We start from the raw sequence: 144,179 nt of genomic DNA on the forward strand, positions 1-144,179 counted from the left end.
GTGGAAGGACTTGTCAAGAATAACTTGGTTCACATGCCATCCCTATTGGAAATACAAAATGACAACAGCTGGTGACATAAGACCCCAGACGCTGACAGTGTGATTCATTCCTTTTTTTTTTTTAAGCTTTCTTTGCGTCAGGGCCAGTAACGGACAGCTGGTATATTTACATACTGTTGTCTTGTCTGCTTTTGTTCAAAATACAGAGACAAATAAACATCCCAATTATTGGAACTGATTTTAAACACAGAACATTGGTTTCTCTGCCCCTTATGACAGGAAACTGAACGAGATAATTACACCAGATCTGGTAAAAGGAAATAGACTCTTTATTTTTTTTGTTTTGTTTTGTTTTCTCGGATGTCGTCGTCGTTGTACTGAATTTTTTCCGTCTTTGATTTAAATGAAAATATAACCCCTAAGTATGTTTATTTAATTGCCTGTTTGAAATTATCTACTGCCACCGTGTTTCCTGCTACCGTGCCTCTTTGCTGTACCAATCGCAGCCTTTAAATGTGTAAAAATATTAAGGGCTTTTGGGAAAGAAAAGTGAAACTTTAGCATGGTGGTTTTAGAGTCATTTCCTGAGCAAATGGTTCATATGTTGATGAGGGTTACTCACCAAACACTGAATTGTGAACAAATTGAAAAACAAACTGCACGCTGTCATTTTTTGCAAATCAACTGATTAAGCTTAAGTTTTACAATTATTATTATTATTATTATTTTTATTCTCTACAATTTGAGTTTTAGTGAATAATCTTGCAAGCAGCGAGTTTTGTCATGTTAGCAACCAACCTGCTATTATTTGATATTTTAGCCCGAATGTTAATGCCAACACAAGTGACAGGTTAGTGAGTACGCCCTAAAATTTAACGCTGGGCTATTGACTAAAAAGCGATAATTAAAGTGAAAGCAAATTGCTTTTTCAAATTTAAAGGTAGCAGAATCCGAAGCACAGCTGACTTACAGAATTTTTCTAGTTTGGCTATTTTGACTATAATTTTTAAGTTCATTTTAGTAAAATACTCTGTAAATATATTCCTATGTGTTGCCAGGACTCTATTATCTACAAGCCGGCCTACCACGTGATTATTTACCAAAGTCTGAAATGTTGGGAAGTGAATTTAAAATTTTAGGTCAAAATATATATTTGTCACCTTTTTTCAATTCAGCTCTTTCAATCTAGAATATCATTAAAAAGTCACATTTCATCCCCAACAATTCCAATTCACTGGTGAATAACCCTGGGGTTTTTATAAAACCACTTCCCTCTAAAGCACAGTCCCATATATTGGCCCCTACTTGTCAGTCCAACTATCTGTTACATGGAGGAAGATGGATTCACCTATACTTGTGGAGATGGATTATTTCGAAAAAATTTAAGAGCCTGGACAATGGCTATACCCGTTGTCACGTGATTTTGGCAAATGGCACAATTTTGTTAAGGATTTAGGATTAAGGGCTGGTCATTATCAGCCCATCCAGGCATGCTATATTTGCATAACCCCTCATTATGCATGCATAGCAGTGGGGGGACAGGAGGGGCTGGTATTTGACTCACCAGTGGTTTATCTGAGGTCATTGGGATTCCCCTTTCCATTTCTGGATCTATTTTTTCTCTACGCCACATGGAGCACTGTGAGATTAAAGAGTGTCTGGGGGTTTGTTTTGTCTTCCGGGAGACATGGTGGAGTGGAATCATTAACCCCAAATACAGACCAATATTATTGAAGACAAGAAGAATTATAAAGTACAAATCCACCTTCTGTCCAGAATTATCAAAATAATACTTTGTAAAGGTTAGGATCTGTAGGTGCCAAATTCATGGGTACCCCCATCCTAAAATAATCCAGTTGTCTAAAACATGTCTAAAAGTTAATTTTTCACTCCTGACCTCTGCCCCCCAAAAATAAATAAATAAATTCAAATACTATATGTCAAATGTAAAAGTATATCGCAAAATATCTAAAAAGGAAAAAAAAAAATCTGTAGTCTAGGCATTCCTTGTAGAGATGTGTCTATAGACTGCATAGGGAAAGGTCCGATCCCTGTTAACGTGAGTGCAGTCAGTATACGGTGAATTCTACTCCTCAGGAGCCAATTCTAAGCAGTATAAAGAGTTCCAGGGATTTAATGCAAACATAAGCGTCTGTTTTATTAGCTAAGCAGACACAATCGTGACAAAATGTAAAAAAGTTTAAGCCCTTATCCTTAGAAAATAGAAGAAGATACGGACTTTAACATTGATGTGGGCTATATATATTGTAATGTGATATTGTATATGTATTACATGTAATAAATGGGAAAATAAATACATTTAGCATGTGTTCTGTTACATATAGGATATGATGCAGTGCTTATGGAATTATTTTATTAACCCTTCCTCTCTCCTATCACCTGACATTAGCATTCAGCTTATTATCAACAGAGTGTTTTGTTGTATCAGCTAAGAAGGACTAGAGGTTAAGTAACATAGCAGTAATTCTGGTGAAAGTCTTATTAGAACAAAGAATGGAATCAGGATTTGACAGGGTACAATCTATATTGAGGGAGAGCTCTTTCTCCCTCCAGTGGTGACTTCCAATATTACAATCTATGGTCCCCACATCTTACTGCCAATACCCAGGTTGAGTGACCTCTAGGAAATCATATAATTTCACACACTGTGGAGGTTATTGCCTACAGATATAGTAAAACAGCTAATCAGTCACACAGTCACTACAGGCATTGAGCTATGAGCCAATCACATCATACCTCTTGGCAGAGATTAAAACATTCTGAGCATCACATTTCACTATACCAACTTCATTAATAAACCACAATATTTAATAAATAAATAAATACATACAATACCTTTGCTTAAATGTATTTTTTTTTTATTAGTCAATGGATTTCTCCAGGGAGAGTTATGTCTCCCTCTTGTGGCAATGTCTAATATTCCAGCGCTAATTGGGTTTAAAATTGTAAAAACAAAACAAATATTTGGCTTCATTCTGCTCACGATAGTGCAAAGTTCCAAAGGCTTGCAGGCAGCTGAGTCCAATCATTTTAGGTTATTCTCTGTGGTCGCTCTGCATATTGTTGTACACACAACATTCTCTTTTCACACAGTCTCATTTCTCTAGTGACAATCAATATTGTAATGTTTCCAGATATCCACGGTTTTGTATTGGGCAGTAAAAGGCATGTTTAACATGTGGAAGACACCCATTTTATCCACTAGTAAACCAGACAAGTCAGGCATTGGATTGTAAGAATCCATTTTTTGGCACAGCTATGATGTTGTCTGACTACACACAAGCCCCTTGTTTCATTACAAATGTGCTGCGAGTTTGTATTAACTCAAGTAGCTCTTAAAGTTTACCATTGTTAAACACAAATAAACACATATGTTACATGCTTGCCAAACTGAGGAGAGAGACTTGGGGACCCAGGGGAAAATTGAGTCATTTGGCTAATAGAATGGCTAGCTAAGCCCTTATTGTGTACACGAGCCTATCACTAGGCTGGTGAGATAGCTCAGTGGGCTAATGTGTCTTCAGTAGAATCTGTTCAACCGTTGGGTTGTAAATCCCAGCAGCGTTGACTCAGCCCTTCATCCTTCTGATGAAATGAGTACCATTCAATTGGTTAATAGTAACAACCCCTGGATGTTGGGCTAAGGTAACATCCCCAGGATGTTCTTGAAAACCAGAGTAATCTGAATGTACCTTTCCTGGTTATATACTTTGTTATTATTAATATCAAATATTAATGAAAATGAATGGCTTAATGAATAAACCTCATCTGTTATAACATTCCACTTCCCCCGCAGTTTTTAAAGTCAGGGGAGGTCTGCAAATACTTATATCTGGGTCCAAGTTGACAAAATTGGGGACTAATAGAAAAATGGGCCAAAGATCTAAACATGGGGCAATTACCATGGAGGCTAAATTAAACAATGTTTCAATTTCTCTTATTTATTTACATTGTTTGCCCTGGCTATGCCTTGTCTGAACATGATTAGAGTGTCATTTGAAAAATCTTTATTATAAATTTAAAATAAATCAGAGCATCTTGTGAAATAAAAAGTTAAAGCAAGTTATAGGTAATTTTTAAAATGAAAGTTGCAGAAGTAATGACTGTCTACATACTATTTATTAACAAGGTTTTATGCTGACATGTCCCCACATGTTGCCCATGGTCTTGCCATATTGCTATGGGTCTGCTCTTCCAAGTGCACACTATTCTTGTCCCAGTTCTCTTAAGTTATTTATATATATTTATATGTCATTGTAGTTGATAGGGTAACCCTAGGTCGGAGCTCTGGTGTAAATAGAGATACATGTTTCATCAACACCAGTTGTGATAGGATAAAAAGCAATTCCATTGGTTGGAAATAGTCCAAAGACTAGAGAATTAATTTTGTCCAATCGTCTTCCTAGCATTGAAACAAACTAGCGTGGTGTTTCCAGTCTAAAAGAGCTGTGGCGCCCTATATACCCAACTGCACCCTCCAAGCTAAAGGCTGGTTTAAAGGTTGGGGATACTACACTGAACAAAATTATAAACGCAACACTTTTGTTTTTGCCCCCATTTTTCATGAGCTGAACTCAAAGATCTAAGACTTTTTCTATGTGCACAAAAGGCCTATTTCTCTCAATTATTGTACACAAATCTGTCTAAATTTGTGTTAGTGAGCACTTCTCCTTTGCCGTCAACCTCACAGGTGTGGCATATCAAGATGCTGATTAGATAGCCTTAGGCTGGCCACAATAAAAGGCCACTCTAAAATGTGCAGTTTTATCACACAGCACAATGCCACAGATGTCGCAAGTTTTGAGGGAGCGTGCAATTGGCATGCTGACTACAGGAATGTCCACCAGAGCTGTTGCCCATGAATTGAATGTTCATTTCTCTACCATAAGCCATCTCCAAAAGAGTTTCAGAGAATTTGGCACTACATCCAACCAGCCTCACAACTGCAGACCACGTGTAACCACACCAGCCCAGGACCTCCACATCCAGCATCTTCACCTCCAAGATCGTCTGAGAGCAGCCATCCGGACAGCTGCTGCAACAATCGGTTTGCATAACCAAGAATTTCTGCACAAACTGTCAGAAACCGTCTCAGGGAAGCTCATCTGCATGCTTGTTGTCCTCATCAGGGTCTCGACCTGCCTGCAATTCGTCGTCGAACATATTTACAACATATTTATATAGTACAATCCAACTAATTGTATCCAACTACCTCGAGTATTGTGTCCTGGCACCAATTGTACCCATCATACACACAAATCAAGTGCCCATACTTCCAAGTTCAAGTACCAAAGGGATGTCTAGCGCCCATTCAATATGTGTTCCTAATTACAAATAAACACTACCCACTCTTACTCTCTTACACATACAGGAGCATGAGAGATTTTGAGGGGTACCTATAAACCAGAAATGCAGTTTTAAGGAAACAAAAATAGGCAGCCATTCAAATATAAATACATCCTCAAGTGGGTCTAAAAAAAAATAAAACCAACCACAAAAACAAATTCCAGCAACTTCATGTCATACTAAGTGTTTAATTCAGAGTAAACATAGCTCCACTACCTTATATCAGAAGACCCAATACGATTGGCTAGTCTGCTCCAGCCGATTACATTGAAATAAAAGGAGCAAAATGATTGGCCTAAACATCGCAGATTTACTCTGTCAGCGTTGATGAAAGGACAGCCATCGTCAGAAACAAGATTATATAACCCGAGCTTTGCTGTGTGAACTGGTTGCAGTAGGTGACTCTACTATTGACTTGCTTTAAGTGAACTGCGGACCTGGATGAAATAGTTTTTTTACATTAACAGTTATTTCACATAGTGACTCGCCAGTTGGTTGCAAAGATGGCGCAAGTCAATGTTTGAAGGACATACTGCATTATTTTTTAATCTATTTGGTGGCAGAGAAGAAGAGAGTCTGCTTTGTTCTTTGTTTCAGAGAAAAACGTGTTCGCAGATTGTCAAGCATCAATGAAGCTGTATTCTTGTAGACGGTATCTGTCTCCTGCACATGTGCCAGTCAAACACTGTGTCCCATTCACATCTAATTAATTGAATAAACTGAAGGAACAATATCGAGTGCTCTTCAGAGTTCCACAATGCAACATGTATGGCCAGTTTCTAAGATACCAGCGTCGTTAAAGGCCCAAAGTTGACAATAGAAAAATAACACTGACACGTTAGAGGGATGGGTTCTGAAACGGGGCTAGACAAATATCGCAGACTAGTTAAAAGGGATGGAATCTGAAACAGGGCTATGGTTCCGTTGTCATGGGAACTACCTGTGCCTCTTAGAAGGTAGACGAAATTCTGATGAAGAATGCCCGTGTCATGTACCAGACACTTGTGTGCTCCATAACTCATTTATCTGACATGTCAATGTGTAATAATGCATGTTGGAAATGTTTTCAAAAAGAGACATTGACGTGCACCATCTGTTCATTCAGATTGCAGGGATTATTTCAAAGAGGGACAAGCCGATGTATAATAAAAGTAATGATATCCTCATTACTGGATTTGATTGGCAGGTAATTAGCTCTTTTTTAATGAAACACCGGTTATCTAAATTCCAAACTAATGGATTTTTAAAATTGAGCATTTTGTGTACATTTAAAGGGGTAGTTATTTTTTTGCCTGTGTGGTTAAGACCGACAAATTGCAAGGTTTGATAGTGGTACTGCTAGAACACTTACAGTGTGGTGTCTTCTGATTTCAAAGGAAGACAAGGCCAGTGGGCGCAGAAACGTGTACTCAATGCATTGCGAGTGATATCTGAGGTCAACTATGAGTCCAGAGAGGTTGTGTTATATATGATCACCATACAGACACTTATCAGATCTCCAGTTGGGTCTCACAAAAACATTTTTATGTTTTCTCCTGAAAAAAAAGTTCATGAGAACTGTAGTCAACTACAGTTCGGCAGAATATGTTGTAACTATAGTACAATGATCCTCACTTACCGCTCGGGTTCTGTTCTTACGACTCGGTCGTGATATGAATTGGTCGGTAAGTGAGGATGCCCTAAAGAGCATACACTAGAGAGCAAGTTCTGATTTTTTTTTTTAAAAACAAATTTAAATATTCTCTAAATTGTGGTGGTGATTACTCAACATTATTAGTACAATGGACTGCAAATATCACACATGGCAGCGACCCTGTAATGAAGTGGATGTTGTGGGTGAAGACATTTATAATATTATAGATTATGGTAATTTCTTAATGGTTATCAGCATACTTACTCTGATTAATTTAATATTTCCCATAGCACCAGTTTCACAGAGCACCCTGTAGTGGAATCATCTCTATGTAACAAATATTGAAGTTTTTAAATTTCTAAAAATAATGATTAGTACATTGCATCTCCCTGGCTGATCATATCCTTTTATGGTTCCGGTTACTCAACAAGGCATTTCATCACGGTTTACTGTTTTATGGCGTTGACCTTTAACATGTTTTTCATGTTTAACATGTATTCGTACCCTAACCCTTGCTCATTACCTGGCTACTTACAGGGACAATCCAGAAGCCTAAATTACTTTATCTTGCTGAAGTGCTTTATGTGTGAAGGATGCTTTCTTTTTTTTTTCTTTTACAGAAGTGTAGATTTCAATAGAAATTGACACTTTTATAAACTATCCTTGTTACACCCAATCAGATAATAAATTCTTGGTTTGATAAGCTGTGTGGAGGTAAACGCAATAGCTATCAATTGCTCAGAGCACATGACTTGCAAAGACTTCTCATAGAGCTCCATTGGGAAGTCTGTGATTGGACAAACACAGAAAGTATGGGCGGGCTTGGAAGGGGCGTGCTTGCAAAGGCTGCAGAGAAGAAATTTGCATATTTTGCAAGCTATTTTTTATATATACCCCAATGAAACAATGCATAATTAAATGCATGCATGCTTTTATTTAGGATATATCTGCTAAACGTTTTTTTTATTTTTTTTATTTAGGCAGTGGATTGCCCCTTTTAAAATTCCATCATCCTGAACTCTGCTAGTTTACAGAATATGGTGAGTATACAGAATTTGCATAATTTACTGACTACAATTATCTGCTTTTGATCACCTGCTTTTATTCCTTCTTCAAAAGTTCTTAATGGAACTCTCTAAGCACCATAACCACTACAGCTTTTTTCAGTGAATTACCCTTACTAGGTTTAAAAGCCAGCTGTATCCATCACCCATCTGCATGCCAATCTAACTCAATTATTCCTTAGGAAGTATGCTCAGCATGCAGCAGTGAGAATCAATATAATATAGTTAGTATGATAAAAAAAAGTTATAGCATAGGTATAAGGCTATAAAAAGCATACATTTTTTTTTTTCGTGAGCTAGAAGAAAGGAGAGACCAGCTCATGTTTTGTTACAGTTTTAACTTTGCAGCTTGGTAGTGATGATGAAAAAAAATAAACTTGATATAAAAAAAATCAAAAATATAATTTAGGACAGAAAAACTGTAATTCTAATTATTTTTTTCTAATTTTACACAAAATGGTCTTCTAATTTTCTCGATTCCAGCGAAAATACAAAGGCTTGAAAATCTTTCAGTCTAAGACGACTTCACTGAAAAAAAAAATCACAGTATTATAAAAATGACATTGTGCTACTGTTCAGACACACACACACACACACACACTTATTTATTATATACGGCCTGAGAAAATATGAAAATTGTGGAAAACTTGTTCTCCTGTTCTCCAATTAAAACTACTAGAGACCGTTGTAGAGGTATTTACTAGACTGAGGATTGTTGGGAAATCCAAGTGAATTCAAAGTAAATTTAAAAATGCAGATCAAAATAGCTGAATGGAAGCATTGTTGAAGAGAGAGGAGAGGAGGGGACATCCAGGCTTCGACATGCTGACGACGGACATATTTTATGCACAGGAGTAAACAAGTGAATATACAGTAGTAAAATGCGTGTGGTAGCCAAGAAATAGCTACAGACCACCAAGTGGGAACCCCTTATACCACTTATACAGAAATATTAGAAATACATACAATTGGTGGAACACACGTCTGATGATTCTAGGAAATAGAACAGAATGGCATAGTATAATACTGTTTAGTAGAGATATATATGAAAAAAAATAGAGCAATATTACTCACAAGCCCAGAGCCAAATCAGCATATGGCTCTCATGGGAAGCGTGATGGGACGCTTAATAGGATGTCCCCATCCTTCTTCTTGTTGTTCCTTAAGGAACAACAAGAAGAAGGATGGGGACATCCTATTAAGCGTCCCATCACGCTTCCCATGAGAGCCATATGCTGATTTGGCTCTGGGCTTGTGAGTAATATTGCTCTATTTTTTTCATATTTTATGCACAGAATTGACATCTGGCAGTCCAGAATAGAGTTCTGGGCCCCGAATGTCACGTGTGCCGGGCACACAAATGCCTATATCTCAGTATGTGCAGGGTTTCAAGGACATACTGACTCCTACCATCATGACCACTTCTAAAAGTAGAAGTGGTTATGGTGGTTGGAATAACCTTTGAAAGAGTGACAAATAGTAAGCAGTGAACCCTAAAACTAAACCATGGAGACCCAGAATCTCCTGGGAAGAATAGATAATCAGAAGGATGGAAACCAACGTGGGAAGTCATCAGGTAGTAGGCACTTACCAAAATAGTAGTCAGCTCTGTAGCCGGGTTTGTTGAACCAACTATCGGTGTGGAACTGGAGCAGAAGAACATTTCCTGTGGACAGGATGGGCGGGATGTGATTGTCCCAGCACAATCTGCCCAGTTCTGGAGAGCTGGGTCTGCTTCCATCATTAATAATTAGATAATCATAAAGACAAGAGGTGGAAAACTCCAGATCTATGGTGGTAAAGTTCAGTACAATCTGAAGAAGACACAAGATTAATCAGTGATATATCATCAGCCGTGTGGAGAACACAACTCTGTTATTCCTACATTGACACAGTCACAGATATTACCATATATTACAGCTTGACAAAAAAAATATTTTTTCATGATAGTTTCCTAACTCTTTAAGGGAATTGCTTATTTTAAGCCAAAATAGATTAGTCGGCAAAATATCTGAGTTGTAGACATTTTGCAATTTGGCTATTGCAGTCTACTGTTTGCAATTACCTTGTCAATTCTCTATAATTCTTGGTTTTGCTTAGTGACAGATAAGGAATGCACAAATAAAATATGTTGTTTTAATGTATTGTAAAATCCACTAAAATCCACTTTATCCTTACCTACCCCCAGATAGGCCAATTGGTAACACTAGTCCTACATCAATAACTGATATTCACAAAACATTCATTTTTGCAGCAATAAGTCCCTTTGTATTACTGATCATTGTGAAATTAAATCACATTACATGTATCATTGTGGCCCCTTTGAGATCTATAATAGGGTTATTTACTATAATAGGATTATTTATTGAATACATAGTTAATTTCGAATTTTATGTCAAAATAGCTGAGATGGAAACATTCTCAAAGTCAGCTATGTGTCCACCTTGGGTATTCTGGCCTTACATTTTAAATTCACTTTGAATTCTCCGTTCAATGAATAACCCTTTACATTTCTTCTTACAGTCTTCTCACCTGATAGCCTACAGGAGCCCATATGGTGGAAATGCAATCTGCTTGGTTGGGGTACAGATTGGGGTAATCAGGAGATGTGATGGTACCTTCATCTTCCGTGTATGTTCCACCACAGGACACTGCAGAATTTAGCGTTGTTTGAAAATAAACAGATAGAGTTTAATAAGTCATTTATTGATTTGATTTTATTTTTCCTTATTTTGTTTATCATTATCTTAAAACATAAAAACCTATATCCTGGGTGATTTCATAAATATTACCACATTCTCTTTTAGATATTTGTACTGTGACCTAAATTTGATTGATTTTATTCCTGTTAAAAAACAGATTCTAAATAAATTGAAAAGTGTTGGTTGCAGGCAAGGCGAGTGTTCGAAAAGCAATGTATAGACCAAGTTGAATGTTCTCTGTATCATGGTCAATGTCATCGATATGAGATATAGGGGAGTATGGAGAAATATAGAAAAGTAAGAGGTGTGGTACAGGGAGAAGGATAGGAATATGGGGGTGTATGGGGAATATAGAGTGAAGTAAGAGGTAGGGTACATTTGCTCAAGGTAAATATTGCCAGGATTGCCAGATCAACCATGTTTTCCTGGACAAAGAAACCCTTAGTATTTCCATATTGTTTATAGAATTCATATGCTGAAAGAGATAAATCATTTAACTAATCAGGAACGTATCGCCATAATCTTGGGCATCACTTTTAATTTATTGCCCATTGTTTTGTAGACAAGAAAACATGGTGGATCTAGCAACCCAGTGTGTACCAAGATTTTTTATGTTTTATTTTACATTCATATAAGCAGCTTTGTATTTAGTGCGAGGCTGAAAGGCATTTGCCTTGGGTGGCACTTTCAGGGGGGGGGGCGGCAAAAAAAGCCTCCCCCAAAAGCCCTGGCAGATGCCTGGCCAGCCTCCTGTACTGGGGGTTGATATAGGAGGCAGGCTGCGAGGGAGCGCTGTCCCCTGACCTCTCCCTGAACAGCTTCCTTGCGCGCCCCACAGTGATGCCGGAATATGACATCACCCCGGCTCCTGCATCACTGAGAGGCGCACGAGGGAGCTGAGCAGAAGGATCAGAGCTCCCTCGCTGCCCGCCTCCACTGTGCACCTGCCAGCCAATCTGCAGCCAGCCCCACTGGGTGCATTGAAAAAAATAAAAAAAATTGTTAGTGTTTGATAATGAGTGTGTGTGTGTGTCTGTTAGTGAGAATATATGTGTGCCTGTTAGAGAGAGTGTGTGTCTGTTAGTGAGAGTGTGTGTCTGTCAGTGAGAGTGTATGTGTGTTTGTCAATGAGTGAGTGTGTATGTGTGTCTGTCACTGAGTGTATATGTGTTTGTCAGTGAGAGTGTATATGTGTTTGTCAGTAAGTGTGTATGTGTGTCTGTCAGTGTGTGTGTGTCTGTCACTTAGAGTCTGTCAGTGTGTGTATGTGTGTGTCAGTATGTGTATGCGTGTGTCAGTGTGTATATGCATATCTGTCACTGAGAATGTGTTTCTGTCAGTGTTTGTGTATGTCTGTCAGTGTGTGTGTGTGTGTATGTGTGTGTGTATGTCTGTCAATATGTGTGTGTTTTTCAGCTAGTGTGTGTCTGACACTGAATATGTATGTGTGTATCTGTCAGTGAGTATATGATTGTTTGACACTGAGTGAGTGTGCATCCATCAGTGAGTGTGCGTGAGTGTGTATGTGTATCTGTCAGTAAGTTAGTGTGTATGTGTGTGTGTCTGTCTGTCAGTGAGTGTATGTGTGTCTGTTGGTGAATGTGAGTGTGTGTGTAACTGTGAATGAGTGAGTGTTTATGTCTGTGTATGTTTCAGTGAAAGTGTGTGTTGTTTAAACAGTCAATGACGTGTGTTTGTCTGAGGGCGTGTGTCTGTCAGGCAAAGAGCATGTTGGTTTTAAGCAAATTTAGAATGGAGGAGGGTGTACCTGAGTTTTGTCATGCCTAGGGCAGCAAAAAAACAGAATACACCACTGCATATAACACAAAAATGTATTGATCACTCAATCATGAAGAATATTAATTTAACTTTAGCAAACTAAAACCGATGATAAATTAGGCTTAAATGATTGAAGAATGAAAAACATAGGGTAGGCTCCTAACCTCCTGATTGGAGGTTAGGAAGGCAAATATGTCCTATGTTAAGTTGTTCTGGGGTGGACTTGGCAGAGTTTAATTATATTCAGCAGAGAGATGGTCATTTAGCAAGTATAAATTAAGAACCTGAGCTGTAGGAAGCCTTAAAGCCAGCTGCTGTGACAGGTTCTTCATGGACAAACTCCACCAGCATGGCATTGGTGGAAGAAACCAGCAGAGGGATCTCTTGGTTGCCACAAGCCTTGTCCAAGAGCACAGGAAAATCCTTTGTACTACCATCATATACTGTGATGTAATAAGTGGAGCATCCAGCAGAGAGTGCCACATCAAATGTGTCAAAATCCAAGAGAACCTGCGGGTGGAAAAGAACTTTTAGGTTTATATACATTTTTTAATATAGTTAGTAACAATAATTGCAGCCTTGGATGTGGTTATACGGGACAATGCACAACCAAGCTATATAATAACTTTTATCCTGGTCAACTTATTTTAATATCAAACTTTCATTTAGCCTGAAAACTTCAACCTGACACCTTGGTTTGGGGTCCGTAAGAATAAGATACTTTTTAACTAAACCAGGATTACATGACTAGTTCATTGATAAATCCCAATGTACAGCTCTAAGGAATGTGATGGCGCTATAATAATAAAAATAATAAATAAAATGAAAAGCAATCAATAAATGGAGCCATAAAATAAGCACACAAGAGGATTCAGAATACATAAATATAACTATATATATAACCCCTCACCTATAGCAAGGTGAATGGTTAGAGTTAGGACCCACCTAGGGGGGTCTGCCTTGACGTTGGCAGGTGGGCTCATCCTCTCATGGCCATTGGAGGTAACTAAAAAACCTCCATTTGTTTAAAAATACATAGGGATTATGGAGAGAGCGCATGTAACTTGTTTTTCTTTGGTTTTTACTATATATTGGGGCTGATGTGTACTGTAGTCATTGCAGCCGCCCAGTGATGGGAGTGAGCGCAGGACTTATCTTTCTGCATTTGTATATATATAACTATTGACTTTCACGCAGACCTTTAAGCCCAAATTGTTCAAGTTAGAGAAGGTCGGGGGAATTTTTGGCTCCTACCAATGTTAGCCCCCTCCTCCCCCGCCCCCCACCCTCCTCTTTTGTGTTTAACACATCGACTGAAAATCATACTTTTCTGTCAATTAACCTTAACTTCTGAAATATTAATTCAGTAATTGAGTGAGCGTGCCAGACGTACTACAAGAGGAATATCTGTGCTACCTAGTACTGGATATATTTTTCTCTAAAAGTTTATAGTTATAGTTGCTGCAATAAACTTCCCCACTAGAGGGGGCTGGTATAGCCTTTTTACATTCATTTTCTTCTATTCCTCTATCTGTTACTAGTTCTCAAAAGTCATAATTGCTGGACTATGTCTAGCCCTACTGGAGACATGTAGATCTTCAAGATTTATTTTCTCTTCTTCTTTTCTTTTTTCCAAAAATGCTCCGTTCCAATTCCACGTCCTACAGAGCTATTCGTCAAATTTGTGTAATGTTTGAAATCACCTTTTTGTCCACTCTTATAAGCCAAACACAGCTGGTTGCTTCTGAATATGCAGACAAGTAATTTTCAGAGTCTAGAGACCCACTGTACCCTGATAACAGGAAACCGCAATGTTCTGAAAAGGGAAGCAATATCGTAAGTCAAGAGGGGGTCAGTGAACCAGTGATGTAATATAGTGCTCAGTGCGTAATAATACTGATCAGTGTGTTTTGTGCCTCCCATGCTTTGCACGTATGTAGTATGCATAAATGTCAATTTTCATATAGAATCTAGCAACAAGTATTCCGATTTTTTTTTTTTAAATGTGTGTTGTGTCCAAGCACTAAAAGTTGTACAACGGAGAAAAAAATAAATTAAAATGAGTGAGATTTACAACTAAATGAGAAAAGAATGTTAAAAAAAAAAAAAAAAAACACCAAAATTAATTTAAATAGGAAAAACATTTGCATGGAGGAATTTGAGCAATGGTTTTGCTGATGATATTATTAGGATAAAAACTATTTAACCCTGCCTGGGTCTAGCCGCAGATTAAGCGCATGCAGTTGGGCACTTACGGCAATTGTACAACTTGTTGATCCTTGAAACATCAAGTGGGCTAAGTCCATATCTTTGCCCAGTTTCTACACTTGGGTCAGGTTTGGGAATAAGGGTTGCCTGTCCGGATGTGTTAGTATATGCATACCTGAAACATAAAGACTAGTTAAATTAGTGATATGTCAGTGATATTGTTCAATCGTTCATTGCAAATGAATTTCACACATCCACAGACCGTGGTTTATGGTAATAGTTACTGATGGCAAGAAAGTAAACACTAGGTAGTAAACTATGTTTCTGGAAGAGCATGTCTGGCTCACCCCTGTCTTGAAGAAAGGACATTTTACCTACAGCAGAAGAAGTAAAATATACACTACACACACTGCCCCACAAACACTGCCCCCATACACACACTACACACACTGTCCCACAAACACTGCCCCCATACACACACTACACACACTGTCCCACAAACACTGCCCCCATACACACACTACACACACTGTCCCACAAACACTGCCCCCATACACACACTACACACACTGCCCCACAAACACTGCCCCCCATACACACAGTGCCCCACAAACACTGCCCCCATAAGAGGGGGGTCAATAGGATTTCCTTATTGCAAAGCATTTAAACAATGCTTTCCTATGGGGATTCCGGTGACGCTGGAAGTCCTTATGCATAGCGTGAGGACTTCCAGCATCAGTTAGGTGACCAAAAGTCACCTAACGACCTGGAAGTCACTCTTGTGGTTGTCTGATAGAAAGTCACTAAAGGTGGAGTTAACCCGTAAAGCTTATTATTGCAGTTGATAAAAATCTGCAATAATTAGCTTTGCAAGGTTAAGGGACCCGGGACACAGCACCCAGACAACTTCAATGAGCTGAGGTGGTCTGGGTGCTTACAGTGTCCCTTTAAGGTGAACAAGTGCGTAAAATAAAATAAAGAAATAAAATATTGACAAGGTCTAATAATGTATATATTAAGTAGCAGAGTTGCTGTTTCTTTTGGCATGTATAGGTTTTCCCAATAAAGTGTTCAAAGTGTACCTCTCATGTATCCATGGTACTTATTTAGCTCTAGAATGTTTGCTTTACTTACTATACTCCGATAGCTATAAGAAAGCAATAAAACTCTGAAAACCACTTACTTTCCATAATGCATTACTGAAGAGTAATCGTAGGGTAGACCCATGTTGTCTGTTTCCATTTTCTCAAAGTTGACCCTGTCTTCTGCATTTCAAAAAATATATACGTTTTTACTTATAGCACAAAGAAAGAAAAATAAATATACACACACATTCTTTTTTTACAGATATCAGATCTGCCACAGTATTTAGCTGATCGCTTGTTTCAGGCTGATTAGATTTTGAGTTTCTGTAGTGTTTCATACCATCGTTTATGTACTCCCATTTGACATCAATGTAGTCATCTCTGTCACTGCGACTTTGTTCGTGGTAAAATCCCAAGGCGTGTTGAACTTCATGCTGAATGACACCTCTTGCCATACATCCAGACTTCATCACCGATAGAAATTGAGCTCCACCAACCTTACCGATGGAAGACCAACACCTGAAACAGAGATCAACATGTGAGCATGGATTTCTAAAAAAAATTCTGCTGTATAAGAAGAAAGGTTATATTTAAAAGTTTACTGTAATATTTCATGGTTTGGGTCCGAAAGACAGAATATGCTTACTTAACATTTTTGGCCTTTGGGGTAAAAATCGTAACATTTGATACATTTATTATGGATTTACATATAACTTAGAGAACTCTCTTAGATTTTAACTACTGGTGGATATATGTTGCTATATTTAGACATTTTCATCTATTTCCCAGTTGATGAAGGAACAATAGAATAGAGTCAGTCCACTCCTAAAAGTCCAGAAATTAGTCATCATTACAGTGTAGCTCACCCGTTTCCAGAGCCTATTTCTAGATAGTCTTCTTCTGTTGAGCGTTCTACTAGGTGGACACAGGTCAATGTGGAAAAGTCCAGAAGCACGTGGTGGATAAATCTCTGCTCATCATCACCTGAGTTTGGAGAGTAAAAAACAATGATCACAATGGGTTAAAATACAATCACATACCTAGCTGCTAAGTAGGGTCCAACACAATGTTATTGCAGAAGTGTAGTCAACCTTTGTTTTAACAGGATACTCCCAGAATGCATTTTCAATATCTAAGAATAGCTAGCTAATACTCTAGAAAGATAGTCCATAATCATAGACCTTTGTCTTCTAATTTTTAAATAAACAATGGAATAGAGAATTATTTTCTTTCATAAATTATTTGATGGCACGTGGGTATCTTCCTTTACTGTTTATGTTTTTTTTAACTAATTATTTCCATGGATTTCATTAAAAAAAGTAAGATTTATGGAAATTTCTAATTTGGAGATTTGATTTATGAATAGGAGAGTTACCCTACTAACCTATATCTAGCCACTCTGCAAAAAGTGCAGTTTGTTTCTAAAAAAAAAAAACAAAAAAAAAAAAAACATGTATTTGATAGTCCAGGATGAGGTTCAATCCTCCCAGTGTCCTTGGCAAACCTTGAAAAGTAACCGATGACAGATTGCAAGCTCCTTGGATAGTATTTGGGATCTAAAACAAAATGCAAGCTCTTTTATTTCAGGACTGATCTATACCTTTTAATTCGTGTTGGTCTATATTAGAGCCACAGTGGTGCCTTGAATACCATTGAGTCCTTGGCACCAGCTTTCCATTTGGCCTTTGGAATTGTCGACCATGGATGGAAGGATGGGTGGATGAATGGGTGGATAAATGGAGCAAAGGATGGATGGAAAGATGGGTGGATGGAATGAAAGATGAGTGGATGGATGGGTGGATAATGTATGGATGGGTGGATGATGGATGGATGAGTGGATGGTTGTGTGGATGGATTGATGGATTGTGGATAGGTCAATGGATGTATGGATACGTAAATGGATAGATGAGTGGATGGATGGGTGGGTGGATATGTGGATACATGGATGGATGGGTGGATGAAAGGGTGTGTGGAAGAATGGGTGGACACATGGATAGGTGGATGGGTGGGAGTGTGGACGGATGGATGGATGAATGGGTGGGTGTGTGGATGGCTGGGTTGATGGAAGGATTGATGAATGGGTTGAGTGAAGAGTAGATGGATGCATGGATGGCTGGGTGGATACATCGATGGGTGCATGGGTTGATGTGTAGATGGATGAATGGAATGTACTGCTAGGGGTTTAATTAAAAAAATGCTAAGAAGTATTCTTTTTGGGATCCAATATCCCAGAAAATGCCAGTAAGAATAATTGAGTTGATTATTATAAGGTTTAATGTGTCTACAGTGGTTTGGAATACATTTTAAGACAAAAAAATGTGTCCTTTGTGTTGTGCAGGTAATTAAAAAGTTCATGTTTTACTGTGAGTGAGTACAGCTTTCAAAATGAAGGAAATGGGAAAAGTAGGCTATATTTTTCCTTGGCAAACCTTGAAAAGTAACCGATGACAGATTGCAAGCTCCTTGGATAGTATTTGGGATCTAAAACAAAATGCAAGCTCTTTTATTTCAGGACTGATCTATACCTTTTAATTCGTGTTGGTCTATATTAGAGCCACAGTGGTGCCTTGAATACCATTGAGTCCTTGGCACCAGCTTTCCATTTGGCCTTTGGAATTGTCGACCATGGATGGAAGGATGGGTGGATGAATGGAGGGAAGGATGGATGGAAAGATGGGTGGATGGAATGAAAGATGAGTGGATGGATGGGTGGATAATGTATGGATGGGTGGATGATGGATGGATGAGTGGATGGTTGTGTGGATGGATTGATGGATTGTGAATAGGTCAATGGATGTATGGATACATAAATGGATAGATGAGTGGATGGATGGGTGGGTGGATATGTGGATACATGGATGGATGGGTGGATGAAAGGATGTGTGGATGAATGGGTGGACACATGGATAGGTGGATGGATGATGGATGGTTGTGTGGATGGATTGATGGATTGTGGATAGATCAATAGATGTATGGATACATAAATGGATAGATGAGTGGATGGATGGGTGGGTGGATATGTGGATACATGGATGGATGGGTGGATGAAAGGGTGTGTGGAAGAATGGGTAAACACATGGATAGGTGGATGGGTGGGAGTGTGGATGGATGGATGGATGAATGGGTGGGTGTGTGGATGGCTGGGTCGATGGAAGGATGAATGGAATGTAGTGCTAGGGGTTTAATTAAAAAAAAATGCTAAGAAGTATTCTTTTTGGGACCCAATATCCCAGAAAATGCCAGTAAGAATAATTGAGTTAATTATTATAAGGTTTAACGTGTCTACAGTGGTTTGGAATACATTTTAAGACAAAAAATGTGTCCTTTGTGTTGTGCAGGTAATTAAAAAGTTCATGTTTTACTGTGAGTGAGTACAGCTTTCAAAATGAAGGAAAATGGGAAAAGTAGGCTATATTTTTCTAATGTATCTATTTAGAATTAAAATTAGCAGTTCATTGTTAATTCTATGCATTTCTTGGCTTAGTGAAAAAACTCTAAAATGAATTCACAAACCTCGTATGTTTGTCACTGGGTCTTATTTGCTAAAATGTGCTCTACAGTGAGCATTTAAATTGCAAAATTTTGGTAAAAAATAGTCGAATTGGAAATATTCTTGAACTTGACTATTTTTCCAGTTTTCTGAGTTTTTTTCAAAGTATTTTCTAACCATGGTAAATTCTCTACAATTGCAAGCATGGCGAATAGCACCCAAAATAATGATTTTGTGCCCCAATAATTAGAGAAAAGCACAGAGAAATAAATAGAAAGTCCATAGAATTTTGAGACAGATATCAATTTTGGCAACACTCTATATATAGAAGCCAGTGTTTTGTGTTTGTAGTTATTTATAAAGCACGTTCTTATCTAATGCTAACAGTTTGGCTGCTCCAATGTTAGTTTGGCCTTCATGGACCTGATTAGGGACACCTGCTGCAAACTCCACACTCACTGTAATCAGTAGACAAGCTGTAAGGGACTTTAACTGTTCCATCTGCAGATTTTGTCCACAGGCAGTCAACACACTTCGAGGCACTATAACCGTTATTTAAGTTCATGACTATGTCTCCATGGTAAAGAGTCATTGTGCTACCTACCGAGAGAGAAAGAGAGTTTAGGCAGATATAATACCTTCACAAGTCTTCTAAGATTTGAAGTCCCGTGCAGAATGATCAATTATAGGTAACTACTGGCCACATTACATATATTTGGATGAACACATTTTCAACATTCCATCTTGAATTAATGAACATTCTTCTGAAAAGACTTACATTGAGAAACTCAACAGTCGACCATTATACATGTATATGTATCCACCTATTGACCTAATTATTTCCATCTGCGATAGAGTTCCATTTAAGTCAGCCAAAAGAATGACATCATTTTTTTTGCCAAATATGTTTTAGGAATAGGGCCAACATATGTGTGTTTTCTTACATTCCCAGTGAGCTGTATTAAGATTCCTATGGGATGGGTGAGTTCTCAGAACCAACTCTATACAAATCGTAACAACACCGGTTAGCAAAAAATCAAAATGGCTGACCAGATCCAGAGTATTGAAAACCTTAACATTTACAAGACAGCTACATGGAACTGGTTCACAGGAGGAACAACAGACTAACGAGATTTGTACTGAACAGAGCTTACTCATTACATTCTCAGAGCGATCACGCATCCCATATACTGTATTTGGGGATGTTCTCATTACAAAGGTCCTTCAAGTTATCAAAGAAAACAGCATTACCTTTGTTGATTTTTAGGATTTGGGAGAAAACATCATCTGTGATCTCTTCTCCCTCATAGCCAGTGTCGAGCGATAGGGTTGAGTGACCTGAAAGATATACAGAGCTATTAAGAGTAAGACACACAACCTCTGTCACTGCGAAGTGTGAGACATTATAACCTTTAATAAATATCCAAAGGTACAAACGCAGTTTCTCACTGGGAGAAAGTAAGAGAGACATACATTCTCCTAGATTTCAGAACAGACTCTAATGGGGATCTTTATAAAAATATTTCTGTGAGAGAGCTGGTATAATTCTAATGCATTTATTATAGTTTCGCTTACGTATGAAATAATTCTCTGCAGACATAAGCAGCGGTGTGCACCAAAATGATCTAACTGTTTTGCAGAATTTGGTTGCGGACAATGTATATAAATATGTAAGAATAGTGCAATACTTTTGCCATTTAGTGCCACTTAGTGCCATTTTATATGTCTCTATATTATAAAACAATTTTACAGAGTCTTGCATACTAAAATGAGGATAAGTTGCTTAACTGATCAACATACAGATTTATAGAAACAATACTAACTTTGGAGTTTATACCCAACACACAGAATGAAAATTCCTTTAGAAAAATAGAGACGGATAAAAATGTCCCTAAACCGGTCCTTAGAATAGCCGGACAGGTAGAATAAAGACAAGGAGAAAGGAATGACAGAACAAGCTAAGGTCAAGGGACGCCAGAAAATCACAAATACGAGCGGCAGAGCCGAGTAAAGGGAACCAGAAAAACAGAATAATCAAGAGAAAGCCAGGTCAATGCCAAAATACAATAAACAGACAGAGGAATGCGCTATTGGGACAACAGAAACTCTAGGAACCACAACAGGGCACTGTGCCTTGGGTGAACTGTGATTTTTTTTTTATGTTTGGGGTGTGGTTAGCATAAGCATGCCCCCAAAACGTGAGAGTACACTGAGCTCTGGTTCTTAGAGCTCTATTGACATCATGACACTGGCTCACGTGTACCGCGTCATAAAAAGGGGCGGGCACACAGGGGCGAGCGTCCAGGAGGCTGATGAAAGCGGCAGTCCGCTTGGTCAGACCCTGGATACCTATTAACTGTTCAAGTTCTGGTGAAACAGTCTTGATATGGGATTCCTGATTGTTAATCCTTATATCACTTATGCTTTGAACCCTCTTGTTACCAAATTCTCATCTCCAGGTGTTGGAAGGTATGGCCTAGTTTGGGAGAAGGCTAATCACCTTGAAGCTATGTTATGCTATAGGAACACGTGACTACACATTGCCAATAAAAATACCTATTTATCAACAATGAACATATACAGTATTGGATGTCCTTTGATACTTTGAGGGTACTTTTTACTTGCAGTCAATAACTTTCAAATGATGCACCTGTATCCACTCAGGGGATCATGGGATGTAGAGTTCATTTGCATAAAATGGCACAGTCCATCTCTTGATTTATGTAGGAAGGTCCTGTGAATCTATCACCTCATGTAAAACTGCAATAGGGATTTGTGAGATGTGTAAACATATTTCTTAACAATTTCCTAATAGTTTATTTTTCACAGCTGTTGAATTTTTTTTTTAAATTTTTGAATCATAGATACACTGTAACACTATTTAAACATATATCTGTACACATCAACACCCACTCACCATTTCCAGGGGCTCTCTTTACCAGCTGTAAATACAAGAGGGCACAGATGTTAGAAATTCTGAGAAGCCGAGGAAATCAAACACTAAATCCAAATAAATGACTAATGCAACCCAAATATAATGAATAGACGGTAATGATGTTGACATGTAGATTGTTGGAAATGATGTTGACATGTACATTTTAATGTGCAGATTATCAGCATATACAGATATATAAAAATGTCACCAATAGATGCAGGGCATGTGTAAGGCAATCAGAACAGATAGAGAGACACCTTATTATTACTATTATTATTATTATTATTATTGCCATTTATATAGCGCCAACAGATTCCGTTGCGCTTTACAATATTATGAGAGGGAGGATTTAATTATAAATAGGACAATTACAAGAAAACTTACAGGAACGATAGGTTGAAGAGGACCCTGCTCAAACGACCTTACAGTCTATAGGAGGTGGGGTATAAACCACAATAGGACAGGAAATAGCAATCATATAAGGTGGGAGTGAAGCAGGGCTGGAGGAGAGAGTAAAACGCTGCCCTTTAGGAGAGAGCAAGAGACAGGTATGTGAGGTAGAGGTTAGTCTGGGAGGCCATAACCTTTCTTAAAGAGATGGGTTTTAAGGCACTTCTTAAACGATTGAAAACTAGGGGAGAGTCTGATGGTGGTAGGCAGGCTATTCCATAGGAAGAGAGCTGCCCGCGAGAAGTCCTGCAAGCGTGAGTTGGCCTTAATCATAGGCACAGGGAAAACGTTCAAAAGGCGAAGTATTTTTTTCATACAAATTTGTTACAAACACTAAATACATGTGTGCACAGTACTGCCTCACTAAATCCCATCAAATTGCCGTCTGAAATTATTTCAAGCAGGAAGTATACATTTGTAACTGTACAATGCCGCCATGTTTGGCGTGTTACTTTAAGGCACTCTGGTAGGTATAGATATCGATATATAGTACTGTATTGGCAAAATTACCAGCAAATATATTGATAAAAAAGTTGTATCTACGTGCAGGTTGTGTCTGCCTCTTTCAAACTATTTCTGACAGCCACCATCATTGCATCGTGTCTTTTGCTGAGAAACGTAAACTTATAAAATAACTTTTTAAGTTTGCATATGCATATTTTTTTAAAAACATGAAATACTCAGTTAGGGTAGATTAAAATGAGTGCTTTTTTATGTATTCTCTGTCACACAAGAACGTGTTAATTTTCTTATTAAAAATGTGAATACATGAACCATGAGATGTTAAGTTAGTTGCATCTTTATGTATTAAATCAGGGATGATGGACAACTGAAAAGGGAATGTTAATTTAAAACATATTAAGACAAAAAAAAAATGTGTTAAATATTTTCCAACTTTTTCCATTGCAGCGATTTTGGCCAAACGTTTCACTTTCTTTGTCAGTTCTCCAGAGTTCCCAATTTGGTGAATAAACATTGTGTATTATTTATTTGAAATATGAGTTAACCATCCATGAATGCCTCTTTTCTAGATTTTAAATGAATTCATTGATGCCTTCTTGTATATAAAGATTTTAAACAAAGGAAAAAAGACTATTTTTAAGAATTTGATTTTTTTTAAGGGTAAGCAACATCTTATCTGTTAGTCTTAATTTTAATCTATCTTTTTATCTTAAGCCACTGGCAATTTACCATCTAGTCTGCAGTGACACCGAATACAGATTGAGGGCAGGATATTGTTTGAGTGGTAGATAAGAGGTAATTTAAATTTCGTATCCCAAGTTAGACTTGTTTCATCTCATACACACCCAAACAGCTTGTAATTAGACGTTTGTTTTTTTTCTCCCTTTGGCAAATTTGCTGTTTCCTTTAAAAGATTTAAATGCAAGATTATTCAGTATAAGATTATCCACTATAGTGAGAAAGGTGGAGAACAGGAAATCTTTTAGGTCAAAACAGACAGAAATCGGAGGTAATTTCACTCCTACCCAGTTTTATATAGTTTTCATGATCTATTGTGGCTCAGTATTTCCAATTCTCCGTTGTTTAGAGAATAGACCTCAAAGGATTAAATCTTAATAAAGTAACATTAAAGTGCATTTCTTATCTTACAGCCAATACTGAGGACAGCAGAGGTACAATGACGAGAAAATGAAATATTATGTAACTAAAATCAGTGTAAAAATTCTAAAAATTCAAATGGAGATATTTTTACCATTACACTTAGCACTGCAATGGCGCTAGGTAGTTTTAAACACTAGAATGTTACAGGGTCAGATCTATGCCAAAAAGAGGCATTGATATTACTTGTCCCTTGTGCCAGGTATGACAATGAGTCATTATTAATAAAGTATTTGGAAGGCCTGATATGATGACCAGTGTTAATTAGTCTTCCGACTTCACCTTATTAATGTATGCTCCTGGATGAGCTTGCTTAATCCTTTCACTAACCCCTCAAGACCCTCCAGCTATGCAAGGACTACATTTTCCAGAATCCCTTGCCAACCTGTGTTGTCCCATAACAACTGGTCATGAAGACTGGACTCCCCCCTTGCCATGTGCTACAAAGTAGCAGACCCAGACCCATTATACAGCACATAAGTAAAGATATAGTTAGGGCTGACAATGGGCTCTCAGTGTGAAATCCAAAAATATGTTCACAATTGTCAGGTACAGAGAGAATGGAGGAACCCATTGTTGTGACTAAAGTCTTTCACTTACCGGGATCAGCTCAGTGGCTCCAATAAGACAGAACCACAAGAGGTACACTGGGTGCATTGTTGTAGCAATTTGACAGAATTTTCCAGTTGGACATCTCATGATAAATGATCAAGAACTTAGCAGAGGCTGATATTTTTATAGCAGTAATGAGAAAGGTTATATGCAGCCAGATCCAATGTGCCCGGGAGAGGTGACCTTGTTGATAAGGACACTGGGCTTAATTCCTAATGTGCAGATCATTTCTGCAGATATTCAAGTCAACTATTTTTATTTGAGAGACCTTGGGATACTTAAAGCCAGTTACATTTGGTTCTTAGTCACTGACAGATATCAACATTCCAATTATTTATAATGCAATGTCCAATTTCATGCTGGGAAATTAGAAACCACCACTACTTTTGAAGGGCGGTAATGTACAGGTAGCGTGTTTAATCCAATATGTTACCTGAAAATTATGTCAAACCTCGATGTACAAGTATATAACAGAGGTATCTACTTCTCCTCCTTCAATACAATGTGTGCCTGTATCTGCCAGAACTGAACTGGAGTGTGATATTAATTGTAAAATGTAAAAAAAAAAAAAAAAAAATGAAGAAAAAAGGTTAAGGCAAATTCTAGGTGGTTTTCAATGTTTTTTTTCAATTAAGTAATTTTTTCCAGAGGAGTGAAATTCCCATTTAACCCCTTTAGGACCAAACTTCTGGAATAAAAGGGAATCAAGACATGTCACACATGTCATGTATCCTTAAGGGGTTAAAGGCACACTATAGTGTTAGGAATACAAAACTGTATTCTTAACAGTATAGTGTCTCTCCACCTCCCTTTAACCCCTTAAGGACCAAACTTCTGGAATAAAAGGGAATCATGACATGTCACACATGTCATGTGTCCTTAAGGGGTTAAACACTTCCTGATTCCAGCACCAAAGTTCCTCAGCACTGGTTCTATCTCTGCCGGCTCCAACGCCAGTGTCGAGGGGGAACCTAGTGTGCATGCAAAGCGAGCATCACCGGTGCACTAGTCCTTTCCCCATAGGGAAGCGTTGATTCATTTTTTTTTCCTATGAGTAGTTTAAGACACTGGATGTCCTCTTACAAAGATACAAATTGTGAGGACTTGCAGCGTCGTCTCATGGAGTTAAACTCTGTGAAACTCCAGGAAGCGACTCTAGTGACTGTCTGGTGGACAGCTAGTAGAGGCAGTCTTAGTACTGCAATGTAAACATTGTTATTTCTCTGAAACTGCAATGGTTTGTATTGCAGGGTTAAAGGAACAGGGACACTGCACCCAGACCACCTCAATGACATGAAGCGGTCTGGGTGCCTATAGTGTTCCTTTAACCCCTTAAGGACCAAACTTCAGGAATAAAAGGGAATCATGACATGTCACACATGTCACGTGTCCTTAAGGGGTTAAGCTGCAGAGTCTAAGTTGTCAATTAAAAAAAAAAAAAACAGCATCATTGCTGCAGCTAAAACCTTTAGCATTTAGCTCCTCATTGACCTTCTGTTTCCTTCTCTTGGTAGAAAGTTGTAGAAATACCCGTGTACTGTCAAACACAGCAGTGATAGAAGTGCTTGCAATGACTGCAGCTGCTTCTGACTCTATCGAGCAATCCTCATTACATAGTTACAAAGTTACATAGTTACATAGCTGAAAAGAGACTTGCGCCCATCAAGTTCAGCCTTCTTCACATATGCTTTTGCTGTTGATCCAAAAGAAGGCAAAAACCCAGTCTGAAGCGTTTCCAATTTTGCAACAAACTAGGAAAAAAATCCTTCTTGACCCCAAAATAGCAGTCAGATGTCTCCTTGGATCAAGCAGCTATTATCCCACTAATTAGAAATTATATCCCTGTATGTTATGTTTTTGCAAGTATTTATCCAATTGCAGTTTAAACATCTGTATAGACTCTGACAAAACCACCTCTTTAGGCAAAGAATTCCATATCGTTATTGCTCTTACTGTAAAAAAAACCTTTTCTTTGCCTTAGATGAAATCTCCTTTCTTCCATCCTAAATGTGTGACCTCGTGTCCTTATGTATAGCCCTGTTTATGAATTAATGTTTTGTACTGGCCCCGAATATATTTGTGTAATATTATCATATCCCCTCTCAGGCGCCGTTTTTCCAAACTAAAGAGATTTAAATTTTTTAACCTTTCTTCATAACTAAAATGCTCCATTCCTTTTATCAATTTTGTAGCTCGTCTCTGCACTTTTTCTAGTGCCATGATATCCTTCTTTAGAACAGGTGCCCAAAATTGCACAGCATATTCAAGGTGTGGTCTTACCAGCGATTTATAAAGAGGCAAAATTATATTTTCATCTCGAGAATTTATGCCCCTATTTATACATTGGCTTGAAAGTATTGCAATGCACTATAAATGTGCGACATAGTGACAGCATGCATGTAAAGTCACAGGGTTCTTTGGCAAAAATAAATGATTTCCTAATGTTTCACTAGGGGGTTTATTCGTGGATCCTAATACTTTGACTTAACCAAGCATTTATTTTTCATAGCCACATCTAGTGTCATGAAGCAATGATTCCCAAACCTTTTCTACTGCTTCTAACCTCACACAGCCTTATAAGCAAACTGAAATGCCTTAACTACTGCGACCGTAAGAGGCCACTCAGACTAATCGCAGTTTAGTGAATAAACCTAATGAATATTTTACCTGCTTCAGAAAAACTCAGTTGCAATTTTTTGTTATATACCTGCAACATATTCCACAGCACTGTACAATAAGTAAACAAGACAAACAATTTATTCTAACAAGATGTTTTATAAATACGGGAACAGGAGATGAAGAGGGCCCTGCCCAAATTAGTTTACGATGTCATAAAATCCATGTAAACTTGTCTACTGTAAAATAATAGACTAGTAGATTCCTTGAAGCACTATTGCCAGCCTAATGTTGTAAAATATACGTACTAATGAATTAGTTCCAGGGAGGGATCTTTAGGTCTCTCCCAGTCAGCAAGTCATATATAGTGACCAGCAATGCTGGGTAACATCACATAGCATCACAACTAGACGCAGAGACATCTGGACAAGGAACCAAGGACCCAACCACTCATTGACGGAACCCCAAAATGGCACACTGGCCAATCTTAATCTTGCTTTTCTCTACCTTTCTGTTTATCCAGGCGAAACCGTTAGAGGTGAATACACACTAGTCGTATTTTAATTTTTTTTAACCATGTTTAGGAATTGTTATTCTGTTATATTTTAAAGGATTTATTTCCTCAATTATAAGTTAACAACTGAGTTTGACATGTAGGCTAAGTTAACTATTTGGGTGTAATGTTTGCTATTTGGCTATATTTCAGTCAATTCACCACAACCCAGGCCAGGGTTTAGTCACTGAAGGTTAACTGCAGTGGATTGAAAGGTTTTCCAGATCATATTTTCCAACTTTGGAATATTTAGCCTAAATCTGGTAAATAACCCAAATTCACTGTTTATTGAGTATGATATCTGGGATTTATTCACTAAATAAACAGTGAATTGTGGTGGATAGCAATCAGAATTGTACATTTTAGACCAGAAATGGCCCCAATATAGCTGTTTGTACAGAAAATGTGTGTTTTATTCTACCACAATTCAATCCTTAGTGAATATACCCCAAACCCTCAGTATGTTTATATGTGAACTAATATGTGTTCAGAAATAATTTAGCTGTCTCCATAGTTAATGGGAGAATCAGAGATTGACAGGGCTCAGCAAATTTGGGTTAAATATAAGTGTCATTATGGAGTTCCGGCTTATTAATGACTATATTTATCATGTATCCGAAAATTCCACGTTACTTTAGAACAGTTACAAATAAGTAGTCATAGAGTGAAATAACACATTAAATATAATCTATTTATAAATACATAGTGTTACAATAGGGATTATGGTGCTAGTCATAGGAGCTCACAGTCTAGTTTGACGTTGAGGCACCTCTTGCTACCTGAAAATTGTTATTTATCTCTTGGAGCTTACTCAATAGATCCATTTACTATTTCGATTACAAAATACACCAGAAATGTATAGCTATGGGAAATAAAATAACTTTATCTTGCGTTTAACTTTGCAAATATGTTTGTGTTTCAGAAAACACTTGACTTGCAAAAACAAGGTAAGATAATAAAACCTATTTTTATTTAGACTTATCAAAGAAACATGATCTGCAAAGATAATGGCATATTTGTAGCAAATTAATACCAATGATTTTTTTTTTTTAATATAACATTTATTGAGCAGAGATAAGCACAATAGCAGAAACCAACGAAGGCTAAGCAAAAAATTGCATTTTTAATTTTTGCAATAATTATTTTATCTTTATATGCTGTGTTACATGGCGTTGTGCAGTCTGTTACTTCAATGAAAATACTCTTTAACCCCGTAAGGACACATGACATGTGTGGCACGTCATGATTCCCTTTTATTCCAGAAATTTGGTCCTTAAGGGGTTAAGTGGAGTGTATTAACCTCCTGCAATAGGAAACAATGGTAAACATTACAATAAAGTATATTTCGGATCAAAACATAGTTTTCTTGTTTGCACTAGGAAAGGATCAGGGATAAACACATTCACTGGTTGTGCTAAAAGCTCTGACTTTTTTTTCTCCTGGGATAAGTATGCCAAAGATGTTCTGTGATATTACCAGTAGAATACTTGATGTTGCACAGATTTACTAAGGTGTTAGTTAGGAATTCCACGCGAATTTCCAAATTTAGGCTACATGACCTAAAATCGAAATAATTCTCGGTTTTGAGTTTGGCTTTTTTGGAGTAAAATTTGAATACATTTGAAAATAACGTTGAAATATAAAAAATTCCCATTTAAGGGGACAACTATGTAAATATTTCTAAATCGGCACTGTAAACCTATATTTTGCTATTTTTTTTTGCAATTCACTTGAAATTTATATTGAAAAGATGACAAAAAGATGTTTCTAAAAATGTGTTGCAATTCTTATGATCTTTCGATATTATACAGCTAGATTAACAGTGTTTTAACAGTATTCACCCCAGTCTTATAAATTCTCCATTTCTTTATTTCTCCCAGGGTTATTTACACAACTTAATATTTTTCAAAAACGGATTCGAAATGGCAAGACTTTGGGGAAAATAGCCAAACTACAGCTTTTTTTTGTCATTAAAGGGACACTCTAGGCACCCAGACCACTTCTGCCCATTGGAGTGGCCTGGGTGCCAACTCCCACTACCATTAACCCTGCAAGTGTAATCATTGCAGTTTTTATAAACTGCAATATTTACCGTGCAGGGTTAACTCCTCCTCTAGTGGCTGTCTACTAGACAGCCACTAGAGGACACTTCCGTGTTCATAGAACACGAAAAGTGTTTTAAAACGATGCTGGATGTCCTCACGCTATGTGAGGACCTCCAGCGTCGCCGAAATCCCCATAGGAAAGCATTGAAAGCATTATTTAATGCTTTCCTATGGGGAGGTCTAATGCGCGTGCGCAGCCATTGCGCATTAGGTTTCCCCTGCCGACGGCCGCACAAGCACAGTAGGTCTCCCCCGCCGGCTAACGTCGGCGGAGGAGGAGCGTAGGCAGAGCCTGATCCAGCACCGAGGGACATTGGCGCTGGACTCCGGTAAGTCACTGAAGGGGTTTTAACCCCTTCAGCAACTTGGGATGGGGGGTGGGAGGGAGAGGGGCACTAGAGGGTCCTGCAGTACCAGGAAAACGAATATGTTTTCCTGGCACTGGAGAGACCCTTTAAGTATGTGTATGGGGGTGTCCAAAAACAAATCTGTAATGAGTGAGACTTTACCGAGGTATCACATTTCCCCAATGATTTTATTTGATATTCCAAAGCTGGAACAAGTAACGCTTGAGGCTGCCCAATCGGCATGGCCTTAATTGTCATGATTTATAATGTATTTATTTATAACAATGATATACCTAGAAGGTAATTGTTTTTTTTTTCTATCAATTACACTGTAACAGACACAGAAAGGTTTGAGAGAGAGGACGTCTTTAGCACCATCGAGAAGGCAAATAAAGGTAATTGTAGCAATTGTTTGAGGGATATGTGTTTCCTACAAGTCTATTAATTCTTCAAGAGATAGAAACTATAGTGAGTTCAGTGGCTCCCCCCCCCCCCCCGCACACTTACTCTGCGCAGGCCGGGGCCGCAACACATGGCGGCGGGCACCTGATCGCAGGGGTTGCAGGGCTGCGACCGCGGTATGTACACCAGTGTATGCAGATGCACACACACTTAAAGGATCACTACAGACACCCAGATCACATCAGCTCAATGAAGTGGTCTGGGTGTCAGGTCCCTCTAGTTTTAACCCTGCAGCTGAAAGCATAGCAGTTTCAGAGAAACTGCTATGTTTCACTGAGGGTTAATCCAGCCTCTAGTGGTTGTCTCACTGACAGCTGCTAGAGGAGCTTCCGAGATTCTAAGACACCGAACGTCCATAGGAAAGCATTGAGTAATGCTTTCCTATGGGCGGTTTGAATGCGCGCACGGCTCTTGCCGTGCATGCGCATTCGGAGCTGAGCGGTGGAGGGATCCCCAGCGCCAAGGGAGTCCGGCGCTGGAGAAAGGTAAGTGCTGAAGACACACACACACTCTCACGAACAGATGCATACACACTAGCTAACAGACACACACATTTACTGACAGAGACACACTCAGCGACAGACATACATACACACTCACTTACAAAACATACACTCTCACTGACAAACACACACTCACTAACAGACATCAAACAGACTCACTAACACAAACACACTCAGTAACAGACACACACAGTAACACACTCACTGACACTCACTAGCAGACACACACTCAACAGACACACTCACTGACACTCACACTAACAAACACACTAACACTCACAGTAACACTAGCACACACAGTAACACACACACACTAACACTCACAGTAACATTAACACTAACACACACACTAACATTCACAGTAACACTAACACACACAATAACACACTAACACTCACAGTAACACTAACACACACAGTAACACTGTTATGGTACTTTTTAGCAGTAAACCAAAATGTTTAAATGTCTATCTGTTCCTGTCCAAATCAATAAAATTAAATTGCGTATATACGCTGAAGTAATTAAGTCTGACACACAAGGTTCAGGTTAAAATAACTTCGAGAAAATTTATTGGCAAGTGATTAAAAAGCGGACGCGCAGGCCCTTTTAAGAGACATTTTACGTCATCATTGATTATTAGAATATCAGCAAATAAACATCATTAATTGGATTAATTGTTAAGTGTCGGGATTAGTGTCCACCTATCAATATTATTAATTGGCTCAAAAACTAAGTGGTTAGTCCCGTGTCCACCCACCAAGAGGTGGGATTGTTCTGGACACGGGTGGGGACAAGGGGGTCTTGAGCGTCATTTTACACGGTCGGTGATCTCAGGCCTCGTGGCCAGGTGCAAGGTCTCTTATGAATAGAACATTTCATTACTACTGTGTTCTCATGGCCTTCAAATTATACTATGTTGCAAGTTTAAGGAAAAGTCAGCAATTCCTGTGTTAATCATGTCTTTATAGAAAATACAGTCTTTGTCTATTGTATTAGATGTGCTGGGAAATTCTGTCATGTAAGGTAGTTTTAAAATAAACAAGTTAGGTTATGAGGACAAAATGGAGGATTGAAGAAGTCAGGTTAGGAGGACAAAATGGAGGATTGTCACAGTATAAAGTTAAAATGGAGTTAGTACAATAATTCAATACAAGTACAATAAGGATTTTTTTAATAATCCCACATCAGTCCCCCCTATGAAATGTTAGATTCTAAGAGATAAGAACTTTATTAAGTTAGTACCAGGAAGACGTGTTAACCCAAAGGCACAGAAACCCTGTGGTCGCTAGCTAGGTGTTAATGCAAAGTGCAAGACTGTCCCTAGATCTGATCCTGATAGGCTGACTCATCCGTCAGTATGGCTCTCGAACACTTCACACCCATGGGTGTCCCATGGCGGCTAACCCACCACTTCTCCACACGGGGCCTTTACCATTCACTGACAGATGCTGTCCCTAAGCTAGTCCCTTCCTAGAATTCCTGCACTTAATCAACAAAAGGGATTGTTTGTAGCGGCAGACAGGGTGAGTTGATGTCTTGGAAATCTTGGTCATCAACTTCGAGATGGGTGAAAGTGGGTGCCGCTTGGTCAACAGTCTTCATGAGGGATTTTCTCAGACATGGGAGGATACAACAAAAGAGAAGAGCAAAGATAAAAAGAAAAATTAGTATAGCCATACCAATATGCATTAAAGCCTTTTGCCATCCTGTCATCCAACCAAACCATCTTTTCCAGGGATCTTTTATCCCAGAATTCCTTTTTAACTCTTCAGACAGGTCATTCAATTTCTCTATTGCTAATGTAACTTTACCATTAGGGCCTGTGTTTTCTGGGATATAGGTACAACATGTCATGGTGTCGGGCAAAATTTTACAAACCCCTCCTTTTTCGGCTAAGATCATATCTAGGGCCATTCTATTCTGAAAAGCCATTTGGGATGTGGCCTGCAACTGTTCGGCCAATCCCTGGAGGGCGTCTCTGGTATAATTAACAAACCGCTGTTGATTATAATAAATGTAATTTATCCAATTTAAATTCTTGTTTGTGGTAACTATGGCAAAAAGTGATTCAAATCCTGCAGCAACTTCATCTCTTGCTTTAAACTCATTGGGCACCCCCCTAGGCACTCCAATGGCATCAATATACACATGAGGATCAAAACTTCCTTTCACTGGGGCGTCACGCTTAACCTTAGTGTGCCTGGACTCATGGGTGACGAGGTGTGTGTCAGAGATGATATGTATAGGCATAATGGCTTTAGCCAAAGTACACTCCCCCCACCACTCCTTGTCCATTCTGGATCTTAGCTGTAAATCCCCACACAACCAGTAGATATCCCCTAATGACCTGGTGTGAAACTGCAACAAGTTCATAGAGACACTTCTGTAGGTAGCACAATACCCCTTAGAGAAGTTACCCAAGAATTTACCAATTCCATCATAATTAGCATAACAAGTGTAATTACCTTTATACACGGTAATTCCATCTGGGGGTTTAACATCCTTGGTTAGGAGAGGATACTCCTTTGTCCATGCAATACATATGGACCTGTTAAAATCATAGTGATAGGCAAAAAGGCTTAAAACACATTCCTCTACATCTACTGGCAGGATTAGAGGTACAGTACCCAGGTGAGGCCGGGCACCGCCACACACATAGCATGCAGTCTTATTATGCTTATTAGCATTATATTTCATCCATTCTAACCATAAATTTACATCATTAAAACCTGTTTCAGCGGCCATGGTATCTTCAAAGGTGGGGTTAGCAATGGCCATCATGTCTTGAAAGGTCTGGATATGAGGTTTTAATGGGTTAGGGACCATATGGGTGGCCCCTTGCCACTCAGAAGAGTTGCACATATCTTTTAAGAAGAAATGCCCTAATTTACGGTAGGAACCCTTTTTCCAATACATTCCCATCACATACTGGTCTGCATCCGTTGGGCTTGGATGCTCAATGTTAAGGATTAATTTCATTGGTGTACCCCCCCCAGGCTTTCTCAAAGTCATTCTCTGGAGAAGGGATCTACCTTGATCATCTACTTTAGATAAGGCACTTTTTGGTTTGTAACCCCAGGCAGGCCCGGCATTCCATCCCGCCGCCCCCCAATGGTTACAATTGTGCCCCCATTGCTTGTCAACTACACAAACATATGGATCTTTTGAATGAGGGATATCTCTGTAGATACTCTGGATTTGTGATGTGGGGAACGGGCATTCTACAATATCACAATAGTCAAAGGTGTAAGTAGCCCCATGGGTGCATGATGAATTGTACCAGAAGGTATACCCACTAATATCTTTGGTGATGGCTACTTGTTGGGCCTTTATGAGGCTAATTAAGGAGAAGGTGTACCAGAGGTACATGCTTGTGCGGTATCTGCTTCCTCGGGGGCTGGAGATTTCTTGCAGTGGGAAGCGTGGATCCAATTTGGCCTACCGGCCAGTTTGACGGAGGTTGCGGTAATCAGGAGAACTTGGAATGGACCGTCAAATCTTGGTTCCAGGGTATTTTTCCGCACAAACTTCTTGACCAGAACCCAATCTCCGGGAAGCAGGTTATGGGTACCTGTATCCAATTCGGGATCTGGAATTGAAGAGAAAACTTGGGCATGTATTTTGTTCAAGGCACTTGCAAGTTCAGTTACATAATCTACTAAAACATCTGATTGGAGCTGTAACTGCTGCGGATAATAACAACCTAGTCTGGGTGCTGTCCCAAATAGAATCTCATATGGGGACAGTGAATGCTTCCCTCTAGGTGTGTGCCTAACACTAAATAAAGCTATTGGCAGGCTTTCTGGCCAGGGCATTTTCGTTTCTTGTGACATTTTTAACATTCTGGCTTTTAGAGTGCCATTCATGCGCTCTACTTTACCACTACTTTGTGGGTGGTAAGGGGTGTGGAAGGCTAGGGTCCCCCCTAGAGCAGTCCAAATTTCTTTAGTCACTGTTGCTGTAAAGGCTGGGCCTTGATCACTTTCAATGACTTCTGGTAGTCCGAACCTACATACTATCTCTGTAAGTAGGCGTCTTGCGGTTGTTTTTGCAGTGATATTGGCCACTGGGTAGGTCTCTGGCCATCCTGAGAACATGTCCACTATGACTAGTGCATATTCATGGGGCCCACTCTTGGGCATTTGGATGTGGTCAATTTGAATTCGCTGGAAGGGGTACATGGGCTTTGCCAGGTGTTTTGCAGGCACCTTGACTGGTCTTCCTGGATTGCATTTTGCACAAATGACACAGGCCTTACAGAAGCTGCTGATCAATGTTGTGATTCCGGGTGCTTCATAATACTTCTGTATGAGGGCGGCCATCAATTCCTTTGACAGGTGTGCAGGCCCATGTGCCCATTGGACAACTGCTGGATATAAATTTTTTGGAAGACAAAATTTGAAGTTGTTGTAATATACTCCGTCCTTTTGGACAGCTCCTTTCTTTTTCCATTTCTGGATTTCTTCAGGATTGACTGCAGCTTGCTGTTCTCGCAAAATTCGCAAATCAGTAGGAAGAGTTTGCAGAGCAAAAATAGGGACTTCTTCTTCTTCTTGTCCGGACACTTCTTCATCCACTTCCTGCAGATCCCTGGCTGCTAGCTTAGCAGCCTGATCAGCCAAATGGTTGCCCTTTGCTTCATCTGTATCCAATTTCCCATGGGCCTTTACCTTCAAAACGGCCACTTCTTTAGGGAGTAGGAGGGCATCCATTAGCTCCTTGATTGCAGTACTATGCTTGACTGGTGTACCGGCGGTGGTAAGAAATCCTCTTGTCTTCCAAATTAGGCCGAAGTCATGTGCCACGCCCAGAGCATATCTTGAATCTGTATAGATGTTGGCACGTTTTCCTTCGGAAATTTTGCATGCTGAAGTCAGAGCCTGTAATTCAGCTTCTTGCGCAGACATTGCTGGCGGTAAGGATGATGATTTGATAACTTCATCTGTTGTGGTTACGGCATATCCTGTATGATATCTTCCTTCTTCATCAGCATATCTTGAGCCGTCCACAAACAGGGTAAAATCTGGATCTAGTAATGGATTCTCATGCACAGTTGGTAGGTGCACTGTCTCCATTTTCATCTGTTCAAAACAGTCATGAGGTGTTTCGGGGTCATAATCATTCACTATGACCAGATCTTGAAATTCTTTTTCTAGGAAGTGGCGTGGCCATGCTTCCAGAAGGTCAGTTGTTGGGTATTTGACAATACCATTTTCCTGTAGCTGTTCTTCATCCATGGTGGCCCATAACTTTGCCATGGGCCCAAGATCATTCCACGACCTTGTCTTCAATTTGGTAACAGGAATATGTGGGATAGCAGTATCCCAATGGCGGTAGAGGTAGTTAAGTTGTTGAGGTAGTTGGACCAAGACCATGCTATTGCCTTCAGAGTCACAATAGAAATCTTGAGCAGTGAGCTTCACATCAGTCCAGTGGTAAAGCTCATCTTCATAGCAAGGTTCGGGAGTAATGTTTGGTTTGTACCACATGGTACAGAAGGCGTAATCTGGGCCTTCACAGAGAGGCTTCTCATCTTCATAAAATGTCAAATGTGGATGCATGACTTTCTTGATACATCCACAAAGCAGGTAAATGTAGGTTTCATCTGTGATAAATCCATAATAGATACCCCCCTCAGGGAGTGGAAGAAGAGTGGATGGGTTAAGAACTTGACATCTTTGGATGGAAATGTTGTCAGGTAGAAGAAGATGGCACTGGAGGCGTAGGTGTCTGGCTGGAGACACGTGCTTGAGCTGGACTTGGTTGATGATGGCAGAAATGTCATGGGGGGCCAAAACAACCAGAGGGTGGCCAAGGACCAGGTCTGAGGTTCTTTCTATGAGCTCTCTTGCAGCAAAAACAGCCCTGAGACAGGAAGGAGTCCCTCTGGCCACAATGTCCAGTTGACATGAGAAATATCCAATAGGCCTCTGGCGGCCTCTTAAGTCATTAGTTTGGGTGAGAACTCCTGTTGCGTGGCCTTGTCTTTCAGAGACAAATAATTTGAAAGGTTTGGAGTAGTCAGGTAGGCCCAAGGCAGGAGCAGAAGCAATGGCACGTTTGAGAGCATTGAAATTGTCCAGAGCTTCATTAGTCAAACAGAAAGGGTCAGACTTAAGTGCGTCATAGAGAGGTTGCATGAGCAGGGAGGCTTCTGGGATCCATGCTCTGCAGTAGGAAATGAGGCCTAGGAAGGCATGGAGAGATTTTGAAGTCCTTGGAGTTGGAATATCCAGTACAGCTCTTACCCGGTCCCGTGTAAGATGTCTGGTACCTTGCGATAGGCAATGTCCAAGGAAAATTACTGAGGGTTGGCAGAACTGTAGCTTGATGAGCGAAGCTTTGCATCCTTGTTCTGCCAAATAACAAAGAAGACTAATTGAGCACCTTTCAGTAGTGGGTATGTCATCTCCACAGAGCAGCAAATCATCCACATACTGGAGCAGAACAACTTCTGGGTGCTCAGCTTGCCATGGGTCAAGGATGGTGGCCATGGCCTTTGCAAACTGACTTGGTGAATTTTGTGCCCCTTGGGGCATGACAGTCCAGGTATACTGTTGCATCTCATGGGTGAAAGCAAACAGGTATTGGCAGGATGGGTCCAGTGGGACACTGAAAAAGGCATTTGCTAGGTCAATGACTGTGAAAAATTTTGCAGATGGTGGGACTCCAGAGAGCAGAGTATGGGGATTTGGTACAAGAGGGGTGTCCAGGACGGTAGCTTCATTGACAGCACGGAGATCCTGAACCATCCTGTACTTCTCTGGCTCACCTTTTGGAGTTTTCTTTTTCACAGGGAATAATGGGGTGTTGCATTCAGATTTACATTTCACCAGGGCACCCTTCTCCAAGAGTGCCTTGATGTGGATAGAAATGGCAGCAGCCTGTGCTGGTTTTAATGGATATTGTGGTTTTCTTGGTAACTTAGCTCCTGGAATAAGCTTTACCACCACAGGGGGAACATTTAGGTGACCTATGTCCTCTGGGCCTGAGGACCATAACTTGGCGGGCACCTGTGTTTTCAATACCTCTGGGAAATTGGACCTTAATTCTGCTGCTTTCTCACGGGGCTTTTCTAAATGCAGCATTAGAGGCAAGGAGCACAAGGCTGAGGTGTCTGATTCAGATAGAGGTGTGGACATTTCTACCTGCCCATCCGGGGTGAAGGTGATGGATGCTTGCAGGCGTGAGAGAACATCAGCACCTAACAGGTTAATTGGGCATGTGGAAGATACCACAAAACGAGCAAGCAGGCTAGAGCCAACTCGTAGTGGAGTTGTTAAAGGGCTATGTCTTGGCTGGCCATCCACTCCAACACAAGAGACATCAATATTTGACAGGAAGGATGGGTCTGGCAGGTCTTGTTCTCGCAGAACACTACGGGCTGCACCTGTGTCAACTAGAAATGTGGTAGGGTGGCCTTCAATGGGCAAAGTCACTGTGGCAAGTGGCCCCCCCTTATCCCCTGTAGACACTGCCATTACAGGGGTTACAGACACAGGCTTGCCAATTTCCTAATCATCGGGTTCCTCAATTATCGGAACCTCTTTCTCGGCCTTGGGGGCCGGGGCAGGCCTGGATGGCTTTCTTGGCTCTCTCTTGGGTTCTGGGCAATCACTTTTAAAATGCCCCTTAGCCTTACAATTAAAGCAATGGCCATCCTCCGGTCGGACGCCCTTGGGAACAGGGGTAGAGCGGGAGACCATGAGAGGAGCTGAAGTGGGTCTTCTTGGGGTCTGAGCAGATTCTAACCCTCTGGCAACTAAGAGCAGGGTATCCAGAGGAACAACCTTATATTCTGGGCGGGCAGCAATAATTCCCTTGCGTATAGAGTCTTTAACACCTTGGACAAACGCACCAGACAGCATTTGTGAATGAATCTTGTCAGTAAGATCAAACCCCAAATCTGTAAACATTTGATACAGTCTTGCATGAAACCTTTCCACTGATTCTCCTTTATCTTGAATAACATCAGTAAGGCCAGCAGCCTGATCTGCAAGTTTGTCCTTAGCCCATTCTCTTAATTGGGTGCAAAAAGTTACTCCAGAGGGGTAATCAACGTCACTGCTGAGCAGATCTGTACTGAGGTGTCGGGCCATGCTTGGCCAATATGCATCCCCTGCTTTAATAGCACAAATGCTCAGTAGATCACGCCATGCGGCGGAATAAGTCTTTTGAATTTGAACTATCCCTCGGTAGAAGGGCATAGGCTGCTTTTCTGGGTCAGGGAGTGATTTCATTAGAGCACTAGCTTGAGTGGGGTTGAAAGCAACATATTTAGGAGGGGCCCGTTCTCCCCGACCCTTGTGGCCAAAGGGGTCATCGATAGAACGATGAGCTGAGGCTCCCGCAGCAACCTCCGATGAGACATGGGACACCCTGTCCTCCTCTTCGTCATCGAATTCTATGATATTGGCTCTCTTACGCGGTGCAGGGCCCGCGTGAGGTGAAAGGATCGGGGGTTGGGAATGAGCCCCAGATGCAGGGGTGGCTAGCGAGTCATAACCTGGGGACAGGTAGTCACCGGGGATTACCGGCATCAGGGCTGAACTGGGGGCCGCCATATTGGAGGCGGGGAAAGGAGTTGCATTAGGATTAAGGGAAGAAGTGGCGGCCATGTTTGATATGGGCACTTCCGGGGCAGACTGAGCCGGACTGGGCATGACCGGAACCTGGGGAGTGGCTTGGGGAAAGGGAGGGTAACCGGGGTAGGGCAGGGCCATGGGATATGGGAAGGGGTAGGGCCAGGCAGGGGAGGGCAGAAGAGTAGGGTGGGTAGGTACATTTAAGGAGGTAGGATATTGGACTGGGGCGGAGCTGGTTATGGGAGGAGACAGGACGGGATTGGTTGGGATGGGTGCAGAAGGAGGAGTCGGAGCAAGGGAGGGAGGGGTAGTTAGTTGGGCGGATGCTGACGGGAGGGGATTAGTCATGGAGAGGGATTGCAGGGAGGAAATGGCAGATGAGATGTTAGGATTAGGCATGGAAGGGAGCGTGGGGATGGATGAGGATGATGGGACTGTTAGAGAAGGGGAAGGGGTAAAGAAAGATCCGTCAGAATTCAGGACCGGGCAGACAGGGGAGGTGATGGGATGGGATTCGGGAGGATTGGGAGTGGGGAAGATAGTCAGCTGGCTATCACCTATTGCTGACTGAACCTTGGGGATAGACATCCCCTGGGCGCCATTTTGGGGCGCCGGCTGAGGGTAAACCCCAGCAACACAATTCTTATGATACACAAACAATTTCACACCTTTGTGATTTATCTCTTCCTCAACCCAACCTTCTAACTGAATAGCCTTCGCTACTCTGTACCATGCTTCAGCAGTCTTTAATAAACCATTGTCTGTAAGCTTGCCTTTCATTTCTGCCAGTAACTTGCGCCAGCTTTCTGGTTGTAATCTTCCACATGTCGGTACAGCAATTTTACATACTTTTGCAATCTTCTCAACACCTTTAACCATCTCTTCACCCTCTCTGTTCTCTACTAAATCACATGCTAACCAGCCCTTGCTGGGCTTATCTAAATCCTGTCCCATAGTCCCTTTACCCCTATACCAGCGTCCTAGATATAGAGAGAGAGAAGGAAAATTGAACAGGAACGTCTACAATGCTCGACTGCCACCCGAGAACCGTGGGACTTTCTCAGGTGCGTCTTCCCAAAACGTAGACCAGTCACTGAATCCGCCTACCCGGGGTGGTAGACACGGATTGGAGCGAGGTGAGAAGTGTGTGACCAATCACTTCTCTTTTAAGAGGAATGGGAGTGGATAGTATAATTATATAGAAAGTGTAGAAAAGATGAAAGGCAAGGAAAAAAATCCTTAGAGACAGACACAGGAGTTCATGAGACTCCTCATTAAACAAACAAGACAACAATACAGTTGAAATACAGTGCATGCATCACAGTTCAAATAAAATCAACAGTAATTCCTTTCCTTTACTCGTGTGCTTACTCCAAAGTCACCTCCCTCAACCCCGTAGTGTCTCCACTACCTGCAGCCGCGGAAAACAACTGACACCGGTCCGAGTTCCGCCAGCCTCCCTCAACACAGCAGCCCACTAATAGTGTCTGCGCTACCCTCACCCTTGTAGTGCCCCTATAAAAACCCACTTTATAAGTCTCACTACTCCGTGGCGATGAAAACAGCAATGCCTGCCCGAATTCATCCACCACAAATAAAAAATTGGAATGGCTCCAGCTCAGCGCTCAAAGCTGGAGGGTACCACCACTCTGCAGGCAGAGTAACGTGCACAGAGAAGCTAGCTAGGCTATCAAAGTGACACAAGAAGGATCCCCAGGAAACTATGAGTCTACACAATCTCCACAGATCCAACACACCTCTTTTTCTCTACAGCCCCAGCCACGAGGCTCCTAAAAGAGTTAAACAGGAAAAGATGACCCCCAGGAACACATCCACAGGTCAACCCCCCTTTTTCCCTACAACCACAGCACCGTGGTTCCTAAAAGGGGTAAAACAGGCAACAGAAGACCCAGGCAAATCCCCTCAGGTCCACCCCCCCTTTATCCCAAAAGGGGTAAAATACAAACAGATAGACAGATATACTGAAGACCCAGGCAAGTCCCCTCAGGTCCACCCCCCTTTATCCCAAAAAGGGGAAAACAAGCAAGACAGAACCCCAGGCAAATCCCCTGCAGGTCCACCCCCCCTTTTTCTCAAAATGGGGAAACAGGCAAACAATTCAAACACACCCAGGCAACAGATAGACTAAAATGCAGGTAAACAAGTGAGTAACGAGGCACCGGGCAAGATATTACCTGTCTTTGATGTCCTCCCGGGAAGCAGTCACAGACACGTGGACGGGTCAATCAAAGGGGCCGGAACATACCGGTGGCTCTGCAGAAGTCTCTACCGTGTACCTGGAGGTGATCAATCTCCTTTCCTTCCCCCTGGATTCCTCCGTCCACCCTTGTCTTCCTTAGGACGGCTCACCGGCCGGACATAGCCCGATGCCCCACGTTGGGCGCCAAGTTGTTATGGTACTTTTTAGCAGTAAACCAAAATGTTTAAATGTCTATCTGTTCCTGTCCAAATCAATAAAATTAAATTGCGTATATACGCTGAAGTAATTAAGTCTGACACACAAGGTTCAGGTTAAAATAACTTCGAGAAAATTTATTGGCAAGTGATTAAAAAGCGGACGCGCAGGCCCTTTTAAGAGACATTTTACGTCATCATTGATTATTAGAATATCAGCAAATAAACATCATTAATTGGATTAATTGTTAAGTGTCGGGATTAGTGTCCACCTATCAATATTATTAATTGGCTCAAAAACTAAGTGGTTAGTCCCGTGTCCACCCACCAAGAGGTGGGATTGTTCTGGACACGGGTGGGGACAAGGGGGTCTTGAGCGTCATTTTACACGGTCGGTGATCTCAGGCCTCGTGGCCAGGTGCAAGGTCTCTTATGAATAGAACATTTCATTACTACTGTGTTCTCATGGCCTTCAAATTATACTATGTTGCAAGTTTAAGGAAAAGTCAGCAATTCCTGTGTTAATCATGTCTTTATAGAAAATACAGTCTTTGTCTATTGTATTAGATGTGCTGGGAAATTCTGTCATGTAAGGTAGTTTTAAAATGAACAAGTTAGGTTATGAGGACAAAATGGAGGATTGAAGAAGTCAGGTTAGGAGGACAAAATGGAGGATTGTCACAGTATAAAGTTAAAATGGAGTTAGTACAATAATTCAATACAAGTACAATAAGGATTTTTTTAATAATCCCACATCAACACTAACACTCACATTAACACACACACTAACACACACAGTAACACTAACACACACACTAACACTAACACACACACTAACACACACAGTAACACTAACACTCACAGTAACACTAATACACACACTCACAGTAACACTAACACTCACAGTAACATTAACACACACACTAACACTCACAGTAACACACACAGTAACACTAACACACACACACTAACATACACAGTAACACTAACACTCACATTAACACACACACTAACACACAGTAACACTAACACACACACTAACACTAACACACACACTAACACACACAGTAACACTAACACTCACAGTAACACTAACACACACACTCACAGTAACTCTAACACTCACAGTAACATTAACACACACACTAACACTCACAGTAACACACACACACACACACACACACACACTAACACTCACAGTAACACTAACACACACACTAACACACACAGTAACACTAACACTCACAGTAACACTAACACACACACTCACAGTAACACTAACACTCACAGTAACATTAACACACACACTAACACTCACAGTAACACACACACACACTAACACTCACAGTAACACTAACACACACACTAACACACACAGTAACACTAACACTCACAGTAACACACACTAACACTCACAGTAACACTAAAACACACACTAACACACACACACACACACACTAACACTCACAGTAACACTAACACACACACACTAACGCTTTTTTTTTATTTAATCCCCCCAGTCTCCTTACCTTTTGGAGTGCTGAGGGGATTCCCTGGGGTCCAGTGGTGCTGCTGGGCTCCTGGGGGGGCGGTCACCCGGCGGGCAGTCAGGCTGGACGGTGCGCGAGGGAGCACTCTCCCCTGAGTGCTTCCTCTTCAGCTCCCTCGCGCGCCGCGTACTGATACCGGCGCCGGAAGATGACGTCATCTTCCAGCTCCGGTATCAGTGCGGTGTGCGAGGGAGCTGAAGAGGAAGCACTCAGGGGAGAGTGCTCCCTCGCGCACCGGCCAGCCTGACTGCCCGCCGGGTGTAAGCAGGGCCAGCCTCGGGGAGCCCGGAGGTGGCGTAATGGAGGTGGTGTAATGGCACAGGTGAACAAAAACTATTTTGGGACCCGAGTGAGGATTTACCGAAGGGCAAGCTACTGAGTTCCTCTAAGCTTGTGCCCATTCTCAGAGTTCCCATATTCTCTGTTTTTGTCCTCTTACTTTAACCCCGCAATGTAAAGCATTTTAGTGGTTTAGAAACTGCAGTATTTACATTGCAGGCTTATTTTACCTCTAGCATCGGTCATACTGACAGCCAGTAGAGGCGATCCTGCTGCACTGACCAAGCAGAACTCACTAACATTGACATGGAAGCTCTAGGAAAGCATGGAACATAGAAGCGAAGCTTGGATGCGTCCTAGGTCAGGTCCCCAATGCTCCTCTCTGAGTAGCATTGGAACCAACTAAACTGGAGAAAGTCATGTCAAGTGACGTCACGGGAGGCAGGATGGTGAGCAGCCCCGAGGGAGTCTCAGCATTGGAAAATCCTTTATTTTAGTAATTTTTTTGAGGGGGACTCTGTAGCGTTTTTAATACAGGTTTGTATTCTTAGTGCTACAGTGTACCTTGAACATGTAGTGATTTTTGGTGCATAGAATGTCCCTTTATTTGAAAAGAAACTTGCAGAGTTTGATCTATATACACAGAATGCTTTGACGCATATACTTTATATTCTGCCCACATACTCACACTTGCTATTTTCACCTGATGTAGTAAAGATGAGACAACTTGCTGTAGCAGTATTCATTGATGAGCAGTGAAATAGGTCAGCGAATCGCTGAAAGCAGTCTTAGAGCGGGGAGTGGGAGAGGGGGGGCAGTTGCCCCTTGTGCCCTGCTCTGCAGATGCCCGCACAGACAGCTGATATTAATTAAATGCCTTCCAAGGGTCTCTAGTGATATAAAGCTTCACTGCAGATAATTTCAGATATCATCAGAAGTAGACAGTGTGAGGCAGAGAGAATGTAAAGGATTCACATGACTAACATGCCATATGTTCCGCAAATTGTCTGCAACACATTCATTTAGCAACTAACCATAAACAGTTTTGTTTTGCAAAAATTTTCGTTTTTAATACTAAATGCAAAACATGAATTTTAACTATTTATTTCCGAAATCCCCTTTGGAAGTAAACAAAAGGTATCGTCCGCTAGTTACGTGTCCAGTGAAAATATATGATAGAAAGATTTTCTTCTGCAAATTATATTTAATGGATCACTATAGTGTCAGGAAAACAAACTCGTTTTCCTGACACTATGTAGTCCTTAGGTCCTCCCCACCCTCAGGGTCCCCCTCCCGCTGGGCTGAAGGGGTTAAATCCCCTTCAGTCACTTCCCTTATCCAGCGCCGGGCTCCCTTGGCACTGGTGACCTCTCCTCCCCCTGCAAACGTCAGCTTCGAGTGGAGCCGCAATGCTTTCCTATGGACGTTTTGCACGCTGGAAGCGATTTTCGTGTTGCAGAAGCGCCTCTAGTGGCTGTCAAGAAGACAGCCACTTGAGGCTGGATTAACCCTGCAATGTAAACATAGCAGCTTATCTGAAACCCAGACCACTGGCACCCAGACCACTTCATTGAGCTGAAGTGGTCTGGGTGACTATAGTGTCCCTTTAATACAATGTCTAAACAGTGCATCTTTCTGTCTGACGCTCAAACAGAGTTTTGTTGCTAAGGTTTAAGGTGGGGGGATTAGTATTTATGCTGTGCTTGAGGGACGGCAGGAAAGAACTATGTCTGATTGTCTCACATTAACACGTTAACAACAAAAATTATAACATTATAATGTTTGCTTACCCACTATATTTAACAAATATGATTTTGTAATGTCTGAATGTCTTGGCTTCCTGACAATTCTTCTTAGAAACTCTGCTCTTTGCACCTGGCGGTCAGCTCTGGGAGGGGATACAGAGAGAAACAGTGTTTGTCTCTCCTCATTCAATGGAATGCGTGCCTTGGCTGTGCCAGGACTGAGCTGGCTTGTGATGTCAATTACTAAATCTGTATTATACATTTAAAAGAAAACAGAGCATTCCTGAAAAAGGTTAAACAACAGTTATGGATCAAAATGAAGTGTTTGATTATTTGAATATCTGCCCCTGTCCAAATTATTGATATTTGATGCGTGCACACTTCCTAAAGTAATTCACACCAGACACAAGTTTCCAGGTTGATGAAAAACTCAAGAATGATTTATTCAGGGGGCGGGGAGCCCCTTATAAAGACAGAAATACGTCATATGCAGAAAGCAAGATTTCAGAGAAAATAAATCTTTCATTGGTTAAGTGTTAAGTGTCTTATCGAATGCACAACCTACAGGGTGTGATGTCACTGTCATCATGGGATTCCCCTCCACAATCCTGCGCATCCTGTTAGTCGATGGGAGGGGGAGCTTCTAGCAGCCTCTCTGAGCAGTTAATGAACACAGGAGGGGAGGGGCTGTTCTAGCAGCCAGGTTAACACAGTAAACATTGAATAATACTGAGTACAGTTATACTAACATTAATTTACGTCCACAACACAAACACTACATTACGTTAGTAATACAAACATGTAATCCTAATGCTAAAGTGTTCTAGTCCCTAGTTAGATTTCTGGATCCTCCTAAATTAAATAAATCCAAAGCATCTCATATTTAAGCATTGGGAGTGGGAAGCGTATGATCGGCAAGCACCACACTCCTCTATTCAAATTATTCTAACAGAGAAGCATTAAATCCAATGGATCTCCAGGAGACGTATCCGAGAAGTTCAATGTTCTTGTTTAACCCCTTAAGGACCAAACTTCTGGAATAAAAGGGAATCATGACATGTCACACATGTCATGTGTCCTTAACCCCTTAAGGACACATGACATGTGTGACACGTCATGATTCCATTTTATTCCAGAAGTTTGGTCCTTAAGGGGTTAAAGGGTTAATGCCTGAGGACACTGAAAATCACAGAACCGAGTCTGACTCAGTTGTAGGAGCACAAGCACCCTCTACTGGTTACTAGGAAGACAGCCATTAGAAGTGTGTACAGCCATACATTGCAGGACCAAAACGACAGGGGGAACTGCATACCCCCACACATTGGCGTCTCACTCATAAAAGGGGCTTTATATATAGTGAATCTCATTCTTTTTCCGCTCAGGAAGCAGAAAACTGATGCGTCATGGAGACATCGCGGTGAATGTGGGACGCAGCGCCATCCGATGCCCAGACAGAACCTGTTATTGGCCAAAGTCAGCTGATGGATTAGTTTATATCCCATACACACTGTCTGCTGTATACAGTAAGTAAAGTTGGTGCTATGGTGTTAGTAGGGGTATGTGTTATCTGTTTACATATAAACTACTTAATTTAACCTCGGTCATTTGCGTATGAGAACATCCAGGTAAAAGTAACATAGATATTGAATAGATAAAAAATAGACCTACTTACATCTACTAGAGCAATGACCTGCTCTAGTATATCGAGCCTTAGTTGGAACAATCCCCACCTAGGGATATGCGTGGACCCGGAACAGCAGAAAGATGGTAAGAGTATGAGGTACCATATATGACTGGATGATAAAAGGAATCTTTATATGTAATTATAAAAATAGGATAAAAAACTATGTATAACTATACTTAAAAAGTGAACTAGAACTAAAAACCAGTCATTGAGTATTGTCCTCGGTCTCCACTTGACACGTTTCGCTTGCAGCTTTCTCAAAAGTTAATATCTGCTGATTGGGTCCGTTGTTGCTTAAATAGTCTCCCAATTTTGGTGTGTGTACTGGGTATTTCCAGTTTTCTGTCCTGATTACATCCTGCGTCTACACTACAAATGACAATAATATCGAACCACAATCTTGCCTGGATGCAGAGCCTGTTCCGGAAACACCAGTGGTGCTGGGGATACCTCTCGTGGGCATCCCCGCCAATTGAAACCCTGACTCGGGGATTTGCAGCCTACCAGTTACCGGCAGGGGAGAGGCAGCCGCTTTCCTACTGCTTTGCCTGGAGGTGAGAAACTCGACTAGAGCTACCCCCAAACCCCTATGGACTGGCGGGGGTTATCCCGGTCCCCCTAAACTCACGCTGCACTCAAACAACCGACTCATGCCACATGGAGACTCCGGCTGACACAATTAAGATGGCGGATGGGTTCCCTGAGCAGGGGCACTGGCTGCATGGACCGGAGGCGATACTACCGAACTTGGTAGACAACATGCTGCATGCCTAGACAGGGTGTTTGAAAGATTCTGGCAAAAAACTGGAAAATGGAGCGCTGACCTCACAGGTCCAGACACAAAAGAGAAAGCGCAGTGGCGAGAGCCATGAAGAGCCGGCCCCCTTTTGAGCAAAGCATCCTCAAAAGCATCTCTAAAACCTGTTTCTGATCCACTGGGGCGAAGGGCCACTCCAGCTGCAGCCACAATGCTCAGACCAAGAAGACAGAAGCTCGGCACCCATGTCTGATAAAAGTCAACACGAGGCCCCCACATTACCCCAGAGGAGATATTCGGCCTCTCACATAGCCCAGGTCCACAGAACCCAGCACCAGACCGCCTTGTAGACCAGTAGAGGCGGAGAAAATTCCCAGGCACACCTTCCTCATACAGCAAGACCCAGAGACTCTCCCGCGCTACCAAGAAGAGGCATAGGCAAATATCCATATGCAACTGCTGACACCATGGTGCACTACTATGCCCTTCTACACCCATGACAATTTTTTTTTAATTTTGTGTTATCGTGGACTTTCTCGATGCATGCTTATGTCAGAGTATACTATAGACGATGTTGAGGCACCCCAGGGGTTAACATACCTAGTAACATCGCACAGGCTCTCCTACACAGCTTCCCGCACCACACATATTATATTTACATGCACCAGGCTTCACTTCAGCAGAAAAGTATAATTAATTTGAGTTCGCCTTGCCTATACTCGAGGACAGCCAGCTGTGTTACTTTACATTATCCGGCACCTAGCCTGACCTAAATTGTATTATGCTCCTGTAACACAATCTTACCTTGCATACCTGCTAAATTACACAGCAGTCTCCTAGCCAAACAACTCACCTTTATACGTTTATACTTAGCCTATATTACAACTATCAGCTAGAGAGACCTAACTAGAGATCTTACTACCCTGTTTATCTCTTGTTTATGTATAAAAAATTGTGCATGCCTTATCAAATACTATGCTAAATCTTAGGATTGCCTTTGGGGTACCTCAGGCATGTCTGTACTACTAATGTGAGGGCTGTCTTAGTGCATGGGCATGATGGGCAGTTGCCCAAGGGCCCCACAAACATAGGGTCCCTATAGGCTTGCCGCCTTTTCAGTATATTAATCCAGGAAATTGTACATAAGCAAGACAAAATCAATACACACAATTTTGAAGCCATAAACCTATAATAAAGTTCTTCCAATAATTTTAACAGTCCATGTCAGTTGACCCCCCCTGCTACCTACTAAACGCTCATGTGTATTAATCTCTGCTGTAGAGCTTGTTTTTTTAACGTTGAAACACTGATTTTGTTGGAGCTTCCAATAAATATAAGCTTAATATTAGAAAGAGGACACAGCACCCAGTGAAAGACAAGAGAGTCCTACACTGGAGTTGGTAAGGTTGCAGGGCATAAGGGCATAACCCTAAGAATATAATATGAAAAAGGAAGAGACTGAACAGGGATTACAGACAGATCCTCCCAATTCTCAGTCCCTATGCCCCAAAGGAAGATTTGTTCATAATTTTATGGCAGCAAATTGCCAATATAGAACATAAACGAAATATATGAAAAATAATAAATTTTATTAACCCCTCTTAGGGAGAAAAATAATAAATGAAAACTAGTGATGAAGTGTATATACAGTGAAAGAGTAAAAAATATATAGGAATCATCTGTTGTGTGCTATATGTACAACACACCCTTTGTACTTACACCCTATTATTCACAATATGGGTGATCTAGATTATACCCAATATATATTTTTATCACTACTATATACTTACTGAGGGGTCTTCTTGATATCATAGTACTACTCCACTGACTATTATTCTGACGATTTTGCTTTAGTCAGAGTATATGACCGCTTTCATGTTGTTTATACCCCCAGTTCACCCTTGATCTTGATAGCTATCTGCTAACTTAGTGATTGATTCTAAGGGGATATCTATATATATTCACCTCAAATCTTTGAGGTGACTTTAGTACAGTGAGTCATTTCCTCTCTTTTACACACCAATAGCTACATTGGCTACTGAGACATTGTTGCAATTACACTATAAATAACATTTTACACTGTTTATCTCAGCAGCCAATTTAGGAGCTTTGTTGAAAGGGTGTGTTGTACATATAGCACACAACAGATGATTCCTATATATTTTTTACTCTTTCACTGTATATACACTTCATCACTAGTTTTCATTTATTATTTTTCTCCCTAAGAGGGGTTAATAAAATGTATTATTTTTCATAGATTTCGTTTATGTTTTATATTGGCAATTTGCTGCCATAAAATTATGAACAAATCTTCCTTTGGGGTATAGGGACTGAGAATTGGGAGGATCTGTCTGTAATCCCTGTTCAGTCTCTTCCTTTTTCATAAGCTTAATATTATCTATAATTTAAAAAAAAGTTTGTGCGAGTGATTGTGCAGGCAGTGCTTTGCTTTGCCCGGGGGTCTATAATGCTGTTAAGATGGACCTGCATCTTCTTAAACATTATTTATGATATACCCTGGATTTCTATTTTATTAGCTCCGCAAAATGTGTCACTTATCACTACTGCCATGTTGGAGTTTGCGTCTCTTACATGCGTTCGTTTTGTGCCACGTACCAACGAGAAAGACTATCTCAATATCATCTCTGATAAAGGGTGAGTACCAGATGCAGAAATATAAAACATATATAGAGCACATATTATACGCTACTTACTAATCAGTTTAATTTTAGGTACTGAATTGGGTGCATGATGTGGAATTAGAAATTATATATTTTGTACAGCAGCAGATATAAAGATATACTACAACTTACCAAAAGCTTACGTTTTCCGCTCATTTCATTCATTTTTAACTATGAATTTTGACTCATCTGGGGATTTGCTTCTCAGGATAGATAGAACCTTAACTGAGGGGCATTGGTGGAATGGGGCATTTTAAATGTGTATGGGGCATATTAAACATTTAAACATACCCATCTTGTGAAGCTACTCCTATAACATAGAATTTAAATAATTCCCTGTTATATTTGGGAAATTCATCCCCAGTTAAAGGGATATATTTTATTGCAGGACATAAGAATATTTACATATCAATGTTCCAAAACATGGAGAAATTTCAATTACATTAGTAGAAGTGTATCGCTTGTAACAGCATTCAGTCCCCAGAATATAGCACGTTGTGTTGTGTGGCTTTAGATGCCTCATAATTTATTTTGTTCTCTGACTTGTTTTTATATATTTTTGTCTGATAAGTAACAACATGGTTTGTGTCTTTGTAGCTGTTGGTCATTACTGGGAAGAATAGGAGGTGTTCAGGATCTGTCTCTGCAAACAGTTGGTTGTTTGACTCATGGGGTCACTCAGCACGAATTGAATCACGCCGTAGGTTTCGAACACGAGCACAGCAGGAGTGACAGAGATTCTTACATCGTGGTCATGTGGGACAATATACTGCCTGGTATGATTTGGAGTTACAATGCTTGCTTTCCACAGTTCACCAATGCATTTCGCAGACTTTTACAATACACTAGGTCTGTGATGAAGCCAATGTACAGTAAATATTTACAATATTGAAAGCTCTGCTTATGGAAACTTGCAATCTATAGGAAATCGGGATAACACAGACACTCGGGAAATCGAGAAAACACAGAGACTCCCTTACAACACCCACAATACTTTGCTTGGCAGAGTTGCCATTCACATCACCATGCAGGTCAAACACCTACGTCCCTTTCCCTGTAAAATGGAATATTGGAAGATAAACAGTTAATTTGTTTGATTCTCATCTTCTGATTGGCTACTGCTATCAAATTCTCAGTTGTTGGTTTTTTTTTTGTTCATGAAAATAGTCACTGAGGGTTTAACAAGTAGGTTGCAAAGCCAAGATGGCACAAAAATCACTGCCAGATCTCAGCCATGGTATCCTTTCGTTCTTAGACACGACTGAAAAAATACCTAGTTTAAAATTGCACCATGGCGTAGGATATTTGCCCCGAGCTATAGTGAAGAGAATTTTATGACATTTTAGTGGTTCAAGTAGTTGAAGAGCATAGTGTAGGGTGTGACGCATGATGTGCCAATGTATTCTCTTCCCTTATACAGACTATAAAGGAACATTCAATAAAACTGACACCAATAACCTTGGCTTGGCGTATGACTACTCATCAGTAATGCAATATGGAAAGTGAGTATCCTTTTAAAGATGTCATTCTTAAAAACACAGGGTTATTCATTAAAATGTAAAATGGAATTTGGTGAGTTTTGACTTAAATGAGGAGATTCGACTGTTGTCATTTGCATGCTGATTGTGGCAAACATATTTACTAGACTTATGTTCGGTGAGAAATTCGGCTCGGCCAAATAATTTTTTCCAAAAATTGATTTTTTTTGTCCCTTTTTTGGGTTTCAATATGGAAATTGACATTTTAAGTTCACTCAGCCTTCAGTGGATCTTTATATACTCTGTACTGATGTACTGTGTTAAGCCAGCAGTACAGAGCTTACTATAGTGCTGACATTTAGCACGGCTTGATGCCGGCTTCATTAGGTTTGTGTCAGATGGGTTCATAGGAACCTGAGTCTGGTACAGCTGCAATATATATTCCTCCTCACTACCCTGGCTACATTCTGACCATTTTGTATCTTTCTTTCTTGTTCCACAAAGATATACATTCAGCATAAACTACCAGCTGCCAACCATCAAACCCATACCCAACAACTTAATCCCAATCGGACAGAGATACGGGCTGAGTAACCTGGATGTAGCCAAGATTAACAAGCTCTACAACTGCAGTAAGTACGTTAGCAGGATATCACGTAATCTGGCACACATCGTGCCATCTAAAGATGCTATTCTGCGGAGGCAACCACCAACTGCTCAACTGTTGGTAAATTTTAGCTTCCATCATTTGCTCTTAGTTTTAATCATGGGAATTTCATTTTATCAATCAGAGAGAGAGAGAGACAGTCAGTGTGTGGCTTCATCTGTAGTTTACTGTTAATAAAAATGTGATGAATCTATTGTCTCGTCAAATGGCAGAGACTAATCATTGGACTTTGTAAACAATCCTGGTGAGTCATGTGGTCCAAAGCTGATGGTTTCCATCCATAGAATGCCCACTGGTGCTTACTGATTCCTCTTTCCAAGCCATGGACAGATGTGTTGATTTTGTCTTTCCAGATGTTTGCAGTTCTGTCCTATCGGACGACAAAGGCACCTTATTCTCCCCCACCAAATCAAATTATTCGAACAACAACTGTTCTTGGCTTATTCGCATCCCATCTGACAAGGTACTAATGAATTTACTAAGTTTAGCTTCTCTCAGTTCTTACCTAAGTATTGCAAAACAAAACCTCACCAACGTGTTATCCCCTTCATCCCCTATTGACCTCTAATAATTAAGTTTTATTTAGTTATAAACTACATTTAGGTTTTTTAAATATAGGGCATGGATTTGCCAGTTGGCAGGACAGACAACTGCCTACAATTGTCTACTTTGTTGATGCAAATACATTTTTTTTTTTGTTTGGTTATATATATTATTGTATATTACGAGTTTTTACTTATATTCCAGTTATTCCTTATTTAGGGCTCTAATACGTTTAATTATTCCATAGAGGATGGAAGGAAGGTCTGGCTCATGTAGCCCTTTGGTTTTGGGGTAGAGGGAATGTGGTTGGCACTGTAATATATACAGTATATCTAATTTTTTCCTGACAGGTACTATTACAGTTTGAAGCATTTAATGTTCAGGTCTCCAAAGGTTGCACTGCAAATTATATAAGAGTTTACGACGGACCCAGCAGGAATTCTGCTTTGTTACTGGATCGATTGTGTGGAACAGGGCAGCTGCCATTGGTGGTTTCCTCTATGAATACAATCTTGGTTGAGTTCATTACTGATAATTCTGTGAGAGCAGCTGGCTTCCGTGCTTCTTATACAACAGGTATGTATTTACAGTGCATCGGAAGGGTTTCAATAATTACCTTTTGTGGACCCTTACAAACTGTGTGTGAACTAACCAGTAGAATTCACAGTGGCCCTTTGGAACCTCACCCAATGGCAAGGTTCAAGTGTTCCAGGGTTCCAGTGAAATCAATGCACACTTAAACCTGCTCATTTTGCAAAGTGTTTTAAAATCATCTACACTTGGCCTTAAAGGAACACTGTAGGCACCCAGACCACTTCAGCTAATTGAAGTAATCTGGGTTCTGTGACCCTTTTGCACTTAGTGCTCAATGTAAAACATTGTGGTTCCAGAGAATTGAGTAATGCTTTCCTATGGGGAGGTCTAATGCACACATATGCATTAGGTCTCCCCCGCCAGCTGACATGGGGGGGGGGGGGTGAGGGTGGAGGAGCGTGGGTGGAGCCTGGATTCAGGTAAGTGGCTCCACATTTGAAACTTTGCCTCATAATTTCTCTCGAATAATAACTCCTATTTATTCCCCCTCCCCCCAAAAAAGCAACAGAGAGACTTCATTTGTAGATGAATTTACAAACACATAGACATTGTTTGTTAGAAATTTGCCATTTGTTTTGTTTTATATTGAAATTTCAGACAAATTTGATCTATTCAGCAATTTGGAAGTGAACAAATTTCCAAACTGGAAAAAAACAAAAGCAAAATGAACCATAACTAATCAAATTAATTTTATTCAGGTTCATAGGTTCATTCATTTTAAGAAGGATATAAAATTGGGGAGTTATCTACCAATGAACTGAAAGAGTAAAATTATAAAAAGGTTTTTTGAACTTTGTGACTGCCACCTTCATTCATCCCCCATAGGGAATGCTGGGCGTCCGAATTTCAGAAATGGCCAATATTTTTCAGACAAATTTTGGTTCGATTGAATTGATATTTTCTGAATTTCAGACAACCCATAATTTGAAAATTAACAACTCAAAAGGCAACAAATGTATCTCCTGTGCACATCTTTATAGTCTATATGGACTTAGTAATATTTTTCAATATTAATATTTAGGGGCTTTGTTCAATAACGTGAGACGATGCTGTTGTTTTCTAATGTCAGTTTCTTTGTTATTTTGAAACAGTTAAATGTGGAGGCACATTCATTACACCCAGCGGAAATGTCTCTACCCCAGGCTTCGGGAACAGCAAGCTGTATCCACCATTCAGTAACTGCACCTGGAGTATTATAGCCCCAGCAGGAAATCAGGTAAGAAATATCTGTGTGCCAGTAGGTCCAATTCATGGTTTTCTTGGCGTGAAGTCCTGAATATATTTATATATGAAACCAGGAGGCTGCACTCACCTGAACCGAAGGTGCTGCTCGAGCATTCATTCATTTATTAATTCATTCACTCACTAAACAGCAATTTTAAAGCTCACAGAATGTGACAGTTTTTTTCCAAAACATCTAACCTGGGAAAAAATAATGGAGGTCTAGCTACAGTACAGCATCACACATTGAAAAAGTATGGGGTGCATTAGGAAAGGGTTGCATTGTGCTGTAGCTCTTAGACCAGACCAAAACATTCCGTGAGCCTTGAAATTGATGTTTAGTGATTGAGTGAATGCATTGGATCTTGTATGTTGTATGAATTCACCCCAGCAGCAACCTTATGAATATTGTATGCATGTTCAGGTTGATTGCAGCCCTATTGGCTTTTTATTTAATTATTATTATTATTATCATTATTATAATTCTCTCTCTCTCTTACCTAGAGTTCTTACCTAGAGTCCCTCCTCCTTCTCTTACCACTTCCCCCACCAACATTCTCCTTATGATACTTGCCACATACACTACCTCTTATGACACTTTGTATCATGTCACATACCTCATCAATAGCCACACTGCCTACATCATTTGCCTCAAACACTCCCTCACTCCGATGACCTAATCCCATGTCACTTTGCGATCCACTCTCTATTTTACCATACGATCACGTACCACCACTTCTTATATCACTTGATCCAACCACTCCCTCCTTTCTTCAGTTGATATAACTTGTCCCACACACTTACAAAGGAATACAAAACATCCATTTGCTTTTGTAGTCCATTTTATATCCCCAAAAGGAGGCATAAATCCCACTGTGGCTCGTTTGATTTTTCACAGTCACCCTTAAACCTCAGAAATAGTGGAACAGACTTGGGAGTCCTCATCATGGAGTACATACTAAAAGACCTGACCAGTAATATTAGATCTTCTGTGCACTGATTTGTGGTCAACTTGCTGAGAGTGTATCTTTAAAAATATACATTGACCCTGTTGTGCATTTTTATTGTTCCACTCTGGGCATTTACATCGACAAATCATTAAAATATTTAAAATCAAAGGTCATTCATAGAGTAACTTTGTTTCCACTTACACAAAATTTAGCTAAACTGAAAGGAGTAGGCCAGAATGGTGGGGTGCGAAAACCTTGCCCACAAGTATTAAATCTATAACCAATCTGCAAATGAATAATGTTGATGCTGCTCTAGGTACGGTTGGAATTTTTCGACTTCAGCTTGGAGGACAGCTACAAGTGTTCCTATGATTATATGGAGGCTATTGATGGGATGATGGCCACTTCAACACAGGTCGGGATTTACTGTGGCACAAGGAAGGTTTCCCCCATTACATCCACAAACAACGCCTTGGTGCTCAGGTTTTTCAGCGATGCTTCTTCAGAGTCCACTGGGTTTCAGGCAAGATATTCTTTTGGTAAGCTTATACCGTACAAGGAAAAAGCAAATTACTGGCAGGGTTTGATTTATTTGTGTATATTCTGATACATTACTTAGCATTGGCTGTTCACAAATAAAGATAATGATGTGATTAAAAGCATATTTGTGATGGCTCTTGGTTATAGAGAGTTCTAGAACAGGTCTCTATGGTTAAAATATCACTGTGTGGTCTGGTTGAGTCCTAAGAGAACTATTTAGGTTTGCTTACTGGTTTTAGGTCTAAGCAGTAGTCTTATATGGCTAATTAAATATTCATGGTTCTGTGCCTTGCTGTGACCACAAGAACCATAGCAATGACTTGTTTTCTGTACTTTGAGTCAAGTAGTAACAGATAATATATGCTGGCAACAAATCACATTGATTAAAATCCAAAGTGGTGTTGGGTCTCAATGTCATTGGAGGTCACATCAGTGTCTTAACTTCTTGACATTCACTTTAAAACGTTTACAGAAATACTGCTACTGAGGCAGAGGACATTTTTAAAATCACAAGGATACGAATGGCATCTTAAAATACTATGTATATTAAGGGTAACTCAAACTCCTGCTTTTTTGTTTTTACAGTTTCTGCCATTTGAAGGAGGGGTAAAACTTTTGGGAAACTAACCACAGAACGTTGAATCTTGAAGACGACTCCAAATGTGATTTCCCATTCTGGCATAGCTACCTTTCTTCTAAGTAAAAGGAAATGGAAACACAAAATGAGTTTCATGCTCATTCACATGTCAGAGTTGTTGGACATTTCTAACCTCTGCAATTTTTGGAGAAAATCTATAAACAGGCCAATAATGATCAGGAGTAAATAGCAGCAAAACTGGCTATCGGTATATACATATGGGTCCTTCTGAATCTCAATACATGGCAGTATATTAACCACCACGCTTATGGGGAAGGGATTCTGATGTTCATGGCTGTCGTATATTAAGGAGAATAATTAAGTACTCTCCTCCATCTATTTTTACTGAGGGTCTGTGACCACAATTAAATTGTGTGACTTAACTCAATAAAATTTACATTTGTTTGTTTCTGCACTGTGTGATTTATATTGGTATGTTCTGTGTTTGCAGATATATTGCTCTGCAAATAGACACATTGTAAAATCTATTAAAATCAATGCACCTCTCTCCACACACACCAGAATGAAACGAGTGGCTGGTCACTTAACCCTACACTCAAAATCCGACGTTATTCTTTAAAGGAACACTATAGGGTCAGGAACACAAACAGCATTTCTGACTCTGTAGTGTTAAAACCACCATCTAGCCAACCCATGCCCAACCCTTGGTACCCTAAATCTAGCAAAATCTTACCTTTATTCCAGTCTGCTGGTGCTGGCTCTGCCCCTGATCTGCCTGCTTAGCTGACATCATCAGAAGTGTTGAACAAAAGCCTATCACAATGCTTCCCCATAAGATTGGCTGAGACTGTCAAGGAGGCAGATCAGGGGCAGAGCCAGCACAAGCCAAACACAGCCCTGGCCAATCATCATCTCCTAATAGAGATGAATTGAATCAATGCCTCTCTATGAGGAAAGCTCAGTGTCTGCATGCAGAGGGTGGAGACACTGAATGGTAGTGCTGCTCACTGTGCAGCACTGCCACAGGAAGCAGCTCTAACAGCCATCTGAGGAGTGGCCAGTGAAGTTATCACTAGGCTGTAACGTAAACACTGCATTTTCTCCTTTAAAGAACAATAACAAGTTTCATAACCTGCATACGATCTGTAAAAAAACATTAGAAGTTTGCTCTTAGCCTTAGGAAAGAAGAATATCCCAATAAACCTCTCACACAGCGAGCACTCCGTTATTGTGGCATCATGTGATTTGAACTATGAGAGGGGGCTATACTCTTCTTTGTGTGTTTGCTAATTCTGGGAGACATCATTCCTATGGAAAATACACCATTGAATAAAAAACAGTTGGAAATCACCAATGACTTTGTTAATCAATAACAACGTAATGTTACAATTTCTGGAAAGTAACAGTTCTTTAGCTGTAAAACTTTCTGTTTAAACTGCTCCATTATTCATCTGAGCCACTAGATGGCACTAGAGGATCTATTTTAGTAACAGTGCTATTCACTAACAGAATTCTATGTAATTTTATAACAAGACACGGAGGCTCATATTGCATATCCCTTTCTTTACTGTTGACAAATAGCAGCAAAGGAAACATACAGAATGAAAAAAGAATGAACATGTGATAACGTAGGCCCCTCCCCCTCAGGTCCCAGTATAACAGGCAGCACTTCCCTTCCATTTCCCTCTTTCTTTGCTGCTCTGACACAAAGATAAGTACATGCCATATTTTCTCTTATATATTATTCATTGATAATTTAATGGATTTTATTTATTTAGTCTTTTATTTCGAAGGTTAATAATTGTGTCGTTATACACTAGCCTCAGGGCCCAGACCTCCCCTGCTTATGTAACCTTGTCTGTTTCTTCTGCTCGAGCGCCTCTCTGCGCACTTCTTCTTGTTTCATTATTCCTCCGCGTAGCTTGCGGGTGCCGCGAATCCCGCGAGATTCCCGGCGGCCATTTTCTGTCATTCTGTCCCTACCTCTTAGTGTGTCGCTGGTCTGGGCCCTGGTGAGAGCGTTTTTTCCTTTGCTTAGATTGTTTGGGTGACTAACCCATACGTCCTTGATCATGCCTAAACCCAGACTATCTACTGGGTCCGCTCACTCTGGGGAGTCGGATTCCCCAGTAATCAGAACTGAGGCCCCTGTCACCTCAGATATTTCGCCGTCTATGGCGGATGGGACTACCCAACCCGATGGACCACAGTTTCTGGCGCTACAGCGCTCGGTGACAGACGCCATTATGGCTGCTATGGGGTCTATGTCCTCCACCCTCTCCCACACCATTTCACAAGCCCTCTTGCCCCGTCCTTCAGACGAGCAACTCTCGGGCACCTCGACACCCCAGGGAGAGGTATCTAAAGGGGACTTCAAAAAGGCTGCCCGTAAATCTAAACACTCCTCTGCCTCCAGAAACACCATGACTGGCGTACCTTCGGTCGCCCCAGAAAGCGTGTCCCATCCACGCAAAAGAGCCTTTCCGCGCCAGGCAGAACGGGCGCGGCTTTGGAAATGTGCTAGAGCACAGATTGAGAGCGGCACCGACTCAGAAATCGGGTCAAATGAGGAGGCTATGAACGAGTCAGATTCCGACTCTGATGCGGATTCCGCCGATGGCACTCTCGACCTCCTTTCCTCTGCTCAGGCAGAGATGCCCGGAGGCGAGACGGGGACCAGGAACCCTGCGGCTGCGGGGCCATCCCTCGTGGATCCTTCGGGGGTCCCACTCTTCGACCCGGATGACCTTCATCATCCGAGGTCGGCGGAGTGGCTCCCAGCCGACCACGTTGCCACATATCTGGAAAATTGGGTCAGAAAACCCTTAAGCAAGGCGGCCCGCAACAAATTGAGGGCGGAGTGTCCTAGGCCTCTGGTGCCTAACAAGGTGTGTGACACCCCAGAGGTCGATCCAAAAATGACCCAGTTCCTCACTAAACTGGGCTGGAACCCCCGTAAAGGACTAGAGTCCGCTTTGAAGTCCTGCCAGGACAAGCACCTGGACATATTCGGGCCTTTGGCCAAATTATTTGACTTGGCGGAAGACGCCAGAGCGGAGAACCGCATGGTCGACCCTGAAGACCTTAGAGGTTGGGTCCAGAGAGCAATTTGTATTGCTGGGAGCGTAAATACCTCCCTGTCTATTGAAAGGCGCAAAGCCATATTGTTCAAAATTGAGCCAAAACTAGCCAACCTCGCCCTTACGGAGGCGGGCAAAGACGCCCAAGGACTCCTCTTCGGAGACTCCTTCATCAAAGACTTGGGGCGTTATGTGGGGGCATTCACGGCTCTAGACAAGGCCCAGGCCTCCATGAGGCGAGTATTCCAGGGGCGGGTCTCTACCAGGGCCGGCAGAAGCAGGAGCCGTCTGTCCGGCCGCAACTACCCCATATCCCGTGGCACGGGAAGAGGCTCCTTTCAACAGTATCACCAATACCAGGAGACCTCCCGCCCCATGTTTTTTCCATCCCGTGGACGTCAATGGCGATCCAGAGGCCTTCGGAGTAACCCAAACTCCAGACGACCATACGGTGAGTTGCCTTCTACCACACATTTCTTCTCCGGGTTACATAGGGGGCAGACTCCAACATTTTTTCCCAGCCTGGTCACAAATCACTTCAGATCCCTGGGTACTGGCCACTATTCAGGGCTTCCATATAGAACTCACCTGCCGCCCTACACACATTCCCCCTCCTCGACCGATCCGCTTTTCCATCCAGGATCGCGGTCGGATCGACGAAGAACTTTCATCCCTCCAGTTCAAAGGGGCTATCGAACTAGCACCCCCCAGCCCTGCGGGCGTAATAAGCAATATCTTCCTAGTGGAAAAGAAAGGCGGCCAATCGAGGCCAGTCATAAATTTGCGCCCCCTCAATGCCGTAGTCAGGTACCGCCATTTCAAGATGGAGGGTATTCACCTGCTAAGGGATCTCCTCCTCCACGGAGACTGGCTAGCGAAACTAGACCTAAAAGACGCGTACCTGACAGTGCCAATAGCGGAGGCCTCTCGGGACCTCCTACGCTTTTACTGGCGACACGAAATATGGCGATTCACCTGTCTGCCCTTTGGCCTATCCTCAGCCCCGTGGTGTTTCACAAAACTTCTACGGCCCGTTATGGCCTGGCTACGCAGTCGAGGAGTTCGACTAATCGTCTACCTAGACGATATTCTACTCATGGCTCAGGAGCGCTCCACCCTCCTCTCACACCTACGACTAGCCATAAACCTCCTGTCACGCTTAGGTTTCATAATCAACTGGGAGAAGTCATGCCTGACCCCCGCCACCCGCTTGGAATTCCTAGGTTTCCAAGTGGATTCGGGGGCAGCGACGCTGAGTCTCCCGATATCCAAGATTCGTTCCATCCGCAAAGAATTGCGCAGGGCCCTTATCCGACCCCAGCTCACCTTACGCCAATTGGCACGCCTCATAGGCCTACTGGCCTCTTCAATCCAGGCCGTGTTCCCAGGCCCACTCCACTACCGAGCGCTACAGCGCCTAAAAATCGCTCACCTAAGAGCCGGGGCATCCTACGCAGACCTAGTCTCCCTGGACAACGAGACGAAAGACGAGTTGCGATGGTGGATTCTCAACCTGTCTGCGTGGAATGGCAAAGCCATCTTCGGCTTAACGCCGGAATTCACGATCGACTCGGATGCGAGTCTACACGGTTGGGGAGCCCACTGCGAGGGCATCTCAACTGGGGGCCGGTGGTCGGAGTCCGAAACCCGGCTACATATCAATGCCCTGGAGCTTCTGGCAGGCTCCTTCGCCATCCGCAGCTTCGCCAAGGACCGTGCCCTATCATGTATTCGGCTCCGCATGGACAATGTTTCGGCGGTGAGATATGTCAACCACCTGGGTGGTACACAGTCGGCGGTCCTGGCCAGGTTGGCGAAAGATTTTTGGGAATTCTGCCTGGAACGGAACCTGATGGTCTACGCAGAGTACTTACCTGGCCTGCACAACGTCCAAGCGGACTGGGGTTCACGTTATCTTTCAGACACCAGCGACTGGAGATTAGCCAGGAAGGTGTTCTCCAACATATCATCTCTTTGGGGGCCATTTACCATAGACCTTTTCGCCTCCCGGCTCAATACTCAACTCCCACGCTTCTTCAGCTGGAGGCCGGACCCAATGGCGGAGGCAGTGGATGCCTTCCTACAAGAGTGGAAGGGAGGCCTCCTCTATGCCTTTCCCCCATTTTCCATGATCCCTCGCTCACTCCTGCAGACCCGCAAACACCGGGCGGAGCTAGTCATGGTCACCCCATTCTGGGAGACGCAGTCTTGGTTTCCCCAAATACTCGAGATGACGTTGGACTACCCTCGACTCCTGCCGGGTCGCCACGACCTGCTACAAGACCCGACGGGTCGCTATCATCCCCTCCGGCTGGAGGGCTCTCTCCCACTTCTGGCGTGGCGAATCTCCGGGGACCCTGGGAAATCCAAGGAGTTTCGGACGCAACTAGACTCTTATTGGCGGCAGCATGGGCTCCCGGCACTAGACGGGCATATGGGTCAGCTTGGCGAGCTTGGGCTAGCTGGTGCATGGCTCGGAACGAGGATCCCGTTTCGGCCCCTGTAACAACGATCCTGCAGTTCCTGACGTCTCTCTTCGAAGCCGGTAAGGCTTACAGGACCATTAACCTTTACCGTTCCGCTATCTCGGCGATTCACCAAGGCTTCGAGGGCCGCCCCGCGGGACAACACCCTCTAGTGTGCCGACTCGTCAAGGGCTCTAGATTTTCAAGGCCACCCAGGCCCCGCTACTCCACGACCTGGGATGTTTCAGTTGTATTGACTTTCCTCTCATCCTGGCCCGCTAACGCAGGACTCTCCCTCAAACAGCTGTCGGCCAAATTGGTGTGCCTACTCTGTCTCATCTCATGCAAGAGAGTCTCGGATGTCAGTGCACTGGATGTCGATGCCAAGTCATACACCCCGGACGGGGTAACTTTTAACATCAGCAGACGCACTAAGACTTCCATCAAGGCGGTATCCTACCCTAGTTTCCCTGCCTCTCCTTCGCTATGCCCAGTGACCTGCCTTCGTGAATACGAATCTCGCACCGAACCACACCGATCTACTGCCTCCCGTCAGTTGTTCTTATCTTTCCGCCCCCCTTTTCACCCAGTTTCCAGCACTACCTTATCACGCTGGGTGAAATGGCTGCTGACCCAAGCGGGCATTGACACTACAGTGTTCGGCGCCCACTCAGTACGAGGGGCTTCGGCCTCTTCTATGATGTCTGCGGGCGCCCGCCTGGAAGACATTATGAGAACAGCTGATTGGTCTAGGGAATCTACCTTCCGAGAATTCTACTTTCGGCCGGCCCCACACACATTCGCTGTAATAATGGATCAGCTTTAAACTTGCAATATGAGCCTCCGTGTCTTGTTATAAAATTGCATGATTTTGCTATTACATGACGAAAAGTCATGATTTTATTAAAGACACGGAGGCGAGTATTGCCCCACCCTTTTTTGTTACTCTCACGCTGGTAAGTATATATCTCCCCACCCATATTACTCATACCACGATACACCTATGTTATAGTTTGGGACGGTAAGTGGGGCCGTCCTTATAATTGTTGTTTTCTATATTACTGGATATGTTAACATTGATTGTTTTGTGGGATTGTATATACAAGGGTCTTTGTTCCCACTGGTGTAACCTTGTACTAGTTACAAGTATCGACTTTAACCTGTTGGCTCCTGTCCTTTATGTCTCCACAGCTTAATCTGGCAAGACGTCTAGCAAGGGTCCGGTTTATTGGTCTCCTCCTGCTGTCCTCCATCGGTCCTATGAATTCTACGGCCACACTTCCCAGTTTGTGATGTTATACCTCCTCGGTTTTTTCTGTTATTCCTTGGGACTTTATTCTCGCATTACTCTAGTTATGGACATTGTTCTTTGGTCGCATCTGCAGAAAGAGGGAAATGGAAGGGAAGTGCTGCCTGTTATACTGGGACCTGAGGGGGAGGGGCCTACGTTATCACATGTTCATTCTTTTTTCATTCTGTATGTTTCCTTTGCTGCTATTTGTCAACAGTAAAGAAAGGGATATGCAATACTCGCCTCCGTGTCTTTAATAAAATCATGACTTTTCGTCATGTAATAGCAAAATCATGCAATTACAAAGTGAATTTCAAATTTAAGGTTTAAATAGCCAAACTGGAAAAATCCTCTAAGCCAGCTAAGCTTCCAGTTTCTGCTACACTGCCATAAATTGTAAATTCTATTTGAATTCACTTTGAATTCTCACTTTATTGAATAACCCTGTAAGTTGTATATACTGATAAAAAGAAGGGTCGGCCAATTTTATAACAAATTACTGCACATAATATTATAGTGTGTCTGTGGTATTCGTACAGGCATTCCCTTGTGTTTCCACCAATAACTGGTCTTACCAATCAGGTGATATCCTCCCGGCACAATCCGGTATAACACATACACTGAACATACACTCAGAGGAGCGCCTGACATCCAGTTATACCAGCACCGTGGGAAATCACCGGGCATACTGTGAGCAGTAAACGAAAGCCACAAACAACCAGTCACAATATTAGAATCCCTAACGCTATAGTGTTCCTTTAATTCTGAATTCTCACTTTAGTAAATAGCCCTGTAAGTGTCTGCTAAATACATTACCACCAAACTAATGTAGATTTGCTTCTCAATCTGTATATTCTGAGGCACAGCTGGTAAATTCTCAGTACCTGTGCTGTGCATGAGAAACAACAAACAAAATAAAATACTATTTGTATCAGCGGCCAGCAAGGAAATAGTTAAAATGAGAGAGAAAGAAAAAACATGAGAGAGAGAGAGCGCGTGCGCCACAAAGAGAAAATATGAGAGAGAGAGAGAGTGTGTGGATGTGTGTGTGTGTCACAAAGAGAAAATATGAGAGAGAGTGTGTTTGTGTGTGTGAGAGAGAGAGACAAAGAACAAATATGAGAGAGAGAAAGTGTGAGAGAGAAAGATAGTGTGTGTGTGTGTGTGTGTCTGTGTGTAAGATAGAGTGAGAGAGAGAGAGAGTGTGTGTGTGAGAGAGAGAGAGAGAGAGAGAGTGTGAGTGTGTGTGTGTGTGTGTGTGTGTGTGTGTGTGTGAGAGAGAGATAGAAAGAGATAGATAAATAGATAGAGAGAGAGAGAGTGTGTGTGTGTGAGACAGAGAGAGTGTGTGTGTGTGTGAGATAGAGAGAGAGAGAGAAAGAGAGAGTGTGTGTGTGTGTGTGTGAGAGAGAGAGATAGAGAGAGAGTGTGTGTGTGTGTGAGACAGAGAGAGAGAGAAAGAGAGAGAGAGAGTGTGTGTGTGTGTGTGTGTGTGAGATAGAGAGAGAGAGATAGAGAGAGAGTGTGTGTGTGTGTGTGTGAGACAGAGAGAGAGAGAGAGTGTGTGTGTGTGTGTGTGTGTATGTGAGATAGAGATAGAGAGAGAGAGTGTGTGTGTGTGTTTGTGAGACAGAGAGAGAGAGAGGTAGTGTGTGTGTGTGTGTGTGTGAGATAGAGATAGAGAGAGAGAGAGATTAAGAGAAAGGGACAGAGATGGTGTATGTGTATGTATATATCTTGGCTAAATGATAATTTAGTGATAACGAGTAAAATGTTTTCTATCAAGTTCTAGTGGTTTGGCTGCATGCTATTGCTAATTATTCTTGGAATTTGCCGAAAACCCATTACTCTCTCCCAAACTGCTCACATTGTGGCTGTAGAACCAGTCTGGCTGAGAGGTGACACATTGTGTGTGAGTTTTGTGAATTATTTGTGGATCTCAGCTCAGCCTGGGGGTTTGTTCTCTCAGCAGCTCATTGTGATTAACTGACGTGTGTTCATGTAAACCCACCTCCTTCCCTAGAGAGCTGAGCTTGTATCCCAAATCCATGGAAGAAGCTGTCAGGAGCAGATACAGAGTCTGGCTGGGATGGACTGCAGGGAAGCTGGGTTAAGTGGACCTGATACATTGTGATAGAAAGTTCCCAGGATGATCTCCCCCCCTGTGCTGGTCCTGGGGGCAACCTTTGGGGCGGTGGCAGGACTGCTTGCCCTCTGTTGTATGCTGTGTGTGTGCGGGCGCTTATATAAGAAGAAGATGCCACCAGACAGTGGGGGTGGGACCCCTGTGACAATGACTAGTGTTCTACACCAGGGGCAACCGGTATGTATCCTGCACCCTAAAAGTTTACTGTATGGGGGGCATTGCTAGAACATATCGCACGAGGGTTTTACGGAGGGGTAGCTATTAGCTATAACAAGCAAACCGTTTCTGCTGGGGACTAGTTAATCCAAGTTAACACTGTATAGGTCTCTACTGGGGACTAGTTAATTCAAGTTAACATTGTATAGGTCTCTACTGGGGACTAGTTAATTCAAGTTAACATTATATAGGTCTCTACTGGGGACTAGTTAATTCAAGTTAACATTGTATAGGTCTCTACTGGGGACTAGTTAATTCATGTTAACATTGTATAGGTCTAGGGACTAGTTAATTCAAGTTAACATTGTATAGATCTCTACTGGGGACTAGTTATTCAGATTAACATTGTATAGGTCTCTACAGGGGACTAGTTAATTCAAGTTAACATTGTATAGGTCTCTACTGGGGACTAGTTAATTCAAATTAATATTGTATAGGTCTCTACTGGGGACTAGTTAATTCATGTTAACATTGTATAGGTCTCTACTGGGTACTAGTTAATTCAAGTTAACATTGTATAGGTCTCTACTGGGGACTAGTTAATTCAAGTTAACATTGTATAGGTCTCTACTGGGGACTAGTTAATTCATGTTTACATTGTATAGGTCTAGGGACTAGTTAATTCAAGTTAACATTGTATAGGTCTCTACTGGGGACTAGTTATTCAGATTAACATTGTATAGGTCTCTACAGGGGACTAGTTAATTCAAGTTAACATTGTATAGGTCTCTACTGGGGACTAGTTAATTCAAGTTAACATTGTATAGGTCTCTACTGGGGACTAGTTAATTCATGTTAACATTGTATAGGTCTAGGGACTAGTTAATTCAAGTTAACATTGTATAGGTCTCTACTGGGGACTAGTTATTCAGATTAACATTGTATAGGTCTCTACAGGGGACTAGTTAATTCAAGTTAACATTGTATAGGTCTCTACTGGGGACTAGTTAATTCAAGTTAACATTGTATAGGTCTCTACTGGGGACTAGTTAATTCATGTTAACATTGTATAGGTCTAGGGACTAGTTAATTCAAGTTAACATTGTATAGGTCTCTACTGGGAACTAGTTATTCAGATTAACATTGTATAGGTCTCTACAGGGGACTAGTTAATTCAAGTTAACATTGTATAGGTCTCTACTGGGGACTAGTTAATTCAAATTAATATTGTATAGGTCTCTACAGGGGACTAGTTAATTCAAGTTAACATTGTATAGGTCTCTACTGGGGACTAGTTAATTCATGTTTACATTGTATAGGTCTAGGGACTAGTTAATTCAAGTTAACATTGTATAGGTCTCTACTGGGGACTAGTTATTCAGATTAACATTGTATAGGTCTCTACAGGGGACTAGTTAATTCAAGTTAACATTGTATAGGTCTCTACTGGGGACTAGTTAATTCAAATTAATATTGTATAGGTCTCTACTGGGGACTAGTTAATTCATGTTAACATTGTATAGGTCTCTACTGGGTACTAGTTAATTCAAGTTAACATTGTATAGGTCTCTACTGGGGACTAGTTAATTCAAGTTAACATTGTATAGGTCTCTACTGGGGACTAGTTAATTCATGTTTACATTGTATAGGTCTAGGGACTAGTTAATTCAAGTTAACATTGTATAGGTCTCTACTGGGGACTAGTTATTCAGATTAACATTGTATAGGTCTCTACAGGGGACTAGTTAATTCAAATTAATATTGTATAGGTCTCTACTGGGCACTAGTTAATTCAAATGAATATTGTATACGTCTCTACTGGGGACTAGTTAATTCAACTCATGCTGTTATAGATTCTATCGTGTATTTCCAGAAAACTAGCTACTGACAGAGCAGGGTCCATATATTTACCTTTGACTAACTAATACTAGCACACTTATTATGGGAACATTTTGAGTAGTTGTAGCATATATTAGCATACATTCTGAGGGCTCTATCAGGATATAATAGCTAATGATAACAGAAATTCAAATGAGTCTTGAATGGGGAGGAACTGGTGGTAGTAAGGTTTTTAATGGTGGCTTTACTAGGTAATTCTAGTACATTTTGTATGTAATCTTGGGAATTAGGATCAGCTAGTAACATTATAGGGATTAGCTAATGAACTAGCTAATTATAGTAACATTATATGGCTCTTTCCTTGGGATTAGTTAATTATAGTAACATTATAGGGGTCTTTCTTTGGGATTAGTTAATTATAGTAACATTATAGGGGTCTTTACTTGGGATCAGTTAATTATAGTAACATTATAGGGGTCTTTACTTGGGATTAGTTAATTATAGTAACATTATAGGGGTCTTTCCTTGGGATTAGTTAATTATAGTAACATTATAGGGGTCTTTCTTTGGGATTAGTTAATTATAGTAACATTATAGGGGTTTTTACTTGGGATCAGTTAATTATAGTAACATTATAGGGGTCTTTACTTGGGATTAGTAATTTATAGTAACATCACAGGGGTCTTTCCTTGGGATCAGTTAATTATAGTAACATTATAGGGGTCTTTACTTGGGATCAGTTAATTATAGTAACATTATAGGGGTCTTTCCTTGGGATTAGTTAATTATAGTAACATTATAAGGGTCTTTCCTTGGGATTAGTTAATTATAGTAACATTATAGGGGTCTTTCCTTGGGATTAGTTGATTATAGTAACATTATAGGGGTCTTTCCTTGGGATCAGTTAATTATAGTAACATTATAGGGGTCTTTCCTTTGGATTCATTAATTATAGTAACATTATAGGGGTCTTTCCTTGGGATCAGTTAATTATAGTAACATTATAGGGGTCTTTCCTTGGGATTAGTTAATTATAGTAACATTATAGGGGTCTTTCCTTGGGATCAGTTAATTATAGTAACATTATAGGGGTCTTTCCTTGGGATCAGTTAATTATAGTAACATTATAGGGGTCTTTCCTTGGGATCAGTTAATTATAGTAACATTATAGGGGTCTTTCCTTGGGATCAGTTAATTATAGTAACATTATAGGGGTCTTTACTTGGGATTAGTTAATTATAGTAACATTATAGGGGTCTTTCCTTGGGATTAGTTAATTATAGTAACATTATATGGGTCTTTACTTGGGATCAGTTAATTATAGTAACATTATAGGGGTCTTTACTTGGGATTAGTTAATTATAGTAACATTATAGGGGTCTTTACTTGGGATCAGTTAATTATAGTAACATTATAGGGGTCTTTACTTTGGATTAGTTAATTATAGTAACATTATAGGGGTCTTTCCTTGGGATTAGTTAATTATAGTAACATTATAGGGGTCTTTCCTTGGGATTAGTTAATTATAGTAACATTATAGGGGTCTTTCCTTGGGATTAGTTAATTATAGTAACATTATAGGGGTCTTTACTTGGGATTATTTAATTATAGTAACATTATAGGGGTCTTTACTTGGGATTAGTTGATTATAGTAACATTATATGGGTCTTTACTTGGGATCAGTTAATTATAGTAACATTATAGGGGTCTTTACTTGGGATTAGTTAATTATAGTAACATTATAGGGGTCTTTCCTTGGGATTAGTTGATTATAGTAACATTATATGGGTCTTTACTTGGGATTAGTTAATTATAGTAACATTATAGGGGTCTTTACTTGGGATTAGTTAATTATAGTAACATTATAGGGGTCTTTCCTTGGGATTAGTTAATTATAGTAACATTATAGGGGTCTTTACTTGGGATCAGTTAATTATAGTAACATTATAGGGGTCTTTCCTTGGGATTAGTTAATTATAGTAACATTATAGGGGTCTTTCCTTGGGATCAGTTAATTATAGTAACATTATAGGGGTCTTTCCTTGGGATTAGTTAATTATAGTAACATTATAGGGGTCTTTCCTTGGGATTAGTTAATTATAGTAACATTATAGGGGTCTTTCCTTGGGATTAGTTAATTATAGTAACATTATAGGGGTCTTTCCTTGGGATCAGTTAATTATAGTAACATTATAGGGGTCTTTCCTTGGGATTAGTTAATTATAGTAACATTATAGGGGTCTTTCCTTGGGATTAGTTAATTATAGTAACATTATAGGGGTCTTTACTTTGGATTAGTTAATTATAGTAACATTATAGGGGTCTTTCCTTGGGATCAGTTAATTATAGTAACATTATAGGGGTCTTTACTTGGGATTAGTTAATTATAGTAACATTATAGGGGTCTTTCCTTGGGATCAGTTAATTATAGTAACATTATAGGGGTCTTTCCTTGGGATCAGTTAATTATAGTAACATTATAGGGGTCTTTACTTGGGATTAGTTAATTATAGTAACATTATAGGGGTCTTTCCTTGGGTTTAGTTAATTATAGTAACATTATAGGGGTCTTTCCTTGGGATCAGTTAATTATAGTAACATTATAGGGGTCTTTCCTTGGGATTAGTTAATTATAGTAACATTATAGGGGTCTTTCCTTGGGATTAGTTATTATAGTAACATTATAGGGGTCTTTCCTTGGGATTAGTTAATTATAGTAACATTATAGGGGTCTTTCCTTGGGATCAGTTAATTATAGTAACATTATAGGGGTCTTTCCTTGGGATCAGTTAATTATAGTAACATTATAGGGGTCTTTCCTTGGGATTAGTTAATTATAGTAACATTATAGGGGTCTTTACTTGGGATCAGTTAATTATAGTAACATTATAGGGGTCTTTCCTTGGGATTAGTTAATTATAGTAACATTATAGGGGTCTTTCCTTGGGATCAGTTAATTATAGTAACATTATAGGGGTCTTTCCTTGGGATTAGTTAATTATAGTAACATTATAGGGGTCTTTCCTTGGGATTAGTTATTATAGTAACATTATAGGGGTCTTTCCTTGGGATTAGTTAATTATAGTAACATTATAGGGGTCTTTCCTTGGGATCAGTTAATTATAGTAACATTATAGGGGTCTTTCCTTGGGATCAGTTAATTATAGTAACATTATAGGGGTCTTTCCTTGGGATTAGTTAATTATAGTAACATTATAGGGGTCTTTCCTTTGGATTCATTAATTATAGTAACATTATAGGGGTCTTTCCTTGGGATTAGTTATTATAGTAACATTATAGGGGTCTTTCCTTGGGATTAGTTAATTATAGTAACATTATAGGGGTCTTTACTTGGGATCAGTTAATTATAGTAACATTATAGGGGTCTTTACTTGGGATTAGTTAATTATAGTAACATTATAGGGGTCTTTCCTTGGGATTAGTTAATTATAGTAACATTATAGGGGTCTTTACTTGGGATCAGTTAATTATAGTAACATTATAGGGGTCTTTACTTGGGATTAGTTAATTATAGTAACATTATAGGGGTCTTTCCTTGGGATTAGTTAATTATAGTAACATTATAGGGGTCTTTCCTTGGGATTAGTTAATTATAGTAACATTATAGGGGTCTTTCCTTGGGATTAGTGAATTATAGTAACATAGGGGTCTTTCCTTGGGATGAGGACAGAAATTAGAGCCAGTTTGTTAGTGAGAGTAGAGCTCATGTAAGAGGTGTATGAAGGGTTAAAAGTAGGAGAATTTCACTGTGTGTTAATTTAAAGGTCCAAAATATGTGCTTGTGTCATATTAAAGAACAGTTCAGATTAGATTTAAAGATGTTGCTCGGGTACTGATTGAATATAAAGATACCCCATTTATTGACCAGTAAAACCCAAAAATGCATCATGTCTTGAAATCACTCCCCAAATAATGTTATAGCCTTTTTGGTACTGCAGCAGCCGAAACCGACACTCTATGCTGAGTTGATGCATTCTTTTATTGCTTTGTATTCACACAATACAGTAAAATAATTAAACATGAAAAACAGGTATTCATGTTTAAATTTACTGCATTTTCTGCAAATTCTTTGCAGGATCTGCAGTAAGTTCTCACAAACCAGGAAGTGACATGTCCAATAAAAATGCTCGCTTAGCCTTCTATAGCACTGTTGAACCCACAAGCAATAGTCTTTGGTCACAGCCAGTGTGTCTGGGAGTTATAAAATTGTCATCTTTCTACTGTAGAATGCTAACTCCCATACTATTTCTCTTATAAACTGTATTATTGCTGTGACGAAGTGCCCTTCGCCACTTGTGCCTGGAGGGGACTACTGGCTAACCTCCTGCCTTCCGACTATGGCCCCTGTGCTGATAGCTGTATTTTACACTGCAATAAGGTTTATTTGTGTATTTCTGCCGGGGCGTTCGGGACTTTCAGTATGTGAGTAGTGCTACCCCAGATAGCTATGCCATGGAGCCTATTCGTGTAACAAAAGACTATGGAAAAGACTTTGGCTCCATGGCGATTGAACTGTATGTAGGTGATCTGAGCGCCATTTGGTAATAATGTGCGCTCAAATCTAAGCTATCTGGGGGCATGTTGCATGTTATATGTTTTATGTAGTAATTGTAACATTGTGTAATTTTATGTATTTTTACAACCATGTGGTTAATGCCTCTGTCCTGGGAGATAATTTGATTACTTCCCAATTATCTCCAGGATAGAGAGGAGGGATTGTAATGTCACTGTGGGAGTGTTTTGTTTGTATTGTCTGTGATTGGCTAATATCCAATATGTGTCCCATTGTTCCATCAGGTCCCCTTGGGGAGTGTCCACCTGGTGGACACTTGCATAAATACCAGGCAGGTAGCCCTCAATAAACCAGACCTACTTGCACCTTTCTTGAAGCCTTGGCTCATGCTTGGGGGAAGGGATACCTACACTCTGGGGATTGCTATAATCACTTACTCCCTAGAGTAAGCTCTTGTAAGAGCTTGATTTGTTCCTGCTATGCTCTCTGGATTTAGGAGAGGTTCACCCACTGGAAGCTGGATCCTGGTTGTGGATCCAGGGTGGGTGAGAGACGGCAAGACCCCGGTGCAGCTGCATCGCTGGAAGTGGGGTCCACAGTGCTGATGGTGTCGGTTGGAGTGCTCAGAGTCCTCGGCAAGCGCTAGGAGCATCGATTGGCGGTGGTACTCAGTCAGAGTGCCAGCGGTCCGTCACAATTGCTATTACATGATCATGTACAGTGGGCCCGGGCTGTAATGTAATTCATGAGTTATTTCCCAGCACAAATAACAGGGGGGAAAAGGATTTATCCTTGATGCTATAAATAATGTTTTTACGAAATTCACCTCTTGCCTTTCTAGTGTCAAGCTCTAAGACTAGGTAATCGAATGTAGGTCAATTTGATTTTTAAATCTGCAAGAATGAGGAAACTTAGAACATGGCAGTTTTTATCAGAGATAAATTCAGACTTAAAGGGAAACTCCAGTGCCAGAAAAACGATCCGTTTTTCTGGCACTGGAGGGTCCCTCTCCCTCCCACCCACCAATCCCCGGTTAATGAAGGGGTGAAAACCCCTTCAGTGACTCACCTGGGACAGCGGCGATGTCCCTCGCCGCTGTCTCCGCCTCCGCGACGCTCCTCCCAGTGATTGCGTCGGCCGGTGGGCGAGACTGATCTCGCCCACCGGCCGAGGAGACCTAATGCGCATGCGCGGAAATGCCGCGCATGCGCATTACGTCCCCCCATAGGAAAGCATTGAAAAATCATTTCAATGCTTTCCTATGGGGTTTTGAGCGACGCTGGACGTCCTCACACAGCGTGAGGACGTCCAGCGACGCTCTAGCACAGGTTTCCTGTGCTAGAACCCAGGAAGTGACCTCTAGTGGCTGTCTAGTAGACAGCCACTAGAGGTGGAGTTAACCCTGCAATGTAATTATTGCAGTTTATGAAAAACTGCAATAATTACACTTGCAGGGTTAAGGGTAGTGGGAGTTGGCACCCAGACCACTCCAATGAGCAGAAGTGGTCTGGGTGCCTGGAGTGTCCCTTTAAAATAAAACCTTCATTTTTGGGTTAGGGGGAGGGAAATTCATTGTAGTATTGCTATTAAAGGAACACTCCAAGTACTATAACTGCTACACATTCTGGTGGGTATGGAGCTCGGCATGTCCTTTCTCCCCCCGAGCTTAAGTTGCCAAACCATTGCTTACACACAGCTTCCTGCCAGACAGCCAAACCATTGCTAACACACAGCTACCTGCCGGATAACCAAACCATTGCTAACACACAGCTTCCTACCGGATAGCCAAATCATTGCTAACACACAGCTTCCTGTCGGTTAACCAAACCATTGCTAACACACAGCTTCCTGCCGGATAGCCAAATCATTGCTAACACATAGATATCTGCCGGATAGTCAAATCATTGCTAACAAACAGATATCTTCTGGCTAGCCAAATCATTGCTAACACACAGTTACCTGCATATCTGCCAGATAGCCAAACTATTGCTAACACACAGCTACCTGCCGGATAGCCAAACTATTGCTAACACACAGCTACCTGCCGATAGCCAAACTATTGCTACAACACAGCTACCTGCCGGATAGCCAAACCATTGCTAACACACAGCTACCTGCCGGATAGCCAAACCATTGCTAACACACAGCTACCTGCCGGATAGCCAAACCATTGCTAACACACAGCTTCCTGCCGGATAGACAAACTATTGCTAACACACAGCTACCTGCTGGATAGACAAACTATTGCTAACACACAGCTTCCTGCCGGATAGACAAACTATTGCTAACACACAGCTTCCTGCCGGATAGACAAACTATTGCTAACACACAGCTTCCTGCCGGATAGCCAAACCATTGCTAACACACAGCTACCTGCCGGACAGCCAAACCATTGTTAACACACAACTACCTGCCGGATAGCCAAACCATTGCTAACACACAACTAGCTGCCGGATAGCCAACCATTGCTAACACACAGCTACCTGACGGATAGCCAAACCATTGCTAACACACAGCTACCTGCCGGATAGCCAAACTATTGCTAACACACAGCTACCTGCCGGATAGCCAAACCATTGCTAACACACAACTAGCTGCCGGATAGCCAACCATTGCTAACACACAGCTACCTGACGGATAGCCAAACCATTGCTAACACACAGCTACCTGCCGGATAGCCAAACTATTGCTAACACACAGCTTCCTGCCGGATAGACAAACTATTGCTAACACACAGCTTCCTGCCGGATAGCCAAACCATTGCTAACACACAGATATTTGCCGGATAGCCAAACCATTGCTAACACACAGCTACCTGCCGGATAGCCAAACTATTGCTAACACACAGCTACCTGCCGATAGCCAAACTATTGCTACAACACAGCTACCTGCCGGATAGCCAAACCATTGCTAACACACAGCTACCTGCCGGATAGCCAAACCATTGCTAACACACAGCTACCTGCCGGACAGCCAAACCATTGTTAACACACAACTACCTGCCGGATAGCCAAACTATTGCTTACACACAGCTAGCTGCCGGATAGCCAAACCATTGCTAACACACAACTAGCTGCCGGATAGCCAACCATTGCTAACACACAGCTACCTGACGGATAGCCAAACCATTGCTAACACACAGCTTCCTGCCGATAGCCAAACTATTGCTACAACACAGCTACCTGCCGGATAGCCAAACCATTGCTAACACACAGATATCTGCCGGATAGTCAAACAATTGCTAACACACAGCTACCTGCCGGATAGCCAAACCATTGCTAACACACAGCTACCTACCGGATAGCCAAACTATTGCTAACACACAGCTTCCTGCCGGATAGTCAAACAATTGCTAACACAGAGCTACCTGTCGAATAGCCAAACTATTGCTAACACACAGCTACCTGTCGAATAGCCAAACCATTGCTAACACACAGTTACCTGTCGAATAGCCAAACCATTGCTAACACACAACTTCCTGCCGGATAGCCAGACTATTGCTAACACACAGCTTCCTGCCGGATAGCCAATCCATTGCTAACACACAGATATCTGCCGGATAGTCAAAGAAAGGAACTCCCATACCATCACCCATACCCAGGGGCGTATTAGCCGCGAGGCAAACAAGGCATTTGCCTTGGGCGGCATTTTCCAGGGGGCGGAAAAAAAAGCCACCCCCAAATGCCCAAGGCAAATGTCTTGATAGCCTTGCGGCTAACAGTCGGGCGGCGCCTAGGACAGCACAAAACCAGGATACACCACTGCCCATACCTACAAAAGAATGCCAACCTGCATCTCTGTACCAAGATGGCATATGAGCCGGAATAAGAGAAATTATCATAGAAATGCTAGCAGTCTTTGACCACAGGTCTAGACTGATCAACAACCTGTGGTGGATCGAGGGGGAGGGGGGGTGCAACGGGGCAATCACCCTACCCCCTTTCCCCCCTGCCCCTCCCCACTCCTGGAAAAAATAAACAGTGCTCTTCCCTGCCGGCCCCAGAAGGATAGTACCGGTCCTGCTGGGTGCTTTCATGGACCAGAGGAGAGATCAGAGCTCTCTCTCACCGGCCCGCTGGCACTTTGCTGGCGGCCGGCGGGGGAGGGAGAGGATACCCGGTAGTTTTTGCTTTCAGCTCCACCGGGTGTCCTCTCGCGACCTCTGAGCGTTCCTGCAGTTACCACGGTAACAATCGTTTGCGTAAGTATGAACTCTAGCCCTAGGACGCTTCAGGCTAAAGTTCACTCTTACCACTTGAACAGCCAGGGATTCTCCGCTGGACCACCAGGGCTTTACAATCGATATCCCCCCTCGCTGGACAAAGGTTAGAAGGGGGGAGGGAGGGGATATAAAGCAGATTAAAAAACAAAAACACTTATATCACATCTGAATTGGTTCATTAAGTACATTTTATATTAGAAGTAATCAAGAAATAATATATAATGCAAAATACAGCTTTTTATTTTTAATCTACCAACCTATTCACACACCCTGGCTTATCACTCAGCTATGTGTTAGCTGTAAAAAAAAACACATTGTGAATCAGAAAAAAGCTATTTCCTATATTAATGCCCGCACGTTGTAAAATCAAATACCTGGTGACTTTTCCTGAAATCTCTCTTGGCCGCTGTGAAATGCAGAAATACAACAAATTACTGTTTAAAAGGGTAACAGCAGGTCCCTAAAATCACACTTGAGACTGAGCAGTTTCTAAGCAACACACTCTGTGCAAGTTGAGCTTAATTTGCGTGAATGAGTCCAATGCATGACGAAAAGTAATTCCTGGACCATATTGTGTGTGCACGCACGAGTATGAATGCCAGTAATTTAACCCTTTCATTACTAGATGTCAACTTCTGACCTGGGGGGCATGTAACAAGATTTTGCACAGATCTCTGAGCAGTCCTCCCATCAGTCTGACCTTTATGTAACTTCCATCAGTATGACCTCTGTGTAATCTCCATCAGTATGACCTCTATGCAGTGGTGTATTTAGGATTTGTGCTGCCCTAGGCACACACCCCCTCCCCCCCGATTAAAATTTTCCCCACCCCTTCCTGTCAATGCCGCACTTTGACTGACAGACGTTCACTCACTGACAAACGCACACTCACTGACAGACGCATACACTCACTGACAGACGCATACACTCATTGACAGACACCCAAACTCTCATATACACTGACAAACAATGACATACACTCACACTATTACTTGGACACACACTGATAGACGCACACTCTCACAGACAGACGCACGCACTCACTGTCTGACACACACACACATTCACTCACATAGACACACACACTTATAGACACACACACACTTACAGACACACACACACAGACAAACACAAACACATACACACTTACAGACACACACACACACACACACATTCACTTACAGACACACACACATTCACTTACAGACACATACACACATACACACTTACAGACACATACACACATACACATTTCTCCCAACACTCACAAATTCTTATTTTTTTAATTTTATTTTAAATCCACCCAGCCTCCCTGGGAGAACTGGGGTGGATTACTTACCTACGGTCCAGTAGGGCTGCTGGGCGGGCAGGTAGGGGGCGGAACAGCAGAGTAGGCGGCGAGGGAGCTCTAATCTTCCTGCTCAGCTTCCTCGTTCTCCGCTTAGTGATGCTGGGAGCCGGTCTGACGTCATATTCCAGCTCCCGGCTTCATTAAACGGCGCAGAGGGAGCTGAGCAGGAAGAGCTCAGGTGAGTATTCTCCCTCGCTGCCCGCCGCCCGCCGCCAGCCTCAAAAGTAGCCAGCCGGCCAGCTCTTGAGCCCCCAGGACACGAGGAAAGCAAGGGATCTGCCTGGGCGTTTGGGGCAGCTTTTTTTTACTGCCCCCTGCAAAGTGCCGCCCAAGGCAGATGCCTTGTTTGCCTTGCGGAAGACACGTCCCTACCTCTATGTAAGACAAAAGGTCTGTCTCTACTCAAACCAACACAGATCAAAAACAACTCAGATGCATGGCTACTTTTGATGCAGGCTGGGACCAAGTGAAAACAATTATGAATAGGTTCTGGCCTCTCCTTAAACAGGACAAATACTTAAAGGATGTAATTCCATTGAGCGCGTGCATCGTAGCAAGAAGGGGTAAAAACCTCAAGGATGCCTTGGTACACAGCCATTTCCAACAACAACGACTCCAAATGCTTTGAAAACAGCTCCCACATCGAAAAGTTTCGACCGTTCTCTTTCTTTAACTGTAACACCAAAGGGGTCGTATACTTAATCACATGCCATTGCAACATACTATATGTGGGTAAGACCTTTCATCCCTTCAAAAAATGAATTTTGGAGCATATCAATTCGATAAGAATACTAAACAAATGATTTTCCTACTCTCCCTTCATTAATGATCTCTGAAAAATTCTAAAATATCAAAATTATTAATATCACAGCAATTGATAACGTTTGGAACTAATAACTGTAAATAAGAATTTTTTACTTTTCAATCTTTATTTCAGTAATAAATCTCAAATAATGGGACAGAGGGTTTATGAAATTACTGAATATATTCACCAATGACTTGAAGGACAACAGAATCCCAATTATGCGGATCCGTCATATTAGAAATTGAGGACACCTAACAGCAGATCATATGAACCTCCAAGAGGTCTATTAGATAACCTTATAATCTAGTAATCAATGCCTCTACAATACTGGTAAATTGACTAGTGAAGGGCATCATTTGGTTTGCAAATCATTAGGTGACTTTCACATATGGTCCAGCTCCTCCCAATACTTAGTTACAATAGCAAGTACCAGCTCGACATGTAATGAGCAGGTGAAAGGAGATGTAATTATTCATTCTGAACATGTCCTAAAATCATACAGAATTATGTCAAACAAGATCCAGCAGCAATGAACTGAAGAACATGACTCCTCCTCCCCCCTCCCCTTTACCGCCCCACACTGGCCCACAAGAGTAGACGGTGAACATACACGGGGTAGGAGCTTCATGGTAGACTTGGGCTGGAGCTACCACTCAATACGCCCACAACAATTGAGCGTCAGAGATGGGGTGCGGCTTGCACGGTGAGTCACTTGGGAAGAGGATCTGGTTGGCCTGTCTGCGGATACCACCCCCTGCCACCTCCCACCCTTCCTCTCCCACATCGGGCAGTGACGTGATTCTAAATTAAATTAGGACACGTAACCTAGAAGGATACGTGGAAACAGCTGAATGGTCCTCATGCATTTAAATACCCGGTTCCCAAGTAGAGAAGATTAGCCCTGACGAAGGTGCAGTGTCGTGCACCGAAACATGCGTCTGGCCTTTTTTACCCTCACTTGATTTTGAGCACTTTAAGCACCATGCACTTACTTTTTGTTTAGTAGCATTTTCTTTTTGATTATTGGTAGATTGGAGCAGAGATAGTTATCTAGGGGAGATGTGGTACTAGCATAGAACACCCAAGAAGGTGTTTACTAGGAGATTCAGGGACCAGTGGCAGGGAACATAGCACCTACGAGACTTAGCTGCTCTCTATGGATGATTACCCCCTGGTTCTATGAGATACGGATCACTTGCAAGCAGGGGCAAAAGGATATCTGGAGGATTTATGTTCCTCATTGCTATTAGCGGTAACTACTTGTATGCAGATTTTACCCTGGGAATTACCCTTACCTATTATATTCCACTCTAGTCTTTAACTCCTACAAAGTACCCTTGTTTCCCTATACCTCCTTTGTTTGTAGTTTCTATGTCATAACTGCTAGTTCACTGTTTAGTGAACTTTCCGTCCACCGGCTTATCCTGTCATTCTTTTCTAGCAGTAATTACAAGGCTAAGTCTAGCCAATCAATATAGCTGCGTTTTGAATTTAATAGATCAAGAAAAGGATTTGGTGTGCTTTATATACATAGCAACTATGTTTGCTCCCTGGCCCTTTCAATTTGCAGTCTCTATTTTACTGGATACATTTTAAACAGCTGTGGGAATTTAGACTGCCTCTCTACCACCCCCTTCTGAAGGGAAGTTATTAAAGCTGTATATACTTTATTTTCCGTTTTTACACAACAGGTTAGAATCCTGGTGTAGGGGTGATAGTGAATGTAGTGTGTGTCTGTAGTGCAGAGTGTGCTTAGTAAATGTAGTGTTTGTAGTGAGTGCAGAGTGTGTTTAGTGAATGTAGTGTGTGTGTAGTGCAGTGTGTTGAGTGAATGTAGTGTGTGTGTGTGTGTAGTGCAGAGTGTGCTTGTAAGGATTCAGTGTGTGTGTAAAATAGGGGGGGAAGGGGAGTATTATTTTATTTATTTATTTGTGTATATTTCATATTCATATATATTTTCGCATTTCCTGTTGATCCAGTGGCATGGTGGAGGGAGCCAGCCGCGGTACATTGAAGAGGGGGCCCAGCAGCACACATTGTCTTCCTTTCTAGCTCCTCTCTGACTAAATCTCACGAGACAGGCCTGCGTGCTGTGCGGAGCGTTGCCATAGTAACCCGTGGCAATGCTCTGGCTGCCGCAGGGTGCAGGAACGTTAGACAGAGAGCAGCTGGAAAGGAGGACAGAGTGTGCTGCTGGGCCCCCTCTACATTGTACAGGTATCAGGGGGCCCTCTGTGCACATATATATATAGCGAAAATCGTGTATGTGTATATATATATTGATAAAGGCCCAGAAGGGTCGAAACGTTGATGTAGAAGTGGTGATTTCTTATTAATACAAATTTGAAAAATCCCAGAGAGTGCTCCTGTCTTCAATTCTTTTATATATATATATATATATATATATATATGCTTCTCTATGACAAGCGTTCAGCGTCGACATGCAGAGCATGGAGATGTTGAATGTCAGTGCTGCACATTTTGCAACACTGACACAGGAAGCGCCTAGGTGTTCCTAGGCAGCAATGTAAACACTGCATTTTCTCTGAAAAGGCAGTCTTTGCAGCAAAAACCCTGCAGTGGTAGACTATACTCACCAAAACAACTACATTGAGCTGTATAATATAAATTAAGCTGTAGTTGTTCTGGTAACCATAGTGTCCCTTTATGTTTGTGCGTGCAAAGGGGTAGGGACTGCAGAGGGTGCCGAAAGGAAGGGGCTGTAAAGGGTGTGAGTGGAAGGGGCTGCAGAGGGTACAGGGGGGAATAGAGGCTGTAGTGGGTGCAGAGGAGGGACAGGATGTAGTGGGTGCTAAGGGTAATAGGAGCTGCAGTGGGAGCAGTTGGGTAGCCCACTAGCCACTACCAAAAGCGAAACCCTACCATTGCGCACAGTGCAGGGGGCAGGAGCTGCAGTGGGAGCAGCAGGTAAGGGCTGCAGTGGGAGCAGAGGGGTAGGGGATTCAGTGGGAGCAGGGAGGTAGGGGCTGCAGAGGGAGCAGGGAGGTAGGGGCTGAAGAGGGAGCAGGGAGGTAGGGGCTGCAGAGGGAGCAGGGAGGTAGGGGCTGCAGGAGGTAGGGGCTGCAGTGGGAGCAGGGGTAGGTGCTGCAGATGGAGCAGGGAGGTAGGGGCTGAATGAGGTAGGGGTTGCAGAGGAAGCAGGGAGGTAGGAGCTGTAGCGGGTATGGGCTAGGGGCTGCAGAGGGAGCAGGGGGTAGGGGCTGCAGAGGGAGCAGGGGCTGCAGAGGGAGCAGGGAGGTAGGGGCTGCAGAGGGAGCAGGGATGTAGGGGCTGCAGAGGGAGCAGGGGGGGGTAGGGGATGCAGAGGGAGCATGGGTGTAGGGGTGATAGGGGATGGGGGGGGGTAGGGGGTGCAGTGGGAGCAGGGGTGGGAGCAGGGGGGTAGGGGGGATAGGGGATGCAGTGGGAGCAGGGGATAGGGGATAGGGGATGCAGTGGATAGGGGATGCAGTGGGAGCAGGGGAGAAGGGGGTAGGGGATGCAGTGGGAGCAGGGGGTAGGGGATGCAGTGGGAGCAGGGGGTAGGGGATGCAGTGGGAGCAGGGGGTAGGGGATGCAGTGGGAGCAGGGGGGTAGGGGTGATAGGGGATGCAGTGGGAGCAGGGGATGCAGTGGGAGCAGGGGGGTAGGGGATGCAGTGGAAGCAGGGGTGCAGTGGGAGCAGGGGGTGGGAGCAGGGGTGGTAGGGGATGCAGTGGGAGCAGGGGATAGGGGATGCAGTGGGGTTGGGGATGCAGTGGGAGCATGGGGGTAGCGGTGATAGGGGATGCAGGGGGGATAGGGGATGCAGTGGGAGCGGGGGGTAGGGTATGCAGTGGGAGCAGGGGGGGTAGGGGCTCCCAAAACCCTCCTAAACCTTATCTCTCTGGTGGTCCTCTTCTGAAGGAACCTCACAATGCTGACATGCTGCCTGTAAGTCTGCTCAGGGCAGCTCCGCACAGCTCACTGTGCACTGTGACTGGTGATGTCACTTCCTGCAGAACAAGCCCCACGGAGCTGCCCTGAGCAGTTACAGGCAGCTCAGTGAGGCTGTGTTTGGAGACAGGCACACTGAGGGGCAGCCTAGTGGGGTCTTTTGGAGGGCCCTAAAGCTGTCCCTCAGTGTGCCCTGCACGGAGGAGATGATTAGTAGCAGCAGTGGCCCGCGGACGGCTATGCGGGCCCCTTGCTGAGTGCAGGCTGGCTGGGGAGATTGTTTAACTCCCCAGCACAGCCATTACTTACTGCAGCAGTATGTGGGTCTGGGGCCCCCCAGGACCGCCGGGCCCATGACAACTGTTATGGTCGTCATGCCCTGATGGCGGCCCTGATTCCTTGCACTTACTTGTAAACCCTTCCATGGCCATTATACATTCCTATCATAGCCTGTCAGACTGTGTAGTCCATTGAGAAATATCCCAATAATAGGTGGGGATCATTAAGTTTGTCGGTTAGTAGCCAAAGTGCAAACACATGCAGAACTGGGCTAGCAGAGATCTTGTATGAATACTATCTGCTGCTACTTTCCTGCCAATAAACAGCTCACATCCTACTCTCTTAATCCACACGAAAATGGTTCTGTGAGGCTGCACCCCATCCACTGTACCAAAACTCCCAAGTGTCTTTATTTTGGTTGGACTGTTCTATTTTGAATTTAATCCCTCTGCTGCTTTTTTCTATCCTAATTTTACTCTTTACTAGTTGGTGTTTTTGAGTGTATAACAGAGCTTCACAGCAATAATGTTTCAATAAAGGGACACTATAGGCACCCAGACCACTTCAGCTCATTGTAGTGGTCTGGGTGCAGTGTACCAGGTCCCTGAACAGGTCATTAGTGAAGTTTTTAATAAACTGCAATAATTATTCGCTGGGGTTAACTCCACCTCTAGTGGCTTTTAGATGCAGGTGACTTCCCTGGGGTCCAGTGGTTGCTCAGCCTGACTCCCTCCTCTCCTTCCTCCCGCACCACTCCTGTTGTAAGCTGGGAGGAGTGACTGGGGCAGTGACTTCCTCCCAGCTGTGATGTCATCGCAGGGGGCCCGGTCAGCTGTTAATGCGCCGCAACGCTGACCAGGCTCCCTGGAAATTCATAGCCATCGGGTGGTCCTAACAGCATGGGCCACCTGATGGGCCTCGGTGGTTATACCGAGCGGGCTGGGGCCACAACACATGGCGGCGGTCGTAGGGTTTGCATTGGTCCACAGGGTGGCCGGTTTCCTCGAATGACGGACCCGGTCACAGCTGTGACCCCTGCGACCGCGGTTGTTTCGCCACTTGTACCAGGAAAAGGAATGTGTTTTCATGGCACTATAGTTTCCCTTTAACACTTTAATCTACAATAAATGTGTTTAGAAAATCAGTCTGTGTAAATTAGATACACTTGTTCTAACATTACATTTTAGTTTCATAAATTGCTATTAGTCAGTCACTTAAAATGACTCCAAACAGCCACACGCATGACCTCAGCCCCACTCACACCCCTTAGCTAAATGTGTCCCTCTAAAGTAGTGGCTCTCCAATATCTCCCATAATGATCTTACAGTCATAATGCTGACAAAGCATCAGGGGAGATGTAGTCTACATATGGAGTACCAAAGGTTGCCTGTCGCAACTCTAGGAGCTCGTAGAAAATAGGGACATTGGGATAGAAAAGAGGGACAGAAGGATTTGTGCCCAAAATATAGACTGTCCTCCTGAATAGGGAAATTTGGGATGATAAAATGATCTTATAACTATTTTATGTATTATGGTTCTCTTTCCAAAATATATTTGTTGACGCACTGCACAACCATGACCGACATTTCTCTGCCAAGTTGATTTGCCCACTATAAGTAATCTGAAAATTAAGGTTATTAGTCTAGTACACTAAAAGCATGTGTGATGCTTCCAATATTCATTACATAAAGATTTATTTTTTTACAAACTCACAGTAAATACACAGTGGTTAGAAACTAACAGCTGAAAAAAGGAAACTTGGCACATTTTATGCCACCATTGGCACTTAGTCATAGGCACCTTTCAACACGTCTTCAGCAACTTGTTTCTTCTGTATTTTTGCTGCGAATTTGTAAATGTAAAACCATATTCTGCAATGATATTTGAAACATCGCCTGATTTTCTTACTGTCTGCTTTCTTTTCAAGCAAATGCCTCATTCCCCATCTGTTTAAAATATCTGAGCAATGTCAGGGGTCGACTATTAAGAATCTCAGCTGCACATGGTATAAGCCATATGAGTTTCCCTTTAACTTGGAAATATTGCTTTGATTCTCAGTTTATGGAACAGAAGAAAAAAAAACATTTTGCACTAAAAGCATTTTGCAGTAACGGGTGCTTAATCATAGGCATTCTTATATGCTGGAGAGTGCCTCATTATTATGTTACTGTATGATTCTGCCTGTGTGGCTCTAAGCTGGAATGCATCGTGCATATATAGCACCCACACCACTAAATTAAGTAATAATTATTGTGTAATCTTAGATGCCATGGTGGTGATACTTACATTGTTCACGAAAGTTCTATTACTGTGGAGCATGTGATAAACTTAAACACACTAAAATGTACTGTGAGTTTTATTGCTGTGGAGCTCTGAGATGGATTTATACACACTGCACATTACAGAGAGTTTGACTGTCTCGTAGCTCTGTATGTCTTCCATACAGACCTCAAAGGAAAGAGAAATTGTGAGATAATAAAGAGAAAATGCTTCTTCAATAGATGGGATTTGCTGTGATCTTCCATATAGTGTGATTGATGCAATTTCTATTTAATATCCGCAATATTGGGACACTGGGAACCTGAGACTACTCAAGGGAATCGAGACATGTTTCTTTGTAGCTGTAGCTATCAAAATGTGCACCATGCATGGACTCTGCCGAATGGAATTTGCCAAATTCCATCTTCAGCCAAAAAATAGTCTTTGATTTATCTTGTGACTCTCTTGAGGCCTCTTGATGTTTTTTTTTTTCCTTTAAATTTTCTTTTCCCCCTCCTTTTTTAGATGAACATTTACAAGTGCACTGAAGCGGTACACCAGCAAGCAAGCGTTAATTTTCTGCACATCTACGGAGCCAAAGAGACATCCCCGGAGATAGTTAATTGCAAAAATTACAATTTGAAGATGACAGACAATGAAACAAAAGAAATGGTTGGACCTCCAGGGAATTCACAGGAAGACACCATCACAGCAGAATGTGTTTCAGGTAATGGAAGTCAAGTGACATGTAGCCGTTCGCTAACCAAGTTAGGACCTCTCCAAAAGAACCATTAAAGAAGCAGTGACCTTCTCATATAGGGCTCGATTTAATATTTTTAAGCAAGCTTTTCAAATGATCACAATCTATTAGAAAAACTTTTATCTACAAAAATTCCATTAGACTTTAATGGCAATTCATGTAGATAAATAATTTGAAGACTTTTTCTAACAGACTGTGGTCATTTGAAAAGCTAATCAAGAACCATTAAATCAAGGCTAAAGTCTTTATACTTTCTTCACATTCATGGTTGTCTAGTGAAGTCATGGAGAGACAAATTAATGTCTTATTTATCAGATACGCGTCTCTTAGCTGGTCTTTAGTCAGTGCTACCGAGGGCACATTGTTATGACATTGGTATCATGAAGTGTCTAGTTTATAATAAAGAGGATGAACAGCTTCCATTTGTCCATTGCTTCCATAAAGACACTCCAGGTAGAAAATAATGAGGAAAAACTCATCCATAGTATATGACAGGAGGGTTCAGCTGATATACATGCATTTTGGGTCAGACAGTGTTTGAAAACCAAGGTAGTCTCTATGGTCTTCCCTGCTTCTGGGCACAGAGTGAACTAGGGAAGATCATAGAGATCAACTATTGGTTTTTAACCCCTTAAGGACACATGACGTGTGACATGTCATGATTCCCTTTTATTCCAGAAGTTTGGTCCATAAGGGGTTAAACACCCACGGTTCATGTATATAGCTAAGGGATTCTGACATACTAAAAGAAGTATGATTGGTCTTTTTTCAACCTACTGTGTACCTATAAATGTAAAAAAAAAGAAACAAAGTCCATCAAGTTCAACCCTGAAGCCCATTATTTCATGCTGTTGATCAAAACAATGGCAAAAAACTCCCAATTGTAGTTATTTTTAATTATGCCACAAAAGGGAAATAATCCTTCTTGACTCCAAATTGGCAATTAGATTTCTCCTTTGATCAATAAGTTGTTTTCATACATATCTATAGAATCTGCACAACCTCTTTAGAATCCTTTCCTGTGCTGTAAGTGAAAACTCCTTTCTTCCAGTCTAAATGGGTGACCTCTTCTGGTGTATATTCCTGCTACTAGGTTATCACATAGTGGTTTGTACTGAACCTGTTTATATTTGTATAGTGCCACCATATACCCTCTGATGCACCTTTTTGTTTTATGGAAAACAAATTATGTTTTTCTAGACTTTCTCCATAACTAATGCTTTCCATATACTTAATTAAAAAAAAATTGTTTTTTTTTTAAATGTATTTCCTCTTAATACTTGATGTACAGATTATTATATTAAAAATATCGTTTTGAGGTGACTGTTGTCATTTGAATACTGAATAATTGCAAAATTAGTCCTGAATTTTATATGAAAATGTCAACCACCAGTCAAGCTTGAAATATTCGATTTCCTGATCAGTTTCTGCCAATTTCAGGTTTATCGAATAACTCAGAACTCTTTGTGACAGTAAAAAGTTCACAAACTAATCAATGCATAAACAGAGTAAGCCCTACCCATTTCTCCATCACATGCACATTCAAGCAACTAAACACAATGCATGACTCATTTATCAAGGAAAATGTAATAAAAGACACCACCCCGAAATCTGACCCATCTACATCCAACGGTGAATTATGTCCTGGTCGTCTGTGAATCTTTGTGTTTAATTGTAATCTTTGCATATTGTGGATTTTTCAAAGACTTAATTATGAAGAATGTTTTATAATAGCTCATGACTAACCAAAGAGAGTTAGCATTGCGTAAAACGTGGAAGTGTAGAGAAAATGTAAGCCATTCGTTTTTGTCTTAATTTTAGCTATTCGAAAGTTGAATGAACGAATACAAATTACAACAAATGAAACAAAGACCAAATTGCTTGTTGGATGAAATTATATCCGTGCTATTCGTTCTTCAATCATTCATTTTAGTTTATTACAAGGAGGCTGCCTACATGTAATATTTTCACATAGAAGGAATAGGAATATTTACAAATAGAAGGAATGTGAATCCCCCAATGCCTCCCACTTTACCCTGCAGGGGGTCAATATGACCCTATATTAGTATTATTAAATCCTTCCTCATGCGCCTACCTGTCGTGCCAGGAGTGTGGTCGTACCTACTAAAAAATGAGCAGCCAAGGGCTGCTTGCTGTCATCAGAAAATTAATGACTGGGCATCTATTGCTGCCCTGTCGCTAATCTAATAAATGGCACGTGGCACAGGTTTCGCTTGCCCCTATGGTGTGGCACATATTTAAATAATTAACTGAGGGCTATTGAAAATAATAATGGGGGGGGGGGACACACTGTCCCCCCTTGTACTATCTATTGCTGGAAGGTGATAGCCCTAAATAATAATAAGGTGGTGACCTATTTTCCCCCATGGCCCTCACACATTGGCGGCGGGCGGAGGCCCTAAATAATAATACAGCTCAGAATTTCATAAGTCCGAATGAAATTCCAGAATTAAAATAATGGCCACCTTTTATCTGAAAACGAATGAACAAACAAACTAAATTTGGTATGGACTAAATTATTTTTTTTCCCATCCAAATGTATTTGGACGAAATGAGAATTTCAGGGGTGCCCAAGTCTAGTATTTAATTGGTCTTTTCTCAGTGTAAATTTGCATTGTTATGCAAGCCATACAGGAAGACGGATAATGATACGCATTACAGTAGAGCTAGATATCGCTTCTGCAAGACAGTAAATTAATTATGGAAGTCAGTGACGGGTAACACAGCCTGACTCATTCATCTATTCAATTAACAGCGTGATAACCTTGAGGGAAAATATAAGGATGCTTTAGCCTGTTTTATGTGTGTCTGTTTAATTATTGTTTGCATATCCTGCTCTTTGCTTTTGAAACACTTTTCAAATCTTAATAAAATAAAAAAGGATGGAAACCTAAAATCAAAAATTATATACAGAAAGTACCCAGGAAGAAATCACAATTCACTTACACCCTCAGTTTGTGAAAAAAAAACAACACTAAAATTATCTTTCATAGACACGCCCAAGAGCATGTGAGGTGTATGATCAGTTCCCAGGGAACTAAAAAAGTTACTAATTGAAGAATAGTAGTTTATGCTAGTAACTGTATAATATGTTAATCAAATATGTAACATAGTATCAAGACTACACAGAAACAGGAAAAAGAGGGGCGAAACAGAGGGAAAAAGCAATTCTTATTAGATAACCAGCACAACTCACCCTAGTGTTCCTCAAATGCATCAGCACACAATGATCTTAAAGAAAGCTCTCCAATTAGAGAAGCATTTACATCACCATTTATATCCAGAAGGAAAATCGACTATACCTTGGCTTAAAAAGCCTACAATGTCATTTATTATAGTGTTACTCAATTATCGAAGCTTCTCCTAAATAAAGATTGGCCACAAAATCATAGTTGACTTTACATCATGTAAGCAATGGAGTACATTTAAAATAAAAATGGACACCTTATGCATTGCTTCAAGAGGTCATAGAACAGGTTCAATGAAAGTCCAGGAATGCGAAGAAGTGACTAATTTAGAATTGTCAGTCGGCTGCACTGTTCCAGCAGAATGTGTATTGAGGGGGGATAAAAGATAATACCTGCATCATTTCTTAACTATAGCTCTTATTTCATCCTGTGTAAACATGTAAACATGTAACATCATCTATGTGGTCATCTAACTGTCTGTTTGTTTCCCTGCTAGGAGACAGTGGAAGTCATTCTGACCTAGATGTTGGGGAGAAGAATGGCCTTGAAAAAATAGTGGCATTTAACCATGTTCCAAAGCTGCGTTACTCTCTAGGCTATGAACGACAGGCGGAAGAGCTTTGTGTGTCTTTCTTGGAGGGTAGGTTAACCATGTGTGCTCTGATGCATGCTTGGGAAAAAACACAAAAATCGAAAACAGCTGATGAACATCCACTTTAAAGTATTCTGCTCTTCCCATGACAGAAAACACAACTTTTAAAATTCTGTTCAAAGTAGGTATTTTGATGACATTGGCTTGTGCACATATTGACACAGTTCACTATTCACCAGACACTTTTTACTTGGGCACACGCAAGCATCTCATACCGTCTGGACGGACCTCTGGACGCATGATGATCTTTACATCTACTGTCATTTAGCTGGGCTTGTATTTTTGCCAGTGAAAGGCCAGTTTTTTTTCAGGCTTATGATTCAAATCAATGTGTTATTTGATTTTGAGGGCCCACTTGGCCAGTCTGGGCTTATTCTGATCTCATGGGTGCCAGTTTCTCTATATTACTTGATGACTCTGCTACAGTAATTGCAGATACTTAGTAACTAGTAAAATGGCAAAGTAACGTTTTATCTTGTGGAAATTATTCCCCCAACCCCTGTTGTCCATGGGAATAATTTTGCCTGGAAATGACAATTTGCTCAGTTGTGCACAATCTTACAGGACTGACTGCAGGAAACCAAATATGTGCAAAAACAGTCCCTTGAATCTTTTTGGCCATTGCTAATAAACATTTAACAAAAATACCTTTATGTTTATATCAGTTACTTCCACTTTGGTAATGTGGCATATACACTTCTGCAAACAGAAAAAATATTTTTTTTTCAACCTGGTCGGTGATGATTGGTTGTCACACTATAGAGTGGTTACGATGGTTAAGTGCCCCTTTAAGATCTGGGTTAAATTTGTATATTTTTTTTAATAAATATCATTATTAAGTGACCTATGATTTGATTCAACTATTAAAATTTACCTTTGTAGGCAACAGATGTGGCATGCTACCTTGTGATTTGGTTCTCTGTTATTCTGTATTTTAGCCATCGGCCCTACACTTCCAAGTGCGGACAACACTGAAAGCTATTGTTATGTCCTGGGTACCTTAACCACTCCTCATGGGCAAACAGAAGCTCAAACGTCACTGATAAAAAGGGCTCAGCACACAGTGTGGGAAGAAGCCTTGGTGTTCCCTCTCAATGAGGACGAGAGGACTGAGAGTTCTTTAACACTCACCTTGCGGAACTGTGACTGCTTCTCCAGATATAAAGTAGCTGGGGAAATCACTCTGAAACTGGCACATGTAGGCATCCCTTTTGGCACTGCACGTTGGGTGGATCTCAAGGTTCCTGAAAAGGTGGGTCCAACACTTTTTTTATATTTTCCAGCTGGATTGATGGATAGACAGACAGATGGATGGCTTAATGAATGAATGGATGAATAGGTTGTCAGGGTCTTCCTCTGGCATTCTGCCCGATGCTGCATGCTCTCTAAGTGTGCAGTTTTATTCACACCCGCATTCAAGTCCGAATTTACTTCCGAATTTCGTGTCTGAATGACAAATATATTAAGCCAAATTGGGCATGCTCTTATGAGGTCATGGATCGGGCTGACACAAGTTTCTTCCACTGAGTCATTTGAAACTCTAATATGACGTTCTCCAATAGGAAACACGCGCTACTTACTTATACTCACCTGTCCCAATCATAGTTGTCCTGTTGTGTTTTTTGTTAGCCCAATACAGTGTTCTTGTATTCTCTCCTAATTTGGTATTTAACTCTTGGCTTGTTAATCATTTATCCTGACCTCTCTCCTGTCCTTGATGTCAACTATTTCTCTCATTCTAAGGACCGGAACATGGATAGTTTTTAATTTGTTCTGGGTTTGTGTGTTTTCGTTCCTACCCTCATCCTGACAGATGGATGGATAGAGTGGTGGATGGATAGATGGATTATGACTGAATGGAGGTAGGGAGGGATGGGTGTATGGATGAAGAAAGAAATGGAGGAAGTAATGGAAGGATGGATGGAATGGTGGATGAATGGATGGGTGGATGGAGGAAGCGACGGATGAATAGAGGGAGAAAGGGAGGGAGAAATGGATGGATGAAGGGATGATGCGGTGGTGGATGGATTAATGGATGGATGAAAGAAGGAAGGGAAGAATGGATGGATGGATGAAGGGATGGTTGGATGGAGGAAGGAAGGGAAGAATGGCTGGATGGATGAAGGGATAGTTGGATGGAGAAGGGAAGGGAAGAATGGATGGATGGATGAAGGGATGGTTGGATGGAGGAAGGAAGGGAAGAATGGCTGGATGGATGAAGGGATAGTTGGATGGAGAAGGGAAGGGAAGAATAGATGGATGGATGAAGGGATGGTTGGATGGAGGAAGGAAGGGAAGAATGGATGGATGGATGGATGAAGGGATAGTTGGATGGAGAAGGGAAGGGAAGAATGGATGGATGGATGAAGGTATAGTTGGATGGAGGAAGGAAGGGAAGAATGGCTGGATGGTTGAAGGGATGGTTGGATGGAGGAAGGAAGGGAAGAATGGCTGGATGGATGAAGGGATGGTTGGATGGAGGAAGGAAGGGAAGAATGGATGGATGGATGGATGAAGGGATAGTTGGATGGAGAAGGGAAGGGAAGAATAGATGGATGGATGAAGGGATGGTTGAATGGAGGAAGGAAGGGAAGAATGGCTGGATGGATGAAGGGATGGTTGGATGGAGGAAGGAAGGGAAGAATGGCTGGATGGATGAAGGGATGGTTGGATGGAGGAAGGAAGGGAAGAATGGATGGATAGATGGATGAAGGGATAGTTGGATGAGAAGGGAAGGGAAGAATGGATGGATGGATGGATGAAGGGATGGTTGGATGGAGAAGGGAAGGGAAGAATGGCTGGATGGATGAAGGGATAGTTGGATGGAGGAAAGAAGTGAAGAATAGATGGATGGATGAAGGGATGGTTGGATGGAGAAGGGAAGGGAAGAATAGATGGATGGATGAAGGGATGGTTGGATGGAGGAAGGAAGGGAAGAATGGCTGGATGGATGAAGGGATGGTTGGATGGAGGAAGGAAGGGAAGAATGGCTGGATGGATGAAGGGATGGTTGGATGGAGGAAGGAAGGGAAGAATGGATGGATGGATGGATGAAGGGATAGTTGGATGGAGAAGGGAAAGGAAGAATGGCTGGATGGATGAAGGGATGGTTGGATGGAGGAAGGAAGGGAAGAATGGATGGATGGATGGATGAAGGGATGGTTGGATGGAGGAAGGAAGGAAGGGAAGAATGGATGGATGGATGAAGGGATGGTTGGATGGAGGAAGGGATGGATCTATGAATATTATGCTTTTAGCAGATTTAGGGGAATCTGGTTTCTCTTTGTTGCAGAATAACAGATTGTCATGGTTTATAATAACTGGCTCAATACCATAAAAGTACAATCGTAATTAAAGATCTGCTGTCTTGACTTCTGCTCTGGAGGATGTGCCAAGGCATGAATCCTGACTCATATGTGTGGTTTGAACGCGGAGACATTGAGCATTTGGCATTATTAACTTACCATTCAATTAAAATGTTTTTTTTTTTTTTTTTTTAAACTATTGGTTGTTTTATTGAATAAGAAACCCTTGAAATCCTAATCAAAGATGGAAATAATTATCTCATGTTTACGCCGCCACGTCTTATGAGAATAGCAGCCAGTCCAAATTTATACGAGACAAAGTTCCTATTATGGTGGGTTTTGGAAACAGAGACCCTGAAAGCTCCTTCAACTGGATGAATCAGATAGGGACTGCTTGTTTATCTCACAACATGAGTCGGTCGATCATGCTCTGCAAGTCTCTATATGGGACCCTCATCTCAACTTCTGGCCCTCCAGATGTTGCTGAATTACAACGACTGTAATTTCCTGGGCATCTATTTATTTCCGTGAATTTTGGGAGGTTTTGGCCAATCTTCATCTTGAAAGCTGAAGTTTGAGATCTCGGGTCTAATGAATAGTCTTCAAACCACCAAAGGTGCAGGATTTACAGTTCTATGCCAATGACGAGAACAACAAATATAAACTGCTGTAATAGAGGACTGATTTCATAGGCGCTGCTCTATATATATTTGTCAGGATCGGGACAGGGATCCAACACGCAGAGTACAAAGAGTGGAAAGGTACGTATACCGGGCCTTAGAATGGCCGGACTAACGTACCGAGAGTAAAGAATAGTCAGAGGCAAGCCGAGGTCGAGGGAACGAGAAGACAGATAAGCGAGAGACAAGCCGGGTCAAGGGAAAACAGAGAAACAGGGTAGTACAACGAGCCGAGTCAAAACCAATGAAGCAAACTAGAATACCAGAGCACTGAGTGACTAGACAAGCTAGAACCACGACAGGGCAATGAGCTGAAGTAAGGAGTAAGCTTAAATACCCTGGCTCTGGATGGAAATCACGCCTCTGACAAGTACCGATTGGATATCGGACACTTGAGTGACAGATTGCTCGTGCTAGCGTCATGACGTCACGTATTGAGCGTCCTGCTAGAAAAGGACGTGGATTCCTCGCGGCCGGTGTTTAAGTGACTGGATGAACCGCGAGGAACGGAGGAAACAGCTCGCCTGGACGGATACACCACCAAGTCTCTACCTCCCTTAGAGGTAGAGGCCTCAGGTACCCTGACAGTACCCCCCCTCTCAGATACGCCCACCGGGCGGAATGAACCGGGGCGAGATGGGAAGCGAAGGTGAAATGCTCTGCGAAGGCGAGAAGCATGGACGTCCTCCTGAGGTACCCAACTCCTCTCCTCAGGACCATATCCCTTCCAGTTGACCAGATATTGCAATTTTCCCCTTGAAATTCTGGAGTCAATGATGGAGTTGACCTCGTACTCTTCCCGACCCTCCACCTGAACAGGACGAGGCGAGGAGACCTTAGAAGAGAATTTGTTGCAAATGAGGGGTTTCAACAAGGAGACATGAAAAGAGTTAGGAATGCGTAAGGCAGGTGGCAGAGCAAGGCGATACGCAACCGGATTGATACGAGTGAGAACCCTGTAAGGGCCTATGTAACGAGGAGCAAATTTCATGGACGGAACTTTTAGGCGAATATTCTTAGTACTCAACCATACCCTATCCCCAGGAACAAAAACAGGAGCCGCTCTTCTATGTTTGTCAGCGTGTTTCTTGAACAGCGAGGAACTATGTAATAGAATTTGTCGAGTCTGGTCCCATAATTTCTTCAGGTTGGCGACATGATCATCAACCGACGGTATCCCCTGAGAAGAGGAAACCGAAGGAAAAATCGAAGGATGAAAGCCATAGTTCATGAAGAAAGGGCTAGAGCGAGTTGAATCGCAAACAAGGTTATTGTGTGCGAACTCCGCCCAAGGAATCAGACCGACCCAATCGTCCTGGTGTTCGGAAACAAAGCAACGCAGATACTGTTCGATCTTTTGATTAGTACGTTCAGCAGCTCCGTTAGACTGAGGGTGATAGGCAGAGGAAAAGTTCAATTTGATGCCCATTTGAGAACAAAAGGATCTCCAGAAACGTGAGACAAATTGAGAGCCTCTATCAGAAACAATTTCTGAAGGGATCCCATGTAGACGAAAAACTTCTCTCGCAAAAATCTCCGCCAATTCAGGAGAAGTCGGAAGTTTGGGTAGTGGCACGAAATGGGCCATCTTGGTAAATCTATCCACCACCGTGAGGATAACAGTCTGTCTTTTGGAAGCAGGCAAATCAACGATAAAGTCAATGGACAAACAGGACCAAGGTTTCTCAGGAATGTCCAAGGGGTGTAACAGGCCACATGGGGATGCATGAGATAGTTTAGTCTTGGCACAAGTCTCACAAGCTGCAACGAACTCCTCAATATCCTTACGAAGTGAAGGCCACCAGAAATCCTTGGATATCAGAGAGTACGTCTTGCGAATACCAGGATGACCAGCTATTTTACTCTCATGAAAACATTGTAAGAGCTCCAGTTGAAGTTCAGGAGGAACAAAGTTTCTTCCCTCAGGAGTGTTTCCGGGAGCTAGATGTTGCGATTTCAAGATCTGGTCAAGTAGCGGGGAATGAATCTTGAGACTGGTATTAGCAATAATATTGCATTTGGGTACAATGGAAGACAAAAGTGGTTCAACTGAAGCAGAGGGTTCATATTGGCGAGATAGCGCATCGGCTTTAGAATTCTTTGACCCAGGTCTGTAAGTCAGAACGTAATTGAAATGGGTAAGAAACAACGACCAACGAGCCTGCCTGGAGGACAGACGCTTGGCCTCTCCGATATAGGACAAGTTTTTGTGGTCTGTCAGGATGGTAACAGGATGTAATGTACCTTCCAATAAATGTCTCCATTCTTTCAAAGCCTTGATAACCGCTAGTAATTCTCTGTCACCAATGTCATACCTGCTTTCAGTACCGGTCAATTTTTTAGAGAAAAATCCACATGGATGTAATGGTTTATCAACACCCAACCTTTGAGATAGAACAGCACCTAAACCAGTCTCTGATGCGTCTACCTCGAGCAAAAATGGCAGAGAAGTGTCAGGGTGAACTAAAATTGGAGCGGAAGCGAAAAGCTCCTTGAGAGTCTTGAACGCAAGGAGAGCTTCAGTAGTCCAATTCTTAGTGTCAGCCCCCTGTTTGGTCATGTTAGTGATGGGTGCAATAATGGAAGAATAGCCCTTAATAAAGCGCCTATAATAATTGGAAAAACCAATAAATCTCTGTATGGCTTTAAGACCTGTGGGTAAAGGCCACTCTAGAATGGATTGGAGCTTATCCGGATCCATCTTAAATCCCTCCCCAGAGATCACATAGCCGAGAAAGGTTACCTGGGTTTGATCAAAGCTACATTTCTCCAATTTGCAGTACAAGCCATGCTGGAGAAGCTTGTGCAAAACTCTCCTGACTTGTTTGTGATGAATCTCAATGTCACTAGAATGAATGAGTATATCATCTAGGTATACAATGACGCACTCTTGCTGAAATTCCCTAAGAACCTCATTAATCAGATCTTGGAATACTGCTGGTGCATTGCATAACCCAAAAGGCATGACGGTATATTCATAGTGGCCATATCGAGTATTGAATGCCGTCATCCACTCATGTCCCTGCTGGATTCTCACCAAGTTATATGCCCCTCTGAGGTCTAACTTGGTGAAAATTGTAGAGCCCTTCAAACGATCGAAGAGTTCGGTGATCAAGGGAATCGGGTAGGCATTTTTAATGGTTATCTTATTCAGGCCTCGATAATCAATACAAGGTCTCAAAGAACCATCTTTCTTTTTAACAAAAAAAAATCCAGCCCCGGCAGGAGAGGAGGACCTCCTGATGAATCCCTTGTCTAAATTCTCGTGAATATATTCCTCTAGGACTGAGTTCTCCTTTATAGATAATGGGTATACATGACCTCTGGGAGGCATGGTACCAGGGAGTAGGTTAATTTTGCAATCAAAGGACCTGTGTGGGGGTAAGGTATCGGCTTTCTTTTTGTCAAATACTGCCTTTAAATCTAGATACTGAGGCGGAATTTGTGTCTCTGTAGGGTTGTCAGAGGTATTCGATGTATTAGTTAACCCAAGAGGTAAGACCTTCCGCAAGCATTTTTCTTGACAATTCTCTCCCCACGAAACTATCTCCCCTGACTCCCAATTAATAATAGGGTTGTGTCTCCTCAGCCAGGAGTACCCCAGAACTATGGGAATAGACGGAGAAGAAATGAGCATCAAGGATATATCCTCTTTATGCAGGATGCCAACAGTCAAGTTAATCGGTATGGTCTCATGAAAAATAACAGGCTCAAGTAACGGTCTACCATCGATGGCCTCAACAGCCAGAGGTGTCTCTTTTAACTGGGATGGAATAGCATGCTTGGCAGCAAAACCCTGATCTATAAAGCTCTCAGCAGCTCCAGAATCGATTAGTGCCATAGCCTTAACTACTCCCTTCTCCCACTTTAAAGAAACGGGTAACACAAGCCTGAGCTCCTTGTAGTTGTGAATAGAGGACAAAGTAGAAACACCCAAGGCCTGTCCTCTAGAGGAACTTAGGTGCGAGCGTTTCCCGAACGATTGGGACAATTTAGGCGTAAATGACCCCTGACTCCACAATACATACATAAACCCTCCCTTCTCCTGTACTGTCTCTCCCTTTCAGTGAGATGAGTACTGCCTATCTGCATAGGTTCAGGAATCCGTAAGTCCTCGAACTCAGAGATTTGAAAGGTAGGCGCTAGTTTAAAGGAGGGTCTACGGGTCTTATCTCGAGTGTTCTGCCTCTCTCTTAAGCGTTCATCAATACGAGATATAAAAGAAATTAAATCCTCCAAATTTTCAGGGAGTTCTCTAGTAGCGACCTCGTCAAGAATTACATCTGATAACCCATTCAGAAACACATCTATATAAGCCTGTTCGTTCCACTTAACTTCTGCCGCCAAGGATCTGAACTCTAGTGCATAATCCACAAGTGTTCGATTGTCCTGTTTAAGGCGCAACATTAATCTAGCTGCATTGACCTTTCTGCCAGGAGGGTCAAAAGTTCTTCTAAACGCAGCTACAAAGGCATTATAATTATAGACGAGTGGATTATCATTCTCCCATAAAGGATTGGCCCATCTCAAAGCTTTTTCAATGAGCAGAGTAATAATAAATCCAACTTTTGCTCTATCTGTAGGATAAGAGCGGGGTTGTAGTTCGAAATGGATGCTAATCTGGTTTAGAAAGCCACGACACTTCTCCGGTGACCCGCCATAACGTACTGGTGGGGTAATACGGGAAGAAGCACCTACAGTGGCTACCTCTAGACCTGAGACTGCAGGAGAGATAGAAGGAGTACGTGTCTCCTCAGGTGGATTACTAGCACGGGACAAAAGTGCCTGTAGTGCCAAAGCCATCTGATCCATCCTATGTTCCATGGCGTCAAACCTGGGATCCGAAGAACCAAGCTGACTGTTTGTACCTGCAGGATCCATTGGCCCTGTCGTAATGTCAGGATCGGGACAGGGATCCAACACGCAGAGTACAAAGAGTGGAAAGGTACGTATACCGGGCCTTAGAATGGCCGGACTAACGTACCGAGAGTAAAGAATAGTCAGAGGCAAGCCGAGGTCGAGGGAACGAGAAGACAGATAAGCGAGAGACAAGCCGGGTCAAGGGAAAACAGAGAAACAGGGTAGTACAACGAGCCGAGTCAAAACCAATGAAGCAAACTAGAATACCAGAGCACTGAGTGACTAGACAAGCTAGAACCACGACAGGGCAATGAGCTGAAGTAAGGAGTAAGCTTAAATACCCTGGCTCTGGATGGAAATCACGCCTCTGACAAGTACCGATTGGATATCGGACACTTGAGTGACAGATTGCTCGTGCTAGCGTCATGACGTCACGTATTGAGCGTCCTGCTAGAAAAGGACGTGGATTCCTCGCGGCCGGTGTTTAAGTGACTGGATGAACCGCGAGGAACGGAGGAAACAGCTCGCCTGGACGGATACACCACCAAGTCTCTACCTCCCTTAGAGGTAGAGGCCTCAGGTACCCTGACAATATTATAATGCAGCCTACATCCCAAGTGTATTGGATCTAATATTAATATTTTTTTGGTATTATCATTTTTTTTTATATTCTGATCCCACCACAAATCCAAAAACACTAAAATGTAATTTGAAAATGGAAATGTCTAGTTTAAAGACAATCACAGGTAAACCAGTTGAGGATCTTGGGCAAACCATCATCACTTCCATTTATATCTGAAATTAATACCTTTGTGGTTCTGAATGCAATGGTTAAAGGACCACTATAGGCACCAAGACCACTTCAGCTTAATGAAGTGGTCTGGGTGGCAGGTCCATCTAGGATTAACCCTTTCTGCTGTAAACATAGCAGTTTCATAGAAACTTCTATGTTTACAAATGGGTTAATCCAGCCTCTAGTGGCTGTCTCATTGACAGCCGCTAGAGGCACTTCCGCGCTTCTCACTGTGATTTTCACAGTGAGAAGACGCCAGCGTCTATAGGAAAGCATTAATAATGATGGCGAAAAGGAGGAGGTGAGTTGCCCGCGCCGAGGGAGCCCGGCGGGGGGAAACAGGTAAGATTTAACCCCTTCCTCACCCTAGAGCCCGGCGGGAGGGGGCCCCTGAGGGTGGGGAGGACCTAGAGACGAGTATGTTTTCCTGGCACTATAGTGGTCCTTTAAGGCTCACCAAAAGTCTAGGATTTACATTTTTACAGTTCCCAAAGACAGGTCTTTCATTATCACTTTCTGTATCACTTGTAGTCTTTACTGCTTCCACTGGAAGGCTATTTCAGGTATCTACTATCCATTCTATATCATTCCCAGATTTTATTGCTGCCACTGAAGGCTATTCCGTGTATCTACTATCCATTCTATATCATTCCCAGCTTTTATTGATGCCACTGAAGGCTATTCCGTGTATCTACTTAACATTCTATATCATTTCTAGCTTTTACTGCTGCCACTAGAAGGCTATTCCGGGTATCTGCTATGCTAGCTGTATCATCTCACATTACTCTTTAGTCTTTAATGTTTCATCCTAAAACCTTGTTTCTTTTCTTTTATTACTTTTTTTTCTTTTTTTATAAAATTATCCCCTCTTTCAGGATTTTGTGTATCCTTCCCTGCATGTTAATGTTGCAATTATGTGTCTTTTAGTGGTAAATCTTCACGTGGTGCAACAAAAAAATTATTCATTTAATAAAATTAAACATGCATCTTCATAAAAAAAAAAAAAAAATATTAAAACATATTAAGGATAAATATAAACTTCAGCAAATTCCCACGCAGAGCTCCAAGCATATCGACTCGGCAATGATTTAATTAGGTTATATTTAACGCTTTGAGATTAACATCTTTGATCTTTCTAGTGTCTCTCTTATAATTATATGTTTTAAATGCAATCGTGTTTTTAGTATTTATATTACGTGTATTTTTTTGTTTTGTTTTCTTTTTGCTTATTAAAGTATAACATATTAAACCCCTTTATTGCACTGGGTTAAGCGGAACGCTTTATATCAAGAGATGCAAAGTATGTATTTAGCCATGATGGGGTTATAATAAAATAAAGACGTTCTGAGTTCTACACCAGAAAGAGACAATTCTTTCATCTGTGATCATGTAGGCATTTTCTAACAGAGTCTGCCTGTCCTACTTTAAGAGCTAGATATCTGTTTGCGTCATTAAAGACCCTGGAGAGATAGCTCGGTGCAGATAATTCCAGAATCACTTGTACAGGAGACGGAAGGGGAGTTCAGCACTATTTATAACTGCTCTCATACACTGTGTTCCTCACATTTACAGCTCATCCTTAATTTAATATCCTGATGCAGTAGATTTGAAGAACAAGACTGAATCATTCCAGATACAGTAATAAATCAGATTATCTTGCTCTTACATTGATGAATTATTTTCAAATAGTTTTTATTGATACATTTTTATAAAACATAACAATATAATTTTAATATACATTAAGGACAATTAAAAAAACAAAAGAATAAAGATAAAAGGGGGGGGGGCAGAAAAAAAGGAGGGGGTGACGAGATCCATCAGATTTGTTGATAATAAAAATAGGTCTGTAGTGTATACAATATAGAGCAGAGATGCGTGGATTCTTACAGCAGGTACCTTATAATACCATCTCTACAGGGTGTGTGGTAATCATATAAAATGCCTTTTTTTCACCTTAGTTTCACAGATATCCCATTGAAGTTTTAATGCTTCGGAATATGGATAGGATTGTCTTAGTGCCTTTTCATATCTTTTATTGTCTATATTATATTTATGACTTCTTTCATACATGGAATAGTCGTACACTTTCAATATTTCGGTATAAATGTTGATGCGGCAATCAGGACATGAGATAAGATCTCCTTTAACCAAATGCACAAACATTTTCTATCCCTCTTTTGTAATTATAGTTTTATACAAGGCTCCATTTTTTTTATATGCATTTCAATTAAAGGGACACTATAGTCACCTGAACAACTTTAGCTTAATGAAGCAGTTTTGGTGTATAGAACATGCCCCTGCAGCCTCACTTCTCAATCCTCTGCCATTTAGGAGTTAATTCCCTTTGTTTATTAACCCTAGTCACACCTCCCTGCATGTGACTTGCACAGCCTTCCATAAACACTTCCTGTAAACAGAGCTGAATTTAGGTTTTCTTTATTGCAAGTTCTGTTTAATTAAGATTTTCTTATCCCCTGCTATATCCCCTGTTTATCCCCTGTTAATAGCTTGCTAGACCCTGCAAGAGCCTCCTGTATGTGATTAAAGTTCAATTTAGAGATTGAGATACAATTATTTAAGGTAAATTGCATCTGTTTGAAAGTGAAACCAGTTGTTTTTTTCATGCAGGCTCAGTCAATCATAGCCAGGGGAGGTGTGGCTAGGGCTGCATAAACAGAAATGCAGAGACAAATTGATTTAACTCCTAAATGACAGGGAATTGAGCAGTGAAATTGCAGGGGAATGATCTATACACTAAAACTGATTAATTTAGCTAAAGTGATTTAGGTGACTATAGTGTTCCTTTAACCCCTTAAGGACCAAACTTCTGGAATAAAAGGGAATCATGACATGTCACACATGTCATGTGTCTTTAAGGGGTTAATAAACACATGCTTGGACATCAGAATTTATTTCTGAAAAGGCACAGACTGGGCATTTCATGCAAATGAACAAACTGCTCCCATAGTTCTCTGGAGCAAATAAATTGTATCAATGTGATTTATTTATTTTTTTGCACAATTTGGCAAGTTTATTAGCATTGATTATGTTTTAAATATCCAATTGCAATCCGACGTATTAATCAATGACAGGAAAATAGAAAAACTCGTACGTTTTCTTGTTAAACACCACTCGTTGTGAATATTGCAAACAAAATATCACACCTCCCACATTTTAAGAGTAACCATCAAGAATGCACAAGGTGTGCTAACTATGCTGAGAAGAGGGTCACACCAGAGGCGTTAGTTCTAAGGGTTCATTTTACTATGATGGGAGTGCAGAGGTGATTGTAAGACATTGCCGTTTTGGGACATTGTGAATGTTGGTTCCTTCTTTTACTATTTATTTTATTGAGTTTCCTGCTCTGGATTCTGCAGCACCACAGCTCATTTGGTCCCGGCCCAGTACGCTAAGTGTCATTTCATTAGTTCCTTCTACATCTTAGAGGATGAGATGAAACCAGAAACTGGTTAACATAAAAGGACTACCCTACCAAATCCAGGACAGTTTGGAGGAATCCATTTGTTTCTTGTGAAGGGATATGCCAGGATTTCACAAACACACAATAATAACCATATTTTGAATGCTTTAGACCAGGGGTTCCCAACCCAGTCCTCAAGTACAACCCACCAGTCCAGGATTTAGGAATTACCCAGGTGTGTCTAAAGTGTTTTTTTCTGTTTTCTAAAAACACCTTAGATACAACCGGGTAAACCCTAAATCCTGGACTGTTAGGGGATACTTGAGGACTTGGTTGGGAACCATTGCTTAAGACCATTATTTTGATCAGTCCTATAATACAAGTATTTAATTTTGTTTTCTGTGAAATTAATGTGACTGTGTGCATTTATGAATATCTGTCTTCACCCACAGAGCCCGAATTACTCTGGAGAAATCCTGCTGTCTGCGAGCTATCTCCCTGCGGCTAATCGTCTGATTGTTGTTCTTATCAAAGCAAGAAATATCCATTCTGATAAATATAATGATCTTCTTGGTAAAGGTAATACCTGCGCAATCATTCTTCAACCTCAGATTTGGCCATATGGATTGACACACGCTAAGCTCTGCATGTTCCACATATATTGTAGCACCAACTGTGGGAGGTGGTAAAATATTCTGTGAATATAAATAACATTTGGATGTAATCTGTCGCACAAGTGTGTGCAGGACTTAACTATCCAGTGGGAACGATCTACTAAATAGTGTGCACTTATGCAATGTGCGTACAATGAAAAACAAATATTTGTAAGAGCCTCTGTGTCTTGGAATAAAATTGAAGTACAAAAATTACAACAACCATATGTTGCATCCTATGTGGCTATTATGTGTAAACTGATCATTGATTTTTATATTAATAATAATATTAATTTGCTGATAACTTTGTGTTTAACTGATTGGTGTGAAGGACATTTCTGTTTATACATGTACTTTAAATGTACATTACTTCACCTGTACTGTCCACCAAAAAATGTCGCACTGCTTCCATAGTTATCCTCTTTACATCCACTTCTTGCACAATCCGTGTGCACACTGCTAATCAATGAGTAATTATAATGCTGATGTGATTATTTTCATTACTTATAGATCTTCTGGTGAAGATAAACCTGAAGCACCAGTCAAAAAGACTGAAGAAGAAGCAGAGTAAACGGGCTAAACACAAAATCAACCCTGTTTGGAATGAGATGTTAATGTTTGAGGTGCCTCCAGAACTCCTTAAGGAGGTCAGTGTGGATCTGGAGATGGTCTGCCAGGAGCCTTTGGAAAGGTCTAACCGTGTCAATGGAGAAAGCCGTATCCTAGGCAAGTGCTGCTTGGGTTTAGACAGGACTGGAACTGGAAAAAACCATTGGCAGGAAATGATGAACAACCCCAGGAGGCAAATAGCTATGTGGCATTATTTGCAACCATGATGAGTTCTGGTCACATGACCACATAGGCAGCTCCCATGTTTCAGGTGTTTTGCTGCCGCAGTAATTCAGCCAATGACAATGGCCATCGAGTCGGCTTTATTTTTCTTGGCATATCATCTCACTTCCATAAACACATCGGAAATCAGGAAGAATATGTCTGAGAAAACGTTTGAAGTCTTTGGCAGGGCAGCTTCTGTTCCGATATCGGAGAACGGGGAATCTTGAAGTATTGTAGACTAATAACTAACAAAATATATGTTTACATTTTAGTTTTTATCTTGTGACAGAAAATATACAATATATGTCCCTGGTTGCTCAAAATTATTGTTATTTTAATTCTTAGACAGTGACAATATATGCTACCAAAGTTAAACTCAGCACGACTTGTTAAAAAACTACGGTGGCTGGTCTACACGTATTTGCAAAATAGCAAATTCCACCGTATAATTCCTATCAGCAGATACCCAATTTTCATCTGATGCAACATTTAATCTGAAACTGAAAAATTAACTTTGAACTGAGTCAATGAATTGTTTTCATTAACTCAGATGAAAATGGAGATTATAGACAGTTGCAGATATCAGTTCTACAAAATATTTTCACCAGTAGACATTCTGGCGTGGTCAATGGCAGCTGATTTGGACATACATGTGCTGAGTCTAGTTACAATCACTTATATAATGCCAACAAGACAGAAAATTCTAACAAAACACAATTGAGAAATGGAAACGCTTTGTCAAAAAAGCTCAACAGTCAATGATAAGTCCAAAGGTCCTGTATGCTTGTTCCTTCCCTTATGTTGGATAATTAAAGTTCCATATGGTATTTTTTTCTAACAGATTGGTGGGAACTGGCAAAACCAAAATATGGTAACATGAAACAGACAGATTTATAGCTGATTCTTTCAATATTGGTTAATTTCTTCCCTTTGCAGTATCAGGGCGCACCTGACCGTACAGGTGGTCACCAAAATATGAAAATGGAAGGTCTTGCTTTCTTTAAACTCTGTCAAACTCTGTCTGCAGAATTAAAAAAATTGGTAGGTCCACAGGCCCATTCTCAGATCCCTATTTTATTTTTCCACTATTTTACCAGAGACTATATGTCACCATCGTGCATGTTCACCACACTTCGTGGTTTTATTACATTCCGAGCCTAACAAGGGGGTAGTATAGGCAAGGATTGCCAACGTTGATTTAGTTCAACAATCTGTTATCACATGCTTAGCAACAACCAGGGGTTTAACTAATATTCATGCATGTATGATCGATAAACAGTCTGCAATGCAAATAGGGCTTGTTTAAATTCATCTTCTAGAACCTTGGTGAACAAGGCACAGAAAACATTAATTCTGTTTAAAAATGTTCATGTCTGTTTTTGGCCGTTAGAGACAACTCATGCTTGAATCAGATTTGATCATTGCATGGGTTAAACAGGGCCAACGTAAGAGCACAACAATTTGTAGTCCATGTGATGATGTATGGAATGGGCCAAGGTTTCATCAGAAATCGTGCTCTATCACTGTAATAATGCTGTGTTTTTATGAGCACACAGCCACTAAAGAGTTGCTGCTATGTCACTTTGACGCTTTTAACTTGAATCCTTAAAAATGCATATAACTATCTAAAGCACAGTTTAGTGTTTTTTTTGTTTTTGTTTTTTTTTACAAAAATACACCTAGACAAACAAAGATTGCAGTATGGCTATTGGCTAGCACATCATTACATGGGGGAAACGCAAAGGACTCCAAAGCACAAACATTTTGTTATAAACTAGCTTGATGATGATGGCATGGTCGCAACTTTTGCAGATACTGCTTTCTTTGTTCATGTATGTGCTTCCCACGTCTTCCCAGTAGAGATTTTACATTGCTGCCATTAAATCCTGCATTAACAAGACTGGGCAGTTTACTGGGATTCAGAATTAAAATTGGTCTAGACCAGGGGTTCCCAACCCAGTCCTCAAGTACCCCCTACCAGTCCACGATTTAGGGATTACCTTATTGTGTTTAAAGTTGTTTTTTTTTCTTTTCTAAAAACACCTTAGACCAGGGATAGGCAACCTTCGGCTCTCCAGATGTTGTGGACTACATCCCCCATAATGCTCTTACACACATAATGCTGGCAAAGCATCATGGGAGGTGTAGTCCAAAACATCTGGAGAGCCGAAGGTTGCCTAGCCCTGCCTTAGACACAGCTGAGTAATCCCTAAATCCTGGATATTTAGGGGGTATTTGAGGACTGGTTTGCAAACCACTGGTCTAGACTGATAACAAACAGGGTTATTCACCAAAAGTGTAAATTGATGAAGCACTGAATGTGAATTTAAAATTTAGACAACAATAACTGGACTATAAAATATTCTCCAAGACAGATATAATTTCAATGTGTCTGTTTTGGGTTTTTAGTTGGAATATCACTTTGAATTTCCAACAAATGACACTTTATTGAAAAGTCTTGAGACAACGGAAAGTTTTATTGATGCAGAGAAAGGTGTTTGTCGTAGATAATGTGTTGTGTTTGTATATTTTGTCAGTATTTGAACATGATGTACCTATAAATGGTGAACAATGAAGAATTTCACCTTCAACCTATACTGCCTTGTCCAAACATATTTTTGTGGTAACGAAATAAAGAAACAAACTGCTGTGTTTAACTCTGTTTTGGAAGTGAGCTCGATATTTTGTAATCATATTTATTAAAGTGGTTTGAAAAGTGACTTTTCTTTATGATAAATTCTGCCACTTTTCACAGAAATTTTAGAAGATGCCAGAGAAATCAAATAGTCCACTTTTCTAAAATAAAAGATAAAAGAGGTTTCTAGTGCTTACAATGTCCAAATGTGAAAGGCAACTGTTACCCCAAACCAGAGTCTCTCTTGTCTGGTCGTTGATATGGAGTAGAGGAAATAAAAAAATTGGGAGAAGCGCCTTGGAGTTGGAGGGGTCGTCAAATTCCAAGTGGCTGTCACATCCTGTTCTTGTTTTGCCTTGTATCTCGTCTTGTTTTATTTTGTCTTGTATTCCCAGTTCATGTACAGTCCTGTCCTGTCATGCGAGTGTCCTGTTAATGTTTCCCTCATGTATTGTGTACATGTTCTGGGTTCTGCTCTCTGTCCTGCTCTGGTTCTGGGTTCTTCTAGTCTTGTCTTGTTATCTTGTTTGGTGCCTGTTCTAGTCTTGCTTTGTTTCTAGTACTGGATACATTTCTGTTGCAGAGCCTCACTATCCAGATCCTGGGAGGTCTGCATATTATCATCTAGCTCCTGGGATCCGTAGAAGCTGCATCAGGGCCCTGGTATGTGGCCACACAAATGCTGGTGCTCAACACCAAGGGGGCATGCAACAGGCCCTGGTAGTCCATTTCCACGCTGTAACTTCTATCTTCATCATCAGGCATACAGGGGCGGTCTTTGGACCGCCACCTGTGACAGATAGGAGAAATATATGGCGCAGTATGTAAAATTTCCAAATTAAAAACAGAAGGAAATGCACTTGAAAAAGCCTAACCATTAGGTGAAACGTGTTGTGCTTTGTAGACTTGTTCCCATATTTGCTTTTATTTATGTGAGTAATAATAAAGTATAATCTACATTATACTCTTGGACCTTCCTGATTTTTCTGACGATAAAACATAATTTTCCTTGGTGGGGAATATGCCACCCAAGTGTTTAGGATTGAGCAAAACCTTGTTTTTGCTCTCAAAAAAGTGAGTAAATCACCTATTTTTATATGCTCTTATAACAACATGGTGTGTACTATATTTTATATTTTGTTTTTTAATTTTTATCTACCCATAAAAATAACAAGTTTGCACCTATATCTGAAGAGTGGGGATTATTCCACTCCAGGCCATAGGCAAGGAGCCATTAGAGGGCTCTAACAAATGTGAGTGTGCATTTTTATTCTTTTTATAAATTTTTGGTTTCCTGACATATTGCACTATTTTTTGCTCTTGTATTTATGTTACATATACATACCTAATTGGGATGGACTAAGATTTCATCATTATATCCATAGGCGGGGATTGTACTGCCCAGGTGCTACATGTAGAGCTGAGAGATAACTCCCTACACTGCAAGTGCATTTCCTTCTGTTTTTAATTTGGAAATTTGACATACTGCACCATATATTTATCCTCTTTTTTCCCACTACAGTCCACTTTTCTCTTGGCAAGATTGGTGAAAATATACATAATTCTGTTGTTTTGCCAGAAAAATTTTGTATATTCAAAATTATGGCTAGCGTGCAAACTGAGCAAGAGATGAAAAAATACGACAAATTGTAAAAAAGAATATGCAAAAAGTGCTGGTAAAACTCATTTTTCGCCTTATGTTCCTGTTTTTCCTTCTGCAATGCAACGTGTGTTCTGGCTGTCCCTAGTTGGACTGGATTGGGATGCCATTTGCTAAATCTATAATACACTTTTTAAAGAAAAATGATAGATGAAAAATTTTTAATAAAAGGTATATGTGATTGTCAATGTATTTCCCTTTAAGAAAAAAATGACATGGTTTAAGCAGGTAAGCAGGTAGTAAGTTATCTTTTTTTGGTTAGTCTTCCTTCAGTTGTTTGGGATAATTCTCCTCTTGGGGTAACATAGCTGTGTGCTAAAATCATTATTATTCCTGCTACTAGATGACTAAATCAAGTCTCAAAATATTTACTCGCCCACTAGCCATTTGCGAGACACAATGCAGCCAAGGTAAGTAGAAACTCATCTTTGGTCAATGTACCTTGGACCTTCCAGGTTCCACATGGCGAGTAGCCCTTTCTAGAAGTGTAACATACCTCCTGACATCAGTAAGTCCCAGAATCAGAAAGCCGGTGGAAGGGGAGTAGAGGGGCCGGGCCAGTAACGCTATTGTGTCACTGCCTCTGTCCAGAAGAGGCCATCGTGGTGGATTATACACCAGGCTGCTTACCAATCATGTCAACCAGCCCACCAAGGGCAGAACATGTTTCACTGCTCAATGCAGGGTCATAGTACATACTTTTCTAAATACTTTCATTAGTCCCTAGCCTTATCTTATATCTAGAATAGCCTTACACACAGTTCCAAAAGGAGCTAATATCCTCAGACTAGCCCAAATGTTCATTACATGTAACTTATAGTGACAACTGAATAAAAATACAAATAATCAAATCATATTAGAAAACATACAGAAACTTATAAAAACATAATGACATTTATAAAGAGGTGGGCAAGACAATAATTAGCACAAAACAATCTCCTCTGCCTGCAGAATTCACAATATGCAAATCTACCTGAATATGCAAATTAACAAGCCTTGCTATTCAGGTAGTGCATATAACTATTGCTACCTGAATGGTGCTACACAGGCTCTGTGGACAAATCCACCTAGTTGGAAGCAAGCATCAGCAGGACGGGAGAGAGCACACAAAACATTTAACAATAAACAAATACGTAATACACACCAGCACCTATTATAGGCACAGTGTGAGTTAGACATAGGAGTAGTCCAGGGTCCTACATAAAGTGTTTTATGTATGTCTGAATCTCCTGGTGATGGTGACTACCATCACAAATCAACCAATCAACCCCCCAAGGGAAAACCAACAAGGTACCAGACCTCCAATTGTTCTGTACCTGTTCTGTATCTCTTGAAAAAAATCTCCATTATGTATGTCCATTGTCTCACTGGGGAGGGGGTCTGACAACCTCCACTACTGGTAACCAGCTGCAACTGAAACTCTCCTCTCCCTGTATCACAAGCAGCTGCTATAGAGTGAGGCCAAAACTCTCCACTATTGGTAATCCGAGTTGCAGCTGGGGAGGAGCCTGATACTCTCCACTCCCGGTAACACCAACTGCCGCTGGGGAGGAAGACCGACAGTCTCCACTCTCGGAGTTGTGCTCTGCCATTGGGGAGGGAGACTGGACCTCTCTGCTCCCAATAATATGACCTGCCGCTGGGGAGAGAGATCAGCTATCTTCGCTCCTGATGCTGCACCCTGCCACTGAGGAGAGGGACTGACCATTGCCACTCCTGGTGAGACCAACTTCCGCTGGGAAAAGATGTTGATGCTGTCCTCTCCCTGAAGGACCAACGGCCATTGGGGAGGAGGGCCAAAATTCTCTGCTCCCGTGAACACCAACTGCCTGCTGGGAGGGAATGATTGTCTCCGCTCATTGTAAGTCACTCTGCCTCTGGGGAATGAGATCCACCGTCTCCGCTCCCATTAGGTCCAACTGCTGCTGGCTGCTACTGTCCTCTCCCTGCATAACAAACTGCCGCTGAGGAAGAGGACTGGCTGTCGTCGCTTCCAGTTGCTCTAGCTACCACTAGAGGGGGAGGCCGATACTCTCCTCTCCGTGAAGAACCAACTCCCACTGGGGAGGGAGACTGACCATCTCTGCTCCAGGTAACTCACTCTCCTCTCCCATTGTTGTAAAGTCCAGCAAATCACCAGCTCAAAGGCCTGATGCGGAACCAAGTCACACAGTTGCCAGTAGGTCTTTTGCAGCTCCATCTCTCTGGTTCCCAGATGTGTCAGGTCTGGTCCCAGTCCGGTTGCTCCCAAGAAATCAAGCAGGACGAGGACTGGCTGTCGTCGCTTCCAGTTGCTCTAGCTACCACTAGAGGGGGAGGCCGATACTCTCCTCTCCCTGAATAACCAACTGCCACTGGGGAGGGAGACTGACCATCTCTGTTCCAGGTAACTCACTCTCCTCTCCCATTGTTGTAAAGTCCAGCAAATCACCAGCTCAAAGGCCTGATGCGGAACCGAGTCACTCAGTTGCCAGTAGGCCTTTTGCAGCTCCATCTCTCTGGTTCCCAGATGTGTCAGGTCTGGTCCCAGTCCGGTTGCTCCCAAGAAATCAAGCAGGTCTTCCTTGTTGCGGATGTCCCAGAATTGAAACTCTCCAGGACTTCTAAACTCAATTTCCTCAAAGGCCTCCCACAACAGGCCAGGGCCATTGTTAACCTCAGCCACGGGCCTGTTATCCTCATATGGGGATGCTGCATGGGTGCTAGCTCACTCCATCTCCATGAATTCCAGGAGGCATGCAGGGATCCAAGACGATGCTCCAGTGTCCATGGATGTGTCCCCAATCACTAGGAAGCCATCCCATGGCTGCTACCAATTGTGGCAGAGCTCCTGTACTCATAGGCGTGCGCAGCCTATTGCATTAGGGTGTGCACCCTAAAGCACAAACACACGCCGCATGTATATGTGTGTGTGTATATATATATATATATATATATACACACACACACACACACACACACACACATGCATACAGTGCTGTGTATGTGTGTGTGTGCAAGTGCTGTTAGTGTGATGTGTGTGTGAGGGTGCTGTTAGTGTAATGTGTGGGTGAGGGTGTTTGTGTGTGTGTGTTTGTGAGGGTGCTGTTTGTGTGTGAGGGTGTTTGTGTGTTTGTCCCGTGAGGGTGCTGTGTGTGTGAGGGTGCTGTTTGTGTGAGTGTCGTGTATTTGTGAGGGTGCGGTTTGTGTGTGTGTGTGTTTGTGAGGGTGCTGTTAATGTGCTGTGTGTAAGGGTGTTGTGTGTTTGTAAAGGTGCTGTGTGTGTTTGTGAGGGTGCGGTTAGTGTACTGTGTGTGTGACGGTGCTGTATGTGTACTGTATGTGTGAGTGTGCAGTGTGTGAGGGTGCTGTGTAGGTGCTGTATGTGTGTAGGTGCTGTATGTGTGTGTGTGTGCTGTATGTTTGGAGGGATTGCGGAGGTGGGGGCAGATTAGTAAATATCCCCCCTCCCTTCTGACCTTATGTAGGGAGGGGGGATCCTTGCTGCCATGTGCCATCCCTGGTGGTCCAGTGGAGAGTGAACTCTAGCCTGCGGGGCTAGAGTTAACTCTCGCAAGATCTGAGCGTTGCTGCGGCAATGCTCAGATATCGCGAGAGGAACCTAGCGGAGCTGCTGTCTAGAGCTCCCTGGGTCCTCTCCTGCCTCCCTCCATGCTGCTGTGGGCCGGTGAGGTAGATCTTTGATCTCCCTGCCGGCCCATGGAGGCTTAGAGCAGAGCCGGCACTCAGATAGAGCCGGCTCTGTGTGAGCCGACAGGGGAGATCGGGAGGGTACAAGTCCTGTGGAATGTGTGGGAACTCTGCCAAGATTCCCACTCCCCCAAAAAAACAATATACACTTGTGTGTGTGTGTGTGCGGCTGATATGGAGAGAGGGGGGGATCCATCACCTCTTGCCCCCCCTTGACCGGGGAGGAAGGGGGCATTTGGGGCGCTGAGTGCCTGCAGGAACAGCGTTCCTGCGAAAAGAAAAGTGCAGGAACGCTGTTCCTGCAGGACTCAATCCATAGTGCGTGCCGCGGGGGTTAGGGTGTGCCCAGGCACACCCGGCACACCCCGTGCGCACGCCTATGCCTGTACTCCAACCAAGTACCTCCACCTAGTACGTTTCCTAGCCACTTGCTGGGACTCTGAAACATTTCAGCCCGAGTCGCTGAAGCTTGACTGGGGCCTCTCTGGAGTTCTTTCCTTCCAGGCAGGTATCGTCCCCTATGCCTATTCCTCTGCAGCTTTCCTCCCAGGCAAGTATGCACCCAAGCCTGGTCTGTGATTACTTTTGTCTTTATAAAGACACTTGCGGCTCTAAGGCTTAGTTCTCTTTTTGATTTGCCCCCGAGCTAGAGGGATTGTGCAGCCAGCCAACAGGTCCAAAGACTCTGTTACTGAGATCCGTAAAAATCCACACAGGACACACGGTTCCAAAAGAAACTAACATCCTCATCTTTATTTTTAACTGAATTACCGATGACTTATGTGCCGCATCCATCTGAGACGCACCTGTGAAAACCCTCAATATGTCATTCCCTATGAAGCAAACGAGAGGAACATCACTTGACGTGACGTAAGTGTAAGGATTTGATTGGAACTACAAAAAAACCCCCAAAAAGTTAGCATTTAGTAATTATAAAAAAAAACTAAGTGAGGAAGATAGATAGATCGATAGATTGGGCAGAAAGAGGCAAAGCAAGTTATAAGAGCCTCAAAAGCACGCACAGAAGAGAGAATAGCACAGACAGTAAAAAAAAGGGGGGATACAACTGTTTTTAGATACATGAATGAGAAAAGGAAAGTAAAACAAGGATTAGTTAGATTAAAAACAAAAGAAGGAAGGTATGTAGAAGAGGATAAAGGTCTAGCTGACTGCCTCAATGAATATTTTTGTTCAGTATTTACAGAAGAAAATGAAGGAGAGGGACTTCAGTTATAAGAAAAAGGACAAATGAGCCATTTGTTACATGTGAGTTTACAGAGGAAGAGGTTCTATTTCAACTGTCAAAAGTAAAGACAAATAAGTCAATGGGACCTGATGGAATACACCCAAGGTTATTAAAAGAACTTAGTGGTATACTAGCAAAACCATTTACAAATTTATTTAACCAATCATTGTTAACAGGAGTAGTCCCAGAAGACTGGAAGTTGGCGAATGTTGTGCCCATTCACAATAAAGGTAGTAGGGAGGAGTCGGGCAACTAAAGGCCAGTAAGCCTTACTTCAGTAATGGGAAAAGTAATGGAAACCATGTTAAAGGATAGGATTGTCTAAAATCACATGGATTTCAAGATCAGAGACAACATGGGTTTACTTCAGGGAGATCATGCCAAACTAATCTTCTTGTTCTTTTGATTGGGTAACTAAAATTATAGATCAGTGAGGTGCAGTAGACATTGCTTACCTAGATTTCAGTAAGGCTTTTGACACTGTTGCACATGGAAGGCTTATCAATAAACTGCAATCTTTAAGTTTGGATTCCAATATTGTTGAATGGGCAAGGCAATGGCTGATTGACAGGCAACAGAGGATTGTAGTCAATGGAGTATATTGGAAGCTTGGGCTTGTCACCAGTGGGGTACCTCAGGGATCTGTACTTGGACCCATTCTGTTTAATATTTTTATTAGTGATATTGCAGAAGCTCTTGATGGTAAGGTATGTCTTTTTGCTGATGACATTACAATTTGCAGCAGGGTTGATGTTCCAGGAGGGATAAGCCAAATGGCAAATGATTTAGGTACATCAGAAAAATGAGTTGTGGCTGATATTTAATGTAGATAAGTGCATGATAATGCATCTTGGGCGTAAAAACCCAAGGGCAGAGTATAGAATATTTGATACCCTAATAACCTCAACATCTGAAGAAAGGGATTTAGGAGTAATTATTTCTGATGACTTAAAGGTAGGCAGACAATGTAAAATAGCAGCAGGGAATTCTAGCAGAATGCTTGGTTGTATAGGGAGAGGCATTAGCAGTAGAAAGAGAGAAGTGCTCATGCCATTGTGCAGAACACTGGTGAAACCTCACTTGGAGTATTGTACGCAGTACTGTAAACCGTATCTTCAGAAGGGCTACTAAACTGGTTCATGGATTGCAGGATAAAACTTACAAGGAAAGGTTAAAGGATCTTAACATGTATAGCTTGTAAGGAAAGACGAGATGGGGGGGATATGATAGAAACATTTAAATACACAAAAGGGAATCAACACAGTAAAGGAGGAGACTATATGTAAAAGAAGAAATACTACCACAACAAGAGGACATAGTCTTAAATTAGAGGGGCAAAGGTTTAAAAATAATTTCAGGAAGTATTACTTTACAGACAGTGTAGTGGACACATGGAATAGCCTTCCAGCTGAAGTGGTAGAGGTTAACACAGTGAGGGAGTTTAAACATGCGTGGGATAAGCATAAGGCTATACTAGACTTAAGATAAGGCCAGGGACTAATTAAAAGTATTTCGAAAATTGGGCAGACTAGATGGGCGGAATATTTCTTATTTGCCATCACATTCTATGCTTCTATGTTATACACGAGAGTGCAAAGTTCCGATTAGAACTACCAATCCCATGATGCTACAGAGGAAATTATGGGAGTTGTGGTGTGTCACTTTAAAAGAAGCTACCTCAAAGAAAAGCAGAAAATTGATCAGCATGCCCCCAATTATCTAAGAATACCAGACCACTAATTAGACATGTACAACCTAAATAAACTGGGGCACTTCAGGATTATCCATACTTCTGAGGAAGCCGGGAGAAAAGTGTGGTATTGGAGCCCCTTATATATCTTTTTTTATTCTATGCTTGTTGGTATACTATCTTAATATTTTTTAATAAAGTTAACTGTGTAAGGATTAATAGTTGATCCAGCACGTAGAATTGTATCACACCTAGGATTAAAAGGTAACGTCATACTGGGCCTTGGAGTGGCTGGACTTAACGTACCAAAGTATAGTCAGAATACTTGCCGAGGTCGGGGACACGGAATGGGACACAACGATAAGGGAAAGCCAAAAGTCAGGCATGACAGAATACAGGGAAGTCAAAACAAAGCTAAAGTCAATAACCAGAAATAAACGCTCAGAAACACACTCTCGGACAACCCCTAAGGGAAACCACGACAGGGCAATGAGGAAAAGTAAAATTGCGTTTAAATAAACCCTTTACCAATCTGATTGGCCGAAATCTACTTTGAACACAGAACGTGCGCGCGCCTCTCCCGCATGACGTCACATGCACGCCAATGTCATCAACGTGGGTGACGTGGGGCTATAATTTGGCGTGGATCCGCAGCGGCCGGCGTCCATCAAACATGTTGCAGGAGTCAGGTACACAGACGCATGGCCGCTGAGCACAGATACCGCAAGGTGAGGATGAATATGTAACAAACTGTTTACCATATAAGTCATATTCATTGTTTTTGCTGCTGAACAACCTTCCTGGTTCCTTATTTTATCCTCATGTGGGGATTATAACACCAAGGCTTCTGTAGAATATTACATATATACATATTACACTAATCAGATCCTCTGCTTTATTTCCCATATGTTGGAACATTACTGGACGTATACTACAGTGGATCTTTATGTATCCTAAGACGAGGATTGTAGTGTCCAAATGCTATACAGCAGAGCTCTCAGTAGCTCAGCAAAGTGTGTTAGTTTTATATACAATTAACTAATACTCATAATTGATGTGACATATTGCACTATTGTGTGTTTCTTTCTTTTTCTTCTGAGTTTTTTTTTAAAGCTGAAACTGTTATTTACTGGTTTCAAAAAGTACACGTATATATATATATATGCATATTGTACCATAAGGTCATTGTAGGCACCGGTTTCACTTGTGTGTTTTTATTGGCAGAGATTACCACCTGTTGTTTTGTCACATTTTGTATACTACGCAAGGTTTTGGGAATTCTTGTAGATCTACTGCTTCCATCTATTGAATAATATAGTGAGCGCCTAAACCTGTCTTTTATACAACTCTCGTGGTCTGACGTTGTTGTTTTATGTTTGCAAGTTTTTAGATAAACCCCAAATAAAAAAAAAATGCTTAATTAAATACCTACATATTTTCATTGGGGGTATATCTACTAAATGGTTAAAATATATACAGAGATATTTTTGTTTCTATTGGATTGGACCCAAATTACTTGTGAGAGGTGCAGTGCGGCTCAGCTCCCAACAATATTAGTATAGCTCCCACCAATCTGGGGCAGATTGGGATATGCAGAAACGTTATAATATGTAGATTTTGAAATTGAAAATTATTTTTAAAATGTGACCAAATGTCAGGCAGACAGTTAAATTGAACAAACCTTGCCTGCTAAAAGGCTGGAAAAGCTCAGAGTTTCCCCGCTCAACACCTTACAGAATGATCTGAGTAAATCTTTATCACATGCGTAATATGATAATAAAACCCATGAGATGTCTCAAACGGTCAATGACGTCAGTAACCCAAGGTAATACAATAATTGTTCATACTGGGTCATGATCTACGATAGGTATTCCATCCAAGCAATATAGTATTGGCTCACAGATAATCAGAGAATGAAAATTAGTACGATCAGGTCTCATTTGCATGCTGCGGATTTGTAAAGGATCTTGAGAGTACCGGTAATTGATTAATTTTAGCAATACGGATTTAATGAACGGAACACAGAATTGCATTGCGTTAGTCTATTATATTGCTATCTGCAATTGAAAATGTTGAATAATTAACAGTCATAAATATAGAAACTTGAAGTACATGACATACCTGAGCTTAATATTTATAATAAATGCTCATGAATCACTGCTGGCTTATATGTTGGCAATAAGTAACTTTCCCCCCAGTGCCATTATAACATTTTCAGATTATACACAATAATTCACAATTCCTTCATGTTAGCTATTAATATAGATTGTATGTGTATTTAGAGAACCGAATAATCCTAGTGCAAATTAATGGCACAATAAGGACATCATTTTTTTTTTTGTCAAGCTGTTTTTTTATTGAGATTGTAAAGGTATACAGGTATACTTAATATGGAGATCTAATAAACTTACACATGAGAAAATATTACAGAGGGAATGATCAAAAGGGAAAAAATTCTCATTTTTAAATTAAATATAAACATAAGGGGAAACAGGCTTGACAGGCATATCTATGCAATAATAGGGTAATAGAAGTCAGAAGAATGTTATACGCTATTTACAGAAAGATAAAAACATACGGACCTCATAGAACATGCTAGATAGATATGTACGAGAGGTAACCACTGGAGCTAAACCTATCAATGTGCTGTAGCAAGAAAACATGGGCAGTCTAGGCTTGTTAGCTGTCTGTTACGTATTTGACAGGAGGAGCAGGAATGAGCCAAAGTGAGGTACAGAAGGAATAAATGAACACGTAGTCAGAGAAAGCCAAAGGACAGGGCAGGAGGTGCTCTCCCCTGCCAGCTCTGCAGGACCGATCTCCCTCTCCGCTAGCACTTTGCTGACAGCTGGCAGGGGAGGGAGCTCTAACCTGCAGCTCCGCCAGGTTCTCCTCTCGCGAGCTCGGTCGTTGCCACGATTAATACGGCAACGCTCCGAATCTCACGAGAGTGAACTCTAGCAGCTCCTAAAGGCTGCTAGAGTTCACTCTCAGCACTAGGACCACCAGGGCTTCCCTACCGGACCACCAGGGATTAGAGGAAATGGCTCCTCTCCCAGGCAAAGGTAAGTAGGGAGGGGGGATATCATTTTTATTTTTAATAAAAATAAATACATAAAGTATATATTTATTAATTTGCCCTCCTATGCCCACAGACCCACACACAGATACACACACTGCCCCCCCATACACACACACTATCCCCCATACACACACACACACACACTACCCCCATACATACACACACACACACTACCCCCCATACACACAATTACCCCACATACACACACACACACTGTACACCTCACACAACCTACCCCCCCAGCACACACACACTGTACCCCTCATGCACAAACTGCCCCCTCCAAAACACACACACACACAAACTACATCTTACTTGGAAGCAGACTCTATTAAGTAGACTTTTTCAAGTAGGAGTTAGAAAACCAGGAGTTAAAACTAACTAGGGGTTTAAACTATCAAGGTAATTTTTTAATTTTAAATTTTTATTTATTTATATATTTTTATTTTATTTTTATTATTCTGTATCTGGGGAAATGAGTGTTAGCAAGATTGCTGGTTTAACTCAATGCACATCTTGTTGCATGTATGGATGCCTGGATGTACCCATCCAGGGTCCATACCTCTGTGATGGTTGTGTGCGAGTGGCTTCTCTGGAAGCTCAAATTGGAGATTTCGAGAAGCAAATCGCAACTTTGAGGGAGATCGACAATCTTGAGAGGAGTCTGCTGCTGACTGAGCAGAGTTTAGTGGGGACAGGTAGTGGAGAGGGAGGAGATAAGACAGATGGGGAACAGGCATGTAGCTGGGTGACAGTGGGGCGAGGAAGCAGGGGGGAGGGAAGAGGAAAGGGCTAGCTAGTCCTGATTTGGTGCAACCTAGCAGATTTGCCCGTTTGAGGGAAGATGTTGGGAGCATCAGCTCAGGAGTAGCTGTATTAGAGGAAGCTGTTACTTCTAACAGCCGAGCTAACAGCCCCCCCTAGTACAGGTGGGAATCAAAATATAAGGAAGGCAAGACAGGTTGTGGTGGTAGGGGACTCTATCATTAGGAGAGCAGATAGGGCACGCGCTTCAGTGGAAAGGCAGCGGGAGATTAGAGAGGTTAATGCGTGGCTGAAGTCTTGGTGCAGAAAGGAGGGTTTTGGGTTTTTAGAGCACTGGGCCGACTTTCCGATTGGGTACAACCTTTATAGTAGTGATGGATTGCACCTAAACGGGAGAGGGTCTGCAGTGCTGGGGGATAGGATGGCTAGAAGGTTGGAGGAGATTTTAAACTAGTAGTAGGGGGAGGGTCATAGCAATTTACAAAATGGAGATAGGATAGAAAGGAGATGGGCTTTAGCACAGTATAAGGAGGGTGGAGACGGGGGGAGGGGCAAGCTCCGAACAGAGAAGCTATGTAATGTTGGTAATTCACAAAATATACAAGTGACGCATGATATTAAATGTATGCTTACTAATGCAAGGAGCCTAAATAACAAAATGGGGGAACTAGAGGCATTAGCATACACTAAACAATATGATATAATAGGCATAACTGAAACATGGTGGGATGACACACGACTGGGCAATTAGCTGAAATGGGTACATGTTATTTAGGAAGGATAGGAAAACAAGAAGGGTGGTGGGGTATGTTTGCATGTCAACCATGAATTAAAGCCAAATCTTAAGCAAATTGAATGCAATGAGGAAAATGTGGAAGCTTTATGGGTAAATATCTGCTTGGGGGAAAAGAAGGGAAACCAACTATTGGTTGGGATATGTTATAAACCACCTAATGTTAATATTGACGAGGAACAACAGCTGTTAGAGCAAATTGGGAAAGCTGCAAATCTGGGTAACACTTTAATTATTGGAGATTTTAATTACCCGGACATAAATTGGGACATAGGGACTAGTAGCTCAGCAAAGGGAATTAGGTTTTTAAACTTGTTAAATGACACCTTCATGTCACAACTAGTACAAGCACCAACTAGAACGGACGCTTGTCTGGACCTGGTTTTACCAAACAACGTTGATCTTTTGACCAACATTCAAGTAGGTGAGAATTTGGGAAATAGTGATCACAATATAGTGTCCTTTGAAATAAACTCAAAAAAAAGCACATGGGGTATACTAAAACATATAATTTTAAAAAGGCCAATTTCAATAAGTTAAGGGAAGCTTTACAATATATTGACTGGCATAAACTCTTTAGTGAAAAAAACACTGAGGATAAGTGGATCATCTTCCAACAAATATTAGAAAGGTACATTTCTCAGTATGTACCATTGGGACATAAATATAAAAGAAACAAATTAAAACCAATGTGGCTTAGTAGAAAAGTAAAACAAGAGATTAAAAATAAGAAAAGGGCATTTAAAGCATTTAAATCGGACAAATCAGATGCATCTTATAAAAGATATAAGGAAGCAAATAATGCGTGCAAAAAGGCAATTGGACTTGCTAAACTTTAAAATGAAAAAATGATAGCTAAAGAGAGCAAAACCAACCCCAAAGCATTTTTTAAGTACAAAAATTCTAAAAAAAAAAAAAAAATGAAAGTGTAGGTACACTAAAAACTGAAACGGGGGTGTTAGTCAATGAAGACCAGTAAAAGGCAGGAATTTTAAATAACTATTTCTCCTCTGTATATATTAAGGAAGAACCCATGGCAATAGATGTGCAAATGATTGCTACTAAAAACTTGCAGAATAATTGTAATTGGTTAACTCAAGACAAGGTGCTGCAGCAACTAAAGAAAGTTAATATAAACAAAGCTCCAGGGCCTGACGGTATCCATTCACGTGTACTTAAGGAACTAAGTGTAGAAATAAGTGAACCTCTGTTTTTAATCTTTCAAGATTCTTTTCTTTCAGGAAGTTTTCCGGAGGATTGGAGGAAGGCAGATGTGGTTCCTATATTCAAAAAGGGTTCAAAATCCTTGGCTGGAAATTATAGACCTGTGAGCTTAACTTCTGTGGCTGGTAAAATATTTGAAAGGTTATTAAGGGATAATATTCAGGAATTCCTTGAGAAGAACATGGTTATCAGCAAAAATCAGCACGGTTTTATGAAGCACAGGTTGTGTCAAACTAACTTGATTGCATTCTACGAAGAAGTAGAAGTATAGATCAGGGTGTTGCAGTGGATGTGATCTATTTGGATTTTGCCAAGGCATTTGATACAGTTCCACACAGAAGATTAGTGTTCAAACTCAAGGAAATTGGTCTAGAGGAAAATGCTTGTTCTTGGGTAGAACATTGGCTTAAAAACAGAGTACAAAGAGTTGTCGTTAATGGTAAATTTTCAAGCTGGACAGAGGTGGCAAGTGGTGTCCCTCAGGGGTCTGTTCTGGGACCCCTTCTATTTAACATGTTTATAAATGATCTTGAAGACAGCATTGAAAGTCGTGTTTCAGTGTTTGCAGATGACACAAAACTTTGTAAAATAATACAATGTGAGCAAGATATTACTTTGCTGCAGAGGGATTTAGATAGACTGGAGGACTGGGCACTCAAATGGCAGATGAAATTTAAAGTTGAAAAATGCAAAGTTATGCACTTCGGCGTAAAGAATACACAAGCAACGTATACCCTTAATGGAAGTGAATTAGGGATAACAACACACGAAAAGGACTTGGGAATTGTTATAGACAACAAACTATGCAACAATGTGCAATGTCAATCAGCAGTGGCCAAGGCCAGTAGGGTATTGTCATGCATGAAAAAGGGCATTCATTCTCGGGACGAGAATATCATTTTGCCTCTTTATAAATCACTGTTAAGACCACACATTGAATATGCTGTGCAATTTTGGGCACCTGTACTAAAGAACAGGGCCGGACTGGGGATACAAAGCAGCCCTGGGAAAAAAAATCTATGCCAGCCCCATAAGTCATTGCGCCATATATTGTCGCATGTAATATGTAAGGCTATGTCTTGCCACCCCAGATGATTGAGTAATTTTATATATATCTTTTTCTAATATAATATATTGGTCCTTTCAGAGTAAAACATTTAATTATACAGTAAGCATACTCACATGCAGACACAGACAATCTCACTGACACACACAAGGTCATTGATACACAGCCTCATAGACAAACAATTTCACTAATATACATAAGCTCATTGACATAAAAATACAAGCTCACTCACTAGCAGACACACACACACATGCAAGCAAGCAAACTCACTAGCAGGCGCACACACACACACAGCTTAATGTAGTGGTTCTGGTGTCTATAGCCTGTCCCTGCAGGCTTTTGAATGTAAACACTGACTTTTCAGAGAAAAGGCAGTGTTTACATTGCTTCCTAGTGACACCTCTAGTGACAGACACTCAGACGGTCACTAGAGGCGCTTCCTGTGTCAGTGCGGATTGGCTGAGATCATCAAGCTTGATGATCTCAGTCATAGAGGCAGAGACCAGCATGACGTTGGAAAAAAAAAGTGAGTAAAACACTATTTTTACAAACACACACAGACACTACGACTGACACACACACACCATGACAGACATACACACACCATGACACAGACAGACACACACACACACCATGATACAGACACACAGTGACACAGAGACACACACACACAGCATGACACAGACACACACACAGCATGACACAGACACAGACACAGCATGACACACACACACACACACACAGCATGACACAGAAACACACACAGCGTGACACAGACAGACACACACACAGCCCCTTCCCCTCCTGTGCCCTTATGTAGCACCCTCCCTTCCTGTGCCCTCTTTAGCCCCCTCCCTTGCCCTCTTTAGCCACCTCCCTTCCTGTGCCCTCTTTAGCCCCATCCCGTGCCCTCTTTAGCCCCCCTTCTGACTTGTACCCTCTTCAGCCCCTTTTGTGCTCATCTTTTGGCCCCTCTCCCCTTCCTTTGACCTCTTAGCCCCCTCCCCTCCTGTGCCCTTTGTTACCCCCCCTCCCCTCCTGTGCCCTTTGTTACCCCCTCCCCTTCCTGTGACCTCTTAGCCCCCTCCCCTCCTGTGCCCTTTGTTACCCCCCTCCCCTTCCTGTGACCTCTTAGCCCCCTCCCCTCCTGTGCCATTTGTTACCCCCCCTCCCCTTCCTGTGACCTCTTAGCCCCCTCCTCTCCTGTGCCCTATGTTACCCCCCTCCTCTCCTGTGCCCTTTGTTACCCCCCCTCCCCTCCTGTGCCCTTTGTTACCCCCACCCTCCCCTTCCTGTGACCTCTTAGCCCCCTCCCCTCCTGTGCCATTTGTTACCCCCCCCTCCCCTCCTGTGCCATTTGTTACCCCCCCTCCCCATCTGTGCCCTTTGTTACCCCCCCTCCCCTCATGTGCCCTTTGTTACCCCTCCCTCCCCTCCTGTGCTCTTTGTTACCCCCCCTCCCCTCCTGTGCTCTTTGTTACCCCCCACCCCCCCTCCTGTGCTCTTTGTTACCCCCCACCCCCACCCATCAAGCTTGATGATCTCAGTCATAGAGGCAGAGACCAGCATGACGTTGGAAAAAAAAAGTGAGTAAAACACTATTTTTACAAACACACACAGACACTACGACTGACACACACACACCATGACAGACATACACACACCATGACACAGACAGACACACACACACACCATGATACAGACACACAGTGACACAGAGACACACACACACAGCATGACACAGACACACACACAGCATGACACAGACACAGACACAGCATGACACACACACACACACACACAGCATGACACAGAAACACACACAGCGTGACACAGACAGACACACACACAGCCCCTTCCCCTCCTGTGCCCTTATGTAGCACCCTCCCTTCCTGTGCCCTCTTTAGCCCCCTCCCTTGCCCTCTTTAGCCACCTCCCTTCCTGTGCCCTCTTTAGCCCCATCCCGTGCCCTCTTTAGCCCCCCTTCTGACTTGTACCCTCTTCAGCCCCTTTTGTGCTCATCTTTTGGCCCCTCTCCCCTTCCTTTGACCTCTTAGCCCCCTCCCCTCCTGTGCCCTTTGTTACCCCCCCTCCCCTCCTGTGCCCTTTGTTACCCCCTCCCCTTCCTGTGACCTCTTAGCCCCCTCCCCTCCTGTGCCCTTTGTTACCCCCCTCCCCTTCCTGTGACCTCTTAGCCCCCTCCCCTCCTGTGCCATTTGTTACCCCCCCTCCCTTTCCTGTGACCTCTTAGCCCCCTCCTCTCCTGTGCCCTATGTTACCCCCCTCCTCTCCTGTGCCCTTTGTTACCCCCCCTCCCCTCCTGTGCCCTTTGTTACCCCCACCCTCCCCTTCCTGTGACCTCTTAGCCCCCTCCCCTCCTGTGCCATTTGTTACCCCCCCTCCCCTCCTGTGCCATTTGTTACCCCCCCTCCCCATCTGTGCCCTTTGTTACCCCCCCTCCCCTCATGTGCCCTTTGTTACCCCTCCCTCCCCTCCTGTGCTCTTTGTTACCCCCCCTCCCCTCCTGTGCTCTTTGTTACCCCCCACCCTCCCCTTCCTGTGACCTTTGTTACTTCCCCCCCACCCCCTCCCCTCCTGTGCCATTTGTTACCCCCCCTCCCCTCCTGTGCCCTTTGTTACCCCCCCTCCCCTCATGTGCCCTTTGTTACCCCCCCTCCCCTCCTGTGCTCTTTGTTACCCCCCCTCCCGTGCTCTTTGTTACCCCCCCTCCCCTCCTGTGCTCTTTGTTACCCCCCACCCTCCCCTTCCTGTGACCTTTGTTACTTCCCCCCCCCCACCCCCTCCCCTCCTGTGCTCACCTTCCAGCCCAGCCAGCCTTCCTGAAGCTCTTCTTGCGGCCGCAGGGGAAGCTCTTCTGGCGGCCGCTGGGGGAGCAGGCTGTTCTGTCTCTGCTCCCCCTCCCTCGCGCGCAGCTTAATGAGACCGGGGCCGGAATATGACGTCATATTCCGGCGCCGGTCTCTTTCTAGCGCGCGAGGGAGGGGGAGCAGAGACAGAACAGCCTGCTCCCCCAGCGGCCGCCAGAAGAGCTTCCCCTGCGGCCGCAAGAAGAGCTTCCCCTGCGGCCGCAAGGAGAGCTTCCCCTGCGGCCGCCATCCAAGCTCTCCATGCGGCCGCAGGACATCCACATGTCTCCCCGGCCCCAGGTGCCAACGGCCCACCGGGAAATTTCCCGGTATCCCGGTGGGCCAGTCCTGCCCTGCTAAAGAAGGATATTATGGCACTAGAAAAAGTGCAGAGGCGGGCTGCAAAATTAATAAAAGGAATGGAACATATCAGCTATGAAGAAAGGTTAACAAATTTAAACCTATTTAGTTTAGAAAAACGTCGCCTGAGAGGGGATATCATATCATTCTACAAATATATTCGGGGCCAATACAAACCATTGTGTGGAAATCTATTCACAAACCGGACTTTACATAGGACACAAGGCCATGCGTTTAGACTGGAAGAAAGAAGATTTTGTCTAAGGCAAAGGAAAGGTTTTTTTTACTGTAAGAACAATCAGGATGTGGAATTCTCTGCCTGAAGAAGTGGTTTTATCAGAGTCCATACAGATGTTCAAACAGCTACTAGATGCATACTTGCAAAAACAGAATATTCAAGGTTATAATCTTTCAATGTAGGGTAATAACTGCTTGATCCAAGGATAAATCTGACTGCCATTCTGGGGTCAAGAAGGAATTGTTTTCCTAGCTTGTTGCAAAACTGTGCTTCAAACTGTTTTTTTTTGCCTTCTTTTGGATCAACAGCAAAAAAACAAATGTGAGGAAGGCTGAACTTGATGGACGCAAGTCTCTTTTCAGCTATGTAACTATGTAACTATGTAACATCCTTTACAAACACAATGCACCTCTGTACACACACTGCACCCCTCACACACACACACGCACCCTGCACCCCTGTACACACATATGCGCACGCACACTGCAACCCTCACACTCCACCCCTCACACACACACACACACATACACACTACAGCCCCTATCCTGGCAGACCCCAGGTAAGTTGTCAAACTGTTCTTAAACACTTTGACTACTTACCCTGGGCAGGCATTACGGAACTACTGGCACCATAACCACTACAATGTAATGTAGTGGTTATAGTGCCTGGATTGTTTCTTTAAATAATCTACCAGTGCCACTCCCACGATTAGGGGCCCAGTGTATGCCGCAGTGCTGCACATATATACAACCTAGAAAATTGTTTTGACTTGGGGTGCCTTGGAAAAATATTGAAATACTAAGGGCGCCTTAAACCTAAAAAGTTTGAGAACCACTAGGTCAACCATTGAAAATCACACTAACCAAACCGGGGGCAGAATTTAAGAATGGAGCAAATATTGGAATTGTACCAAATGTCCTGGGCAGTTTTGACTTAGATATATTTGTCTTAATATAGGACTACACGGGTATTCCATTTCTCTGTCCTATTGCAGATGCAGTTTTACTCTTTCAGACTTCCAGAGATGTCTGCGGGCTGCTTCAGGTAAACATTAAAAAAATTACCCCATGTACTGGCTGATCGGGGCTATTAACCCTCTACATAATAAAATACTCCAGTTTCACAACCACATCACCATTTAAAATGAACCTGGAATTGAAACAACGACTTACATTAAATTGCCCCCATATACATTGAACACTTTTATACTTTTTCAATGTATATTTTTAATATATACTCACCTCACCCTGGACCCAGCGCCACCCTCTTTAGAGCTTCGTGGGTGCTTATCGTCATGTAACACCTACCTCTGGTGCGTCCTTCGCTGGTCGTCTTCGATTTGTCCGGCTTGGTCACACATTCCCAAGCAGTGCAAGCCTCCTCAGTGACGCCAACTGTGCATGTGGTAGCATGCCTAAGTGCTTGGGAGAGCCAAAGGAAGTCCTGTGGGTGGTCTTTTCTGCTCTTCATCAGTCAAATTTGAATAGATTCGCCCCCTCCCCCCGTTCTATACATTTGCTGGCAAAAGTGCTAGCACAATGTATAGATGAAAATCATAGGACAATTAGGAAGCCATCTGGGGCACTTTTTAAGGGGGGTGCCAGCAGTGGCTTTACTTTCAAGTGGTACAATTTATACAGGTCAGAGAGCATGGTGGTCATCTTAAAGGGACTCTATAGTCACCATATAAAAGCAAGAAAGACAGGTCCCCCAGCCTTCCTTCTTGCTTTTATATGAACTTTCATTTGTTAAAAATTATTTTCGAGGTGTTTTTATATTAAAAACTTACCTCCGTTCCAGCGCCGAGCTCCCAGCCATGCCGTGCCCCCTTGCCGTGACCTACTGCCATGCCGTGACCTACTGTCCCCCCCCGGCCCCCACCCCTGAGCGGCGGGTGGGAGCCCTAAAATTATCGATAAGGGGGGGACCTATTGTCCCCCCCGGCCCCCACCCCTGTGCGGCGGGTGGGGGCCCTAAAATTATCAGGGGGGGGACCTACTGTCCCCCCCGGCCCCCACCCCTGAGTGGCGGGTGGGGGCCCTAAAATTATCGATAGGGGGGGGACCTACTGTCTCCCCCGGCCCCCACCCCTGTGTGGCGGGTGGGTGCCCTAAAATTATCGATAAGGGGGGGACCTACTGCCCCCCCCTGGCCCCCACCCCTGTGCGGCGGGTGGGGGCCCTAAAATTATCAGGGGGGCGACCTACTGTCCCCCCCCGGCCCCCACCCCTGAACGGCGGGTGGGGGCCCTAAAATTATCGATAAGGGGGGGACCTACTGCCCCCCCCTGGCCCCCACCCCTGTGCGGCGGGTGGGGGCCCTAAAATTATCAGGGGGGCGACCTACTGTCCCCCCCCGGCCCCCACCCCTGTGCGGCGGGTGGGGGCCCTAAAATTATCGATAAGGGGGGGACCTACTGCCCCCCCCCGCCCCCACCCCTGTGCGGCGGGTGGGGGCCCTAAAATTATCAGGGGGGCGACCTACTGTCCCCCCGCGGCCCCCACCCCTGAGCGGCGGGTGGGGCCCTAAAATTATCGATAAGGGGGGGACCTACTGCCCCCCCCTGGCCCCCACCCCTGAGCGGCGGGTGGGGGCCCTAAAATTATCAGGGGGGCGACCTACTGTCCCCCCCGGCCCCCACCCCTGAGCGGCGGGTGGGGGCCCTAAAATTATCGATAAGGGGGGGACCTACTGCCCCCCCCCGCCCCCACCCCTGTGCGGCGGGTGGGGGCCCTAAAATTATCAAGGGGGGGACCTACTGTCCCCCCCGGCCCCCACCCCTGAGCGGCGGGTGAGGGCCCTAAAATTATCAATAAGGGGGGGACCTATTGTCCCCCCCGGCCCCCACCCCTGAGCGGTGGGTGGGGGCCCTAAATACAAGGGGGGGGGCCCCGGACGGGGACCCTAGTTAACCCTTCCCCCCCCCAAAAAAAAAATGTATCTCCCTACCTACCCCCCTCACCCTAAAAATAATGAGGGGGGGAACATTAACTAAAAACCTGTACAAAAAAAAAAATGAGATAAAAAAAACAACTTACCATTCGATGTTTTCTTTCTTCTAAAATCTTCTTTCTTCATCCCCAAAAAAGGCCAAATAAAAATCCATAATAACCGACGCAATAAAAAAAAAAAAAACGAGCGCAAAAAAAAACAATCCATGTTCACCCATGGAGGGCTCCGCGCAGACTGAGCTCCGCAGGGCGGGGGAAGGCTTATAAAGCTTTGCCCCGCCCTGCAATTAGGCTAAGAACACTCTGATTGGTGGGTTTAGGCCAATCAGAGTGCTCTTTGCCATTTTACAAGCGTGGGAAAGTTCTTTAGAATTTTCCAACGCTTGTAAAATGACACAGAGCACTGTGATTGGATGGCTTGAAACCCATCCAATCACAGTGCTCTGTGTCATTTTACAAGCGTGGGAAAATTCCAAAGAACTTTCCCACGCTTGTAAAATGACACAGAGCACTGTGATTGGATGGATTTCAAGATTTAAATCCATCCAATCACAGTGCTCTGTGTCATTTTACAAGCGTGGGAAAGTTATTTGGCATTCCCCCGCCCTGCGGAGCTCAGTCTGCGCGGAGCCCTCCATGGGTGAACATGGATTGTTTTTTTTGCGCTCTTTTTTTTTTTTTTTTAATTGCGTCGGTTATTATGGATTTTTATTTGGCCTTTTTTGGGGCTGAAGAAAGAAGATTTTAAAAGAAAGAAAACATCGAATGGTAAGTTGTTTTTATCTCATTTTTTTTTTTTACAGGTTTTTAGTTAATGTCCCCCCCCCTCATTATTTTTGGGGTGAGGGGGGCAGGTAGGGAGATAATTTTTTTTGGGGGGGGAAGGGTTAACTAGGGTCCCCCCCTTTGTATTTAGGGCCCCCAACCACCGCTCAGGGGTGGGGGCCGGGGGGGGACAATAGGTCCCCCCCTTATTGATAATTTTAGGACCCCCACCCGCCGCACAGGGCTGGGGGCTGGGGGGGGACAGTAGGTCCCCCCTTATTGATAATTTTAGGGCCCCCACCCGCCGCACAGGGGTGGGGGCCGGGGGGGGGGACAGTAGGTCCCCCCTTATTGATAATTTTAGGGCCCCCACCCGCCGCACAGGGGTGGGGGCCGGGGGGGGGGGACAGTAGGTCCCCCCCCCTTATTGATAATTTTAGGGCCCCCACCCGCCGCACAGGGGTGGGGGCCGGGGGGGGACAGTAGGTCCCCCCCTTATTTTTAATTTTAGGGCCCCCACCCGCCGCACAGGGGTGGGGGCCGGGGGGGGGAGGAGAGTAGGTCTCCCCCCCCCCATAAACCACTATTGTGGACAGAAAGCGCCCCTGTGGGTTCGGGCTTCAGCTGTCAGCTGAAGCCACGCCCACAGCAGTGCTGACAGGCTATCAGCACACAAAGCGCGTTCACAGTGCTTTGTGTGCCGATAGCACGTCTGATGTATTCACCCAGAATGCATCGGACGAGAGGCCTTTTTAGAGCCTCTGAACTCGGAAGTCCCTCTGGTGGCCGTCTGATTGACTGCAACAAGAGGTGTTCCAAGCTTCCAATGTAAACACTGCATTTTCTCAGAAAATACAGTGCTTACAAGAAAAAGGCTCCGGGTAGCTGTAGCACTCACCTGAACAACCTCATTAAGCTGAAGTTGTTCAGGTGACTATAGTGTCCCTTTAACTCAGTCAGCGTGTGAAGCAGTAATGTATAGAATGTTTACCCCTGTATTCCTGTCAGTGATACTAAACAGTTACACAGTAATAGTGCAGCAATAAATAAAGTTGTATGAAACTACTAAGCCTCATATCTGAAGCAGATAAGGAGTACAACAAAGCCAAGCCCCCCTCTCAGATACCCACTGTGGTGGCAGGGGCACATAATTTGCTTGCTCCCGCCTCCTGCCCTGTACGTGGGCACAGGTAGGCTGGAGCATAGCAGGAAGTAAGACTGAGTCAGGTAGTGGCGGGCCGCCAGGGCAGCCAGGCGCAATCAAGATGCCTGGAACGCGTGAACAGCCAACGGATACATGGAATGAAGGTAAGAGTCCGCATGTTTATATTTGCTTGGGTCAGAGACAGGCCCCCTTTAAAGAAATATAACTTTAGAACATAATAATGGTTAAAGTGGTTCTGTCACCACAACCTTACTTTTCTCCAGTCATTGCATCTTCCTTTCCTTTTTCAGAATCGGTTTAACTTTTCTTTATTTCTGAGCAATTTCTCTTTAAAAACATAAGATAAAGTAGTTACTAGTTTGTTTTGTATATTTTTCCTAAACTTGACAACCATAACAAAAGTCGGAGCATAAGGCTTCCTTTATCAGAAAGACGACCAGCGCCCTGGAGGAACTGCAGAAAAGTAATACAAAGCTGGTTACTATGGAAATGATAATTTTTCTAGTGCTGCGCATGCCCAGTCAGCCATGAGCGATGAAAATTGAATGGGGCATGCGCAGCACTAGAAAATTATAATTTCCATAGCAACCAGCTTTGTGTTACTTTTCTGCAGTTCCTCCAAGACTTAGATGCAGAGCACGTTCTGGGGGTGGCTGACATTGTGAGACATGGACCTGGTTATCTCCATAAGCAGAGCATTAAAGGACCTGAATCGCTCTGCAGACACCGTGTTGGGTTGCTTCTTGAAGTAGCGGTTGCAGCTGCTTGGGAAGTGGACACCTGCAGGGTACAGTGTGTGTGTATGTGTGTACATATATATATATATATATATATATATAGTATAGTTGTGGTGTCCACTGAACATGTGTGGAAATTAGATCCCGCTGCATGCTATGGGCAATAGCATAGAATCCATTAATTATAAGATGGCTGCATCCAGAATAAGGGTCCGGCGCTGCAAAGACTAAGATTATTAGGAGTCTCTGGGTATATTCAGATCATTTGTTTTCTGGGACTCTGATGCGGTTTGTAGTTGGAGGGGGGTGGGAGTGTGACAAAAAAAATATCTATTCTAGGTGAAATCTTTTTCGTACAAATCTTAATGAAGGCTACCATCCCTGGACAGTGGTTTGTCTTGCCTTGTATATAAACTTGTATACAGCTATTATATCCACTCTGAGTCCTCTTTTCTTTAGTAAGCAGTTTCAACCTTTCTCTTCGGTCTTCATGACCTAGTTCTTTCCCTTCTTTTATTTATTTTTTATACAACCTTTTCACTCTGTCATAATATCCCTTTTGAGAGCAGGGGTCCAATATTGCACTGTATATTGTGGTCATTGTTAATTTACAAAGAGGGCCAATTACATTTACGTTCGTTTTTACAATGTTTATTTGTATTGCAATTTGTCATATTACAAAAAAAAAAGAAAGTATAAAACCCATAGGTACAAAAACAAATTATGTTTTTTAACTGTTTCTTGGCTGTTGGCACAGATGATAGTAAGATCATTGTTCTTGTTCAAAGGTGGAAATTGAGATCCATTTATATGTGTAACCCATAAATGAGCTGAAATTAGCTTAACAAGAATAAGACTATTATACGACACACTGGGAATTAAAAAGAGAGTTCTAATTGATACTAATTTTTCAATTCTGTATTAGCTGTTAAATATTGTAATTATTATATTTCCATAAAAGAAACTTTCAGCACATTATGTTCTTGTCTAGTAAAAATTTGAAATTAAGAAATAGTTGATGGACCACGCATTATATGTATTTTTTTTTAATAATGTTATAAATGTATTATATAGAGACGTCAGTGAGAAAGAATTGCATTCTTGAGATTTACTTAGAGATCAACAAAATGTATTTTAATATTTATAAACCAAATATAATTTAAGATAAGTACTAACAACATTGTGGCGAGACCAAATATAAAACTCCCCAGTCGATTATGCAAATTCAAATTATACTTTTGCACATCATCTACATATCTGAATGAGGACTTTGGGAAAAACCTGCCTTGGGCACAGAAATTCTATAAAATTATGTTTCTATAATCCTCCCAGAATCCCCAGCTTGACATGCAAATGAGCATAGATAGGTGATGGTATTATGTTTCAGACTTCATCCTGCATTTCTACGGGGCCCTTTAGCAATGGACTGCTGATTGAAACACAGTTTTTTAAATCAAAGTATAGGTTATGACCCATAATGAACCAATGACCCGAAACCAATATAAACGGTGAAGGTTCCATCTCTGGGGTCTCGTCGGCATGATGCTGATTCCGTTATAGAAGTTAAACTATTTCTTCCTTGTGATTCCAGGAAAATTTTAGAAAAAAATATTTTCTGGAATTGACGTGTTCAAGGTGGACTTTTGAGATATGTGGATACTTAAGATATGTAAAAGCAAAAAACATAGAATTGTATAAAACTGACCATAGAAAGGATGATCACAGCAGACGGTCACACCATGTGTTATTTTACATGATATTTTGATATTTTCCATGTGCATTTTTAGTTTACATTTTCAGACACGTGGTACTCCCTATTCATAGGTTTATGGTTAAAGGAACACTATAGTCACCTAAATTACTTTAGCTAAATAAAGCGGTTTTAGTGTATAAATCATTCCCCTGCAATTTCACTGCTCAATTCACTGTCATTTAGGAGTTAAATCACTTTGTTTCTGTTTATGCAGCCCTAGCCACACCTCCCCTGGCTATGATTGACAGAGCCTGCATGAAAAACAAAACTGGTTTCACTTTCAAACAGATGTAATTTACCTTAAATAATTGTATCTCAATCTCTAAATTGAACTTTAATCACATACAGGAGGCTCTTGCAGGGTCTAGCAAGCTATTAACATAGCAGGGGATAAGAAAATCTTAATTAAACAGAATTTGCAATAAAGAAAGCCTAAATAGGGCTCTCTTTACAGGAAGTGTTTATGGAAGGCTGTGCAAGTCACATGCAGGGAGGTGTGACTAGGGTTCATAAACAAAGGGATTTAACTCCTTAATGGCAGAGGATTGAGCAGTGAGGCTGCAGGGGCATGTTATATACACCGAAACTACTTCAATAAGCTAAAGTTGTTCAGGTGACTATAGTGTCCCTTTTATGTCCAAACTTAAAGAATAAAATGAAAAGCTACCCATTGATTTTTTTCCCTCCAGGTGCCGTTATTTTTTAGGATTATTTTTATTTCAGTTGCATGCTGTTAGTACATTTCACCCAACTGGGTTTATTTATTAAAAAAACATTTTGGGATGAAGTGAATCGATCACCATGGAATGGAATTGAATGTGTTTGTGTATTGCTCATTCTGCAGTTTAAAAAAAAATGCTCCTTATAAATAACTCTCCGTGTCATACATGTTTATTGCAGATATTTGCTTGCATCTCATACGAAATGGTCTCTATGTCTTAAGAGCAATTCCTGTGTGAAGTCGAGCAACCAGCGGAAACATGCATTTATCCTCTAATTTATCCTCTGTATGTATATACTATATGGATAAAAATATTGGGACACACCTCTTAATTATTGAAGTCAGGTGTTTAAATCAAACCCACTGTTACTGGTGTATAAAATCCAGCACCTAGCCATTCAGTCTGTGCTCAGTGAATTGAAGTGCGGTATTGTGATAGGATGCCACCTCTGCAATAAGTCAGTTTGTGAAATTTCATCCCTGCTAGATATTCCTCGGTCAACTGTAAGTGTATCATTAGAAAGTGGAAGTGTTTTGGAACAGCAGCAACTCAGCCACGAAGTGAAAGACCACATAAAGTCACCATTGTTCTTCTGATTCCATAGCCGAAGAGTTCCAAACGTCCACTGGCAGTTTCAGCACAAACACTGTGCGGCTGAAGCTTCATGGACATTGGTTTCCATGGCCAAGCATCTGAGTGCAAGTCTCACATCACCAAGTACAACGCCAAGCATCGAATTGAGTGGTGTAAAGCACACCGCCTCTGGAGCAGTGGAAACATATTCTGTGGAGTGACAAATCACTTTCTGTTTGGCAGTCTGATGGGTGAGTGTGGGTTTGATGGATGCCAAGAGAAAATTACCTGCCTGACTGCATTGTTCCAACTGTAAAGTTTGGTGTATGGGGCTGTCTTTCATGGGTTGGGCTAGACTTCAGTGAAGGGAAATCTTAACGTTTCAGCATACCAAGACATTTTGGACAATGATATGCTTCTAACTTTGTGGGTACAGTTTGGGAGAGACCATTTTCTATTGTAGCATGACTGTGCCCCAGTGCACAAAGCAAGGTCCATAAAGATATGGTTGGATGAGTTTGCTGTAGAAGAATTTGACTGGGCTGCACAAAGCCCTGAACTCAACCCTATCAAACACCTTTGGGATGAACTGGAACAGAGATTGTGAGCCAGGTCCTGCTGTCCAACATCTATGCCTGACCTCACAAATGCTCTACTGAATGAATGGGCAAAAACTCCTACAGGCACACTGAAAAATACTTGGAAAGCCTTCCCAGAAGAGTGGAAGCTATTAGAGCTGCAACGGGCGGGTGTGGGGGGAATCTAATTTTAATGTCAATGTATTTAAAATACGATGTCCCCATTTGTGTGATTGCAAGGTGTTCCTTTTTTCGTCAACTCCAACCTTTCATAAGACCTGATGTAAGTGAGCAAGGAATCTTTAACAATATACATTTTGCGTGCTGTGGTAGAAATTAAGCAAAATTGTTTCCATGGAAACAATGTTGCAATGGTGGCAGTCACTCATTAAAAACCAAACTTGCAACATGCACAGCTGCGTGATCAGGATACGGAGTGTAATTCCGCTTCGTAGACCCAGATGGAGAACGATGACAGCAACAAGCTGCCAGGGTTCTGTTACTCTTTGCAATTGTAAAATAATGTTTTTATTTAATTTGTATTTAACACACTGAGAACTGTAGAGAATTAACAAGAGAATCACAGGGTTTAGGTCAAAAGCAGAATGAGAACGTTTGCACCGCGGTTATTTACTAGAGTTGATGATTTAAAGTGAATTTCTAATTTAAGGTTAAAATATTCAAACTGGAAAAAGAAATCAGTTAAGCCCACTATGATAATGTTTTCACTTGTACTTTTTTTCAGTTTGTACTTTTGCCTTAAATTTGAAATTTTGCTTTGATTTCTCACTTTAAAAAAAAAAACCCTCAATTGTTTTGGTGGAAAATGTGTAATTCTCACATTTGAATACATCCTTATGTTGTTTAACCATGATCATCTTTACCAATTTTATGAATTTTCAGAAACTACGGGAATGTGAAATTATGCAATTAATGATTAAAACTGTGTGATAAAATACCAAGATGCCCAGGCGTGAGCAGAGCAGCTTTTTAATGAAGCAGAATTCTGCCATTTCCGGTTTCAGGTGATGAATGATCTTTTCTCGCAGGTAACACCTTTATTGTCAGGTAGGCAGGAGAACACACAAGGTATAATAGCCATTATTTGGAATATCTTTTTGATTTGCTTGCATCCACACCGCTTTGGTGGGAATCACACGTGATTTTCCTAGCTGGGGCTGTAACCAATAAGCTATATGAAGAAAAAGAAACACACTTTTAAACAAACACCAAAACAGGTAGCTCCACTGAGATAAAGACGACTCTTTATGCAGCGTAAGCACGCTAGCTGGCTATTAACCATTTAAAAATACATGGATAGCCTATTAACATTATGTAGGGATTTGTGAATCCGTGTCACGACTGATGTGCATTAACCCCCTCTTCGTTCTGTAATGTTTAACTGTCACATGAAATGTGCATTAACCCTCTCTTCTTTCTGTAATGATTATTTGACTTACAAAATGAAAATGAAAGAATTTTAATTAAAAAAACAAAAACACATATATATATATATATATATATATATATATATATATATATATATATTCGAATAGATTCTCAGAAGTCACATATCCATTTGATTGCTCTAATCTCAATTAACCAGTTACACGTTTATCTTTCTACCTGGTGATGGGGCTCTCTCTTGAAACATAAAATGCTTTGAACACCTGGGGTGGCATGGGCAGCAGAGAGAGCTACAAAATAGATGTACCCAGTGCCTCCACCTACCAGGGTTATTCTGCATGTGCTTGGGCTGCACAAGGGAAATCTTGGATATCTGAAATCACTGCACTACATGCCCTGCTATACCAGCATTTCTTACAAGTTCCAACGCACAACACAACAATTTATAAAAACTCAGTAAATACATCCAAACAGAACTGGTTTATAAGTGTTAGTTATCAATTAAAAGTGGCCCTCCTTTTCCCTAACAATTCTTGTAATGGATTTGAATGTTTAGGTGAACGATGGAACTCACTGGTTTACTTGATTAGCCTTTGGGATACAACTCTTCAGTTGAATGCCCAAGTCTAGCTTATGTGGTTAAGTTGCAAAAGAATTGGCCTTCCGACTTCTGTTGACTAAACCAGTTCTGATGGATATCACAGCACAACCCAACATTCCAGGAATGACCCTCAACACCTATATACCAGAGGCGCCCTATGGACAATGTAGGTGAGGCCAGAAATGTGATCTTCAAATGACTGCAGCCAATTTTAAACTGGTAAACCGCATTTCAGAGATTCGCTCAGTTACATGTGTTGTATAGGAAGTAGTTAAAAAGGACAGGACAACATCAAGACAACAGGGACATCACCAAATAAGTGATCTGCGTCACTTAAGATGCCCATAATGGGTGGGCAGGCCTGGAAAATGGGTGGGCCTGCCCACAGGAAGGCTGCCTGGACGATCACCAATTGGGAGGCCTGCTCGATGCATGCATTCAGACACTAGAATGAAGCCTTGTCGAGCTCTTCTCTTACCTCTAACATTCAAGTGTTCAATGAATATATTATATTTTAAAATCACCGGTGTAAGTGTTGCTTATTGACTAAAAGGATTTGTAATGTTATAGTCACTAATCCCAGTATTCTGCGGGAAGCCTATTTTTATACTCTTCACACATAAAGCACTTCAGCAAGCTAAAGTGCTTTAGGTGTTTGGAGAGTTGCTTTAAGTAGAGATGTCAGTTAAAATGACTTGTGTTCTGTATTCAAGAATCCGCTATATCTTAATATTCATCGTGACTTGTGGTTACTCACACTGTCTGGGGATCACAGTTTTATTTTAGTGACTGATTACACTCAAATTCACCTAGTGAAATTTGAAGAAATCACATTTCGGCTCAAACAAGTATTTGTATTTATTATACAATTTAAAATTAAGTGTTTTCTGAAGATATTTATTTTATTTATTCTCAGAGCATCACTGAGCAACACAAACATTTTAGGAATAACACCCCTTGCACCTGGGAAATGGCCATTATCCCCAAAATATTTGCGTTGCTCAGAAATGTTGTGAAAAACTGATTTTCACTAGCGAACACGGTTTGTCACCAGTCCAAGTGTGTCTCTCTTGAATACGAATTGTATTACTGAAAGGGATCAACAATACTGATACATTATTTTATATTCTTTTTATTGTGCAAGGGAATTTGTGTTACTCAAAATATTGAAGCTAAAAAAAAAAGAACATTTTTGGCATTTTGGTTTAAAATATGAAATTCCTTTTTAAATTCCCCACAGTTCCTTTCATAGTGCAATAACTTGTAGGTCTTTTATGAAGAAAAACCGCACATGGGTCTTGAGACAATATACGGCGCAGGAGGTGGAGGTACATTATACCAGCATGTCACACAACACAAACAATGATTCCAGAGGGCAATAAGCTAGCAGAGTCCTGAAAAACATACACGCAGCCTCCATTCGTAAACTAAAATGTTTAATTAACAATGTTTTTTTTTTTCCATTACAGGGATATTTATTATAACAAAACAAAATAAAAAATAAAAAGACAGAGTTTGGTGTAAATACTATTATACCAAAACAGCTTGATTTGTGTCCAGTGTACTAGTGAAATCACACAGGGACTACAAAGCATAGGTCTGCAAAGAAACAACAATAGACCAGAACAGTGTGATAGTAACAAATGAATACATAGCTAAACATACTTGTATTATGCAGTGTTTGTGGTGTATTCTATACAGCATTGAGCAGTGCGAGGCAGGTCAGAGGTCAAATCTGTGAACACTACTATAAAAGTTCAGAGAATGTTTAAAAAAAAAAAAAAATGGGGGGTACCTCTCATTGCTGTGGAGTCAATGACTTTTTGAAGGTGCTTAAAGGTCAGAGTCGCAAATAGAGTTTCTAAGTCCACCATGTTTTTTATTTATTACAGGTCTTCACGCTGTTGGGTAGCACATGAAGAGTGAAGGAAGGAAATCAACTCAATAATCAAAGAGAAATACCCAAGCTATTGCTTTGATTGGTTAATTGATTTAAATCTGGTGCTACCTGAATGCTACATACTAAAAGGCAGCACTCTTCATGACCAGACCAACAAAAGTTGGTACAACGTATAAAAATAATTAAATATAAAGCTCTAAAAAAAGCATTAGTCCCATTTAGTGAAATAGAGGTAATGATCATATATATTTTATTGCGGTCTCTTCCATCCTGCGGACCCTTCAAGTTACAGAGCTCTGCACGTCCCCATTTTCTGTGAATTGAAGCCATGCAACAGGACTATACACTGCACTGGCTGTATGGACGTAAATGGATCTCCAGCACCAATGGCAGTGCAGAGATCGCTGAATGCCACAAAAAGCACGGTCTCTAACCATGGTGGAAGAAGCAATGTTCTAGTGAAAACCAAAAAAACATTGGAACACAGGTATTGTCAATAAGAATGTCAACATTCCTTAAAGCTGTCCATGTGTCTACATATTCCCTCCTCCTGTCCCAAATCGCAGGCTGTGAACCATTATGTAAAATAAAAAATAAAAAAGTGTTAGACTACAACTTCCATCAACATTGGCCATGACAGGCATTGTAGGCCAGACATGGCGAGGAGGCATCAATAAAAAAAGTATAGTTATTTGTTCTTTCCTTATACACAACATCAATGACATAACATCCTCTAAAATCCTGTAATTTATGGTACAATCAGACTCAATGCAAAGGGATTGTACGACTTGTCTAACTCAATAAACAGCATAGTCCTGATGTAAGGGCTGCTGTTGCCAAAGTTAGTCATCTGGACCATTTCAACTTCTTAGAATTGCTAAGCACCGAATGAGCCATTTTTACACAACAGACAACCTTAGCTATTAGCTTTTTATCATGTATTTCACACAGGTAAGTGGTTACAGTGGGGATTATATGTTCATGTATACTATGCCCTAAAATACTGAATCAGATCACCCTTGCTCCTAATCCTGCAACAGTTTCTCCCTAAAAATGCACTGTGGCCTATTTCACTCTCTTATAATAGGGGATAGTTTTTTGATTCTCATGCTTTATTTTTATACGTTTTCTGGCCCAATCTGTGAATGGTGACATGGCATATATTGAGATATGTTTGAGAAACTTTATGTATGTAACATTATGTATTATGAAACATTATGTATTAACAAGGAAACTGGGTGGAATCATTAAGGCAACCGACTGCTGGCTGAGAGTGATGCTCGATATTTTCCAATCATTCCCTATGAAAGATAATTGGATATTTTGTGATACACAGAGCTATGATGAATTAAATAGAACAGTTATGCAGTTTGGAATATTCTGCTTAAAAATGTAATTTGGCATTTTTTTTTTAGAGGGTGCTTGTTAAAAAAACAAAAAACATTCTGCTTTGGTTAGGCATCTGTAATTCACAAAAAAACAATACTGTAGAACTATATGGAAAACAGGGATCTTACATAAGCACCAAATGGATTGTAAATTAACAGAGGCAGATAAAACACTGACAGGGCTATTAACTAAAGTGAGAATTCAAAGTGAATTTAAAATGTAAGTTACAAATTGCCAAAAAATCTCAACGTCAGCAATGCTTTCAGTTTGGCTACTCCGGCCTGAAATTTTAAATTCACTTTGAATCCTCACTTTAGAGAGTAACCGTGTGAGTAATTCTGAGCATTAAAAGTGTCTCTCGCTAACCGAACTGCAAACTTTATATCAAAATAGATTTGGAGAAATTCTCCAATTCATCTAAGATCACACCTTACCCATTTAAGTTCACCTTTTCCTATGAGTTTAAAAAAAATTATAGCTCTATAGATAATCTATAGATTATCTTGAACTAAAATGGTCATTACTCTCAGCCGTTTGGTAAATCACAAAACAAAATCACAACAATCTGAGAATTGCTGAAAAATGACAAGAGTACGTTAAATGTTAGGCCAGATTAGAAAATAAATCTCTAACTCTCCAACCAATTTTTCCATTTTGGCCACAAAACAAGCAATTTCCTTGTCAAATTTCTCCAATTCACAATTTAGTGGATATCCCTAACAGTTTAACACCATCACAGCTCTTATCAGCAGCATAAATTATTTTTAAATGGTTGGTGTTATTGAGCCCTCTGCTGGTTGTTACAAAATGTTACAATCATGCTGCCCATCTGCCGATAAACATTTAAAAACTGAGCCGGATGGTTAGTTAGTTGAGGGAGGCCTTGCTTTAAAAACAAACAAAAATAAAATAAAATAGCACAACTTAGTTTTGATTAATGCCATTATCTGTTTACGAGAACGGTTTTATATGTACCATTACGAAGTACAGTTCTTCTTTTTTTTTTTTTTTACCAGTAAAGAAGACCTTTCATTGAGACACATTCCAAATTTAAAATCATAAACCATTATGTTTTGAAAATATCCGCCCTCCATTTAAATTAAGGGGGAGAAGGGAGGAATATAGTGATCTTTTGAAGGAGTTTTAAAACTGATTTTGTATCAGACATGTTCAGTCAGCAAGTAGAGACACATATTTGGCTGTCAATTGTAAGACTAACATAGCATGATAACAAACAGGATACTCAAAGCACCATAACCACAATGCACAAGTTATAGCACAATGAGCTCCCCTTCTTGTTTTGCTTCAAATATATTGCAGCCATAAGGCCACAGTGTGATGTCGTTAACCATACCACACCTTTACTAATTCTATTAGCTTTCTGTTAGTATGCCTGCTTTGTCATGTGATAGTTTCACTCATTAAAAACAAACTGGCTAAACTATGGGTTGATACCGAGGTCAAGCTGCAGATTATTGCAGTGTAGTTTCATTCATGGCTTTTCATAAATGAAGCTACTGGAGCGTGCTGGCTATATATCCCTCAAAGTCTTGTTGAGTAGAGTTTTACCGGATATACATAGTGCGCTGCTTACAGTGAGAAGCATAGGAAGACCAGGACTGACTAATACTTTTTTTTTTTTGAAACTATTTCTTGGTCATATGCAGATTTTAGACAAAAAGGGAAAATTAAAAGGGACACTCCAGACACCAAAACAAATTAGGTGCAATGTTTACAGTGCGTAATGCAGGTTTTGTATTTCAATTATTCCTTAGCTCATTTAAAAAGCTCCACTAACCCATCCTTTATGTCCTTCCCTCCAACCTGCTGTGTTTACCTATTTGATCCAAAAATACAGATAAACATGATATAACTTGGGTTACTGGGAGTTGTGATTAAACACGGATTCTGAGTATAAATAGGTACGTGAGCAGTAGTCACTTCATGGATTAATTAGTGCTCACTGCAGATGCTGCAAAGCTTGGAGACTTCCAGTAAATGCAGAAACTTTAAATCTGAGTATCTTTGCTTATAATTTTGTATTTGATTGTCTTTACGCGTTTATTGTAAATGCACTTTCTATAACCCATCAAACCATTACAAATGAGTCAAACCAAGCCTGGTGTGTTACTTTAAGGGGCAAATCAGTATTATAGATTGTATGTATGTATTATTATAGCAATTTTAAATGTATTGAGGCTAACTCCAGCCTGTAATATGCCTTTACATTCCAACATTTATTTAAAAGACAAAACAAAACTACTTTGTTTCTCCTTTAGATAAATTGTGTTTTTAGACAAAGCACCAACAGGGTTATTAACTAAGGTGAGATTTCAAATTGAATTTCAAAGTTAAGGCCAAAGTAGTCAAACTGACAAACAGTTTGGCTACTTTGATCTTAAATTTGAAATTCACTCTTGAATTCCCCATCTGGGGATCTCACGTGCCTAGCTATTCTTTGGGGGTTAATTCACTAAACAGTTTAAAACTATACTTCGTCTAAGATTTTGTTCCTTCTCATAACTTTAGTTTACACCAGGGGTGGACAAAATGTAGATCTCCCAGATGTTGAAGAACTACACCTCCCACGATGCTTTGCATGCCTTTAGAATGACAAAGTACCGTGGAAGTTGTAGTTTTAAAACATCTGGGAATCTACCTTTTGGGCACCCCTGGTTAAACCAGTATCTAGCAGTACTAGCGGCCATGTTTAATACACGTTTGTGTCTCTCACAGGTAAAAAAAAACAACTTGTACAGTGAAGGCAAAGGTCTGTTAATGACCGTGAATAACTCGTTTTTCATAAATGTTGGCAGCAAGGTCCTAACACCTAAAGAATTGCACAGTATTTCCAAACGCAAGGCACTTAAATTCTTAACTCGGCCAAATGTTTGTTCAGATAATAGGTGAAACAAAATGACTGGAGGGTGCAAGACGCAAAAAACACACACACACACTATTTAACAACTGAATA

The 144,179-nt window shown here is 41.8% G+C and overlaps 3 protein-coding genes across 4 annotated transcripts; 2 read left to right on the plus strand and 1 right to left on the minus strand.

Annotated features, from left to right (window-relative positions):
- Window positions 1–8,522: 8,522 nt before the first annotated feature.
- Window positions 8,523–24,999, minus strand: LOC134578784 (astacin-like metalloendopeptidase). Its single transcript, XM_063437821.1, has 13 exons — window positions 24,934–24,999; window positions 22,246–22,270; window positions 20,580–20,666; window positions 19,788–19,928; window positions 16,705–16,822; window positions 16,179–16,357; window positions 15,937–16,018; window positions 14,801–14,928; window positions 14,249–14,361; window positions 12,830–13,055; window positions 10,597–10,715; window positions 9,656–9,878; window positions 8,523–8,592 (listed from the first exon to the last, which is right to left on the minus strand). Exons 1-13 carry the CDS (start codon window positions 24,988–24,990, stop codon window positions 8,579–8,581), a joined length of 1,512 nt encoding a protein of 503 aa, XP_063293891.1. The 5' UTR covers window positions 24,991–24,999; the 3' UTR covers window positions 8,523–8,578.
- A 5,877-nt stretch (window positions 25,000–30,876) lies between these two features.
- Window positions 30,877–58,153, plus strand: LOC134578787 (embryonic protein UVS.2-like; the record flags this gene model as incomplete). The annotated part of the gene is made up of 11 exons (XM_063437825.1): window positions 30,877–30,961; window positions 47,488–47,628; window positions 51,084–51,201; window positions 51,825–52,003; window positions 52,648–52,729; window positions 53,210–53,337; window positions 53,726–53,835; window positions 54,266–54,491; window positions 55,601–55,725; window positions 56,997–57,219; window positions 57,806–58,153. Coding segments are annotated over 11 exons (1,431 nt in total), but the record flags the coding sequence as incomplete, so codon positions are not given.
- An 8,298-nt stretch (window positions 58,154–66,451) lies between these two features.
- Window positions 66,452–107,353, plus strand: SYT13 (synaptotagmin 13). Of its 2 annotated transcripts, XM_063437823.1 has the most exons (7): window positions 66,452–66,566; window positions 66,678–66,977; window positions 86,707–86,908; window positions 90,647–90,790; window positions 91,741–92,054; window positions 104,314–104,440; window positions 105,025–107,353. In XM_063437823.1, the coding sequence occupies exons 2-7, from the start codon at window positions 66,804–66,806 to the stop codon at window positions 105,348–105,350; spliced, it is 1,287 nt and encodes a 428-aa protein (XP_063293893.1). In that variant the 5' UTR covers window positions 66,452–66,566; window positions 66,678–66,803; the 3' UTR covers window positions 105,351–107,353. The 2 variants fall into 2 exon arrangements, with proteins under 2 accessions (XP_063293893.1, XP_063293892.1); XM_063437822.1 differs by having other exon boundaries at window positions 66,452–66,977.
- Window positions 107,354–144,179: the final 36,826 nt, after the last annotated feature.

This window comes from Pelobates fuscus, chromosome 12 (assembly GCF_036172605.1).
Source record: "Pelobates fuscus isolate aPelFus1 chromosome 12, aPelFus1.pri, whole genome shotgun sequence".
NCBI lineage: Eukaryota > Metazoa > Chordata > Amphibia > Anura > Pelobatidae > Pelobates > Pelobates fuscus.

Bases quoted from the DNA above. Each gene is read 5' to 3' on its own strand.
- LOC134578784 (XM_063437821.1), bottom strand. From the start codon at position 24,990: ATGCACCCAGTGTACCTCTTGTGGTTCTGTCTTATTGGAGCCACTGAG. The intron at 20,667-22,245 runs GTGAGTGGGTGT...TATATCTTTCAG, and splicing joins AAAGAGAGCCCCTGGAAATG to GTCACTCAACCCTATCGCTC. The intron at 9,879-10,596 runs GTGAGAAGACTG...TGTCTTCTTCAG, and splicing joins GGGCTCCTGTAGGCTATCAG to ATTGTACTGAACTTTACCAC.
- SYT13 (XM_063437822.1), top strand. From the start codon at position 66,804: ATGATCTCCCCCCCTGTGCTGGTCCTGGGGGCAACCTTTGGGGCGGTG. The intron at 90,791-91,740 runs GTAGGTTAACCA...TCTGTATTTTAG, and splicing joins TTGTGTGTCTTTCTTGGAGG to CCATCGGCCCTACACTTCCA. The intron at 104,441-105,024 runs GTAATACCTGCG...CATTACTTATAG, and splicing joins TAATGATCTTCTTGGTAAAG to ATCTTCTGGTGAAGATAAAC.